Source organism: Lonchura striata, chromosome 35, assembly GCF_050655825.1.
Source record: "Lonchura striata isolate lonStrDom1 chromosome 35, ASM5065582v1, whole genome shotgun sequence".
Classification (NCBI taxonomy): domain Eukaryota; kingdom Metazoa; phylum Chordata; class Aves; order Passeriformes; family Estrildidae; genus Lonchura; species Lonchura striata.
The window spans coordinates 7,189,764-7,330,970 of record NC_140737.1 but is presented as its reverse complement, the minus strand read 5'-3'; the positions used below and the strand labels follow the sequence as shown (position 1 = coordinate 7,330,970).

The window sequence follows — 141,207 nt, the reverse complement described above, 5'->3', positions numbered from 1 at the left end:
TGGTAACATAACACCATCCCATTGTGAGATGTTCCACCCAGAGGGGGAAGCCAAGCACTCTTTTATTGTATAAAGGGGTAGCTTTTGGGGAGATGAAGCAGCTCTCTCTTTGCGGGATTTCGCAGAGAAGCAGCTCCTTCGGCAAGACTCCCGAGAGAAGCAGCTCCTTCGGCAGGACTCCCAGAGAAGTGGCTGGAGCGCGGTGAGGCAGCGGCGGCGGAGCTCGGAGGCAACCGCGGCGCAGAGGAAGACCGGCCCAACTGCCACCAGATCTTCAGAGAAAACTATACCCTTCTAAAGATCACCACTTCAGCTGCAATTCATCAGCCACTGCAAGAGGAGCAGCTGTCATTTCAACCGGACTGCTACCAGCACCCCGAATCCTCAGGTTGTGGACTTTTTCACTAGTTTTGTTTGTACCGATTGCATTTGCCTTTTTAAATTGTTATCTAGTTTTCTCCTAATAAAGAATTGTTACTCCCATTCCCATATCTTTGCCTGAGAGCCTTTTAATTTAAAAATCCTAGTAATTCGGAGGGAGGGGGTTTACCTTCTCCATTGCACAGGAGGCTTTTGACCGCCTTCACAGACTCCTGTCTTGACGAACCAAGACACATTGCAAGGCCTCATGGAAGCACGGGGCCACCCTGACACTGCAGAATCAAGGGGAACATTGAGACACTCCAGGGCTTCATGGAACCAAGGAGATCATTGTGACATTGTGGGGTTCCACGCAACCAAGGGAACATGGAACAGGTCTGGCTACCTTGACCACCCAGGGGCCAATTCTCATCTCCCTATGAAACACTGGGACCATGTGCTTCTCTTTCTTATGGGAAAAAAAGCATTCACCTCAACTAGGGGCACATGGCCAAAATTGGGCATTTGATGCCAGAATTCCCTATATCCAAGGATAGCTCCCAGATAAAAGCTGCCAGGACTGGCAAGTCTGGCTGGCCTTGTCTTCCTGAGGGCTGGCATTTATTTGCCTCAGAAACATGGGGGCTCTGTGCTTTCCTTCCTAATGTAATGGCCAAAACTAAGATTCCACCTCCAAAATGCCATATGTCCAAGGATAGCCTCTAAACAAAAGGGGCCAGGAAAGCCAGATCTCGCTGGCTTGGCCTAAGGCGACCTCTCATCTTCTTCCAGAACACTTGGAGTTCACGCTTCTCTTACCCATAGGAAAAAAACCCATCTATCTTGACCAGGCGCCCATGGCCAAAACTGGGATTCCACCTCCAAAACAACATACAGCCAAGGATTGCTCCCAAGTGAAATGCCAGGAAAGACAAGTCTGGCTGCTTTTGGACCCTTGGGGGCTGCCTCTCACCTGCCTCAAAACACTGGGGCTTGCTGCTTTCCTTCCTATGGAAATGAACTGTACTTATGTATGAAGAAATGACCAAAAATGGAATTCAACCTCAGAAATTCCCTATATCCAAGGGTTGCTTTCAGACAAAAGCTACCAGGACAGAGAGGTCTGGCTGCCTTAGGCCTTTGATGGCTGCCTTTCATCTGCCCCTCAAACACCGGTGTTCCATCCATTCCTTCCTCCATAAAAGAACCATCCTTCTCCTCCAGGTGTCCATGTCTGAAACTGGGATGCCACCTCTAAAATTCCCTATATCCAAGGGTTGCTCCCAGCCAAAATCTGTCAGTACTGTCAAGTCTGTCTGGCCTTGGCCTCTGGTGGCTGCCCCTGCCACACTGGGGCTCGGTTCTTTCCTTCCCATGGAGATCACTGTGACACTGTGGGCACCTCATGGAACCAAGGGGATCATTGTGGCACCACTGGAGCCCATGGAACCAAGGGGCCATGGTGACACCATGGGGCTTCATGGACCCAGAGACCATTATGACTCTGTGGGGCCTGATGGAACCATGGAGACCATTCCGACCCTTCAGGGCCTCGTGTCACCAAGGGGGCATTGTGACACCTCAGGGCCTTCTGGAAGCAAGGGACCATTGGGACACTGTGGGGCCCCATGGAAGCAAGAGAACATGGACCAGGTCTGACTGGCTTGGCCTGCCAGGGGCCACCTGACAGGTCTGGCTGATCTTGGGATTTCAAGGTCTGCCTCTCATCAGCTCCTGGAGCACTGGAGCTCCATGCTCTTCTCTGTATGGAAATAACTGTCTGTTATTTCAGATGTCCATTGCCAAAATTGGTACCCTCCCTACAAAATTTCCTATTTGTAAGGGTATCTCTCAGAACACAATCTGGTGGCTCTGGCTGGCCTTTGCCTCTTGTGGTCACCTCTCATCCGCCCCTAAAACAGTGGTGCTCTGTTTCTTCATTCCTTTGGAAAAAAAAAAAACTGGTCTTCATGTTCGGAGACCATGGCCAAAATAAGAATTAGCCACCGATCCCAGCCGGGCTCACAGAACTATCTGCAGCCCTGGGCAGATATTGACTCTGCCAGTGCTGCCATCCTCCCTCCAGTGAGAGAAAAGGACACAGGGCAGGCACACAGAGGAGCAACATGGACACACCAAGGGCAGGGAAGAGGAAGTTGAGTCTCAGAATGGAGGGATGAGTGGATGCCTTGATCTTGGTGCTGAAATCCTCTGCTGAAGCTATGGAGAAGGATGTCATTGATACATCAGACACTCCTTTTCCCTATAAGGCATTGAAAAGTATGGGGAGATGACTTGTTCAGCAAAGGCCTCCATGCTGAAGTGAGCAAATGTTGCAGTAGGTGTGATCCCATGAGAAGTTTGAACAGAGAAAGAGAGAAGAGTGATGAGACCCTGTGCCCTCAGGAAGAGGAAGACCTCTGTTCCCAGAGATGAAGATGATTTCAGAAATAGGTGAAAAGAACTTTTGCTATTAAACAGCTCATCTTTTAAGTAATATCCCATAACATTGGCTATAAAGACAGCTGTGGGAAAAGCTGTGGAAAAATGGGAGGGACTTCACAATTACAGATTTTCCTGGGCATCTGCTATTTATGGAAATTAAAAGCCATGAGATAACTGTTTTCTTGTGGAGAAGTCTCCATAACATTAACAAGAGGAACTTTTCTCCCTTTTAGCTGACAATTTAGGTTTGATCTCTTTACACTGTCAGGTTGTACGAAGAGGGGAAGTGTTCTGAAAGTTTTGTCCTGATTCTTTTTACCCTTTCTTTTAGTTACTGTTAATAAACTTTTCTTTAGAAATTTAAACGTTTATTTTAAAGTTCTGAGCCTACTTTGCCTTTCTCCTAATCCTATCTCACAGCAGAAAATGAGTAAGTATATTCTAGCGAGTGCACTGGTAATTAGCCAACACTGAATCCACCACACTAATTAATGCATTGGCCAAGAAATCTCAAATTAGCAAACCAAAACCACTACAGAAACTTCCTGTCATGGTTTGACAATGGCACAATGCCAGTGCCCCCATGAAAATGTGATCCCTACCTTGAATGCTGTGAAGTGGAACCTAGAATAGAGCAAAGCAGGCCCAAGCTTAATAACAGGAAAAAAACTTTATTAAACTACTACTACAAAAGAAAAGAGAAAACTAAAGAAGGGGGGAAAAAAACACACAAAGATCCAAATGAAAACCTTGCAAAACATTCCTCCCCCCACCACCCAACTCCAACAAACCACAGTGAGACACAATCTGGGCCCCAATCAGGTTTCCACCCTCCAAACAACCGATACTCAGTCCATCGAGGGAACAGAGTCTCCCCTGTGCCACAGACCCCCCAAGAAACACAGCTTCACATCCTGTGTTTCCATGTCACACATGGCACCGCCCGGAGAAAAAGTTTGCCATGGTGACCCTTCTCCTTTCCATGCACAGTGCTCTCACCACCAATGCATGGATGGACAGACTGCTTTTAGGATTTTTTCCTTTCAAGGATGCCCTGCCAAGAGGGGAGAAAACAACAGTTCAGTTTTTCATTGTTTGGGACCACAGTCCCCCCCATTTTCCCCTGGGGCCGAGGGCTCAAGAACAGAGATCTTCTTCTCTTCTCTTTCCTTTCCAGGGCAAGGGGGCGCCACCACAAACCCCCTAACCTTTTCTCTGTTCACTCCAATTTTGTCTTTTTCCCAGCTGAAGCAGGTCTCTTGACTCACTGGCATCCTCCCAAAACACAGTCCCTCTTGAAGGAGAAGATTGGTTCAGGTTGTGGCTAACACAGAAAAGTCCAGCCAAAAGCCACTCCTTGTCCCCCTCCCCTCTAGAATTCCTCCTTCCAACATCCCAGGGTCCAAGGTGTCCCTCTTCCTCTCTTTCAAACCGAGGAGGGGAAAGGAAAATTCACAAAGCTTTCATTTTCTCAAGAAAGGGTTAAAAGTCTGAACTCCCAGGGATGGCTCGATGCCCGGACATCCAGCAACTCCCACACAACTGGGCACCTTGGAGCTCCCCCCACTCCTCCTTCCTCGCGGTGGAATTGCTGACAGGACAGGATCGCCACCGTCTCTTTCTCTCTCCCCCTCTGGAGAGAAACCGGGGAGGGGAGGGGGGGGAAATGGAGACATCCCAGATTTCTTCCACCCTTCCATCTGCAGGGGCCAGCCCGGTTCCAGTCCTTCCACCACCCTTGGGGCCTACCTTTCAGGCCATGGGGGCTTCCCCTCCCCCACCCAGCTTGTGGCTGGGCAGGGGAGGTTTGCACTGCACGCTGACCGGAACCAAAGAGAGCGAGTTACCCTGGGAATTCTGCTTTCAACCCCTCTGTGTTCTCAGAGGCGTGTCTACTTTCAATTGGTCAATATCTAAATTGACCTCTTCCTTCCGGAAAAAAATTCTCTTTCCGTGTCAAACCACGACACTTCCTGATCCACTGCCCCAGACAAGAGAGAAATCAAGGCAGAGCCATGGTTTGTCAGGACTTGTTTGATCCGAATGAGCCCCATGGTGCATTTGGAGCTGAGCCCCGGAATCTCACAGCCTGAGAGGAGATTGCACAAACCTTTACAGGAGTAAAAGTCAAGAGGAAATACCCAAGGTGTCTCAAGGCATTAATGGGACCCATTGAGGTCCATCCCCAACACAGAGTCTTCGTGGACTCCTTGGAAAAGAGAACTGGAGACCAGGATGGCACAAAAACCTCTCAGAAACTGAAAACGGCACAAAAACCTCGCGGTTTTGAAAGGACAATCCAAAGTACTCTAAGAACCTTGAGGATCTCAAAGCATTAATGAGCCCCACTGAGTGTCAGTACAAAGCTCTCATGGGACTCCTTAAAGCAGATAATTGGAGGCCATGATTGCACAAAGCTCTCAGAGACTTCAAAGCAAAAGCCAAACCCAAAGTCCTTTGAAAAGCCTGCAGTCCCTGGGAGTATGAAGGAGCCCCCAGGGCCATTCCTGACCAAGGCTCCCCAGGGACTCCTTCCAGCAGATCCTTGAGGCCACTGAGATGTGGGCTAGGGGGGGATGCTGAGGGAAGGAGCAGGGGCTGACAGTGCCCAGCCTGGCTGGGGCTGTGCCAGGAGGCCCCAGGGCCTCAGGACAAGGTGTCTCCTCACAGCCCTTGGTGGCACAGACCCTGCTGTGCCCCAGGGCACCAAGACTTGGCTTCTCTTTGTCCCCACCTGGCATCAGTGCCTCCAGTTCTCTGCTCTGCCTGGGGCCTGGGGACACTTTCTCAGTCGTGTCCCTCAGTGGGACCCATTAAAAGTCCCAGAAACTTTGGAGTTGGATTCTGACTTGGAGTTCTGGAGAGGTTTCTGCAGCTCCCTCTCAGGGCCTGATGTTCAGGGCCTGAGCACAAAGCCCCAGAGGGTCATTAAAGTCCTTGTGCTGTGTCTGTGCTGCTGAGCTGGGCCGGGCTCCTGGCACAGAGGGTGAGCCTGGTAACCAAGCAGAGCTTCAAAAGCACATTTCTCTTGCTGAGCAGCTCTTCTCCCAGCCCAGCAGGGCTGGGGCACTGCCTGCAGCCAGCCCGGGCACAGCACAGAGGCACAGAGAGCTTCAATCAGTCAGGGCTGGGAAGGGGCTGAGAAGTGCCTGGGGCAGAATCACTGCCAGCCCTTGGCACAGGAACCTCTGGCTGCAGGACAATGCAGCTGCAGCTCCTGGAGAGATCTCCTAAAGCTGGAACATGCCAATGCCCACAGAGCCTGTGAGTGCATTCTCTGCTCATCTCCTGTGCAGAGCAGCCAGGGGTGCCCAGGGCTGTCCTGCAGAGCAGGGTCCTGCAGCCCAGGGCGCTGTGCTGGGCCAGGGACTCTGCTGCCTGCCAGGGACAGCTCTCAGCCGGCCCTGGAGCTGCTCCCAGCGCTGGCCAGGAGCTGTGGGGGGAAGGAGCCACCCTGAGCAGGGCAGGTGCTGCTGCTGAGAGGGGCTGGCTGGGGCAGGGCTGCTCCAGCTCCAGACCAGCCTGGGCACAGCTCCGGAGGACACTTCCCAAAGAAGGTAAGCCTGGGATTGCTGTAAAGATCAGGAGCTTTCCAGATGGTGTTTTCAATTTCGTTGTTGGAGAAGGGTGGGAAGGTTGGGGGGATGACAAAAAGTGTTCTGCTTTTTATATATTTTTCATATATTCATAGCTCTGCAAATTACTATGATTTAGTTATAAAACTATAATTCTTACATAACTCTATTAAACTGTTAAGTGGCTCTTCTAAACTACTATTATGTACTTATATAACTGGAATCCTTAGCTGTGTCTACTATGTTTTCTTCCTATCTCTCAGATTTTACACCAATAAGCTGACTGTCTAAATACATTCCTGAAATACTGTATAGTCTAATTAGGAGGGAGTGGATCTACAAGAACAGTATTTGGTTTTTGACCAGAATATGAGCAGTCATAACAAAAAGTGGGGCAAAGAAGCCCTTTGACCTACTCCAATGGGTTGATCCAGGGGTGTGTAACTTGGGCAACTGAATCTCCTATTGGATGTTCCTGTTAAATATCCTAATTGATTAACATTAATAATTGTTGAAATCAGTGGCTGGGTGTGCCCCATCCCCACTGGGACACCTGGAAGCTTCCAATAAAAGTCTGTTTTTTTCTTTAATGTTGTAACACTCTTGCAAGTGCTTTTTTTCTCTTTTAATTGTAGATAACAGGGGGATGAGAGAAGCAGAACAGGAATTGTAGTCCCAGAATCACAGAATATTCTAAGTTGAAAGGGACACACAGGATCATCAAAGGAATGTTTGAACATTTACAGAGACTCCAGAACGGTGACTTTGGCTGGTCAGTGTCTCTGCTGGGAGCCTCCCAAAGGGCCTTCAGCCCCTCCTCAGCCCTGGGCAGCAGCAGCATCACCTCTGTAGGGCCCAGCAGGGCTCTCCTGAGCTGCCCTTGCCCAGCTGCACACAGAGCCTGCCCCAGCCAGGGCCCTGCACACAGGCAGGTTTCTGTAGGGCCGGGCCGAGGGCACACAGGATGGGATGGGCTCTGTGAGCGCTGGCAGGGACAAGGCACCTCTCAGGAGGGGATGTCCAGGCCCAGGGAGATGCTCAGGGAAGCAGAGGGGGCTGAACAGAGCAGTGCTGGGAGAACAAGCCCATCCAGCCCTTCACCTTCCCTCAGCCACAGGGAATCCTTTGCCTCTCTCAACTCTCAGTGGCAAATCCTGAGTGCAGCAGGAATGCTGGGGAGTTCTGACCTCAGAAGGCCAGCAATGATGTGTGGGTAGGAAAACAATTCCTTAAACCAACTCCTGACATCTGTTTTCTTTCCCTTAGAAGTATGAGTGCAGATGGTATCAAGCCTCTCTGCAATAGGAATTACTCCCCTAATAAATCCTGAATATCCAGCCTTGCCCCTCTGTTAAATGGCCACAAACACAGGGCAGCAGGACAAGGATGGCTCCTCGAGAGCCCCCACACACTGCCCTGGCTGCTTCTGGCACATTCAGCCAGCACAACTGGAGCTCAGGCAGGGACCTGGGTGAAGGTTTTCCCAGAGCAGGAACAAGGGTGGGTGAGTCCCAGCAGGACAGGCTGCAGGGAATGGCCCAGGATTGGCTCCAAGCAGCCTCTCCTGACTTGTCCCTGTCCTTTCTCCATGAACAGGTGCCCATGTGCAGCCACAGCAAATGTCCAACAGCAGCTCCATCAGCCACTTCCTCCTGCTGGCACTGGCAGACACGCGGCAGCTGCAGCTCCTGCACTTCTGCCTCTTCCTGGGCATCTCCCTGGCTGCCCTCCTGGGCAACGGCCTCATCATCAGCGCCGTAGCCTGCGGCCACCACCTGCACACGCCCATGTTCTTCTTCCTGCTCAACCTGGCCCTCAGCGACCTGGGCTCCATCTGCACCACTGTCCCCAAAGCCATGCACAATTCCCTCTGGGACACCAGCACCATCTCCTACACAGGATGTGCTGCTCAGTTTTTTTTTTCCTTTTCTGTGCTGCAACAGAATATTTCCTGCTGACCATCATGTGCTACGACCGCTACGTGTCCATCTGCAAACCCCTGCACTACGGGACCCTCCTGGGCAGCAGAGCTTGTGCCCACATGGCAGCAGCTGCCTGGGCCAGTGCCTTTCTCAATGCTCTGCGGCACACAGCCAATACATTTTCCATGACCCTGTGCCATGGCAATGCCATGGGCCAGTTCTTCTGTGATATCCCACAGATCCTCAAGCTCTCCTGCTCCAATTCCCACCTCAGGGAACTTGAGCTTCTTGTGGTTACTAGCAGTTTATCATTTTGTTGTTTTGTGTTCATTGTTTTCTTCTATGTACAGATCGTCAGGGCTGTGCTGAGGATCCCCTCTGAGCAGGGATGGCACAAAGCCTTTTCCACCTGCCTCCCTCACCTGGCTGTAGTCTCTCTCTTTGTCAGCACTGCAGAATTTGCTCAACTGAAGCCTGCCTCGATATCCTCCCCATCCCTGGATCTGGCCCTGTCAGTTCTGGGCGATGAAATCCTGCTCAGCGTGGGCAACTGAGCCCTTGAAGGACTTAGTGTCAGGTCAAGGCTTGCTTTCCCTCCCAAAGCCTTCCCTTGGCAGCCTTGGGCAGGGGATTCATCCTCCCTCCCTCCTCCTTACCACAGACCTGCTCTGTTCTTCTTGCAGGTAACCAGGTAAAGAGGGCTCATGATCTGACTGTACTCAGGAATTCTCCAAAAGCATATGGCACTTAGGAAAGCTTGTGTCTCCTTCCTGTTGGTTGGTAGCGACATCGCCATGATCTTGTTGATGACATCCTTCTCCTCCTCGTCCTCGTTCTCATCCTTCTTCTCCTTCTCGCTGTCTTCCCCCTCCTCATCCTCATCATCCTCCTTGTCCTTGTCCGGTCTCTTCCTCCTCTTATTCCTCCTCTTAATGCTTCTTTGCCTCCTCCTCTTCCTTGTCCTCCTCCTCCTCTTTCTCCTCATCCTCTTTGTCATTGTCCTCCTCCTCGTCCTCCTCCTCATCCTCATTCTCCTCTTCCTCCTCGTTCTCCTCCTCATCATCCTCCTTTTCCTCCTTCTCTCTCTTCCTACTCCTATTCCTCCTCCTCATCTTCCACCTCCTCTTCATCAACATCGTCATCGTCGTCATCGTCGTCCTCCTCGTCCTCCTCTTCGTCCTCATCCTCCTTTTCGTTCTCCTCGTCCTCCTCCTCGTCCTCCTCGTCCTCCTCGTCGTCGTCCTCCTCCTCCTCCTCTTGCTCCTCCTCCTTGTCCTCCTTGTCCTCGTCCTGCTCCTCGTCCTCATCCTCATCCTCATCCTCATCCTCGTCCTCCTCGTCCTCCTCGTCCTCCTCGTCCTCCTCTTCCTCCTCCTCCTCCTCCTCCTCATTGTCCTCCTCCACATCCTTATTCTCATCGTCTTTATCCCTCTATTCCTCCTCCTCCTCCTCGTCTTCCTCGTCCTCCTGCTTCTTGTCCTCCTTGTCCTCCTCATCTTATTTGTCCTCCTTATCCTCGTCCTTTTGCTCATCCTTGTCCTCCTCCTCATCCTCCTCCTCCTTATCCTCCGCATCCTTATCCTCCTCATCCTCCTCATTGTCCTCCTCATCCTCATTCTCCTCCTTCTGCTCCTCCTCATCTTCCTCCTCTTCCTCCTCCTCATCCTCCCCATCCTGCTAATCCTCATCCTCCTGGTCTTTCTCCTCCGGGTCCTCCTCATCCTTGTCCTCCTCCTCTTTATTCTCCTCCTTGTCCTCCTCCTCCTCCTGTTCATCTTCCTTCTCCTCCTTGTCCTCCTCCTCCTCGCCCTCCTTGTCCTCTGCGTCTTCATCCTTTCCCTCATCTTCATCCTCCTCCTCCTCGTTGTCCTCCTCCTCCACCTCCTCCTCCTCATCCTCCCCCTCCTCGTCCTCCACCTACTCGTCCTCCTCGCCCTCCTTCTCCTCCTCCTCGTCCTCCTCCTCCTCCTCCTCCTCTTCCTCCTCCTCCTCGTCCTCCACCTACTCGTCCTCCTCCTCCTCCTTCTCCTCCTCCTCCTCCTCTTCCTCCTCCTCCTCTTCCTCCTCCTCTTCCTCGTCCTCCTCCTCCTCCTCCTTATCCTCCTCCTCCTCATCCTCATCATCCTCCTCGTCCTTGTCCTCTCTCTTCCTCCTCCTATTCCTCCTCTTCATGCTTCTCTGCCTCCTCCTCTTCCTTGTCCTCCTCCTCCTCCTCATCTTCCTTGTGCTTGCCCTAGTCCTTGTCATCTTCCTCCTCCTCCTCCTCTTCCTCCTTGTCATTGTCCTCCTCCTCCTCCTCTTCCTCATCCTCATCCTCATTCTCCTCTTCCTTCTCGTTCACCTCCTCCTCCTCATCATCCTCCTTGTCCTCGTTCTCTCTCTTCCTCCTCCTATTCCTCCTCCTCATTTTCCACATCCTCTTCCTCACCGTAGTCGTCGTCGTCCTCGTCCTCATCCTCGTCCTCCTCCTCGTCCTCCTCCTCGTCCTCCTCCTCGTCCTCCTCGTCCTCCTCGTCCTCTTCATCGTCCTCCTCCTCCTCCTCTTCCTCCTCCTCCTCATCCTCCTCATCCTCCTCCATGTCCTCTTCGTCCTCCTCCTCCTCCTCCTCTTCCTCCTCGTCCTCCTCCTCCTCCTCCTCGTCCTCCTCCTCCTCCTCGTCCTCGTCCTCCTCATCCTCGTCCTCCTCCTCCTCGTCGTCCTCGTCCTCCTCATCCTCGTCCTCGTCCTCCTCCTCCTCGTCCTCTTCCTCCTCCTCCTCCTCCTCCTCCTCCTCCTCCTCCTCCTCCTCCTCCTCCTCCTCTTCCTCCTCCTCCTCCTCTGTGTGTGGTTCTCAGGATTCAATGACTCTAGGATTCCAGGAACCTGGAACTCTGAGATTCCATGGCTCTGTGACCCCATGGATGGATTCAGGACTGTCTCCAAGGCCACGAGGGAACATTGGTGCCAGCAGGAGGGGCTGCAGTGCAGGGGCACCAACAGCTGAGAGGTGACTGCAGCTGCTGCTGCTGCTGCTGTTGCTGCTGCGGCTTCTGCTGCTGCTGCTGCTGCTCCTTGTGGGGGTGCTGCTGGCAGGGGCAGGGCCCTGGTGTGGCTGAGCATTGCCATCTCAGCCTGCAAGCTCCTGGGAGCTCAGGACAGAGCCAGGACTGACCCAGGTTGGCAATGCACTTGAGGACGGGCACAGAGAATGGAAAGTGCCCATGGAGTGGTTCCGAGCAGGTCTGTGGGAAGGAGGAGGGAGGGAGGATGAATCCCCTGCCCAAGGCTGCCAAGGGAAGGCTTTGGGAGGGAAAGCAAGCCTTGACCTGACACTAAGTCCTTCAAGGGCTCAGTTGCCCACGCTGAGCAGGATTTCATCGCGCAGAACTGACAGGGCCAGATCCAGGGATGGGGAGGACATCGAGGCAGGCTTCAGGTGAGCAAATTCTGCAGTGCTGACAAAGAGAGAGACTACAGCCAGGTGAGGGAGGCAGGTGGAAAAGGCTTTGTGCCGTCCCTGCTCAGAAGGGATCCTCAGCACAGCCCTGACAATCTGTACATAGGAGAAAACAATGAACACAAAACAACAAAATGATAAACTGCTAGTAACCACAAGAAGCCCAAGTTCCCTGAGGTGGGAATTGGAGCAGGAGAGCTTGAGGATCTGTGGGATATCACCGAAGAACTGGACCAGAGCATTGCCATGGCACAGGGTCATGGAAAGTGTATTGGCTGTGTGCCGCAGAGCATTGAGAAAGGCACTGGCCCAGGCAGCTGCTGCCATGTGGGCACAAGCTCTGCTGCCCAGGAGGGTCCCGTAGTGCAGGGGTTTGCAGATGGACACATAGCGGTCGTAGCACATGATGGTCAGCAAGAAATGTTCTGTTGCAGCACAGAAAAGGAAAAAAAAAACTGTGCAGCACATCCTGTGTAGGAGATGGTGCTGGTGTCCCAGAGGGAATTGTGCATGGCTTTGGGGACAGTGGTGCAGATGGAGCCCAGGTCACTGAGGGCCAGGTTGAGCAGGAAGAAGAACATGGGCGTGTGCAGGTGGTGGCCGCAGGCTACTGCGCTGATGATGAGGCCGTTGCCCAGGAGGGCAGCCAGGGAGATGCCCAGGAAGAGGCAGAAGTGCAGGAGCTGCAGCTGCCGCGTGTCTGCCAGTGCCAGCAGGAGGAAGTGGCTGATGGAGCTGCTGTTGGACATTTGCTGTGGCTGCACATGGGCACCTGTTCATGGAGAAAGGACAGGGACAAGTCAGGAGAGGCTGCTTGGAGCCAATCCTGGGCCATTCCCTGCAGCCTGTTCTGCTGGGACTCACCCACCCTTGTTCCTGCTCTGGGAAAACCTTCACCCAGGTCCCTGCCTGAGCTCCAGTTGTGCTGGCTAAATGTGCCAGAAGCAGCCAGGGCTGTGCGTGGGGGCTCTGGAGGAGCCATCCTTGTCCTGCTGCCCTGTGTTTGTGGCCATTTAACAGAGGGGCAAGGCTGGATATTCAGGATTTATTAGGGGAGTAATTCCTATTGCAGAGAGGCTTGATACCATCTGCACTCATACTTCTAAGGGAAACAAAACAGATGTCAGGAGTTGGTTTAAGGAATTGTTTTCCTACCCACACATCATTGCTGGCCTTCTGAGGTCAGAACTCCCCAGCATTCCTGCTGCACTCAGGATTTGCCACTGAGAGCTGTGAGAGGCAAAGGATTCCCCATGGCTGAGGGAAGGTGAGGGGCTGGATGGGCTTGTTCCCCCAGCACTGCTCTGCTCAGCCCCCTCTGCTTCCCTGAGCATCTCCCTGGGCCTGGACATCCCCTCCTGAGAGGTGCCATGTCCCTGCCAGCGCTCACAGAGCCCATCCCACCCTGTGTGCCCTCGGCCCGGCCCTACAGAAACCTGCCTGTGTGCAGGGCCCTGGCTGGGGCAGGCTCTGTGTGCAGCTGGGCAAGGGCAGCTCAGAAGAGCCCTGCTGGGCCCTGCAGAGGTGATGCTGCTGCTGCCCAGGGCTGAGGAGTGGCTGAAGGCCCTTTGGGAGCCTCCCAGCAGAGACACTGACCACCCAAAGTCACAGTTCTGGAGTCTCTGTAAATGTTCAAACATTCCTTTGATGATCCTGTGTGTCCCTTTCAACTCAGAATGTTCTGTGATTCTGGGATTACAATTCCTGTTCTGCTTCTCTCATCCCCCTGTTGTCTATAATCAAAAGAGAAAAAAAGAACCCTTGCAACAGTGTTAGAACAGTAAAGTACAAAGCAGAACTTTATTGGAAGCTTCCAGGTGTCCCAGTGGGGATGAGGCACACCCAGGCCCTGATTTCAAGAGTTCATTACGGTTGATTAATTAGGATTTTTAACAGGAACATTCAATAGGAGATTCGGTTGCCCCAGTTAGACACCCCTGGCTCAACACATTGCAGTAAATTCGAGGACTTCTTTGCCCCAGTTTTAGTTATGACTGTTCACATTGTGGTCAAAACCCAAAATATTATTCTTGTAGGCACTCTTCCTGATAATAAGACTATGCAGTATTTCAGGAATGTATTTAGACAGTCAGTTTATTGTATTAAAATCTAAGAGAAAGGTAGGAAACATACTAGTGTCAGCCAAGATTACAGTTACATAAGTACATAATTGTAGTTTGATAAAGCTAATTAAGAGTTTAAAGGAGTTAAATAAGTATTATAGTTTTATAATTATAAAATAGTAATTTACAGAGCTACCATCCCAACATTCCCATCCTGCTCCTTGCAGGAAATTGAAAACACTCTCAGGAAAGCTCCTGATCTTTACAGCAATCCCATCATACCTTCTTTGGGAAGTGCCCTCCGGAGCTGTGCCCAGGCTGGTCTGGAGCTGGGAGCAGCCCTGCCCCAGCCAGCCCCTCTCAGCAGCAGCACCTGCCCTGCTCAGGGTGGCTCCTTCCCCCCACAGCTCCTGGCCAGCGCTGGGAGCAGCTCCAGGGCCGGCTGAGAGCTGTCCCTGGCAGGCAGCAGAGTCCCTGGCCCAGCACAGCGCCCTGGGCTGCAGGACCCTGCTCTGCAGGACAGCCCTGGGCACCCCTGGCTGCTCTGCACAGGAGATGAGCAGAGAATGCACTCACAGGCTCTGTGGGCATTGGCATGTTCCAGCTTTAGCAGATCTCTCCAGGAGCTGCAGCTGCATTGTCCTGCAGCCAGAGGTTCCTGTGCCAAGGGCTGGCAGTGATTCTGCCCCAGGCACTTCTCAGCCCCTTCCCAGCCCTGACTGATTGAAGCTCTCTGTGCCTCTGTGCTGTGCCCGGGCTGGCTGCAGGCAGTGCCCCAGCCCTGCTGGGCTGGGAGAAGAGCTGCTCAGCAAGAGAAATGTGCTTTTGAAGCTCTCCTTGGTTACCAGGATCACCCTCTGTGCCAGGAGCCCGGCCCAGCTCAGCAGCACAGACACAGCACAAGGACTTTAATGACCCTCTGGGGATTTTTCTGCTCAGGCCCTGAACATCAGGCCCTGAGAGGGAGCTGCAGAAACCTCTGCAGAACTCCAAGTCAGAATCCAACTGCAAAGTTTCTTGGACTTTTAATGGGTCCCACTGAGGGACACAACTGAGAAAGTGTCCCAGGCCCCAGGCAGGGCAGAGAACTGGAGGCACTGATGCCAGGGGGGGACAAAGAAAAGCCAAGTTTTGGTGCCCTGGGGCACAGCAGGGTCTGTGCCACCAAGGGCTGTGAGGAGACACCTTGTCCTGAGGCCCTGGGGCCTCCTGGCACAGCCCCAGCCAGGCTGGGCACTGTCACCCCTGGTCCTGCCCTCAGCATCCCCCCCATGCCCACATCCCAGTGGCCTCACGGATCTGCTGGAAGGATTCCCTGGGGAGCCTTGGTCAGGAATGGCCCTGGGGGCTCCTTCATGCTCCCAGGGACTGCAGGTTTTTCAAAGGACTTTGGCTTTTCCTTTTGCCTTGGAGTCTTTGAGAAGTTTGTGCAATCATGGCCCCAATTATCTGCTTTAATTATTCCCTGGAGAGGCCTTGTCAGGAACAACACTCAGTGGGGCCCATTAATGCTTCAAGGTACTTCAGATATTTTAAGGTACTTGGTGTTTCCCTTTTTATACAGACTTTATGCGAAAGATAGTACAGTCACAGCCTCCAATTATCTGTTTTAAGGAGTCCCTTGAGAGCTTTGCACTCACACTCAGTGTGGCTCATTAATACTTTCAGATACTCAAGAAATTTAAAGTACTTTGGATTTTCCTTTCCACACTGAGAGATTTTCGTGCCATTTTGTGTCTCTGAGAAGATGTTGTGCAATCCTGGCCTCCAGTTCTCTCCTCCAAGGAGTCCATGAGGAGCCTGTGTTGGGGATGGACCTCAATGGCACCCATTAATGCCTCGAGAAACTTTGGTTTTTCTTCTGAGTTTGACTCCTGGAAAGGTTTGTTCAATCTCCCCTCAAGCCCTGAGGTTCCAAGGCTCAGCTCCAAATGCACCACGGAGCTCATTAAGATCAAGCAAGTCCTGACAAACCATGGCTGTGCCTCGATTTCCCTCTTGTCTGGAGCAGTTCAACAGGAAGATGTCTATGGTGGTTTTCGTTCACCTATTTGAGATTTCTCGGCCAATGCATCAATTAGTGTGGTGGGTTCAGTGCTGACTAATTACCAGTGCACACACTAGAATATACTTACTCATTTCCTGCTGAGAGATAGGATTAGGAGAAAGGCATATTAGGCTCAAACTTAAGAAATGTAAAGAAAAGTTTGTTGAAAGTAACTAAAAGAAGGAATAATAAGTATCAGAACAAAATTTCAGAATACTTCCCCTCTCCATACAACCTTTTCTTACTTACTGATTATGTAAAGGGACAAAGCAAAAAATTTTCAGTCACTTTACCACCTCTTGAATAGTCTTTCTTTAGTTCACTTAGAGAGAGGAGTCTCCCTTTCTTGCTATGGAGACTTCTCCACAAGAAAACAGGTGTCTTGTGGCTCTCAATTTGCATGAATTGCAGCCACTCGGAAAAAGTGAAATCATGACACCCCTCCCATTTTTTCACAGCCATTCATACAGCTGTGTTTATGGGCCATTCAGCTTATGGGATATTAGTTTCAAGATGAGCTGTTTAAGAGCAAAGATTGTCTTCATCTCTTTCTGAAATCATCTTCATCTTTGCAGATATCTTCTTCTCTCCCTGAGGGCACAGGGTCTCATCACTCTGCTCTCCTTCTCTGTTCAAACTTCTCATGGGATCACACCTACTGCAACATTTGCTCACTTTAGCATGGAGGCCTTTGCTGAACAAAACATCTCCCCATACTTTTCAATGCCTTATAAGGGAAAAGAGAGTCTGATATATCAATGACATCCTTCTCCATAGTTTTACCAGAGGATTCCAGCCCGAAGATCAAGGCATCTCCTCATCCCTCCCACCTGGGACTCAACTTCCTCTTCAACGACCTTGGTGTGTTCATGTTGCTCCTCTGTGTGCCTGCCCTGTGTCCTTTTCTCTCACTGGAGGGAGGATGGCAACACTGGCAGAGTCAATATCTGCCCAGGGCTGCAGATGGTTACATGACCCTGGCCAGGCTCGGTGGCCAATTCTAATTTTGGCCATGGTCCCTGTACATGAAGACCAGTTCTTTTCCATAGGAATAAAGGAACAGAGCTCCACTGTTTTAAGGGCAGATGAGAGGTGACGACCACAGTGCAAGGCCAGCTAGAGCCACCAGATTGTGTTCTGAGAGATACCCTTGAATACAGGAAATTTTTTAGGCAAAATGTCAGTTTTGGCAATGGGCATCTGAAAAGATGGACAGTTCTTTTCCATAAAGAGGAGAGCAGTGAGCCCCAGTGCTCCAGGAGCTGGTGAGAGGCAGCCCTTGAAATCCCAAGATCAGCCAGACCTGTCAGGTGGCCCCTGGCAGGCCAAGCCAGCCATACCTGTTCCATGTTCTCTCACTTCCATGGGGCCCCACAGTGTCCCAATGGTCCCTTGCTTCCAGGAGGCCCTGAGGTGTCACAATGCCCCCTTGGTGACACCAGGCCCTGAAGGGTTGGAATGGTCTCCATGGTTCCATCAGGCCCCACAGAGTCATAATGGTCTCTGGGTCCATGAAGCCCCACGGTGTCACCATGGCCCCTTGGTTCCATGGGCTCCAGTGGTGCCACAATGATCCCCTTGGTTCCATGAGGTGCCCACAGTGTCACAGTGATCTCCATGGGAAGGAAAGAACCGAGCCCCAGTGTGGCAGGGGCAGCCACCAGAGGCCAAGGCCAGCCAGACTTGACGGTACTGGCAGATTTTGCCTGGGAGCAACCCTTGAATATAGGGAATTTCAGCCATGGAATCCCAATTTCATGCATGGACACCCAAAGTAGAAGGACCTTTCTTTCCAAAGGATTGAATGGACAGAACACCGGTGTTTGGGAGCCAGATGAAAGGTGGCCACTAGAGGCATAGGGCAGGCAGACCTCTCTGTCCTGGTAGCTTTTGTCTGAAAGAAACCCTTGGATATAGGGAATTTGGGATGTGGAATCCCATTTTTGTTCATTTCTGTATAGAAAAGAAGAACAGTTATTTTCCATAGGAAGGAAAGCACAGAGCTCCAGTGTTTCAAAAGCAGGTGAGAAGCAGCCCCCAAGTGTCCAAGGGCAGCCAGACCTGTCTCTCCTGTCTGATTTCACTTCTCAGCAATCCTTGGATGTAAGGAGTTTTTGAAGTGGAAGGTCAGTTTTGGCCATGGGTGCCTGGACAGGATGGATGATTTTTTCTTATAGGAAAGAAAAACTTGAAGTCCAAGTGTTCTGGAAGAAGATGAGAGGTGGCCACCATTAGGCCAAACCAGTCAGACCTGTCTCTCCTGACACCTTTCGTCTAGAGGCTGTCCTTGGACACAGGGCATTTTGGAGGTGGAATCTCAGTTTTGTCTGTGGGTGCCTGGACAGGGAGAAGAGTTCTTTTCATTAGGAAGGAAAACACAGACCCCCAGTGTTTCAGAGGCAGATGAGTGCCAGCCCTCAGGAAGCCAAGGCCAGCCAGATTTGTGATTCCTGGCATCATTTTTCTGGGAGCTATCATTGGATATAGGGAATTCTGGAGGCAGATCCCAAATTTTGGCCATGGGTGCCTAGTTGAGATGGATGGCTTTTCCCATAAGAAAGAAAAGCACATGGTCCCAGTGTCTGAAAGGCAGATGAGAGGTGGCCTTTGGGTGGTCAAGGCAGCCAGACTTGTTTCTCCTGGCAGATTTCATCTGGGAACAATCTTTGCAATATAAGCAAATTTGCAGAAGGAATCCAAATTTTGGCCCTGGGTCCCTGGAGGAGAAGGACAGTTCTCTCTCATAGGAAGGGAAGCCCAGAGCTCCAGTGCTTCAGGGGAGACGAGAAGCAGCCCTAATCATGCCAAGGGTGTCAGGTGGTCCCCAGGAGGCCCAGCCAGCCAGACCTGTTCCATGTGCCCTTGGTACCGTGGGACCCCACAGTGTCACAATGGTCTCCTTGGTTCCATGAGGCCCTGGAGTGTCACAATGTTCCCCTTGATCCTGCAGTGTCACAGTGGCCCTGTGCTTCCATGAGGCCTTGCAATGTCACAGTGGCGTCGTGGTTCCACAAAGCCCTGATGTGTCACAGTGGCCCCTCGGCTCCGTGTGCCCTCGCTGTGTCACAACAGCTCCTCTGTGACACTGCGGCTGCACAAGGTCACCATGGACCCTTGGTTCCTTGGGGTCACCAAATTCCACGGTGGTTTCCATGATTCCATGAGGCCCCACAGTGTCACACTGGCCCCTTGGTTCCATGAGGATCTGCAGGGTCACACAGGTTTGTGACATTTGTCCTTGCTGCCCCTCACATCCCCCTGCCCCACAAACATCCCCGAGCCCCCCGTGAGGGACAGGCCCTGCTGTGCCAGGCTGGGCTCAGGGCTTGGCCTTTCTGCTTCCCCCAGCCAGCCCAGGCCTTGCTCAGCATTGCAGTTCCCTGCTCTGAGCCTTGGGCTCCCTGCAATCCTGGCCTCAAGGATCTGCTCTCTCCAGTCCCTGGGGAACCATCGGCAGTCCCTGCCCTCACTGGGGCTCTGTGATGCTCCAAGGGACTTGGAGTTTTGCTCCTGACTCCTTGAGCAGCTTCTTCAGCTTTCTCTCAGTGCCTGAGGGTCCTGGACTCAGCTGAAGATCCATTGTAGGGCTCATTAAAGTACACAAAGCCCTCAGTGGGGCGGGCTTCCTCTTCCTGCAATTGTCTACAAGTTTTCAGGCCCTGTACAGCAGATTGGAGTCAGTTTAAAGATCCTTTAAGAAAAGAGATTTAATGGAGCATTAATTATTTATTTTAAAAGAGTATTTTTTATTTTCCAGTTCAGAGAAGAGCTGATGGAAGTGATCTTGATGCTCACTGTCTCCTTAGGAGGTCTGGGCATGTAGAAGAATGAGCCCCTTGAGGGATGACCCTGTTTGGACAAGCTGCTCCTCACCCCCATCCTCACCATGTCTGACATTGCCCACCTGGCACTGACATCCCTGTGCCCTGCAACAGAACCTTGTCTCTGAGCTCTGCAGCTCCATGTCCCAGCCCATTGCACCGTGTCCCACCTGCTCTCCTCAGGGCTCTGCCTGCACACAGGCCCAGGAGAAGTTTTCCTGTTGGGGAAAGAAAGAATGGAAAAGCCTGAGCAGGTTTCCTAAACAACAAACCCCACTCAGGAACCACCTGCTCAGTACAGGCTACCTGGAATGGTGTCACCTTTCTACAAGGCACAATGTGACCAGAAATGACCTCTGAAATCAGAATTCTCTGAGTCTCCCAGCTGAATTCTCTGTCTCTGTCCTTTCCCTGGATCTCTGTTGCAGATGGAAGCTGCTGGTGCCATCCTCACCTTTAAACTCTCTTTGGAATGCAAACAGATGTTCCCAGCTGTGTTAAGCAGGATTTGCTCAATGTTTTTATAAATCTTTTGTGTTCCCCATGGAACGAAGGGGCCATTTTGGCACTGAGAGGGTGACGTGGAAGCAAGGAGTCAATGGTGACCCTGGGGTCCCATGGAACCAAGGGGCCCTGGTGACACAGCAGGGCCACGTGGATCCAGTGGTCCATTGTGATACTGTGGATCCAAGGAGACCATGGAGACACCCCCAGAACCTCATGGAACCAAGGAGTCCATGGTGACCCAGCAAGGCTGCATGGAGCCAATGGTCCATGGTGACACTGCCCGTCCAAGGAGGCCATTTGGATACTGTGGAAGCTCATGGAGCGAGGTGGCCATTGTGACACTGAAGAACTTCATGACACCAAATATCCATGGGGACACAGCAGGGTATCATGGAACCCAGGAACTGCTGTTGGCAGTGTGGAAACTCCTGGAAGCAGTGGCTGTTGTGGGACTGCAGAACCAACACAGCTGCTGCACCTTGTCCCCTGCCCTGCACAGCTCCTTGGGAGGCATGGCAGGAGCAGCACCCTGAGAGCCTCGGGAATGCCCCTCTGGGATCCATGGCACACACTCCCAGGGCTGGAATTCCAGTTCCCAGCCAGGAAAAGATGTCCCTGCCCTTGAAGGAAAAGCTCTTATGAAAGAGCCAAAAACCAAGTAGAGCAGGATCCTACAGTGACATTTCACTGCCAGCCATCATAACTTCACCCATGATTGTCGTAGCTCATGGATTGGGAATGAAATCAGGGCAGGGTCTTTGGTGGGAGCTGCCCTGGGTCAAGGGAGACACTGAGAGAGAAACAGAGCAGGCAAAGGAAGGCAGGAGAGAAAGGAGGTGTTTTGGTTTGGAATGACAGGTGTCTGCTAAGGAAGGCAAGAGCCTCCCCTGCAATGAAATAATGTAGGCTCTTTCTTTCTGAATTGTTATAAATTTGAAATTAAGGGGGGCTCTCAGGTAAAAATATGCGAGCAGGAATAACAGTTTTTTATTAGGGAAGAAGATGAAAATATGAACAATGCAGCGAACCAGAACAACACTGAGAGAGCCAGAATAAAACCTGACACTCTGTTGAGCAGGCTGTTGGTCGCAGTCCAATTGGAATTGTGTCTGCAGTCCTACAGGAGTGTCAGCTGTGCTTCTGTTAGAGAAGTGATCGTATAGGAAAGGGTGTCTTCCTCTGAAGAGGAAGAGGCAGCTGTTCCTCTGAGAAATCCAGCCCAGAAAAGCTGTGTCGGTGGGCCAGAATCTTAAGACTAGATGCAGGTAGGAATGCTTGGCCCCTCCCTCTGAGCTGAACATCTCACAATGGGGTGTTACAGTTCTTATCAGTCATGCAGTGACATTCAATAGCCCATTATCAGCAGATGTCTCCCCTGAGGGAGGATTGATTGTGGAAGAGATAAGGAAAAACTGCCCACTTAACACAGGACAACTGCCATACAGATGGCAAATAGAACACATCTTGCTTTTCAGTCTGGGACAGGAGGTCACAAACAAAATCAGCTGAGAAGGCGGCACTCTGAAAATCAAATCAGAACTGACAGAAAATGAATGGGACAGAAATCAATAATTCTGATAGTTTTATTTATTATCAAAATAAATCACACCCAGCCAGCCCACACAATCCTGACCCCACAACCTCAAATTTGGATCTAACTTCTCCCAATCACCTTTCCAACCCCATCTCATCCTGGAGGCTGAGGAATTGAGCAATTTTGGCATGGGACTGATCTGGGAACCAGCCGTTTTGAGGTAGGATTGAGTCACTTTGAGGTGACAGACCAATCCACTTTGGGTTTTGGAGTGCAAAGATATGGAGAATACTACCAGATATCCCCCAAGAAGCCACAAATCCTCCAGAATATGTTCCCAAACAGTAAATTCCACCTCAAATACCTCTTAAATAGTGGGACTTCTGACATCTCTGGTCAATACTCTTTTTAGGCATTTTTCAGGTGTTTTTAAGTGATAAAGACAAATCAGAAGTAAATTAGGGCCATCAGAGACCCCTTGAGCATCCCCTGGACACTGGACAAAACAAACTCAGCAGAAATCAAATTTAATCCTACATAAAATGCCTTTGCTCTTCTCACAAGTCATTTCTGATGGAAACACAAATAAATCCCAAACATTAATAGACCAACAACAGAAGCAATTCTCTGGCAATTCCAAAATTCATCAGTTCCAGCACAGCTCCAACTCAGATGCTGGCAGGTTCCAAAAAAAAAAAAAAACCATGGAAATTTGGCCCAATACAGATTATTAAAAGGAAGGGAAAGGTCTGGGTGGCTGTCACAAAGGTGACAGGGACCAAGAAAATAATGATTCTCCTCCCAAGCCCGTGAATTCAGGAGTTATTTGGGAATTTAGCTACATGAGCTGGGCTTCTTGTAGGATTTAAGTAGCCTTGTGTTCCTTACTTTGGGGTGAATGATCCTTGTCAGTCTTGCTGGTATCATTTGGTCCCTTTCCTCCAGTGATTTTAACAAACTTTTTAGAAAAGGACAACAAAATATTTTCTTTACACTGGCCACCCACAACAGCCATTTTCCTAATAAGTTCTCCCAAAAGTCACTCAGAGGAAGCTGCATCCAAGTTTCCAAGAGTTCCTCCAGAAAGAGCCACAAACTCCTCAGAGGAGAGAACCATGCTGTTGTCAAAGGCACTTGGGGTCAGAAAACAGTGCCCTGAACTCACTATGCAAAATAATGTTGCAATCTGGTTAACAAAATTGTTAGAGAGATGCCTCTGCCGAAATTAATGAGCTCAGGAGACCAAATCCAAAGTGGATTTTATTGATCAGTAAATGTGAGGTAGAGAAAGATGCAAAGAAAGAGAAAAGGGGAGAGAGCAAGGGAGTGACAGGGACAGAGATCTCCCCTGGGGAAGGGCAAGTGTGTCATTGTCCCCTGTGTGCATGGCCTTCCCAGGGTGGGGTTTTACACCTGAGCCAGTTTGGGTAAGGGGGGTGGTGTTCACCCCCCACCCCAAGCAGGGATTGCCTCACTGTTTCAGGTTACAGTGTCAGATGTAACCAAAAGTGTTTTCAGTCCCCATCTCCATAAACTGTTATCATCAGGTGGGGCAGTGTTCTTTATCTCTTCCATGGCTCAGCCCTGATAACGCCCTGCAGGGGCCATCTTCTGTTAATGGGCCATTGAGTGTCACTGCAGGACTGATAAAATTACATCATCCCATTGTGGGATGCTCCGCCCAGGGGGAGGAACCAAGCGTTCCTACCTGGATATAATCTCACCATTTGCAACACTACAACCACATTGCCTACTGGATTCCCAGAGGACAAGAGCTCCATAACCACGAGTGGACCTTCAGAGCAAGACCAGACTCTTCTACAGGATCACTGCTTTGACAGAATCACGTTCATCACTCGAGCTGGACTGCAGCCACCATTTCATCAGACTGCTACCACCACCCTGAGCAACGGGGTGTCAGGTTATATCCCGACTCTGTGAGTTTAAACCAGTGTTTCTGTATCATTGCTTTGATCTTAATTTTCTTATTCAATTGTCATTCTGGCTTAGGCTCTCCCTGTTTTGCCTTCAAACCAGTACAAAACTCACTGTGCTCATCCCTTGTTTTCCTCCCAAAACAGGACTTCCCATACCCAAATGTTTGCCAGTTGGAGAATGCTACGAGGAAGAGGAAGATGCCCTGGGACACCAAGGCAGGTGGGGAGGAAGTCAGTGCCCCTTTCCCTCTCTCTCCTGCTCCATCTCCCAGCCCAGCCTGGCCCCCAGCTGCAGGACAGCCACGCTGCCGGTGCCCTCCTGCCGGGGACGCACTGGGGGGATCTCCTTGTCCTTCTCTGTGGCACGGAGGCAAATCCCATCCTCTCCTTGTCCTTCCTCCCCCAGAGCAGGAGCTGAGGATGGAGAGCTGGGAGGACAAATCCCCACGGCAAAACCTTGTGGAAGAGGCCATTTTGAGTGACTCCACAGAACAGGAATCCAACAGGGAGGAAAAGCTCCAGAGATCCCAGAGGAGGAAGGTCTGCAAACCCAGCCCAGGGTGCTCTGAGAAGGAAAGACCCAGCCTGTGCCGGGAAGGTGGACAGAGCTTCAGTCAGAGCTTGGAGATGGTGGTGCCTGAGAAGCTTCATGATGGGGAGAAGCCCTACAAGTGCTCGGAGTGTGGGAAGAGCTTCAGGCAGAGCAAAACCCTGATCCGCCACCAGATGATCCACACTGGGGAATGGCCCTACAAGTGTGGGGAGTGTGGGAAGGGCTTCGGTTGGAGCTCAGAACTCATCAGGCACCTACGCATCCACACTGGGGAGAGGCCCTATGAGTGTCCCGAGTGTCAGAAGAGGTTTCACACCAGCTCTGATGTCCTCAAACACCAGCGCATTCACATGGATGAGAGGCCCTTCCGCTGCCCTGAATGCGGGAAGGGCTTCAAGCGTAACTCCACCCTGGTCACCCACCGGCGCATCCACACTGGGGAGAGGCCCTACAAGTGTCCCCAGTCGTGAAGAGCTTCACCCGGAGCTTTCACTTGACCCGACATCAACAGAGGCACCAGTAAGGGAAGCCCTGAGAGTGTCCCACCTGCAGGATGAGCCTTGTGAGCTGCTCCAGCTCCATCCTCCACTGCAGGACCCACATTGGGCACAGGTCTGGTGACCCACATTCCCTGTGATCCATGTTGGGAACAGACCTGGCTGCTTCTCCTTTTGGTTTGGCCCTAATTTTCCTCTGATTCATCTTTATTCTTTAAACACAGCAAAAACAGGGTTAAATTAAAGAAATTGGTCAAAAATATCTGAAGTCCCACGATTTCACAGGAGTTTGAGGGGGAATTTAGGATTTGGGGACACATTCTGTGTGAAGTGCTCCTGTTGCTAAGAGGCAGGAATTTGATCTCACCCTTCTTGTGTTGCTAACAACTCCTCCCTAGACCCAAACCCAAACTCCACCCCTGGGATACCCTATACAAACCCCAGGGCCCTGCCTTTGCCCTGTCTTTCAGGGGTAAGAAATGGATTCTGGAACCAAGACCTGTCTCATTTGATCCTGCCACCAGCAGCTCCACCCTCCCTGAACAGTCTGAACTCAACTTCTGGAGGATTTGTGGGTTCTGGGGTGATTTTGGGCAGTGTTCTCCATCTCTTTACATTTCAAAAGCCAAGAGAGATGGATCTGTCACCACAAAACCACTCAATCCCACTGAAAACAACTGAATTTTAAACTTTAAAGGCACAATCCCACCTCAAATTGCATGTTCTGACCTCAAAAAACCACAATCATATACAAAGCTCACTTGATTCCACAGCTGCCAGGGTGAGATGGAGTTGGGAGGAGATTGGGAGAAGTGGGATCTCAGTTTGGAGCGGTGTGATGGGGATTGTGTGGGGCTGGGTGGCTGGAATGTATTTGATAGCAAATAAAACTTTCAGAGTTACTGATTTCTATACTGTTCATTTTCAGTCAATAGTGTTTGCAGAGTGGCTCCTTCTCAGCTGATTAAATTCCTATAAAAATCCCTTTTTAAAAATCATCTAAGCCAAACAATCTAAAAACTAATATCCAAATAAAACCACCCATCTGCAGCCTCTCCCCTGCCCGGCCAGTGGCTGGGTGGGGAGGGGCAGCCCCACGGCCTGACTGAGGTTGGTCCAAGGGTGGAGGGGCTGGAACTGGGCTGGCTCCCTGCAGATGGAAGGGTGGAGAAATCTGGGATGTCTCCGTTCCCCCTCCAGAGTCTCTGTGGAGAGGGAGAGAAAGAGACAGCAAGAGCAGGGAGGGGAGCGGGAGGTGCCCAGCGTGGGAGCTGGAGGTCTGGGCAGAGAGCCCGGCCAGCTGGCCGGAGAATTTGGACTTTTAACCCCCTCTTGGATGATGAAAGCTTTGTGAAATATTATACCTCCTTGATTTGAAAGAGAAGATAAGAGACAGTCTGGGGCCTGAGATGTAAGAAGGAGAAATTCTAGGTGAGAGGAGATGATGGAGTGGTTTTTGGCTAGACTTTCTCTTGTTAGCCATAGACTGAAACAATTTTCTCCTCCAGGAGAGAGACTGTATTTTAGGAGGATGCATGGTGAGGCAAGAGACCTGCTTCAGCAGCTGAGAAAAAACAGGAGTGGAGTGAATAGAGAAGAGCTGAGGAGTGTTGTGGTGATGCCCCCTGTCTTCAGAGAAGAAGAAGAGAAGATCTCTGTTCTTGGACCTTCAGCCCCAGGGGGAAATGGGGCGGGACTGCGGTCCCAAAAATGAAAAACTGAACTGTTCATTTTTTTTTTCTCTCTTGGCAAAGCATCCTTGAAAAGAAAAATCCTAAGAGCAGTCTGTCCATGGAGCAGTCTGTCCATGCATGGTGGTGAGAGCACTGTGACATGGAAAGGAGAGTGTCACACTGGCAGATTCTCTCCGGGCGGTGCCATGTGTGACATGAAAACACAAGAGGTGGCAGCTGTGTTTCTTGGGGGGTCTGTGGCACAGGAGAGACTCCTCTTCCCTCGATGGACTGAGTATTGATCCTCTGAAGGGTGGGAACCTGACTGGGGGTCCAAGTTGTGTTTCACTGTGGTTTGTTGGAACTGGGGGGAGCAAGAAGGAGTGTTTTGGAAGGTTTTAATTTTGGATTTTTTTTTTCTTGCTTTTTTCATTTTATAGTAGTAGTAGTTTAATAAAGTTTCTCCTTTATTATTTGGCCTACTCTGCTCTGTTCCTGATTGCATTTCACAGCAATCATTTGTGGGGTTGCATTTTCATGGGGACGCTGGCATTGTGCCAGTGTCAAACCATGACACAGGGGCCACCTGACAGGTCCGGCTGATCTTGGAACATTGAGGGCTGCCTCTCATCAGCCCCTGGAGAACTGGGGCTCTGTGCTTTCCTTGCTATGGAATGAACCATCCATCTTTCCAGGTGTCCACAGCCAAAATTTATACTCCTCCTGAAAAATTCCCTATATGCAAGGGTTCTCTCAGACAAAAGGTGCCAGGATAGACAGCTCTGGCTGGCCTTGGCATCTGGTGGTCACCTCTTATCTAAAGAAAACCTTTGAAAGCCTTTGAAAGCATTTGAGCAGGTTTGGCTGCTGGAACACCAATGAGTCTCTCATTCTCTGAAAAATTCAGATGCTCTTCTGATCCTATGTGTATTTTTTTCTCATTGTGCATTAGGTGTGAAATATAATTTTCAGCTAAAAAATCTTATTCTTATCACTCTCACAGTGTTATCTGACACAAAACACCTCATCTACATATGGATCCAGATAACCTGTATAAGCAAACCCAAGGAAGAGTCCACCAGGAATTATATGTCTCTGCTCCCATCTGTCACATCTCCTCTGGAGCTGGACATGCAGCCCCAGAACTTGGGAGGGCTCAGGGGGTCACAAGCTCAGCTCCCACACAGAGAACTTGTGGACCTTGGATGATCTTCCTGCCCCTGCCAGCTCAGCCAGGCTGAGATGGACACTGATGGTTTCTGTGCCAGGCTCTCCCAGCCCAGCCCAGCTCCCTGCCAGCTCTGCCAGCTGCCCTGAGCTCTGGGCAGCACCAAGGGCCTCTCCCCAGCACAGCCCAGCCGGCTCTGGCCCCACAGCTCTGCTCAGCCCAGGCTGCTCTGGGCACTGCCCCACGGCCTCAGCCCCTGCCAAGGGCACAGCAGCAGCTGCAGCTCAGCCAGGACTCAGCCCCACCATGGGGGAAGGGGCTTGGCCAAGGCCAAAGGAGCTCCCTGGCTGCCCTGCTCCCCTCTGCCTGAGGTGCTGAGAGCTCTGCAGCCCCTCCTGCCATCCCATCTGCCCAGGCCAGCACAAGAGCCCCGGCCCTGGGGCCCTCCAGAGCTGCTCCTGCTCCAGGCCCAGGGCCCATCCCAGAGCTGGGGCAGCCACAGAGCTGTGCCCATTGCTGCTCATTGCTGCTCTGATGGGGATGGATCCTCAGCCCCTTGGAGGCTGCTGATGAATTTTACTATGCCAGAGGTCTCTTCCTTCTTGAGCTCTTCAATTCAAGGAGAAAAGCTCATAAAAATTTGTTCAAAACATCCAAACACTAAAAGACCCTGAGAATAATTTAAGCTTTCAATTCTTCTTTGGCTAGTTAGACAGATTTCAGAAATGTATTCAAATGAATATAGTATATTAAAAAAAAGCACAGAGAATTGTTCTTTTCCTGTTTATGGATTGATATCAGCAATGTCCAATTGATATTGATGCCCAGCACCTCATAATACAGTCTGAACAGATAAGAAAATCAACACCCTTCATGGCTGACAAGCAATCAGATTTTGTCCCCACTCCCTCCCCACCATTTCCCTCATCCCACCCCTGGCACTCAGAGCAGCTGAGGCATGGAGTCACATCCAGGGGTGTCCCCAGGGCTCAGGACTGGGGCCAGGTCAGTGAAATCTCTTTATTGCTGATCTGGATGAGGCCATTGAGGGCACCCTCAGGCAGTTCCAGGTGAGCCCAGGCTGGGTGGGAGTGTGGCTGTGCTGGAGGGCAGGAAGCTCTGCAGAGGGATCTGGACAGGCTGGAGCCATGGGCCCAGGACAATGGGATGAGGTTCAACAAGGCCAAGGGCCGGGTCCTACCCTGGGCTCACCACCACCCCAAATCCCTGGCCGTGTCTTGCCCCTGATCCCCACAGCCTGTCCTGTTTCCTTCGTCCCTGCATTGCCAGGAACTTTCTGGGACAAGGGAGCTCTGCTCTGGGGATGGAGGGAGCTCCAAGTGCCACCACTGGAATGGGAACCACAACTCATCAGGTTTGTGTCCTTTGGGGGTCAGGAACTGATGAGACTCAGAGGCACAGAAAGTTTCTCTTCATGGCCAACAGACCATGGTTGAACTATGTGCAGCATCCCAGCAGTGTCTGATGAGTGAACCATCCACTAGTGATTTCCATGCTAGAATGAATTTCTGACAAACGTGGTTCTGTGATAGATATAAACACAGTTAGGTTCTTGTATCAGGATGCTCATCCTGAAGCGGGGTCAAAACAGCTCAAACAATTCCTGATTTGCAAAGCTGTCAGTGGTGGATGGAGAAGGGAGGTCAGGCTGCTTTTCGTGCTGAGGAAATGCTGAAACCAGCCTGACTCATTTCATCTCCTCCTGGCCTGGCTGATCTCCCCTCTTTGCCCTTCCACCCATTGGCTTCTGTCTCCCACCAGCCCCCCAGTGAAGAGCCTGGCTCTGTGTTCTCCCTCCCCTCCTCGCTGGCACTGCCAGGCTGGGATGAGGAGCCCCTCAGCCTTCCCTGCTCTGGGCTGGACAAGCCCAGCTCCCTCAGCCTCTGCTCACAGCCCAAGTGCTCCAGCCCCACCTTGGAGGCCCTTCCCTAACCCTGCTCCAGCTGCCAGACATCTTTCCTGCCCTGGGGAACTCAACCCAGGCCACAGGGACCTGGGTAATCCACGTCCTTGATGTCCTGGTCACACAGCCCTGGCCCCTTGTCCTCATGTCAGGCTCTGGGGTGGATCCTGTGGAACATCCTTGGGTGGAGGGTGTGGCTCCAGGTGGACCAGGGGGATACCGGGGGACAGGGACCCTGCTGGGGATGAACAGCATTGGACTTGTTGGGAGAAACTGAGGGGGAGCTGGGGCAGAGTGACCAACCCAGTGACCTCACAGAGCCCTCCTGGAATGTCACACAGCCCCTCTGGGATGTCACAGAGCCCTTCTGGGATGTCACAGAGCCCCTCTGGGATGTCACACAGCCTCTCTGAGATGTCACAGACCATTCTGTAATGTCACACAGCCGGTCTCTGATGTCACAGACAACTCTGTGATGTCACAGTCTGCTCTGCAATTTCAAAGCTCTGTCCTGTGATCTCTAAGCCTGCTCTGGGATGTCACAGAGCTGGCCTATGATGTCATAACTTCTTGATGACATCACATTAACCACTCTGTGATGTCATGGACAATTCTGTCATAGATCACTCATGTGATGTCATAGCCCACTCTTTGACCTCATGTAACCAGATGATAAATTGTCTCCACCAGGTGAGCTGACACCTGGAGCTTGTTCTCCAAAACCCCAGGCCTATGGAAACCACACAATGCCCATTGTGGGAGAAGGGGAACTGGAAGTTCACCAGCCTCAGTGTCCTGCCAGCTCAGCCAGGCCCACGGGAACATTGGGGTCCATGATGACCAGGGACCACCAGAGAGACCCCCAGGACAGAAGAACACATGGGTAAAGGGGAGGGGAAATATGTTAATGATTCTGGGGAAATGATTATCAGATGTGTGTTTAGTCCAGCACAATCAATGGATATGTGTGCAAAATACAGAATATGAACAGAAACTTTCCTGTACTCAGCATGCTCGGCTTTGGGAGGAGCTATCCCCCGTGCATCCCCCTGAATAAAGAATGCTGCTTCTTAATGCTGCACTGGTGATAAGGAGTTTTCTGTTTTACTGAATTTTTGGTAACACTGCGCTCACGAGGAAAGCTCTGTCTCCTGCTGTTCACAAAGAGAGAAGGGCTAGTGGCAGATGTGGGGGTCGGAGGCTGCGTGGGGCACAGGGACCATGAAATAATCAAGTTTTCAATGATCTGTGACAGAAGGAGGGGCAGCAACAAAACTTCCACACTGGAATTAGGAAGGGCAGACTTTGGCCTATTTAGGATGCAGGTTTGGGGAGTAAAAAATCAGGTACTGATTTTTTTTAAGGGAAAGAGCCATTAAAAACAAAGGGGTTCAGGAAAGATGGACACATTTTGAGAAAGCAATCTTAACGAGGACGGAGCTCCTGTCCCAGTGTGGCAAAAGATGAGCTGGTGAGGAAAATCACTGTCCTGACTGCCCATGGAGCTTTTGTGGGAACACAGCGGAAAGCAGAGAGAGCATTAACTTTGGACAGAAGGGCAGGCAACTTAGCAAGTGTTTAAGGATGTTGTTACATCATGCAGAAAGAGAAAAGGAAAGAGGTGAAATTTCAATTAAAGATTAACCTGGCCAATTCTGTGAAAAATAATAGCAAACGTGTCTATGATTAATAGCAAAACATGGTATAAGGAGAACCTCTACTCTTTATTGGATGCAGTGGAAAATAGAGTAACTAAAGATAAGGGAAAGGCTGAGGTACTTAACACCTTGTTTGATTCAATTTTCAATATAGGGAGAGATTGTCCTCAGGACAAGAGTTCTCCTGAGCTGGTAGATGGGCACAGGGAGCAGAACAGCCCCCTGTAATCCAGGAGGAAGCAGCTGCTGACCTGCTGAGCCACTCAGATGCTCACAGGTGGATGGGATGGGATGGGATCCATCCTAGGGGGATGAGGGAGCTGGTGGATGAGCTCCCCAAGCTGCTCTCCATCATTTACCATCAGTGCTGGCTCAGCAGGAAGGTCCCAGAGCACTGGAGGAGCCAGTGTGAGCCCATTCCCAAGAAGGGCTGGAAGGAGGATGTGGGGAGCTCCAGGCCTGTCAGCCTGACCTCGGTGCCCGGCAAGGTTATGGAACAGATCACCTTGAGAGCCACCACAGGGCACCCACAGGATGGCCGAGGGGTCAGAACCAGCCAGTGTGGATTTAAGAGGGGCAGATCCTGCCTGAGCAACCTGATCTCCTTTTATAACCAGGTGACCCACCTGTGGGTGTGGGAAAGGTTGTGGATGTGTCCATCTGGACTTCAGCAAAGCCTTGGAAACTGTCTATGACAGCATTCCCTGGAATAGCTGCAGTCCATGGCTTGGGCAGGTTCCCTCCTGGCTGGGAGATGGAAGAGCTGGCTGGAGGCTGGGCCCAGAGAGGGGTGGGGATGGTGCTGCACCCAGCTGGTGTCCAGTCCCTGGTGCTGTCCCCAGGGATCTGTGTTGGGCCCAGCCCTGTTTAACATCTTCACTGATGATCTGGGGGAGGGGATCGAGCCCACCATCCCCAAATTTGGAGGTGAAACCAAGCTGGGTGTGAGTGTGGATCTGCTGGAGGGCAGGACAAGAAGACACAGCCTCCAGCTGCACCAGGGTAGGTTTAGGCTGGACAAGAGGAAGACATTCTTCACAGAAAGGGTGAGTGGGCATTGGAATGGGCAAGCCAGGGGGGAGGTGGCAGAGTCACTGTCCCTCTCCAGTGGCACTCAGTGGCATGGTCTGGGTGACAAGGTGGTATTAGGGCATTGGTTGGACTTGATGATCCCAAAGGTCTTTTCCAGCCTATTTGATTCTGTCATTCTGGGATGATTGGGACACTCTGGGGCCATTGTGACCCTGCATGGCCTCGTGGAACTAAGAGGACCATGGTGACACTGTGCAGCCCCATAGAACCAGGGCTCCATTGTGGTACTCTGGGGCCAAATGGAACCAGGGAGTCCTCGTGACACTGGGTCCTGGTGGAACCACAGAGGCCATGATGACACTGCGGGGCCTCGTGTGACCGAGGGGTTTCACCACTGTGACACTGCCAAACCAAGGAGAGCATTGGGAGAGTCCAGGGCCCAGTGGAACCAAGGGGCTGTTCTGACACTGCGGGGCCTCATGGAACCAAGGGGATATTGTGACACTGCAGGACCTTGTGTAACCAAGGGGCCACTGTGACACTCTGGGGCCTCAGGGAATCTGGAAGGCCCTTGTGACACTGTGTGGCCGTGTGGAAACAAGGAGTCCATTGTGACACTGAGGGGACTTGTGGAAGCACAGAGAGCATTGTGACAGTGTGGGACCTCATGAGACCATGGGGCCTTTGTGACACCCTGGGGCCCCATGGAACCAAGGGGCCACTGTGAATCTGCGGCACCAACAAGAGCATTGTGACACTGTGGAGCTCCATGGAACCAAGGAGAACATTGTCACATTTTGGGACCCCATTGAACCAAGGAGACCAGTGTGACAGTGCAGGGCCTGGTGTAACCAAAGGGACATTGTGACACTGAGGGGTCCCTTGGAACCAAGGACAACTTTGCAGATGACACCAAGCTGGATGTGAGTGTTGATCTGCTGGAAGGTAGAAGGGCTCAGCACAGGGCCCTGGACAGGCTGGATCCAGGGCCCAAATCCAAGAAGGTGAGGTTTAACAAGTCCAAGTGCTGGGTCCTGCACTTTGGCCACAACAACCCCTGCAGCGCTACAGGCTGGAGACAGAGGGGCTGGACAGCAGCTAGGCAGAAAGGGACCTGCAGGGACTGATGGACAGCAGGCTGGAAATGAGCCAGCAGTGTGCCCAGGTGGCCAAGAAGGCCAATGGCTCCTGGCCTGGATCAGGAATGCTGTGGCCAGCAGGAGAAGAGCTGCTGCGCCAGCACTGATCTGCCCCAGCTCTGCACACAGACATTGCTGCTGCAGCTCCAGAGAAGGCAACAAAAGGGCATCTCTGCAGAAAACTCCTTTAAAGCCACTGAGAGCAGAGCCCCTCATTGACACAGTCTGGCCACAGAGAAGGTGCAGAGAAACAAAATGAGAAATGGCAGAAATAATGACATTTCTGTGTGGGCAATCGGAAAAAAAATAAAGGGAAAAACTACTACAAGCATGACCATAAGTGACTTTTATTACAAGTGATTTGCAGAAATTGGCTAGCAGTTTAATCTTCCTGAAGGCGTCCAGTCATCAGTCTCCTCACTGCAGCCTTGAGCTCCTGGTTCCTCAGGCTGTAGATGAGGGGGTTCAGGGCTGGAGGCACCACCGAGTACAGAACTGACAGGGCCAGATCCAGAGATGGGGAGGAGATGGAAGGAGGCTTCAGGTGAGCAAGTGTACCAGTGCTGACACACAGGGAGACCACGGCCAGGTGAGGGAGGCAAGTGGAAAAGGCTTTGTGCTGTCCCTGCTCAGAGGGGATCCTCAGCACAGCCCTGAATATCTGCACATAGGAGAAAACAATGAACACAAAACAACCAAATGCCAAGCAGGCACTAACAGCAAGAAGCCCAAGTTCCCTGAGGTAGGATTTGGAACAGGACAGTTTGAGGATCTGTGGGATTTCACAGAAGAACTGGCCCAGGGCATTGCCATGGCACAGGGGCAGGGAAAATGTATTGGCTGTGTGCAGCAGTGAATGGAGAAAGGCACTGGCCCAGGCAGCTGCTGCCATGTGGGCACAAGCTCTGCTGCCCAGGAGGGTCCCGTAGTGCAGGGGTTTGCAGATGGACACGTAGCGGTCGTAGCACATGATGGTCAGCAGGAAATATTCTGTTGCAGCACAGAAAAGGAAAAAAAAAACTGAGCAGCACATCCTGTGTAGGAGATATTCCTGGTGTCCCAGAGAGAATTGTGCATGGCTTTGGGGACAGTGGTGCAGATGGAGCCCAGGTCGCTGAGGGCCAGGTTGAGCAGGAAGAAGAACATGGGCGTGTGCAGGTGGTGGCCGCAGGCTACGGCGCTGATGATGAGGCCGTTGCCCAGGAGGGCAGCCAGGGAGATGCCCAGGAAGAGGCAGAAGTGCAGGAGCTGCAGCTGCCGCGTGTCTGCCAGTGCCAGCAGGAGGAAGTGGCTGATGGAGCTGCTGTTGGACATTTGCTGTGGCTGCACATGGGCACCTGTTCATGGAGAAAGGACAGGGACAAGTCAGGAGAGGCTGCTCAGAGCCAAACCTGGGCCATTCCCTGCAGCCTGTCCTGCTGCAGGGAATGGCCTAGGTCCCTGCTCTGGGAAAACCTTCACCCATCTATGTGTGGGAACTCTCAAGGAGCCATTCCTTCCCCACTGCCCTGGGTTTGCGGCCTTGTGGCAGAGGGCCAAGGCTGGATATTCAGGATTTGTCAGGGGAATAACTTCTAAATGCAGAAAGTCTTGGTACCATCTGCACTTCCAGAAAAGATGGCAGGATTTGGTTTTAGGAATTGTTTTCCTACCCACACATCATTCCTGACTCTTTGAGGTCAGAAATCCCCAGCATTCCTGCTGCACTCAGAGTTTGCCACAGAGAGATGTGAGAGGCAAAGGATTCCCCATGGCTGAGGGAAGGTGAGGGGGTGGATGGGCTTGTTCCCCCAGCACTGCTCTGTTCAGCCCACTGTCCTTCCCTGAGCATCTCCCTGGGCCTGGACATCCCCTCCTGAGAGGTGCCTTGTCCCTGCCAGCGCTCACAGAGCCCATCCCACCCTGTGTGCCCTCGGCCCGGCCCTACAGAAACCTGCCTGTGTGCAGGGCCCTGGCTGGGGCAGGCTCTGTGTGCAGCTGGGCAAGGGCAGCTCAGGAGAGCCCTGCTGGGCCCTGCAGAGGTGATGCTGCTGCTGCCCAGGGCTGAGGAGGGGCTGAAGGCCCTTTGGGAGGCTCCCAGCAGAGAGACTGACCACCCAAAGTCACAGTTCTGGAGTCTCTGTAAATGTTCTATCATTCCTTTGATGATCCCATGTGTCCCTTTCAACTCAGAATGTTCTGTGATTCTGCGATTACAATTCCTGTTCTGCTTCTTTTATCCCCCTGTTGTCTATAATCAAAAGAGAGAAAAAAAAAAAAAAAGAAAAACCCTTGCAACGGTGTTAGAAAACTACAGAAATAAACAGACCTTTATTGGAAGCTTCCAAGTGTCCCCAGGGCACACCCAGACCCTGATTTAATCAATTTATTAAGGTTAATTAATTAGGGTATTTAATAGGAACATCCAATAGGAGATTCAGTTGCCCCAGTTACACACCCCTGGCTCAACCTATTGGAGTAGGTCCAAGGGCTTCTTTGCCTTTACTTTTTGTTGTGACTGCTCATTTTTTGGTCAAAAACAAAAACGTTGTTCTTGTAGGTCCTGTTCCTGATAATAAGACTATGCAGTATTTCAGGAATGTGTTTAGACTGTCAGTTTATTGTTCTAAAATATAAGATAAAAGTAAGGAAATGTACTAGAGTTAGTTAAGGATTACAGTTATAAAATAGTATGTTAATAGAGTTAATTAGAGTTTAATAGTTAAGTAAGGATTAAAATTTTATAACTATATAATAGACTATAATTATAAAATAGTAATTTACAGAGCTAAAAATATAAGAAAAATGTATAAAAAGTAAAAATGTTTATGTCATCACCCCAACATTCCCATCTTTCTCTAACCAGGAAATTGAAAACGATCTCAGGAAAGCTCCTGATCATTACAGCAATGCCAGGCTTACCTTCTTTGGGAAGTGTCCTCCGGAGCTGTGCCCAGGCTGGTCTGGAGCTGGAGCAGCCCTGCCCCAGCCAGCCCCTCTCAGCAGCAGCACCTGCCCTGCTCAGGGTGGCTCCTTCCCCCCACAGCTCCTGGCCAGCGCTGGGAGCAGCTCCAGGGCCGGCTGAGAGCTGTCCCTGGCAGGCAGCAGAGTCCCTGGCCCAGCACAGCGCCCTGGGCTGCAGGACCCTGCTCTGCAGGACAGCCCTGGGCACCCCTGGCTGCTCTGCACAGGAGATGAGCAGAGAATGCACTCACAGGGGCTGTGGGCATTGGCATGTTCCAGCTTTAGGAGATCTCTCCAGGAGCTGCAGCTGCATTGTCCTGCAGCCAGAGGTTCCTGTGCCAAGGGCTGGCAGTGATTCTGCCCCAGGCACTTCTCAGCCCCTTCCCAGCCCTGACTGATTGAAGCTCTCTGTGCCTCTGTGCTGTGCCCGGGCTGGCTGCAGGCAGTGCCCCAGCCCTGCTGGGCTGGGAGAAGAGCTGCTCAGCAAGAGAAATGTGCTTTTGAAGCTCTCCTTGGTTACCAGGATCACCCTCTGTGCCAGGAGCCTGGCCCAGCTCAGCAGCACAGACACAGCACAAGGACTTTAATGACCCTCTGGGGCTTTGTGCTCAGGCCCTGAACATCAGGCCCTCGGAGGGAGCTGCAGAAACCTCTGCAGAACTCCAAGTCAGAATCCAACTCCAAAGTTTCTTGGACTTTTAATGGGTCCCACTGAGGGACACGACTGAGAAAGTGTCCCCAGGCCCCAGGCAGAGCAGAGAACTGGAGGCACTGATACCAGGTGGGGACAAAGAAAAGCCAAGTCTTGGTGCCCTGGGGCACAGCAGGGTCTGTGCCACCAAGGGCTGTGAGGAGACACCTTGTCCTGAGGCCCTGGGGCCTCCTGGCACAGCCCCAGCCAGGCTGGGCACTGTCACCCCTGGTCCTGCCCTCAGCATCCCCCCCCATGCCCACATCCCAGTGGCCTCAGGGATCTGCTGGAAGGAGTCCCTGGGGAGCCTTGGTCAGGAATGGCCCTGGGGGCTCCTTCTTGCTCCCAGGGACTGCAGGTTTTTCAAAGGACTTTGGCTTTTCCTTTTGCCTTGGAGTCTCTGTTAGGTTTCTGCAATCATGGCCCCAATTATCTGCTGTAATTAGTCCCTGGAGAGGCTTTGTCAGGAACAACACTCAGTGGGGCCCATTAATGCTTCAAGGTACTTCAGTTTTATTAAGGTACTTGATGTTTCCCTTTTGATCTACTCTGTGATAGGTTTGTGCAATCATGGCCCCAATTATCTGCTTTAATGAGTCCCTTGGGAGCTTTATACTGGCACTCAGTGGGGCTCATGAATACTTTGAGATTCTTAACTTTTGTAAGGTACTTTGGATTTTCCTTTCCACATTGAGAGTTCTTTGTGCCATTTTCAGTCTCTGAGAGGTTTTTGTGCCATCTGGCCTCCAGTTCTCTCCTCCAAGGTCTCCATGAAGAGCCTGCGGTATAGATGGACCTTTCTGGGTCCCATTAATGCTTTAGACTCCAACCACTTTGGGGTTTTCCTCTGACTTTGACTTCGGGAAAGGTTTGTGCAATCTCCTCTCAGGCCCTGAGGTTCCAGGGCTCAGCTCCAAATGCACCATGGGTCTCATTAGGATCAAGCAAGTCCTGACAAACCATTGCTCTGCCTCAGTTTCTCTCTGCTCTCGTGCAGTTTGTCAGGAAGTTTCTGTAGTGGTTTTGGTTCACAAATTTGAGATTTCTCGGCCAATGCTTCAATTAGTGTGGTGGGTTCAGTGTTGGCTAATTACCAGTGCACTCACTAGAATATACTTACTCATTTCCTGCTGTGAGATAGGATTAGGAGAAAGGCAAAGTGGTCACAGAATTTTAAAAGGGTATAAATAAATTTGTAATAACAATAACTAAAAAAGAGTAATAAGAATTAGAACAAAACTTTCAGAACACTTCCTCTTTCTATAAAACCTGACAATGTAAAGAGACAAACCTTAAAATTTTCAGTTGGTTTGCCACCTCTAAAATAGTCTTTCTTCACTTCACATAGGGAGAGAAGTTCTTCTTGTTAATGTTATGGAGACTTCTCCACAAAAAACCAGTTATCTCATGGCTTTTCATTTCCGCAAATTGCAGCTGCCTGGAGAAATCTGCATTTGTGAACTCCCTCCAAGCTTTTCCCACCTTTTCCCAGAGCTGTACTTATGGGCCATGCCCAGTTATGGGATATTAGTTTCAAGATGAGCTGTTTAAGAGCAAAGGTTCTCTTCATCTCTTTCAGAAATCATCTTCATCTCTGGGAACATAGGTCTTCTTCTCTCCCTGAGGACACAGGGTCTCATCACTGTTCTCCCTTTCTCTGTTCAAACCTCTCATGGGAGATCACAGCAACTGCAACTTTTGCTTACTTTAGCATGGAGGCCTTTGCTGAAACAAGTCATCTCCCCATACTTTTCAATGCATTATAGGGAAAAAGAGAGTCTGATGTATCAATGACATCCTTCTCCACAGCTTTAGCAGAGGATTTCAGCCCCAAGATCAAGGCATCTCCTCATCCCTCCCATCTGGGACTCAACTTCCTCTTCCCTGCCCTCGGTGTGTCCATGTTGCTCCTCTGTGTGCCTGCCCTGTGTCCTTTTCTCTCACTGGAGGAGGATGGCAGCACTGGCAGAGTCAATATCTCCCGGGGCTGCAGATGGTTCCGTGAGCCCGGCCAGGCTCGGTGCTTGCGGCCGGAGCTGTTTTGCCATGGAGGTTTCTGCAGCGGCTGCGCTGGGGCTGTGTCAGGCTGGGCCGCGCTGGGGCAGGGCCAGGATCTCAGCAGCCAGGCCAGAGCCCAGCAGCAGCACAGCCGGGGCCGATGGCTTCTCCTGCCCTGCCCGCCGGCTGCGGGCGAAGCCCAAGGGCGGCAGAGCCTTGGCCGAGCCGGCCCGGCCCGGGGCTGCTCCTGGGGCCCGGCGGATCCTGGCCGGGCCCGGGCTGGCGGCGGGGCAGGGCTCGGCAGGGCCAGATGTCAGCACCCGCAGCCACGGCCCGGCCTCGGCCCCGCGGCCTCCCCTGCCCTGCCCGGCAGCCGATGGCGCCTGGCGGCTCCCTGGGAAGGGGCCCGGCCCCACGGCAGGAGCCGCCCGGCCCCACGGCCGAGACGGGGCTGGGCCGGCCTCGGCACCTCTGTGGGGCCAGAAGGGAGAGAGACCCAGCCAGGCTTTCTCATCTCTAACTTGTGTCTGCACAGAGGCGTCTGCAGCTTCCTTAGTGCTTTAACAGACTGTCAGCTCTCAGAGCTAATTACTGATTGGTTTTTGTCAGACACACAGGAAACTGCTAGCAGCTTCTCTCAGGACATCACTTCTGTGATGCAAAACCACCACAGCAGCACAGAGCACAGAGCTCCTTTGTCCATATGTAGTGGTATTGTGCCCAAGGGCTCAGAACCCCTCCATGGGAGATCTCTGGGCCCTCTCCAAGGTGTTTTCAAATGAAAACATTCAGCTCATATTCTAAGAAAATTACCAGGGCACAGGGCCTGGCTCCTTTTGTCTGGGAGTAATCCTTGGATATATGGAATTTGGGAGGTCAAATTCTAATTTGGGCCATGGGCCCTAAACATGAAGGCCGGTTCTTTTCCACAGGAAGGAAGGAAGAGAGCCCCACTGGGTGTTTCACGGGCAGATCAGGGGTGACCACCAGAGGCCAGATAGAGTGGCAGGATTTTCTCTGGGAGATACCCTTGCATATTGGAAAATTCTTAGGGAGAATACCAGTTTTGGAAATGGGCATCTGAATAGGCAGAGCATTCTTTTCCATAGAAAGAAGAACACAGAACACCATTGCTTCAGGAGCTGATGAGAGCCAGACCTTTACATTCCAAGATCAGCCAGACCTGTCAGGTGGCCTCTGGGAGGCCAAGCCAGCCAGGCCTGGTCCATGTTCCCTCACTTCCATGGGGCCCCACAATGTCCCAATGGTCTCTTGCTTCCAGGAGACCCTGAGGTGTCACAATGCCCCCTTGGTGACACCAGGCCCTGAAGGGTCCCAATGGTCTCCATGGTTCCATCAGGCCCCACAGAGTCATAATGGTCTCTGGGTCCATGGAGCCCTACGGTGTCACCATGGCCCCTTGGTTCCATGGGCACCAGTAGTGCCACAATGATCTCCTTGGTTCCACGAGGTGCCCACAGTATCACAGTGATCTCCATGGGAAGGGAAGAACCGAGCCTCAGGGTGGCAGGGGCAGCCACCAGAGGCCAAGACCAGACAGACTAGACAGTAGTGGGAAATTTTGCCTAGGAGCAACCATTGGATATAGGGAATTTGGGAGCTTGAATCCAAATTTTGGCCATTCCTGCATTGACAAGAAGGACGGTTCTTTTCCATAGGAAGGAAAGCCCAGAGCCCCAGTGTTTCAAAGGCAGAAGAAGAAAGATGTGGCTCCTGGGTGGCTCAGCCAACCAGACCTCTTCTTCCTGGAAGCTTTTGTCATGGAGGAATCATTGGCTATATGGAATTTGGGAAGAGGAATTTCAGTTTAGACCATGAACACCTTGAGAAGAAGGATGGTTCTTTTTCATTGGAAGGAAAGCACCAAGCCCCATTGCTTTGAAAGCAGATGAGAGGCAGCCTCCAGGAGGCCAAGGGCAACCAGACCTGTATCTCCTGGCAGCTTTCACTTGAGAGCAATCCTTGGATGTACAGACTTTTGGAGGTGGAATCCCAAATTTGGCCATGGGTGCCTGGTCAGGATGAGCATTTCTTTCCTATAGCAAAGAGAAGTGAAAAGTCCAAGTGTTCTGGAAGAAGATGAGAGGTGGCCACCCTTAGGCCAAGCCAGCCAGACCTCTCTCTCCTGACAACTTTCGTCTAGGGGCTATCCTTGGACACAGGGCATTTTGGAGGTGGAATCTCGCTTTTGGCCGTGGTTGCCTGGACAGGAAGATGAAATATTTTCATTAGGAAGGAAAGCACAGAGCCCCAGAGTTTCAGAGGCAGATGAGTGCCAGCCCTCAGGAAGCCAAGGCCAGCCAGATTTGTGATTCCTGGCATCATTTTTCTGGGAGCTATCATTGGATATAGGGAATTCTGGAGGCAGATGCCACATTGTGGCCATGTGTGCATAGTTGAGATGGGTGGTTTTTCCCATAAGAAAGAAAAGCACATGGTCTCAGTGTTTGAAAGACAGATGAGAGGTGGCCCCTGGGTGGCCAAGGCACCCAGACCTGTTTCTCCTGGCAGATTTCATCTGGGAACAATCTTTTGCAATATTAGGAAATTTGGAGGAGGGATCCCACTTTTGGCCATGGCCCCTGGAGGAGAAGGACAGTTCCCTCCCATAGAAAGGAAAGCACAAAGCCCCAGTGCCTCAGGGGCAGATGAGAAGCAGCCTTCAACATGCCAAGGTCAGCCAGACCTGTCAGGTGGTCCCCCAGAGGCCCAGCCAGCCAGACCTGTTCCATGTTCCCTTGGTTCTGTGGGATCCCACAGTGTCACAATGGTCTCCTGGGTTCCATGAGGCCTTGCAGTGTCACAATGGCTTCGTGGTTCCACAAAGCCCTGATGTGTCACAATGGCCCCTCGGCTCCGTGTGCCCTCGCTGTGTCACAACGGCTCCTCTGTGACACTGTGGCTGCACAAGGTCACCATGAAAACCCTTGGTTCCTTGGGGTCTCTGAGTTCACAGTGGTGTCCTTGATTCCATGTGGCAGGAGAGTGCCACAATGGCTCCTTGGTTCCATGAGGATCTGCAGGGTCACACAGGTTTGTGACATTTGTCCTTGCTGCCCCTCACATCCCCCTGCCCCACAAACATCCCCGAGCCACCCGTGAGGGACAGGTCCTGCTGTGCCAGGCTGGGCTCAGGGCTTGGCCCTTCTGCTTCCCCCAGCCAGCCCAGGCCTTGCTCAACATTGCAGTTCCCTGCTCTGAGCCTTGGGCTCCCTGCAATCCTGGCCTCAAGGATCTGCTCTCACCAGTCCCTGGGAGCCTTTGGCAGTCCCTGCTCTCAGTGGGGCCCAGTGATGCTCCAAGGGACTTGGAGTTTTGCTCCTGATTCCTTGAGCAGCTTCTTCAGCCTTCTCTCAGTGACTGAGGGTCCTGGACACAGCCCCAAATCTACTGTAGGAACCATCAAAATATTAAAAGCCCTCAGGGGCTCTTTGTCTTCCTTCAATGGTCTGCAAATCTCCAGGGCTTCTGAAGCTGATTGAGGTCTGTTTGGAGTTCTTGTAAGGAGGAGGATTTCAAAGTGTGCTTCATGACTTTTTTCTTTAATCAAGTGAGTATTCTTAATTTCCATTTCAGAGAAGAGCTGATAGAAGCATTCCCCATGTGACCTTGATGCTCACTGTCTCCTTAGGAGGTCTGGGCATGTAGAAGAATGAGCCCCTTGAGAGTTGACCCTGTTTGGACAAGCTGCTCCTCACCCCCAGCCTCACCATGTCTGACATCGCCCACCTGGCACTGACATCCCTGTGCCCTGCAGCAGAACCTTGTCCCTGAGCTCTGCAGCTCCATGTCCCAGCCCATTGCACCATGTCCCACCTGCTCTCCTCAGGGCTCTGCCTGCACACAGGCCCAGGAGAAGTTTTCCTGTTAGTAAGGAAAGAATGGAAAAGCCTGAGTAGGTTTCCTGAACAACAAACCCCACTCAGGAGCCAACTGCTCAGTACAGGCTGCCTGGAATGGTGTCACCTTTCTACAAGGGACAGTGTGACCAGAAATGATCTCTGGAAGCAGAATTCTGAGTCTCCCAGCTGAATTCTCTGTCCCGGTTCTTTCCCTGGATCCATGTTGCAGATGGAAGCTGCTGGTGTCATCCTCACCTATAACCTCTCCTTGGAAGGCAAACAGGTGTTCCCAGCTGTGTTAAGCAGGATTTGTTCAATGTCTCTATAAATCTTTTGTGTTCCTCATGGAACAAAGGGTCATTTTGGAACTGAGGGGGTGAATGGAAGCAAGGAGTCAATTGTGACCCTGGGGTCCCATGGAACCAAGGGGCCATGGTGACACAGCAGGGCCACGTGGATCCAGTGGTCCATTGTGACACTGTGGATCCAAGGAGACCATGGAGACACCCCCAGAACCTCATGGAACCAAGGAGTCCATGGTGACCCAGCAAGGCTGCATGGAGCCAATGGTCCATGGTGACACTGCCCATCCAAGGAGGCCATTTGGATACTGTGGAAGCTCATGGAGCGAGGTGGCCATTGTGACACTGAAGAACTTCATGACACCAAATATCCATGGGGACACAGCAGGGCATCATGGAACCCAGGAACCGCTGTTGGCAGTGCGGAAACTCATGCAACCAGGGGCTGTGGTAGCACTGCAGAACCAACACAGCTGCTGCACCTTGTCCCTGTCCTGTACAGCTCCTTGGGAGGCACGGCATGGGCAGCACCCTGGGAGCCTTGGGAATGTCCCTCTGGGATCCATGGCACACGTTCTCAGGGGCTGGAATTCCAGATCCCAGCCAGGAAAAAATGTTACTGCCCTTGAAGGCAAAGCTCTTATGGAAGAGCCAAAAGCCAAGTGGAGCACGATCTTGAAGTGACATTTCACTGCCAGCATTCATAACTTCACCCATGGTTGCTCTATCTGGTGGATTGGGAATAAAATTCGGGCAAGGCCTTTGGTGAGATCTGCTCTTGGTCAAGGGCGACACTGAGAGAGAAACAGCAGGCAAAGAGAGACAGGAGAGAAAGGAGGACGCAAACACAATTATCTTAGAAGGTGGCACTCTGAAAAACAAAACAGAACTGACTGAAAATTAATGGGACAGAAATCAATAATTCTGAAAGTTTTATTTACTGCTAAAATACATCCCAACCACCCAATCCCACACAAACCCAATCCCACCCTTCCAAATTTGATTCCCACTTCTCCTTATCTCCTTCCAATCCCATCTCACCCTAGAGGCTAAGGAATTGAGTAATTTTGACAAGGGATTGATTTTCTTTGAGGTGGGAACAAGCCATTTTTAGATGGGATTGAGAATTTTTGGGGTAAGATTGAGTTGTTTTCAGTGAGACTGAGTAGTTTTGAGGTGACAGATCAATCCATCTTGACCTTTGGATTGCTGAGAGATGAAGAGCACTGCCCAAAATCCCCGAAGAATGAACAAATCTTCCATAATATGTCCCCAAACCATAAATTCACCCTTAATTAGCTGTTAAATGGTGGGATGTTAAACATCTCTGTTCAATTTTTATCTCTTTAGTTCTAATTTGGGTGTTTTAGGGAATGAAGATAGAAGAATATTAGGGCCAAACTAAAAGGAGAAGCAGCCAGGTATCTTCCCAACATGGATCATAGGGAATGTGAATAACCGGGGCTCTGACCAATATGGGTCCTCCCATGGGGGATGGAGTTGGAGCAGCACACAAAGCTCTTCCTGCAGCTGGGGCACTTGCAGGGCTTCCCTTACAGGTGCCTCCGTTGGTGTCTGGTCAAGATAGAGCTCCTGGAGAAGCTCTTCCCACACTGGGGACACTCCTAGGGCCTCTCCCCAGTGTGGATGCGCCGGTGGATGATGAGGTGGGAGTTGCGCTTGAAGCCCGTTCCATACTCAGGGCAGCAGAAGGGCCTCTCCTCTGTGTGAATCCGCTGGTGCAGGAGTAGATCTGAGCTGGTCCGAAACCTCTTCTGACACTAAGGACATTCGTAGGGCCTCTCCCCAGTGTGGATCATTTGGTGGGTGATCAGTTTGGACCTATGGCTGAAGCCCTTCCCACATTGCACACACTTGTATGGCCTTTCCCCAGTGTGGAGGATCTGGTGGCGGATCAAGTGGGATCTTGTGCTGAAGCTCGTCCCACATTCCCCGCACTCATAGGACCTCTCCCCAGTATGGATGCATTGGTGGGTGACAAGGGCAGAGCTGCAGCTGAAGCCCTTCCCACACTCCCCACACTCCCCACACTCCCCACACTCCCCACACTCATAGGGCCATTCCCCAGTGTGGATCATCTGGTGGCGGATCAGGTTGAAATTCCTCCTGAAGCTCTTCCCACACTCCAAGCACTTGTAGGGCTTCTCTCCATCAAAATGCTGTTCATGGACCACCCACTCTGAGCTCTGGCTTGATCTCTGGCTGCCTCCCCAACCCACGGTGGGTCTTTCCCCCTCAGATCCCCCGTGATCTGCCTTTGCAGCCCCTCCTCACGTGGGATCAGCAGGGCTTTTCCGCCCCAGGGGGTTCCAGCACTGTGTAGCCGCTCAAAATGGTCTTTTCAACCACGTTATGCCACGTGGATTTTTCCTCCCTGCTCTCTATTCTCAGTTCCTGCTCTGGGGGAGGAAGGACAAGGAATAGATGGGATTTGCCTCCGTGCCACAGGGAAGGGCAAGGAGATCCCCCCAGTGCATCCCCGGCAGGAGGGCACCGACAGCGGGGCTGTCCTGCAGCCGGGGGCCGTGCTGGGCTGGGAGATGGAGCAGGAGAGAGGGGGAAAGGGGCAGTGACTTCCTCCTCACCTGCCTGGGCATCCCAGGGCTCCTTCCTCTTACTCACAGCCTCCTCCTCCATTTCGTGAAGGTTTGGTGATGGGAAATTCTGTTTTGGGAGGAAAACAAGGGATGAGCAAAGTGAGTTTTATACTGTTTCAAAGCAAACCAGGGAGAGAGTCTAAGCCAGAATGACAATTAAATAAGAAAATTAAGATCAAGGCAATGATACAGAAACACTGGCTTAAATTCACAGAGTCAGGATATAACCTGACACCCCGATAATAAGGGTGGTGGTAGCAGGATGATGAAATGGTGGCTGCAGTCCTGTTGGAGTGATGAACCTGATTCTGTCAAAGCAGTGATCCTGTAGAAGGATCTGGTCTTCCTCTGAAGATCCAGTGGTGGTTATGGAGCTCTTGTCCTCTGGGAATCCAGTAGGCAAGGTGGTCGTGGTGTTGCAAATGGTGAGATTATATCCAGGCAGGAATGCTTGGTTCCTCCCCCTGGGCGGAGCATCCCACAATGGGATGATGTAATTTTATCAGTGCTGCAGTGACACTCAATGGCCCATTAATAGAAGATGGCCCTGGAGAGCGTTATCAGGGCTGAGCCATGGAAGAGATAAAGAACACTGCCCCACCTGTTGATAACAGTTTATGGAGATGGTGACTGAAAACACTTTTGGTTACATCTGACATTGTAACCTGAAACAGTGAGGCAATCCCTGCTTGGGGTGGAGAGGTGAACACCACCCCCCTTACCCAAACTGGCTCAGGTGTAAAACCCCCACCCTGGGAAGGCCACGCACACAGGCAACAATGTCACACTTGCACCACACCAGGGGAGATCTCTGTCCCTGTCACTCCCTTGCTCTCCCTCCTTTTCTTTTTCTTTGCATCTCTCTCTACCTCACATTTACTGATCAATAAAATCCACTTTGGATTTGGTCGCCTGAGCTCCTTAATTGGGGCAGAGGTATCTATGTAACAATTTTGTTAACCAGATTACAATATTATTTTGGCACAGTGAGTTCAGGGCACTGTTGTCTGACCCCAAGTGCCTTTGACAACAGCCTGGTTCCCTCCTCTGAGGAGCTCGTGGCTCTTTCTGGAGGAACTCTTGGAAACTTGGCTGCAGCTTCCTCTGAGCAACATTTGGGAGAACTTATGAGGAAAATGGCTTTTGTGGGTGTCCATTGTAAAGAAAATATTTTTTCGTCCTTCCCTGAAAAGTTTGTTAAAATCACTGGAGGAAAGGGAGCAAATGATTCCAGTGAGACTGACAAGGATCATTCACCCCAAGGTGAGGAACACAAGGCTACTAAAGTGTGAAAAACTGCATTGACTTGTTTGTTCATCAAAAGTATGAAATTAGGATAAAAAGGGTTGGGGGGTCGGGGCATGGAATTTGCAGGCTTTGGCAAGGCTGGTAACCGCAAACAAAGATTGTGAAAAATCTTGCAGGACTGGCTGGAACTGATAACCACAGCAGAAGGAGATCCATCACTCCTACTTGTCAAACCAACTACTGCTGGAACTGATAACCACAGTGGAAGGAAACCCATCACCCCCACTTGTGCTGGATAAAAAGGGACTGAAGAGAAGGAAAGGTTGTCAGCTTTTGGCAGAGCCAGGCTCCCAGCTGCACCCAGCGCTGTTTGCTTGCTATCGCTTGCTGTAATTAATAAAATTATTAATTGATCTTAAAAGGCTGAATCAAATTATTCACTTCAATTTATAACACTTCAGTTCACATCAGGAGAGAAGTGCCTCTTGTTAATCTTATGGAGAATTCTCCACAAGAAAACAGTTATCTCATGGCTTTTCATTTCCACGAATAACCACTGCCTGGAAAAATCTTCTGGAGAATTTGTGGGTTCTTGGCAGATATCTGGAAGTATTCTCCATATCTTTGCACTCCAAAACCCAAGGTGGATTGGTCTGTCACCTAAAGTGACTCAATCCTACCTCAAAATGGCTGGTTCCCACCTCAGTCCCATGCCAAAATTGCTCAATTCCTCAGCCTCCAGGGAGAGATGGGGTTGGAAGGTGATTGGGAGAAGCGAGATCCAAATTTGAGATTGTGGGGTCAGGATTATGTGGGGCTGGGTGGGTGTGATTTATTTTGATAATAAGTAAAACTATCAGAATTATTGATTTCTGTCCCATTCATTTTCTGTCAGTTCTGATTTGATTTTCAGAGTGCTGCCTTCTCAGCTGATTTTGTTTGTGTCCTCCTGTCCCAGACTGAAAAGCAAGATGTGTTCTATTTGCCATCTGTATGGCAGTTGTCCTGTGTTAAGTGGGCAGTTTTTCCTTATCTCTTCCACAATTAATCCTCCCTCAGGGGAGACATCTGCTGATAATGGGCTATTGAATGTCACTGCATGACTGATAAGAACTGTAACATTCCATTGTGAGATGTTCCATCCAGAGGGAGGAGCCAAGCATTCCTACCTGCATCTAGTCTTGAGATTCTGGCCCACCAACACAGATTTTTCTGTGCTGGATTTCTCAGAGGAACAGCTGCCTCTTCCTCTTCAGAGGAAGACACCCTTTCCTATAGGATCACTTCTCCAACAGAACCACATCTGACATTCCTGGAGGACTGCAGCCACAAATCCAATTGGATTGTGGCAATACCCTGTCCAAAAGGGTATCAGGTTATATTCTGACTCTGTCAGTGTTATTTCAGTTTACTGCATTGTTTATTTTATAGTTCTATTTTCTTCCCTAATAAAAAACAGTTATTCTTGCTCCCATATTTTTATCTGAGAGCCCCCCCTTAATTTCAAATTTATGACAATTCTGAAAGAGTCTACATTTTACCATTTCAGGGGAGGCTCCTGCCCTCCTTAGCGGACACCTGCAATTCCAAACCAAAACAGCCCCTTTCTCTCCTGCCTTCCTTTGCCTGCTCTGTTTCTCTCTCAGTGCCTCCTTTGACCCAGGGCAGCTCCCACCAAAGACCCTGCCCTGATTTATTTCCCAATCCATGAGGTACAACAACCACAGGTGAAGTTAGGAAGGCTGGCAGTGAAATGTCACTCTAAGATCTTGCTCCACTTGGCTTTTGACTCTTCCATAAGAGCTTTGCCTTCAAGGGCAGGAACATCTTTTCCTGGCTGGGAACTGGAATTCCAGCCCTGGGAGTGTGTGCCATGGATTCCAGAGGGGCATTCCTGAGGCTCCGAGTGTGCTGCTCCTGCTGTGCCTCCCAAGGAGCTGTGCAGGACAGGGGACAAGGTGCAGCAGCTGTGCTGGTTCTGCAGTCCCACAACAGCCCCTGGTTCCAGGAGTTTCCACACTGTCAAGAGCGTTTTGTGTGTTCCCATGATGCCCTGCTGTGTCCCCATGGATATTTGGTGTCATGAAGTTCTTCAGTGTCACAATGGCCACCTCACTCCATGAGCTCCCACAGTGTCCAAATGGCCTCCTTGGATGGGCAGTGCCACCATGGACAATTGGCTCCATGCAGTCCCACTGGGTCACCATGGACTCCTTGGTTCCATGAGGTTCTGGGGGTGTCTCCATGGTCTCCTTGGATCCACAGTGTCACAATGGACCACTGGATCCACGTGGCCCTGCTATGTCACTGTGGCCCCTTGGTTTCATGGGACACCAGGGTCACAATTGACTCCTTGCTTCCACATCACCCCCTCAGTGCCAAAATGGCCCCTTCGTTCCACGGTGGACACAAAAGATTTATAGAAACATTGAGAAAATCCTGCTTAACACAGCTTGGAACATCTGTTTACATTCCAAAGAGAGGTAAAAGGTGAGGATGGCACCAGCAGCTTCCATCTGCAACACGGATACAAGGAAAGAACCGTGACAGAGAATTCAGCTAGGAGACTCAGAGAATTCTGCTTCCAGAGATCATTTCTGGTCACACTGTCCCTTGTAGAAAGGTGACACCATTCCAGGCAGCCTGTACTGAACAGGTGGCTCCTGAGTTGTGTTTGTTGTTTAGGAAACCTGCTCAGGTTTTTGCATTCTTTCTTTCCCAACAGGAAAACTTCTCCTGGGCCTGTGTGCAGGCAGAGCCCTGAGGAGAGCAGGTGGGACATGGTGCAATGGGCTGGGACATGGAGCTGCAGAGCTCAGGGACAAGGTTCTGCTGCAGGGCACAGGGATGTCAGTGCCAGGTGGGCGATGTCAGACATGGTGAGGATGGGGGTGAGGAGCAGCTTGTCCAAACAGGGTCATCCCTCAGGGTGCTCATTCTTCTACATGCCCAGACCTCCTAAGGAGAACTTCAGTGTCAGGATCACCTGGGGAATGCTTCTATCAGCTCTTCACTGAACTGGAAACTAAGAATACTCACTTGATTAAAGAAAAAAATTCAGGAAGTGCACTTGGAAATCTTCTTCCTTTACAAGGACTCCAAACTGACTCCAATCAGCTGCACAAGCCCAGGAGATTTGCAGACAATTGAATGAAGACAAAGCGCCCCTGAAGTATTCTTGCATTTTGATGATCCCCATGGTGGATTTGGGGCTTAGTCCAGAATCCTCAGGCACTGAGAGAAGGCTGAAGAAGCTGCTCAAGGAGTCAGAAGCAAAACTCCAAGTCCCTTGGAGCATCACTGGGCCCCACTGAGGGCAGGGACTGCCAAAGGCTCTCCAGGGACTGGTGAGAGCAGATCCTTGAGGCCAGGATTGAAGGGAGCCCAAGGCTCAGAGCAGGGAACTGCAATGCTGAGCAAGGCCTGGGCTGGCTGGGGGAAGCAGAAAGGCCAAGCCCTGAGCCCAGCCTGGCACAGCAGGGCCTGTCCCTCACGGGTGGCTCGGGGCTCTTTGTGGGGCAGGGGGGATGTGAGGGGCAGCAAGGACAAATGTCACAAACCTGTGTGACCCTGTAGATCCTCATGGAACCAAGGGGCCAGTGTGACACTGTGCTGCCTCATGGAATCAAGGAGACCATTGAGAACTCAGAGACCCCAAGGAACCAAGGGTCCATGGTGTCCTTGTGCAGCCTCAGTGTCACAGAGGAGCCGTTGTGACACAGCGAGGGCACACGTAGCCGAGGGACCATTGTGACACATCAGGGCTTTGTGGAACCACTAAGCCACTGTGACATTGTGTCCTGGGTTGTAAGATAAGTTTGTATTCTATTTGACATCTGTTGGAAGTTGGGCAGGTTTGTTATCTCTCAAGAAGAATGTTTTGCTGGAAGAGGTAATGGTTTGTTAATGGGCCATTGACTGATTCAATGCAGGGCTGGTAACATAACACCATCCCATTGTGAGATGTTCCACCCAGAGGGGGAAGCCAAGCACTCTTTTATTGTATAAAGGGGTAGCTTTTGGGGAGATGAAGCAGCTCTCTCTTTGCGGGATTTCGCAGAGAAGCAGCTCCTTCGGCAAGACTCCCGAGAGAAGCAGCTCCTTCGGCAGGACTCCCAGAGAAGTGGCTGGAGCGCGGTGAGGCAGCGGCGGTGGAGCTCGGAGGCAACCCCGGCGCAGAGGAAGACCGGCCCAACTGCCACCAGATCTTCAGAGAAAACTATACCCTTCTAAAGATCACCACTTCAGCTGCAATTCATCAGCCACTGCAAGAGGAGCAGCTATCATTTCAACCGGACTGCTACCAGCACCCTGAATCCTCAGGTTGTGGACTTTTTCACTAGTTTTGTTTGTACCGATTGCATTTGCCTTTTTAAATTGTTATCTAGTTTTCTCCTAGTAAAGAATTGTTACTCCCATTCCCATATCTTTGCCTGAGAGCCTTTTAATTTAAAAATCCTAGTAATTCGGAGGGAGGGGGTTTACCTTCTCCATTGCACAGGAGGCTTTTGCCCTCCTTCACAGACTCCTGTCTTGTCGAACCAAGACACACTGCAAGGCCTCATGGAAGCACGGGGCCACTCTGACACTGCAGAATCAAGGGGAACATTGAGACACTCCAGGGCTTCATGGAACCAAGGAGATCATTGTGACATTGTGGGGTTCCACGCAACCAAGGGAACATGGAACAGGTCTGGCTACCTTGACCACCCAGGGGCCAATTCTCATCTCCCTATGAAACACTGGGACCATGTGCTTTTCTTTCTTATGGGAAAAAAACATTCACCTCAACTAGGGGCACATGGCCAAAATTGGGCATTTGATGCCAGAATTCCCTATATTCAAGCATAGCTCCCAGATAAAAGCTGCCAGGACTGGCAAGTCTGGCTGGCATTGTCTTCCTGAGGGCTGGCACTTATTTGCTTCAGAAACACAGGGGCTCTGTGCTTTCCTTCCTAATGAAATGGCCAAAACTGAGATTCCACCTCCAAAATGCCATATGTCCAAGGATAGCCTCTAAACAAAAGGGGCCAGGAAAGCCAGATCTCGCTGGCTTGGCCTAAGGCAACCTCTCATCTTCTTCCAGAACACTTGGACTGCACGCTTCTCATACCCATGGGAAAAAAACCCATCTATCTTGACCAGGCGCCCATGGCCAAAACTGGGATTCCACCTCCAAAACAACATACAGTCAATGATTGCTCCCAAGTGAAATGCCAGGAAAGACAAGTCTGGCTGCCCTCGGACCCTTGGGGGCTGCCTCTCACCTGCCTCGAAACACTGGGGTTTGCTGCTTTCCTTCCTATGGAAATGAACTGTACTTATGTATGAAGAAATGACCAAAAATGGAATTCAACCTCAGAAATTCCCTATATCCAAGGGTTGCTTTCAGACAAAAGCTACCAGGACAGAGAGGTCTGGCTGCCTTAGGCCTTTGATGGCTGCCTTTCATCTGCCCCTCAAACACCGGTGTTCCATCCATTCCTTCCTCCATAAAAGAACCATCCTTCTCCTCCAGGTGTCCATGTCTGAAACTGGGATGCCACCTCTAAAATTCCCTATATCCAAGGGTTGCTCCCAGCCAAAATCTGTCAGTACTGTCAAGTCTGTCTGGCCTTGGCCTCTGGTGGCTGCCCCTGCCACACTGGGGCTCGGTTCTTTCCTTCCCATGGAGATCACTGTGACACTGTGGGCACCTCATGGAACCAAGGGGATCATTGTGGCACCACTGGAGCCCATGGAACCAAGGGGCCATGGTGACACCATGGGGCTTCATGGACCCAGAGACCATTATGACTCTGTGGGGCCTGATGGAACCATGGAGAGCATTCCGACCCTTCAGGGCCTGGTGTCACCAAGGGGGCATTGTGACACCTCAGGGCCTCCTGGAAGCAAGGGACCATTGGGACACTGTGGGGCCCCATGGAAGTGAGGGAACATGGACCAGGTCTGGCTGGCTTAGCCTGCCAGGGGCCACCTGACAGGTCTGGCTGATCTCAGAATGTCAAGGTCTGCCTCTCATCAGCTCCTGGAGCACTGGAGCTCCATGCTCTCCTCTGTATGGAAATAACCGTCTGTTATTTCAGATGTCCATTGCCAAAATTGGTACCCTCCCTACAAAATTTCCTATTTGTAAGGGTATCTCTCAGAACACAATCTGGTGGCTCTGGCTGGCCTTTGCCTCTTTTGGTCACCTCTCATCCGCCCCTAAAACAGAGGTGCTCTGTTTCTTCATTCCTGTGGGGAAAAAAAAATGGTCTTCACGTCCGGGGACCATGCCAAATTTAGAATTAGCCACCGAGCCCAGCCGGGCACACAGAACTATCTGCAGCCCTGGGCAGATATTGACTCTGCCAGTGCTGCCATCCTCCCTCCAGTGAGAGAAAAAGACACAGGGCAGGCACACAGAGGAGCAACATGAACACACCGAGGGCAGGGAAGGGGAAGTTGAGTCTCAGAATGGAGGGATGAGTTGATGCCTTGATCTTGGGGCTGAAATCCTCTGCTGAAGCTATGGAGAAGGATGTCATTGATACATCAGACACTCCTTTTCCCTATAAGGCATTGAAAAGTATGGGGAGATGACTTGTTCAGCAAAGGCCTCCATGCTAAAGTGAGCAAATGTTGCAGTAGGTGTGATCCCATGAGAAGTTTGAACAGAGAAAGAGAGAAGAGTGATGAGACCCTGTGCCCTCAGGAAGAGGAAGACCTCTGTTCCCAGAGATGAAGATGATTTCAGAAATAGGTGAAAAGAACTTTTGCTATTAAACAGCTCATCTTTTAAGTAATATCCCATAACATTGGCTATAAAGACAGCTGTGGGAAAAGCTGTGGAAAAATGGGAGGGACTTCACAATTACAGATTTTCCTGGGCATCTGCTATTCATGGAAATTAAAAGCCATGAGATAACTGTTTTCTTGTGGAGAAGTCTCCATAACATTAACAAGAGGAACTTTTCTCCCTTTTAGCTGACAATTTAGGTTTGATCTCTTTACACTGTCAGGTTGTACGAAGAGGGGAAGTGTTCTGAAAGTTTTGTCCTGATTCTTTTTACCCTTTCTTTTAGTTACTGTTAATAAACTTTTCTTTAGAAATTTAAACGTTTATTTTAAAGTTCTGAGCCTACTTTGCCTTTCTCCTAATCCTATCTCACAGCAGAAAATGAGTAAGTATATTCTAGCGAGTGCACTGGTAATTAGCCAACACTGAATCCACCACACTAATTAATGCATTGGCCAAGAAATCTCAAATTGGCAAACCAAAACCACTACAGAAACTTCCTGTCATGGTTTGACACTGGCACAATGCCAGTGCCCCCATGAAAATGTGATCCCTACCTTGAATGCTGTGAAGTGGAACCTAGACTAGAGCAAAGCAGGCCCAAGCTTAATAATAGGAAAAAAACTTTATTAAACTACTACTACAAAAGAAAAGAGAAAACTAAAGAAGGGGGAAAAAAAACCACACAAAGATCCAAATGAAAACCTTGCAAAACATTCCTCCCCCCACCACCCAACTCCAACAAACCACAGTGAGACACAATCTGGACCCCAATCAGGTTTCCACCCTCCAAACAACCGATACTCAGTCCATCGAGGGAACAGAGTCTCTCCTGTGCCACAGACCCCCCAAGAAACACAGCTTCACATCCTGTGTTTCCATGTCACACATGGCACCGCCCGGAGAAAAAGTTTGCCATGGTGACCCTTCTCCTTGCCATGCACAGTGCTCTCACCACCAATGCATGGATGGACAGACTGCTCTTAGGATTTTTTCCTTTCAAGGATGCCCTGCCAAGAGGGGAGAAAACAACAGTTCAGTTTTTCATTGTTTGGGACCACAGTCCCCCCCATTTTCCCCTGGGGCCGAGGGCTCAAGAACAGAGATCTTCTTCTCTTCTCTTTCCTTTCCAGGGCAAGGGGGCGCCACCACAAACCCCCTAACCTTTTCTCTGTTCACTCCAATTTTGTCTTTTTCCCAGCTGAAGCAGGTCTCTTGACTCACTGGCATCCTCCCAAAACACAGTCCCTCTTGAAGGAGAAGATTGGTTCAGGTTGTGGCTAACACAGAAAAGTCCAGCCAAAAGCCACTCCTTGTCCCCCTCCCCTCTAGAATTCCTCCTTCCAACATCCCAGGGTCCAAGGTGTCCCTCTTCCTCTCTTTCAAACCGAGGAGGGGAAAGGAAAATTCACAAAGCTTTCATTTTCTCAAGAAAGGGTTAAAAGTCTGAACTCCCAGGGATGGCTCGATGCCCGGACATCCAGCAACTCCCACACAACTGGGCACCTTGGAGCTCCCCCCACTCCTCCTTCCTCGCGGTGGAATTGCTGACAGGACAGGATCGCCACCGTCTCTTTCTCTCTCCCCCTCTGGAGAGAAACCGGGGAGGGGAGGGGGGGGGAAATGGAGACATCCCAGATTTCTTCCACCCTTCCATCTGCAGGGGCCAGCCCGGTTCCAGTCCTTCCACCACCCTTGGGGCCTACCTTTCAGGCCATGGGGGCTTCCCCTCCCCCACCCAGCTTGTGGCTGGGCAGGGGAGGTTTGCACTGCACGCTGACCGGAACCAAAGAGAGCGAGTTACCCTGGGAATTCTGCTTTCAACCCCTCTGTGTTCTCAGAGGCGTGTCTACTTTCAATTGGTCAATATCTAAATTGACCTCTTCCTTCCGGAAAAAAATTCTCTTTCCGTGTCAAACCACGACACTTCCTGATCCACTGCCCCAGACAAGAGAGAAATCAAGGCAGAGCCATGGTTTGTCAGGACTTGTTTGATCCGAATGAGCCCCATGGTGCATTTGGAGCTGAGCCCCGGAATCTCACAGCCTGAGAGGAGATTGCACAAACCTTTACAGGAGTAAAAGTCAAGAGGAAATACCCAAGGTGTCTCAAGGCATTAATGGGACCCACTGAGGTCCATCCCCAACACAGAGTCTTCGTGGACTCCTTGGAAAAGAGAAATGGAGACCAGGATGGCACAAAAACCTCTCAGAAACTGAAAATGGCACAAAAACCTCGCGGTTTTGAAAGGACAATCCAAAGTACTCTAAGAACCTTGAGGATCTCAAAGCATTAATGAGCCCCACTGAGTGTCAGTACAAAGCTCTCATGGGACTCCTTAAAGCAGATAATTGGGGCCATGATTGCACAAAGCTCTCAGAGACTTCAAAGCAAAAGCCAAACCCAAAGTCCTTTGAAAAGCCTGCAGTCCCTGGGAGCATGAAGGAGCCCCCAGGGCCATTCCTGACCAAGGCTCCCCAGGGACTCCTTCCAGCAGATCCTTGAGGCCACTGAGATGTGGGCATGGGGGGGATGCTGAGGGCAGGAGCAGGGGCTGACAGTGCCCAGCCTGGCTGGGGCTGTGCCAGGAGGCCCCAGGGCCTCAGGACAAGGTGTCTCCTCACAGCCCTTGGTGGCACAGACCCTGCTGTGCCCCAGGGCACCAAGACTTGGCTTCTCTTTGTCCCCACCTGGCATCAGTGCCTCCAGTTCTCTGCTCTGCCTGGGGCCTGGGGACACTTTCTCAGTCGTGTCCCTCAGTGGGACCCATTAAAAGTCCCAGAAACTTTGGAGTTGGATTCTGACTTGGAGTTCTGGAGAGGTTTCTGCAGCTCCCTCTCAGGGCCTGATGTTCAGGGCCTGAGCACAAAGCCCCAGAGGGTCATTAAAGTCCTTGTGCTGTGTCTGTGCTGCTGAGCTGGGCCGTGCTCCTGGCACAGAGGGTGATCGTGGTAACCAAGCAGAGCTTCAAAAGCACATTTCTCTTGCTGAGCAGCTCTTCTCCCAGCCCAGCAGGGCTGGGGCACTGCCTGCAGCCAGCCCGGGCACAGCACAGAGGCACAGAGAGCTTCAATCAGTCAGGGCTGGGAAGGGGCTGAGAAGTGCCTGGGGCAGAATCACTGCCAGCCCTTGGCACAGGAACCTCTGGCTGCAGGACAATGCAGCTGCAGCTCCTGGAGAGATCTCCTAAAGCTGGAACATGCCAATGCCCACAGAGCCTGTGAGTGCATTCTCTGCTCATCTCCTTTGCAGAGCAGCCAGGGGTGCCCAGGGCTGTCCTGCAGAGCAGGGTCCTGCAGCCCAGGGCGCTGTGCTGGGCCAGGGACTCTGCTGCCTGCCAGGGACAGCTCTCAGCCGGCCCTGGAGCTGCTCCCAGCGCTGGCCAGGAGCTGTGGGGGGAAGGAGCCACCCTGAGCAGGGCAGGTGCTGCTGCTGAGAGGGGCTGGCTGGGGCAGGGCTGCTCCAGCTCCAGACCAGCCTGGGCACAGCTCCGGAGGACACTTCCCAAAGAAGGTAAGCCTGGGATTGCTGTAAAGATCAGGAGCTTTCCAGATGGTGTTTTCAATTTCGTTGTTGGAGAAGGGTGGGAAGGTTGGGGGGATGACAAAAAGTGTTCTGCTTTTTATATATTTTTCATATATTCATAGCTCTGCAAATTACTATGATTTAGTTATAAAACTATAATCCTTACATAACTCTATTAAACTGTTAAGTGGCTCTTCTAAACTACTATTATGTACTTATATAACTGGAATCCTTAGCTGTGTCTACTATGTTTTCTTCCTATCTCTCAGATTTTACACCAATAAGCTGACTGTCTAAATACATTCCTGAAATACTGTATAGTCTAATTAGGAGGGAGTGGATCTACAAGAACAGTATTTGGTTTTTGACCAGAATATGAGCAGTCATAACAAAAAGTGGGGCAAAGAAGCCCTTTGACCTACTCCAATGGGTTGATCCAGGGGTGTGTAACTTGGGCAACTGAATCTCCTATTGGATGTTCCTGTTAAATATCCTAATTGATTAACATTAATAATTGTTGAAATCAGTGGCTGGGTGTGCCCCATCCCCACTGGGACACCTGGAAGCTTCCAATAAAAGTCTGTTTTTTTCTTTAATGTTGTAACACTCTTGCAAGTGCTTTTTTTCTCTTTTAATTGTAGATAACAGGGGGATGAGAGAAGCAGAACAGGAATTGTAGTCCCAGAATCACAGAATATTCTAAGTTGAAAGGGACACACAGGATCATCAAAGGAATGTTTGAACATTTACAGAGACTCCAGAACTGTGACTTTGGCTGGTCAGTGTCTCTGCTGGGAGCCTCCCAAAGGGCCTTCAGCCACTCCTCAGCCCTGGGCAGCAGCAGCATCACCTCTGCAGGGCCCAGCAGGGCTCTCCTGAGCTGCCCTTGCCCAGCTGCACACAGAGCCTGCCCCAGCCAGGGCCCTGCACACAGGCAGGTTTCTGTAGGGCCGGGCCGAGGGCACACAGGATGGGATGGGCTCTGTGAGCGCTGGCAGGGACAAGGCACCTCTCAGGAGGGGATGTCCAGGCCCAGGGAGATGCTCAGGGAAGCAGAGGGGGCTGAACAGAGCAGTGCTGGGAGAACAAGCCCATCCAGCCCCTCACCTTCCCTCAGCCACAGGGAATCCTTTGCCTCTCTCAACTCTCAGTGGCAAACTCTGAGTGCAGCAGGAATGCTGGGGAGTTCTGACCTCAGAAGGCCAGCAATGATGTGTGGGTAGGAAAACAATTCCTTAAACCAACTCCTGACATCTGTTTTGTTTCCCTTAGAAGTATGAGTGCAGATTGTATCAAGCCTCTCTGCAATAGGAATTACTCCCCTAATAAATCCTGAATATCCAGCCTTGCCCCTCTGTTAAATGGCCACAAACACAGGGCAGCAGGACAAGGATGGCTCCTCCAGAGCCCCCACACACTGCCCTGGCTGCTTCTGGCACATTCAGCCAGCACAACTGGAGCTCAGGCAGGGACCTGGGTGAAGGTTTTCCCAGAGCAGGAACAAGGGTGGCTGAGTTCCTGCAGAACAGGCTGCAGGGAATGGCCCAGGATTGGTTCCAAGCAGCCTCTCCTGACTTGTCCCTGTCCTTCTCCATGAACAGGTGCCCATGTGCAGCCACAGCAAATGTCCAACAGCAGCTCCATCAGCCACTTCCTCCTGCTGGCACTGGCAGACACGCGGCAGCTGCAGCTCCTGCACTTCTGCCTCTTCCTGGGCATCTCCCTGGCTGCCCTCCTGGGCAACGGCCTCATCATCAGCGCCGTAGCCTGCGGCCACCACCTGCACACGCCCATGTTCTTCTTCCTGCTCAACCTGGCCCTCAGCGACCTGGGCTCCATCTGCACCACTGTCCCCAAAGCCATGCACAATTCTCTCTGGGACACCAGGAATATCTCCTACACAGGATGTGCTGCTCAGTTTTTTTTTTCCTTTTCTGTGCTGCAACAGAATATTTCCTGCTGACCATCATGTGCTACGACCGCTACGTGTCCATCTGCAAACCCCTGCACTACGGGACCCTCCTGGGCAGCAGAGCTTGTGCCCACATGGCAGCAGCTGCCTGGGCCAGTGCCTTTCTCAATGCTCTGCGGCACACAGCCAATACATTTTCCCTGCCCCTGTGCCATGGCAATGCCATGGGCCAGTTCTTCTGTGATATCCCACAGATCCTCAAGCTCTCCTGCTCCAATTCCCACCTCAGGGAACTTGAGCTTCTTGTGGTTACTAGCAGTTTATCATTTTGTTGTTTTGTGTTCATTGTTTTCTTCTATGTACAGATCGTCAGGGCTGTGCTGAGGATCCCCTCTGAGCAGGGATGGCACAAAGCCTTTTCCACCTGCCTCCCTCACCTAGCTGTAGTCTCTCTCTTTGTCAGCACTGCAGAATTTGCTCAACTGAAGCCTGCCTCGATATCCTCCCCATCCCTGGATCTGGCCCTGTCAGTTCTGGGCGATGAAATCCTGCTCAGCGTGGGCAACTGAGCCCTTGAAGGACTTAGTGTCAGGTCAAGGCTTGCTTTCCCTCCCAAAGCCTTCCCTTGGCAGCCTTGGGCAGGGGATTCATCCTCCCTCCCTCCTCCTTACCACAGACCTGCTCTGTTCTTCTTGCAGGTAACCAGGTAAAGAGGGCTCATGATCTGACTGTACTCAGGAATTCTCCAAAAGCATATGGCACTTAGGAAAGCTTGTGTCTCCTTCCTGTTGGTTGGTAGCGACATCGCCATGATCTTGTTGATGACATCCTTCTCCTCCTCGTCCTCGTTCTCATCCTTCTTCTCCTTCTCGCTGTCTTCCCCCTCCTCATCCTCATCATCCTCCTTGTCCTTGTCCTGTCTCTTCCTCCTCTTATTCCTCCTCTTAATGCTTCTTTGCCTCCTCCTCTTCCTTGTCCTCCTCCTCGTCCTCCTCCTCATCCTCATTCTCCTCTTCCTCCTCGTTCTCCTCCTCATCATCCTCCTTTTCCTCCTTCTCTCTCTTCCTACTCCTATTCCTCCTCCTCATCTTCCACCTCCTCTTCGTCAACATCGTCATCGTCGTCATCGTCGTCCTCCTCGTCCTCCTCTTCGTCCTCATCCTCCTTTTCGTCCTCCTCGTCCTCCTCCTCGTCCTCCTTGTCCTCCTCGTCGTCGTCCTCCTCCTCCTCCTCTTGCTCCTCCTCCTTGTCCTCCTTGTCCTCGTCCTGCTCCTCGTCCTCATCCTCATCCTCATCCTCGTCCTCCTCGTCCTCCTCGTCCTCCTCCTCCTCATTGTCCTCCTCCACATCCTCATTCTCATCCTCTTTATCCGTCTATTCCTCCTCCTCCTCCTCGTCTTCCTCGTCCTCCTGCTTCTTGTCCTCCTTGTCCTCCTCGTCCTCCTTGTCCTCCTCATCCTCGTCCTTTTCCTCATCCTTGTCCTCCTCCTCATCCTCCTCCTTATCCTCCGCATCCTTATCCTCCTCATCCTCCTCATTGTCCTCATCTTCCTCATTTTCCTCCTTCTCCTCCTCCTCCTCTTCCTCCTCCTGCTCCTCCTCTTTCTCCTCCCCATCCTCATCCTCCTTGTCATTGTCCTCCTTCTCCTCCGCCTCCTCATCCTCATTCTTCTCTTCCTCCTCGTTCTCCTCCTCCTCCTCATGATCCTCCTTGTCCTTGTTCTCTCTCTTCCTCCTCCTATTCCTCCTCGTCATCTTCCACCTCCTCTTCGTCGTCATCGTCCTCCTCGTCATCCTCCTCGTCATCCTCCTCGTCGTCCTCCTCGTCCTCATCATCCTCCTCCTTGTCCTCCTCCTCATCCTCCTACTCCTCGTCCTCCTCGTCCTCCTCGTCCTCCTCCTCGTCCTCCTCCTCGTACTCCTCCTCGTCCTCCTTGTCCTCGTCCTCGTCCTCGTCCTCTTCCTCGTCCTCGTCGTTGTCCTCATCCTCTTCTTCGTCCTCATCCTCGTTGTCCTCATCATCCTCCTCCTCCTTCTCCTCCTCGACCTCCTCGTCCTCCTTGTCCTCTGCATCTTCATCCTTTTCCTTATCTTCATCCTTCTCCTCCTCATCCTCGTCCTCATCCTTCTTGTCCTCCTCCTCCTCCTCGTTGTTCTCCTCCTCCTCATCCTCATCATCCTCCTTGTCCTTGTCTGAAGAGAGCTTGGCAGAAGAATGGTTGTACAACAGGGGACATGATGCTGTAAAATTAATCCAAGCAGGGAGGGCTACGTGACTGCTGCAAGGTTCGCATGACCCTGAAGAGCAGATGGTGTGCAGAAATCAGGATATTGAAACTGCTTGGTATGTAGAAATAGATAGAGAAGAACAAAGAAGTACTAAGCTGTTCTAACTGCAAGGCCGGCTGGACAGGCAAGTATCATTCACAAAGATACTTTTAAGATAATAGTACAAGTCACATAGCAACCAATCATGAGCTCAGCTTTTGCAATATGTATGAGCTAATTAACGAACATATATAAACTGTGTAATCTGTCACAATAAACTGAGACTTGATGATCATGATATCATGAGTCTTGTCTCCCGTGGCACCCTCCAACATCTGCTGGCATGAAGACTTTTGTCATTAATATCTTGTCCCCAAGGTGCTGGGCGAATGGCTTCCCAGTCAGGGTCTTGGAGCAGAAGTGTCTTTTCAGAGCCCAGCCAGAAATGAGCCCTGAGGCAGCAGCTCTGCAGCGCTGGCCACCAGGCCGGGTTGCAAGGGAGGCTTCTGGCCATGCCCTGCAAGCAGCTGCTGCTGCCAAGGTGCCTTTGGTGCCTCGGGCTGTCCCTGGCACAGCTCCCAGCACGGCACTCTGCCCTTGTGCCCGAGGCCTTCCCTGTGCTGGGGCTGGCCTGGGGCTGTTCCTGCAGCGGGACCTGCCCTGCTCCTGGCACAGGAAAGGCAGTTCCTGCTGGAGCAGGAGGCTCTGCCTGCAATGGGCTCAAACCACTCCAGCAAGGCCCTGCTGACTTCAAAATTGCTTCCTAGAGCAGAATATCCTATAATTGTTATAGATTCTGGACTGTGGAGTAAATAACTCTGGTTAAGAGCTTATTGTCTAATCATTATCAGATTGTATTTATATAAATATATCTGGTATTCCATCAGTAATCCTGTGGGACAAATTGCATTGACAGATTGTTCAATTCTACCTGTCCAATCGTTTATACATAAACCTTTGACAAATTCTGGGGCCGGGATTGCATCCAGTCACTCCCAGTCTCCTCTCTTAGAAGGAATTGTAGAAGTCTGGGGGCCCTGCAGGGGTTTGAGGATCCATGGTGGCTGTTGGGTGTCATTTTTCCATCTCATGACTCAGCAGGAGTTTCTCCAATAATGAAATAAAGCTTTTGCCTGAAGCTCCCACTCTGCACATGACAGGAGTGTGTGTGACATCCTGGCTCTTTGGCAGCCTGGGGAATCCTGGAATGTCACTGTGGAGCCCCCGTGAGTGATAGTGACAGATCGGTGCCTTTGCAGCCCAAGGTGCCCTGGGATGTCACCATGGAATGGCTGTGAATGCCTCTGACCACACGGCTCTTTGCCATCCCCAGAAACCCTTGGGAGGGCTCCATGGAGCCCCTGTCTCTGTGTGTGACCTTCCTGCTCTTGAACTGCCTGGAGACTCTTGGAAAGTCCCCATGGAACCCCTCTGAGGTCCAGTGACAAATCTCATCCTAAGCAGGCAACAATCACCAGGAAAACCTGTTGCTATGGTCAGTTTCCATGGCAACCATCCCCAGCCCCTGTTGCTATGGTCAGTCCCTGGGCAGCTCCATGGAGACCCCATGCCAGGGGTGGTTGCCATGGACACCAGCTCAGGCCTGGAGCCCGTTGCCATGGCAACCATTGGCACTCCCATCCCCAGGGTCATGGATCCAGAACCACAGAATTGGCTGAGCTGGGAGGGACCCATCAGGATCCTCGAGTCCAACTGCTGGCCCTGCACAGGACACCCCAACACTGCCAGCCTGGGCCTGGCAGAGCTGTCCAAACGCTGCTGGAGCTCAGAGAGCACTGGAGCTGTGACCCTTCCCTGGGGAGCCTGGGCAGTGCCCCAGCAGCCTCTGGGCAAAAACCTTTTCCTGAGATCCAACCTAAGCCTGCCCCAACTCAGCTGCAGCCGCTCCCTCCACTCCTGTCCCTGGGCACCAGAGTGAAGAGGTTCCCTCAGCCCCAGCCAGGGACCCGCTCCCAAGGCTGCTGCCATGGCCACCAGGGCTGGCACCAGCTGGGATGCTCGGTTTCCAAGAACTGGGGTTTGGGAATGGGATTCCTCAATTTCCTGCTCCCGCTAAAACCGCCCTGCCATTTGCTGCCCTCCCACCTACCATGGAAAGCACAAAAGGCAAAGAATCCAGGCTGGAATAAGAACAATTTACTGGGAACAGCAACAAGACCGGGACCAAACAGGAACAGAAACAATATTGATAACAGAAGGGATAAGATAAACTATTTCCACAGAAAACTACATCACCAGTGACTGTCTCTTCCTGGCCACATGTTTCCTCCTGCATGGAAAGGACACCCATCTCCTTAGGGAGAGAGAAAGAGTCCCTTTCCTGCCCCTGGCAATGACCTGAGGTGGGAGTGAATGTAGTGACAGGGCCATGGCCAGACCCTCATGTTCTTCTATCCCACATCAGGTCATTGGCAGGGGCAGGAAAAGGGACAGGTGTCTTCCCAGCATGGATCACAGGGAACATGGATCACCAGGGCTCTTCCCAACATGGTACTCCAATGGGGGATGAAGCTGGAGCAGTGCACAAAGCTCTTCCTGCAGCTGGGGAATTTGCAGGGCTTCCCTTACTGGTGGCTCCGTTGGTGTTTGGTCAAGTCAGAGTTCTGGGTGAAGCTCTTCCCACACTGGGGACACTCGTATGGCCTCTCCCTGGTATGGATGGACTGGTGCCTGACAAGGGTGGAGTTGTGCTGGAAGCTCCTCCCACAGTCGGGGCAGCGGTAGGGCCTCTCATCCGTGTGAATCCGCTCATGCAGGAGGAGATTTGAGCTGGTCTGAAATAGTTTCCCACATGTGGGGCACTCATAGGGCCTCTCCCCAGTGTGGATGCGCTTGTGTCTGATGAGGTGGAAGTTGCGCTTGAAGCTCTTCCTGCAGTCGGGGCACTGAAAGGGCCTCTCCTCTGTGTGAATCTGCTGGTGGCAGAGGAGATCAGAGCTGGTGTGAAACCTCTTCTGACACTTGGGACACTCGTAGGGCCTCTCCCCAGTGTGGATGCGTTGGTGGATGATGAGGTGGGACCTGCAGCTGAATCCCTTCCCACACTCCCCACACTCGTAGGCCCATTCCCCAGTGTGGATCATCTGGTGTCGTTTCAGATTGTTGCTCTGCCTGAAGCTCTTCCTACACTCCAAGCACTTGTACGGCTTCTCCCCATGGTGAACCTCCTCATGGAGCTCCAGCTCCAAGCTCTGGCTTGAGCTCTGCCCACCTTCCTGGCCCAGGGTGGAACTTTCCTCCTCAGAATACCCTGGGCTGGGTTTGCAGCCCCTCTTCCTGGGGGATTTCTGGGGCTTTTCCTCCCTGTTGGATTCCTGTGCTGTGGGGCTGCTCAAAATGGCCTCTTCTACGACATTCTTCCACGGGGATTTGCCCTCACTGGTCCCCATCCTCAGCTCCTTGTCTGGGGGAGGAAGGACAAGGAGAGAATGGGATTTGCCTTCGTGCCACAGGGAAGGGCAAGGAGATCCCCCCAGTGCGTCCCCAGCAGGAGGGCACCGGCAGCGGGGCTGTCCTGCAGCCGGGAGCCGTGCTAAGCTGGGAGATGGAGCAGGAGAGAGGGGGAAAGGGGCAGTGACTTCCTCCTCACCTGCCTGGGCGTCCTGGGGCATCTTCCTCTTCCTTGCAGACTCCTCCTCCATCCAGCCAAAGTCTGGGTATGGGAAATTCTGTTTTGGAAGGAAAACAAGGGATGAGCAGATTAAGTTTTGTACTGGTTTGAAGGCAAACCTGGGAGAGAGTCTAAGCCAGAATGACAATTTAATAGGAAAATTAAGATTAAAGCAATGATACAGAAAGACTGGTTTAAACTCACAGAGTCAGGATATAACCTGACACCCAGATAGTCAGGGTGGTGGTAGCTGTCTGATGAAATGGTGGATGCAGTTTGGCTCGAGTGATGAATGTGATTCTGTCAAAGCAGTGATCCTGTAGAAGGGTCTGGTCTTCCTCTGAAGGTTCAGTGGTGGTTATGGAGCTCTGGTCCTCTGGGAATGCAGTAGGCAAGGTGGTCGTGGTGTTGCAAGGGTGAGATTATATCCAGGCAGGAATGCTTGGTTCCTCCCCCTGGGCAGAGCATCCCACAATGGGATGATGTAATTTTATCAGTCCTGCAGTGACACTCAATGGCCCATTAAGAGAAGATCGCCCCTGGAGGGCGTTATCAGGGCTGAGCCATGGAAGAGATAAAGAACACTGCCCCACCTGTTGATAACAATTTATGGAGATGGGGACTGAAAACACTTTTGGTTACATCTGACATTGTAACCGGAAACAGTGAGGCAATCCCTGCTCGGGGTGGGGGGTGAACACCACCCCCCTTACCCAAACTGGCTCAGGTGTAAAACCCCCACCCTGGGAAGGAAACGCACACAGGGGACAATGTCACACTTGCCCTGCACCAGGGGAGGTCTCTGTCCCTGTCACTCCCTTGTTCTACCCCTTTTCTTTTTCTTTCCATCTCTCTCTCTACCCCTCATTTACTGTTCAATAAAATCCACTTTGGATTTGGTCTCCTTAGCACCTTAATTGGGGCAGAGGCAACTCTCTAACAATTTTATTATCCAGATTGCAATATTAATTTGGCACAGTGAGTTCAGAGCTCTGTTGTCTGACCCCAAGTGCCTTTGACAACAGCCTGGTTCCCTCCTCTGAGGAGGTTTTGCCTCTTCTGGAGGAACTCTTGGAAACTTGGCTGCAGCTTTCTCTGAGCAAGTTATGGAAGAACTTATGAGGAAAATGGCTGTTTTGGGTGGCCAGTGTAAAGATAATATTTTCTTGTCCTTCCCTGCAAAGTTTGTTAAAATCACTGAAAGAAAGGGAACAAATGATACCAGCAAGACTGACAAGTCCTACAAGAAGCCCAGCTCTACCTAAATTCCTGAATAACTCCCAAATTCACAGGTTTGGGGGTTTTGCCAAATATGAGAATCATTATCTCCTTCGTCCCTGTCACCTTTGTCATAGCTACACAGCGCATTCTCTTCTTTTTAAGTATTGGGTTAAATGTCCACTTTTCTTTTTTTGGAACCTGCCAGCATCTTAGCTGGACCTGTGCTGGAACTGATGAAACTTGGAGTTGCCACTGAATTGCTTCTATTGTTGGTTTGTTCATGTTTGGGATTTGATTGCATTTCCATCACAAGTGACTTGTGGGAAGAGCAAATATTCTTCAATGCATTTTATGAAGGGTTTAAATTGATTTCTGCCAAGTTTGTTTTGTCCAGTGCTCAGGGGATGCTCGAGGGGTCTCTGTGCCTCTCTCCCCGGGGGATGCTTGGGAGGGGCTTGGATGGGTTGTCCCTTTCCCTGTCACTCCAGGCCATTCCCCAGGGGTGTCCCTGGCCCTGTTACCCAGGCCATTCCCCTGAGGGTTTGTCCCCATCGCTTTTACCCCGGGGGCTGTCCCTGTCCCTATCCCTGTTACCCCAGGCCATTCCTGAGGAGGTGTCTCTCTCCCGGTCACCCCAAGCCATTCCACAGGGCAGTCTCCATTGTTCTCGCCCCTGTGCCAGGGGAGTGCTCGGGGGAGACTGTCCCTCGCAGCCCAGGGTGTGCTCGGGGGTTGAAACAGGGTATTTAATAAGGTAAATTTAACATGGTAGAAATCCATTTGGATTTAGGTGAAATGTGCTGATTTGAATTATTAGTAGCTTGCTAGCATAGGTAAAATATGCTGTTTAGTCTGCTAGCTCTGCTGCTGAAACACGGATGAAAAACTGATCCTCACAAATCCTGTAAGGAGTTGCAGAGATGGTATGTTTATTGCAGTGCTGGATGCATGTGGGGATCGTTCCACTTCAAAGGACATCAGCACCCTGTGTAAGGGATAGTCCCATGTTCCTCTCATTTTTGCCTCACGTTTGCCGCAATGGCAGAAACTGAGATCCTGCAGACCCTGATTGGAGATCCAGTTTGGAGAGATGGACGATTATTTTTGCAGGTGTATTTGCTGTACCACCACAGACCACTGCTTCGAGCAGGGCCTGGCAAGGACCTGGCAAGGAGTAGCTTGTTCTACATGCTCACACCGGCTTCACGATACCTGCTAAACCCACAGATTTTCCCACCTCTTGGCCCAATGAACTTTGGGATAACTCTGGTGATCTCCCATGGAAGACCCCTCATCTGCCTCATGACCACTGTGATAGACAGAGATTGAAGCCCCTCCCAAGGACTGAGACTGAGACCACCACCACAGGGAGGAGGGCTGGCCTGATCAATGTGAGATGTTTCCCAGGTGTGGTTGATGGACCATGAAAACAATGGCTCTCGTTCACAGCTGATAACATGACCTGTTCCCCCTCAGTGGCTTCAATGGACTTAGTCTTCATTCTACCCGTTCCCCCTCAACGATTTCAATAGACTTTCAATGTCTTTTGCCTGTTCCCCTGCTTTGACAGTGGACTATAAAAGACCTCTGAGATAACCAAGATTTTGATTATCTTTGGTGTCTTTGGCGGGAGCTGCCCTGGCTCAAGGGAGACACAGAGAGAGAAAAACAGCAGGCAAAGAGAGGCAGGATAGAAAGGACGACACAAACACAATCAGCTGAGAAGGAGGCACTCTGAAAACAGAACTGCAAGAGACTGAAAAGGAATGGGATGGAAAGAAATAATTTTTAACTTGTATTTCCAATCAAAATACAATTTCCTCCCTTTCTCACCAACCTCCTCCTGGTGTCATTCAGCAGGGCTGTCAGAACGTTCTTCATTTTGAGTGGATTTTCCAGGCTGTACCCACAAGGAAACAGGGAATGGGGATTTCCTGATCCTGATTTCACATCCTCAACTGAGGAGAGGAGGAGGCAGCAGGAGAAAAGGACAGCTGGGCTTCACTCTTCCTCAGGAATGAGTGGGAGAAAGTCTCTCATCATGTCTGCAGCTGCTCCCACAGAGATGTGAGGGCTGATCCCAGAGCCCCAAGGGTCACATTCAGGGCTGCCCTCAGGGAATGTTCGCCTGGTATTGAGGGGCTGCGTGGCAGCACCTGGATCTTGGAGCACCCAGCTGCCCCCATGTTTGGAGGTGCCTGAGGAGGGCTGGGACGATGCCAGAGACATCCTGAAGTGACATCCTCCCTGTCCCACTCTGCGTGTGCTCAGTCCCAAACCTGACCCTGATCCTGGTCTCAATCTCACTCCATGTTTAGACACACTCACAGTTCTGTATTTAATCTCAGTTCAGTGCCAGACTCGTCTAGCCCCAGACCCAATCCCAGCCCCAGCCCTAAAGCCAATCCCATGTTTTGCCTTAATCCCAATCCCAGCTCTAATCCAAATCTCAGCCCCAACTCCTACCCCAGCCCCAATTCCAGCTGCTTCCTAAATCCTCAGCCCCAAACCAAATCCCAGGTTCAGCCCTTCTGGGGGTTTGGGGGTGTTTCTGTCCCTCCAACCCCGATGATGTTTGGGTGGGGTCACACCAGGGCTGAGAGGGACAGAGACCCCCCAGCCTCCCCAGGGATGAGAAGGTCGGAGAGCCCCCCCAGCCCCGAGCACCCTCAGTGCTGAGAGGGACACAGAGCCCCTGGTCCCCAGCCCTGCACAAGCATTCCCTGAGGTCAGAGGGATGGAGACCCCCTGAGCATCCCCCAGGGCAAGGGGACAGAGACTCCTGAGCATCCCCTGGGCTGAGAGGGACAGAGACTGCCCCAAGCACCTCCTGGCACAGGGTGAGAGGGAGGGAGACCCCCCAGGTATTCCCTGGGTGAGAATGATGGAGACACCCTGGGGAATGGCCTGGGGTTACAGGGACACGAACACCCCTAGGGAATGGCCTGGAGTGACGGGAACAGGGACAACCACCCCAAGCCCCTCCCAAGAATCCCCCAGGGCGAGAAGCACAGAGACCCCTTGAGCATCCCCTGAGCACTGGACAAAACAAAATCGGCAGAAATAAAACTTAACCCTCCAAAAAATGCCTTGAGGTATATTTGCTCTTCCCAAAAGTCACTTGTGATGGAAATGCAAACAAATCCCATACATGAATAAACTGAAAATAGAAGCAATTCTGTGGCAATTCCAAGTTTCATCAGTTCCTGCACATCTCCAGCTCAGGTGCTGGCAGGTTCCAAAAAAAGGAAAGTGGAAATTTGGCCCAATACATATTAATAAAGGGAAGGGAAAGCTCAGTGTAGCTGTCACAAAGGTGACAGGGACCAAGAAAATAATGATTCTCATATTTGGCAAAGTCCCAAAACCTCTGAATTCAGGAGTTACTTGGGAATTTATCTACTTGAACTGGGCTTCTTATAGGAATTTAGTAGCCTTATGTTCCTCACCTTGGAGAGAATGAACCTTGTCAGTCTCTCTGGTATGATTTGCTCCCTTTCCTCCAATTATTTTAACAAACTTTTCAAGGAAGGACAAGAATTTATTTTCTTTACACTGGCCACCCACAACAGCCATTTTCCTCATAAGTTCTCCCAAAAGTCACTCAAAGGAAGCTACATCCAAGTTTCCAGGAGTTCCTCCAGAAAGAGGCAAAACCTGCTCAGAGGAGGGAACCAGGCTGTTGTCAAAGGCACTTGGGGTCAGACAACAGAGCCCTGAACTCACTGTGCCAAATTAATATTGCAATCTAGATAATAAAATTGTTAGAGAGTTGCCTCTGCACCAATTAAGGTGCTAACAAGGCCAAATCCAAAGTGGATTTTATTGAACAGTAAATGAGGGGTAGAGAGAGAGATGGAAAGAAAAAGAGGAGAACAAGGGACTGACAGGAACAGAGATCTCCCCTGGGGCGGGGCAAGTGTGACATTGTCCCCTGTATGCGTGGCCTTCCCAGGGTGGGGGTTTTACACCTGAGCCAGTTTGGGTAAGGGGGGTGGTGTTCACTCCCCACCCCGAGCAGGGATTGTCTCACTGTTTCAGGTTACAGTGTCAGATGTAACCAAAAGTGTTTTCAGTCACCATCTCCATAAACTGTTATCAACAGGTGGGGCAGTGTTCTTTATCTCTTCCATGGCTCAGCCCTGATAACGCCCTCCAGGGGCCATCTTCTGTTAATGGGCCATCGAGTGTCACTGCAGGACTGATAAAATTACATCATCCCATTGTGGGATGCTCTGCCCAGGGGGAGGAACCAAGCATTCCTGCCTGGATATAATCTCACCCTTGCAACACCACGACCACCTTGCCTACTGCGTTCCCAGACGACAAGAGCTCCATAATCACCACTGGACCTTCGGAGCAAGACCAGACCCTTCTACAGGATCACTGCTTTGACAGAATCATGTTCATCACTCGAGCCAAACTGCAGCAACCATTTCATCAGACTGCTACCACCACTCTGAGCAATGGGGTGTCAAGTTATATCCTGTCTCTGTCAGGTTAATCCAGTGTTTCTGTATCATTGCCTTGATCTTAATTTTCTTACTCAGTTGTCATTCTGGCTTAGACTCTCTCCCTGGTTTGCTTTGAAACCAGTACAAAACTTAATGTGCTCATCCATTGTTTTCCTTCCAAAGCTGGATTTCCCATCCCTTAAAGTTTGACAGATGGAGGAGGAGTCTGCAAGGAAGAGGAAGATGCCCCAGGACCCCCAGACAGGTGAGGAGGAAGTCAATGCTCCTTTCCCCCTCTCTCCTGCTCCATCTCCCAACTCAGCACGGCCTCCGGCTGCAGGACAGCCCCACTGCCGACGCTGTCCTATTGGGGAAGCACTGGGGGAACCTCCTTCCTCTTCTCTCTGGCTCAGAGGCAAACCCCATCCTCTCCTTGTCTTTCCTCCCCCAGACAAGCCGCTGGGGATGGAGATGAGGGAGGACAAATCCCCTCTGCAGAACCTAGTGGAAGAGGCCATTTTGAGCAGCTGCACAGTGCAGGAATCCAACAGGGAGGAAATCCCTCGGTGATCCTGCAGGAGGAGGTACTGCAAGGCCAGCCCAGGGTGCTCTGAGGAGGAAAGACCCACCCTGTGCCAGGAAGGTGGGCAGAGCTTCAGCCAGAGCTTGGAGCTGGTGGTCCATGAGAAGCCTCATGATGGGGAGAAGCCCTAGAAGTGGTTGGAGTATTGGAAGAGCATCAGGAAGAGCAACACCCTGATCTGCCACCAGATTATCCACACTGGGGAATGGCCCTACGAGTGTGGGGAGTGTGGGAAGGGCTTCAGCTGCAGCTCTGCCCTTGTCACCCACCAACGCATCCAGACTGGAGAGAGGCCCTACGAATGTCCCAAGTGTCAGAAGAAGTTTCACACCAGCTCTGATGTCCTCTGCCACCAGCAGATTCACACAGAGGAAAGGCCCTTCTGCTGCCCTGAGTGTGGGAAGGGCTTCAAGCACAACTCCACCCTTGTCACCCACCGGTGCATCCACACTGGGGAGAGGCCCTATGAGTGTGAGGAATGTGGGATGAGCTTCAGCCAGAAGTTCTCATTGATTCGCCACCAGATCATCCACACTGAGGAAAGGCCATACAAGTGTGAGCAATGTGGGAAGGGCTTCAGCCAGAGGTCCAAACTGATCATCCACCACATGATCCACACTGGGGAGAGGCCCTACATGTGTCCCAAGTGTCAGAAGAAGTTTAAGACCTGCTCAAATCTCTTCTGTCATCAGCAGATTCACAGACAGGAGAGGCCCTTCTGCTGCTCCAACTGCAGGAAGGGCTTCAAGTGCAACTCCTCCCTTGTCAAGCACCGGCGCATCCACACCGGGGAGAGGCCCTACGAGTGTCCCCGGTGTGGGAAGAGCTTCACCCAGAGCTCTCACTTGACCAAACACCAATGGACGCACTAGTAAAGGAAGTCCTGTGAGTCCCCCAACTGCCTGAAGAGCTTTGTACACTGCTCCAGCCTTATCCCCCATGGGAAGACCCATGTTGGGCACAGGCCTGGTGACCCACATTCCCTGTGATCCATATTGGGAAGACACCAGACTGGTTATCTTTTTGGTTTCACCCTAACATTCTTCTGATTTGTCTTTATCAATTAAAACACCTGAAATAGGACTGAAAAGGAAGTAATTATTCACAGATTTCTGAAGTCCAACCTTTTAACAGGTATTTGAGAAGGAATTTATAGTCTGGGGACATATTCTGGAGGATTTGTGGGTTCTTGGGGGATTTCAGGCAGTGTTGTCCATATCTTTGCACTACTGAAGTCAAGATGGATTCATCTGTCACCTCAAAATGACTCAGTCTCACTAAAATCACCTCAGTCTTACCCCAAAATGCTATAATCCCACTTCAAAATGGCTTTCTTCCACCTCAAAAAACTCTAACCCATGACAAAACACCCAATTCCACAGCCTCCAGGGTGAGATGGGGTAGGAGGGAAATTGGAAGAAGTGGGATCCAAATTTAAAGGGTGTGGGACCATGATTGTGTGCAGCTGGGTGTATGGGATATAGTTAAATAGTAAATAAAACTCTCAGAATTATTGCTTCTTGTCCCATTAATTTTCAGTCAGTTCTCTTTTGTTCTTCAGAGTGCCACCTTCTCAGTTGATTGTGTTTGTGTCCTCCCTTCCCTTCCACCTCTCTTTGCCTGCTCTGTTTCTTTCTCAGTGTCTCCCTTGAGCCACGGCAGCTCCCAGCAAAGACCATGCCCAGATTTAATTCCCAATCCACGAGCTACAACAACCATGTGTGAAGTTAGGAAGGCTGGCAGTGAAATGTCACTGTAGGATTTGCTCCAATCGGCTTTTGGCTCTTCCATCAGAGCTTTGCCTTCAAGGGTAGGAACATCTTTTCCTGTCTGGGAACTGGAATTCCAGCCCCTGGGAGTGTGTGCCATGGATCTCAGAGGGGCATTCCAAGGCTCCCAGGGTGCTGCTCCTGCCGTGCCTCCCAAGGAGCTGTGCAGGGCAGGGGACAAGGTGCAGCAGCTGTGTTGGTTCTGCAGTGCCACAACAGCCCCTGGTTCCAGGAGTTTCCACACTGTCAACAGCAGTTCCTGCGTTCCATGATGCCCTGCTGTGTCCCCATGGATATTTGGTGTCATGAAGTTCTTCAGTGTCACAATGGCCACCTCCCTCCATAAGCTTCCACAGTATCCAAATGGCTTCCTTGGATGGGCAGTGTCACCATGGACCATTGGCTCCATGCAGCCCTGCTGGGTCACCATGGACTCCTTGGTTCCATGAGGTTCTGGGGGTGTCTCCATGGTCTCCTTGGATCCACAGTGTCACAATGGACCACTGGATCCACATGGCCCTGCTGTGTCACCACGGCCCCTTGGTTCCATGGGACCCCAGGGTCACAATTGACTCCTTGCTTCCACATCACCCCCTCAGTGCCAAAATGGCCCCTTTCATTCCATTGGGAAACACAAAAGATTTATAGAAACATTGAGCAAATCCTGCTTAACACAGCTGGGAACATCTGTTTGCCTTCCAAAGAGAAGTTAAAGGTGAGGATGGCACCAGCAGCTTCCATCTGCAACAGAGATCCAGGGAAAGGACAGGAACAGAGAATTCAGCTGGGAGACTCAGAGAATTCTGCTTCCAGAGATCATTTCTGGTCACACTGTCCCTTGTAGAAAGGTGACACCATTCCAGGCAGCCTGTACTGAGCAGTTGGCTCCTGAGTGGGGTTTGTTGTTTAGGAAACCTGCTCAGGCTTTTCCATTCTTTCCTTCCTAAGAGGAAAACTTCTCCTGGGCCTGTGTGCAGGCAGAGCCCTGAGGAGAGCAGGTGGGACACGGTGCAGTGGGCTGGGACATGGAGCTGCAGAGCTCAGGGACAAGGTTCTGCTGCAGGGCACAGGGATTTCAGTGCCAGGTGGGCGATGTCAGACATGGTGAGGCTGGGGGTGAGGAGCAGCTTGTCCAAACAGGGTCAGCCCTCAAGGGGCTCATTCTTGCACATGCCCAGACATCCTAAGGAGAACTTCAGTGTCAAGGTCTCCTGGGGAATGCTTCTATCAGCTCTTCTCTGAAATGGGAAATAAGAAAAATACTCATTTGATTGAAGAAAAAAAGGTCATGAGGTGCATTTGGAAATATTCCTCCTTAACAGAACTCCAGACTGAGTCCAATCAGCTGCAGAAGCCCTGGAGACTTGAAGAAAATTGAATGAAGACAAAGCACCCCTGATGGCTTCCTGTATTTTGATTATCCCCACCCTGGATTTGGGGTTGAGTCCAGGACCCTCAGGCACTGAGAGAAGGCTGAAGAAGCTGCTCAAGGAGTCAGGAGCAAAACTCCAAGTCCCTTGGAGCATCACTGGGCCCCACTGAGGGCAGGGACTGCCAAAGGCTCCCCAAGGACTGGTGAGAGCAGATCCTTGAGGCCAGGATTGCAGGGAGCCCAAGGCTCAGAGCAGGGAACTGCAATGCTGAGCAAGGCCTGGGCTGGCTGGGGGAAGCAGAAAGGCCAAGCCCTGAGCCCAGCCTGGCACAGCAGGGCCTGTCCCTCATGGGTGGCTCAGGGCTGTATGTGGGGCAGGGGGATGTGAGGGGCAGCAAGGACAAATGTCACAAATCTGTGTGACCGTGCAGATCTTCATGGATCCAAGGGGCCGGTGTGACACTGTGGGAAATTGTGGAACCAAGGGGATCATTGTGGCAGTGTTGGGCCCATGGAACCAAGGGGCCAGGGTGACACTGTGGAGACTCATGGACACACGAGGCCATTGTGAGTCTGCAGGATTTAACACCCCAGAACACTGAAATGCTGGGGGTCACCAAAGGTTCCTTTACTTGAGTTTGGTGCACAGGAGAAACATCAACCTGATATTCTCACCATAGCCAGATGCAAAGGATATTCTTGGTAGGAAGGGACCCACAAGGATCAAGTCCAATTCTTTAGTGAATGGCCCACACAGGGATTGAACCTACAGCCTTGGTGGTACCAGCACCATGCTCTAACCAATGGAGCTAAGAGGTCAAAATGACACAAAATTTTACTGACAAAATATAGACAAGAATGGAACTTTACCTAAGGCTTTAATACAACACCCTCTTCAACATAAATCTCTTATCTTAGCATTAACTTCAGTAACTTAATTAATATAACCTAAAAACCTTTAACCCTTAATATGTTAATTTTTCAAAAAATGTTCCAGGTAAGTAGGATTAGAAAGAGGATAAATAGAGAACAACAGAAAGACAGGAGATCTATAGAAAGACATGTACACAAGCACCAACCTCATGGGTTCCAGCGTCGCTAACAGAGGAACCCCAGGAGAAGGCAGGATCCAGACCATGGGCTGGCCTCGTGCTCCGGCTTTTAACCCCCTGGGCCTCCATGGGCCCGCCCCTGGGGTGGGACTGCCAGGTGATTGCCCAATCAGAGCCAGGGTAGGCACCAGCTGCTGGTGTGTGATTGGTTGACAGCTCAGCCAATCAGCACTGCCCCTGCTGTGTGATTGACAGCTCTGCCAGGCCAGGGCTGGGGGCGGGGCTCTGTCCCACCACAAACCAAGGCCTGACCCGCCCCTGGCCCCACACGGGCATTCCGAGCATCCCAAGGTGTCTCGGGACATGGATCTCATCCAGCATCTGACAGTGACCACAGTGACATTACGGAACCTCATGGAACCAAGGGTCAATTGTGACAGTCCAGGTCCAAGGACACCACGGTGACACTGCAGAACTTCATGGAACCAAGGAACCACGGTGACACCATGATCCATCATGGAATCAAGGAGACCATTGTGGAACTCAGAGACCCCAAGGAACCAAGGGTCCATGGTGACCTTATGCAGCCGCAGTGTCACAGAGGAGCCGTTGTGACACAGCGAGGGCACACAGAGCCATGGGGCTGTTGTGACACATCAGGGCTTTGTGGAACCACAAAGCCATTGTGACATTGCAAGGCCTCATGGAAGCACGGGGCCATTGTGACACTGCAGAAGCAAGAGGAACATTGTGACACTCCAGGGCCTCATGGAACCAAGGAGACCATTGCGACACTGGGGGATCCCACGAAACCAAGGGAACATGGAACAGGTCTGGCTGCCTTGACCACCCAGGGGCCAATTCTCATCTGCCTATGAAACACTGGGACCATGTGCTTTTCTTTCTTATGGGAAAAAAACATTCACCTCAACTAGGATCACATGGCCAAAATTGGGCATTTGACGCCAGAATTTCCTATATCCAAGGATAGCTCCCAGATAAAATCTGCCAGGACTGACAAGTCTGGCTGGCCTTGTCTTCCTGAGGGCTGACATTTATTTGCCTCAGAAACACGGGGGCTCTGTGCTTTCCTTCCTAAAGAAATGGCCAAAACTGAGATTCCACCTCCAAAATGCCATATGTCCAAGGATAGCCTCTAAACAAAAGGGGCCAAGAGAGCCAGATCTGGCTGGCTTGGCCTAAGACAACCTCTCATCTTCTTCCAGAACACTTGGACTTCACGCTTCTCTTATCCATAGGAAAAAAACCCATCCATCTTGACCAGGCGCCCATGGCCAATACTGAGAATCCACCTCCAAAACAACATACAGCCAAGGATTGCTCCCAAATGAAATGCCAGGAAAGACAAGTCTGGCTACCCTTGGACCCTTGGGGGCTGCCTCTCACCTGCCTCGAAACACTGGGGCTTGCTGCTTTCCTTCCTATGGAAATGAACTGTCCTTATGTATGAAGAAATTACCAAAAATGGAATTCAACCTCCAAAATTCCCTATATCCAAGGGTTGCTTTCAGACAAAAGCTACCAGGACAGAGAGGTCTGGCTGCCTTAGGCCTCTAGTGGCCACCTTTCATCTGCCCCACAAACACCGGTGTTCTGTGCTTTTCTTCCCATGCAAAGAACAGCCCTTCTCCTCCGGGTGTCCATGTCTGAAACTAGGATGCCACCTCTAAATATCCCTATATTCAAGGGTTGCTCCCAGAAAAAATCTGCCAGTACCATCAAGTCTGTCTGGCCTTGGCCTCTGGTGGCTGCCCCTGCCACACTGGGGCTCGGTTCTTTCCTTCCCATGGAGATGACTGTGACACTGTGGGCACCTCATGGAACCAAGGGGATCCTTGTGGCACCACTGGAGCCCATGGAACCAAGGGGCCATGGTGACACCATGGGGCTTCATGGACCCAGAGACCATTATGACTCTGTGGGGCAGATGGAACCATGGAGACCATTCCGACCCTTCAGGGCCTGGTGTCACCAAGGGGGCATTGTGACACCTCAGGGCCTCCTGGAAGCAAGGGACCATTGGGACACTGTGGGGCCCCATGGGATAGGAGAACATGGACCAGGTCTGGCTGGCTTGGCCTGCCATGGGCCACCTGACCGGTCTAGCTGATCTTGGAATGTCAAGGCCTGCCCCTCATCAGCTCCTGGAGCACTGGGGCTCAGTGCTCTTCTCTGTATGGAAATAACCGTCTGCTATTTCAGATGTCCATTGCCAAAATTGGTACCCTCCCTAAAAAATTTCCTATTTGTAAGGGTATCTCTTAGAACACAATCAGGCAGCTCTGGATGGCCTTTGCCTCTGGTGGTCAACTCTCATCCACCCCTAAAACAGTGGCACTCTGTTTCTTCATTCATGTGGAAAAGAACTGGTCTTCATGTCCAGGGACCATGGCCAAAACAAGACTTAGCCACCAAGCTCAGCCGGGCTCACGGAACCATCTGCAGCCCCGGGAGATATTGACTCTGCCAGTGCTGCCATCCTCCCTCCAGTGAGAGAAAAGGACACAGGGCAGGCACACAGAGGAGCAACATGGACACACCGAGGGCAGGGAAGGGGAAGTTGAGTCCCAGGTGGGAGGGATGAGGAGATGCCTTGATCTTGGGGCTGAAATCCTCTGCTAAAGCTGTGGAGAAGGATGTCATTGATACATCAGACTCTCTTTTTGGCTATAAGGCATTGAAAACTATGGGGAGATGACTTGCTCAGCAAAGGCCTCCATGATAAAGTAAGCAAATGTTGCAGTAGCTGTGATCCCACGAGAAGTTTGAACAGAGAAAGAGAGCACAGTGATGAGACACTGTGCCCTCAGGGAGAGAAGAAGACCTCTGTTCCCAGAGATGAAGATGATTTTAGAAATAGAAGGAGAGAACTTTTGCTTTTAACAGCTCTTCTTTAAACTAATACCCCATAAACTGACATGGCCCATAAACACAGCTGTGAGAAAGCCTGTGAGAAAATTGGAGGGACTTCACAATTGCAGATTTTTCTGAGCAGCTGCTATTTGTGGAAGCTAAAAGCCATGCGATAACTGTTTTCTTGTGGAGATGCCTCCATAACATAAACAAGAGGAACTTCTCTACCTAAGTGAACAGAAGAAAGACAATTCTAGAGATGGTAAACTGACTGAAAATATTTGGTTTTTTCTCTTTACATTTTCAGGTTGTCAGGAGAGAGGAAGTGTTCTGAAAGTTTTGTTCTGGTCCTTAATGCTCCTTCTTTTATTTACTGTTAGTAAACTTTTCTTTTTACTCTAAAAGTTTGACCTTTGCCTTTCTCCTAATCCTACCTCACAGCAGGAATTGAGTAAGTATATTCTAGTGTGTGCACTGATAATTAGCCAACACTGAAGCCACTACACTAGTCGATGCATTAGCCAGGAAATCTCAAATTGGTGAAGCAAAACCAGTAAAGGAATGTTCATGATGAACTACATTACAACAGTGGCAAATCAAGGCAGAAGCATGGTTTGTCAGGACTTGCTTGATCCTAATGAGCCCCGTGGTGCACTTGGAGCTGAGCCTTGGAACCTCAGGGCCTGAGAGGAGATTGCAAAAAACCTTCCAGAAGTTAAAATCAAGAGGAAAAACCCAAAGTGTCACGAGGTACTAATGGGACTTACTTAGGTCCATCCCCAACACAGGATCCTCATGGACTCCTTGGAGGAGAGAACTGGAGGCCAGGATGGCACAAAAACTCCTCAGTCTGGAAATGAAAATTCCAAAGTAGCTTACAAAAGTTAAGTATCTCAAAGCATTAAAGAGCTCCTCTGAGTGTCAGTGCCAAGCTCTCAAGGGACTCCTTAAAGCAGATTATTGGGGCCATGATTGCACAAACCTCCCACAGAGTCTGTATGAAAAGGGAAACACCAAGTACCTTAAAAGAACTGAAGTACCTTGAAGCATTAATGAACGTTGTTCCTGACAAAGCCTCTCCAGGGACTAATTACAGCAGATAATTGGAGGCCATGATTGCACAAAGCTCTCAGAGACTCCAAGGCAAAAGGAAAAGCCAAAGTCCTTTGAAAAGCCTGCAGTCCCTGGGAGCATGAAGGAGCCCCCAGGGACATTCCTGACCAGGGCTCCCCAGGGACTCCTTCCAGCAGATCCTTGAGGCCACTGGGATGTGGGCTAGGTGGGGATGCTGAGGGCAGGACCAGGGGCTGACAGTGCCCAGCCTGGCTGGGGCTGTGCCAGGAGGCCCCAGGGCCTCAGGACAAGGTGTCTCCTCACAGCCCTTGGTGGCACAGACCCTGCTGTGCCCCAGGGCACCAAGACTTGGCTTCTCTTTGTCCTCACCTGGCATCAGTGCCTCCAGTTCTCTGCTCTGCCTGGGGCCTGGGGACACTTTCTCAGTCGTGTCCCTCAGTGGGACCCATTAAAAGTCCAAGAAACTTTGGAGTTGGATTCTGACTTGGAGTTCTGGAGAGGTTTCTGCAGCTCCCTCTCAGGGCCTGATGTTCAGGGCCTGAGCACAAAGCCCCAGAGGGTCATTAAAGTCCTTGTGCTGTGTCTGTGCTGCTGAGCTGGGCCGGGCTCCTGGCACAGAGGGTGATCCTGGTAACCAAGGAGAGCTTCAAAAGCACATTTCTCTTGCTGAGCAGCTCTTCTCCCAGCCCAGCAGGGCTGGGGCACTGCCTGCAGCCAGCCCGGGCACAGCACAGAGGCACAGAGAGCTTCAATCAGTCAGGGCTGGGAAGGGGCTGAGAAGTGCCTGGGGCAGAATCACTGCCAGCCCTTGGCACAGGAACCTCTGGCTGCAGGACAATGCAGCTGCAGCTCCTGGAGAGATCTCCTAAAGCTGGAACATGCCAATGCCCACAGACCCTGTGAGTGCATTCTCTGCTCATCTCCTGTGCAGAGCAGCCAGGGGTGCCCAGGGCTGTCCTGCAGAGCAGGGTCCTGCAGCCCAGGGCGCTGTGCTGGGCCAGGGACTCTGCTGCCTGCCAGGGACAGCTCTCAGCTGGCCCTGGAGCTGCTCCCAGCGCTGGCCAGGAGCTGTGGGGGGAAGGAGCCACCCTGAGCAGGGTAGGTGCTGCTGCTGAGAGGGGCTGGCTGGGGCAGGGCTGCTCCCAGCTCCAGACCAGCCTGGGCACAGCTCTGGAGGGCACTTCCCAAAGAAGGTAAAGCTGGGATTGCTGTAAAGGTCAGGAGCTTTCCTGAGAGTGTTTTCAATTTCCTGCTTGGAGAAAGAGGATGAAGTTGTGATGATGATAAAAATATTTTTGCTTTTTATATATTTTTCATATATTCATAGTTCTGTAAATTACTGTTACGTAGTTTTAAAATTATAATCCTTTACTAACTCTATTAAACTCTTAAATAACTCTTTTAAACTACTATTATATATTTAATGTATTTATGATCCTTAATTAACTCTAGTAGGTTTCCTTACCTTCTCTTAGATTTTAGAACTATAACCTGTCTAAATACATTTTTAAAGTGCTATATAATCTTTTTATCAGAGAAAAAACCCACACGAAGAGTATTTTGGGTTTTGAATGTGAGCAGTGATAAGAAAAACTGGGACAAAGAAGGCCCTGGACTTATGCCAGTGGGTTGAGCCAGGGGCGTGTAACTGGGTACTGAATCTCCCATTGGATGTTCCTGTTAAATATCCTAAATAATCAACATTAACAAATTGTTGAAATCAGGGGTTGGGTGTGCCCCATCCCCACTGGGACACCTGGAAGCTTCCAATGAAGTTCTGGTTTTAACTTCACTGTTCTAACACTGTTGCAAGGGTTCTTTTTTTCTCTTTTGATTATAGACAACAGGGGGATGAGAGAAGCAGAACAGGAATTGTAGTCCCAGAATGACAGAACATTCTGAGTTGAAAAAGACACACAGGATCATCAAAGGAATGTTTGAACATTTACAGGGACTCCAGAACTGTGACTTTGGGTGGTCAGTGTCTCTGCTGGGAGCCTCCCAAAGGGCCTTCAGCCACTCCTCAGCCCTGGGCAGCAGCAGCATCACCTCTGCAGGGCCCAGCAGGGCTCTCCTGAGCTGCCCTTGCCCAGCTGCACACAGAGCCTGCCCCAGCCAGGGCCCTGCACACAGGCAGGTTTCTGTAGGGCCGGGCCGAGGGCACACAGGGTGGGATGGGCTCTGTGAGCGCTGGCAGGGACAAGGCACCTCTCAGGAGGGGATGTCCAGGCCCAGGGAGATGCTCAGGGAAGCAGAGGGGGCTGAGCAGAGCAGTGCTGGGGGAACAAGCCCATCCGGCCCCTCACCTTCCCTCAGCCATGGGGAATCCTTTGCCTCTCACATCTCTCTGTGGCAAACTCTGAGTGCAGCAGGAATTCTGGGGATTTCTGACCTCAGAGAGCCAGGAATGATGTGTGGGTAGGGAAAGTGTTCTATACATATATTCCTAAATCCATGTCCTCCAGACTTGGTAGTGCAGATGGTACCAAGCCTTTCTGCACTATAAGTGAGTCCCCTGAAAACTCCTGAATATCCAGCCTTGTCCCTCTGCCACAGGGCCACAAACCCAGGGCAGCAGGGCAGGGATGGCTCCTCGAGAGCCCCCATGCACAGACCTGGATGCTCCTGGCACACTCAGCCAGCACAACTGGGGCTCAGGCAGGGACCTGGGTGAAGGTTTTCCCAGAGCAGGAACAAGGGTGGGTGAGTCCCAGCAGGACAGGCTGCAGGGAATGGCCCAGGTTTGGCTCTGAGCAGCCTCTCCTGACTTGTCCCTGTCCTTTCTCCATGAACAGGTGCCCATGTGCAGCCACAGCAGATGTCCAACAGCAGCTCCATCAGCCACTTCCTCCTGCTGGCACTGGCAGACACGCGGCAGCTGCAGCTCCTGCACTTCTGCCTCTTCCTGGGCATCTCCCTGGCTGCCCTCCTGGGCAACAGCCTCATCATCAGCGCCGTAGCCTGCGGCCACCACCTGCACACGCCCATGTTCTTCTTCCTGCTCAACCTGGCCCTCAGCGACCTGGGCTCCATCTGCACCACTGTCCCCAAAGCCATGCACAATTCCCTTTGGGACACCAGGAACATCTCCTACACAGGATGTGCTACTCAGCTATTTTTCTTTCTCTTCTTTATTGGAGCAGAATATTTCCTCCTGACCATCATGTGCTACGACCGCTACGTGTCCATCTGCAAACCCCTGCACTACGGGACCCTCCTGGGCAGCAGAGCTTGTGCCCACATGGCAGCAGCTGCCTGGGCCAGTGCCTTTCTCAATGCTCTCATGTATACAGCCAATACATTTTCCCTGTCCCTGTGCCATGGCAATGCCTTGGGCCAGTTCTTCTGTGAAATCCCACAGATTCTCAAGCTCTCCTGCTCCAAATCTTACTTCAGGAAATTTGGGCTTCTTGTGGTTATTGGTAGCTTATCATTGTGTTGCTTTGTGTTCATTGTTTTCTCCTATGTGCAGATCTTCAGGGCTGTGTTGAGGATCCCCTCTGTGCAGGGACGGCACAAAGCCTTTTCCACCTGCCTCCCTCACCTGGCTGTGGTCTCTCTGTTCCTCAGCACTGCAGTGTTTGCCTACCTGAAGCCCCCCTCAATCTCCTCCCCATCCCTGGATCTGTCCCTGTCTGTTCTATACTCGGTGGTGACTCCAGCCCTGAACCCCCTCATTTACAGCCTGAGGAACCAGGAACTCAAGGCGTCAGTGTGGACACTGATGGCTGGATGCTTTCATGAAGATTAAACTGCTGGCAAATTTATGCAAATCAATTTGAATAAAAGTCATATTTGATACTTCTTGTTGGTTTATTTTGGGGGTTCTTTTTACATTTTTATGTTGTTCACAAAGAAATATAATGCTTTGTACCCTTTCTCATTTTGTTTCTCTCCATCTTCCCTGTGCCCACAGACTATGTCAATGAGGCACTTCACTCTCAGTGGCTTTAAATGAACTCAAGAATATCCCAGCACAGTTTTCTGCAGAGGTGCCCTTTGGTTGCCTTCTCTGGAGCTGCAGCAGCAATGTCTGTGTGCAGAGCTGGGGCAGATCAGTGCTTGCACAGCAGCTGTGCCCAGGAGCAGCAGCACTTGGTGCTGCCAGTGCTGCTCCCGTGGCCCTGCCCCACTGCCCTGGTGGCCCTGGTGTTGCTGCAGGGCCTGAGTGCTCTCGGGGCCGGGCACAGTCCTGGGGGTGGCAGTGCCGGGGCTGCAGCAGGGACAGGCCATGGGCACTGCTGGGGCAGCACTGACGCCTCAGGCCAGGGCCTGGGGGCTCCAGGCTCCTTGCCCAGGCTCTCTCAAGAACATGGCCAGGCCAATGCTCAGCACAGAAAACCCCCGTGAGCAGCCCCAGGCTGTTGGTGTGGGGACATGAACCTGAGGCAGCACAAATGCCATCAGCCCCTGGGGCCAGGAAGGGCTGGGGACGCCAGGGAAATCACTCAGCTTTGTCCTGGCCTCTGCAGTCAGCCAGAAAGTTTGTTCCCATCAGCTGGGAGTTTCCTGTCCCACTGCAGATGCTGCTGCTCAGAGCCAGGGCTGCCTGGCAGCCACCCCCAAACTGCCCTGAGCATTTCCTTGGCTTCACCTTTGCTTTCTTTACTCTTTCTGATATAAATTTCTTCCTCTTGCCCAGCCCTGTTCCCACCCCTGCACACAGCCCATCCCTGTTTGCCCTTCCTCTCTGGGCTCACTCCCCATTGCAGTTCCTGACTTGGCACATTGGGAATGTCCCTTGGGGAGCAGGATCATCCCACAAGTGCTGCAGGAATTCTCTGCAGGCTCCTGTAGTGCCTGGTGCTGCTCCCTTGCCAGAGGCACCGCAGGCCAGGGGGGCACATCTGGGCTGCTGTGTCTGCCTGTGGGGCTCCCTGTTCTGGGCAGTGAGGAGGAGCTGCAGAGGCTCTGCAGGACTGACAGGATGGGCTTTGGGGCTGTGAGGAGAAGCTGAGGGACCTGGGCTGCTGGAGCTTCTGAAGAGGAGGCCCAGGGCTCCTCCTGCAACTGCTCCAAGGGTGGTTTCAGAGAATCCCAGCTTCAGCAAGGTTGGAAAAGACCTTGGAGATCATCAAGTCCAACCTGTGCCCTGACACCACCTTTTCTTCCCTGAGGCTCCTCTTCTCCAATATCAACAACCCCAGCTCCCTCAGCCGCTGCTCACAGGACTTGTGCTCCAGACCCCTCACCACCCTTGTTCCCCTTCTCTTGACATGCTCCATCCCCCTCATGTCCTTCCTAAATTGGGGACCCAGAACTGGACACAGCACTCGAGATGCTTCCCAACCAGTGCCCAGCACAGGGGAAGAATCACTGCCCTGCTCCTGCTGGCCACACCATTCCTGATCCAGGCCAGGAGCCATTGCCCTTCTTGGCCACCTGGGCACTCTGCTGGCTCATGTCCAGCCTGCTGTCCATCAGTCCCTGCAGGTCCCTTTCTGCCTGGCTGCTGTCCAGCCCCTCTGTCCCCAGCCTGTAGCGCTGCAGGGGTTGTTGTGGCCAAAGTGCAGGACCCGGCACTTGGACTTGTTAAACCTCACCTTGTTGGATTTGGTTCCTGGATCCAGCCTGTTCAGGGCCCTGTGCAAAGCTCTCCTACCCTCCAGGAGATCAACACTCCCAGACAACTTGGTGTCACCTCGGTTCCATGAGGCCCCAGAGTGTCCCAATTGTGTCCATGATTCCATGAAGCCTCCCAGTGTCACAATGTCCCTTTGCTCTCATGGGACCCCTTGTTGTCACAAAGTCCCTTGGATCCTTGGGCCCTGCACTATCACAATGTCACCGTGGTCCCCCAAGGCCTTGCAGTGTCACAGTGGATCCTTGGTTCCATGAGGTCTGGCAGGGCAGCAATGCTCTCCTTGGTCCCACAGTGTCACAATGGCCTCTTGGTCCCAAGGGCACCACGGTGTCAAACATGTTTACTTCATTCCAGGACTCCCAGAGGCGCAGCACTGTCCCCTTGGTTCCATGGGGCGCTGCAGTGTCACCATGGTCCCATCATGACACTAGGTCCTGCTCTGTCACAAAGCTCTGCATGGTTCCACAAGGCCCTGCAGGATCACAGTGGCCTCTGGGGTTCCATGAGGCCTCAGAGTGCCAAAATGAATTCCTTGGTGCTGCAGTGTCACAATGGAGCCCTGGTGACACAAGATCCTGCAGTGTCACCTGGGACCCTGGGTTCCATTGGGCACCAGAGTGTCACAATTGTTCCCTCAGTTCCCAGAGTCCTTGCAGTGTCACAATGGCCCCTTGATTCCATTGTCCCCAGGCTCTCCCAAGGCTCTCCCTGGTTCTGCAGTGGCACAATGGCCCCGTGGTCCCCCAAGGCCCTGCAGGGTCACAGTGGCCGCTGTGGTCCCAGACTGTCACAATGCACTCCTTGCTTCCATCCAGCCCCACAGTGTCACAATGACCCTGTGGCTTTGTGGTGCCATGTCGTACACAGTGTCACCATGGTCCTCTCAGTGCCACCAGGCCCCGCAGTGTCACAATGACCCCTTGCTTCCCAGGGCTCTGCAGTGTCACAATCATCAGAGAATCGGCCTGGCTGGAAAAGACCTTGGAGAGCATCAAGTCCAACCTGGGACCCAAGACCACCTTGTCACCCAAACCACGGCCCTCAGTGCCACAGCCAGTCTTTCCTTAAACACTTCCAGGGACTCTGACTCACCCACCTCCCTGGGCAGCCCATTGCAAAGCTCAATCACCCTTTGTGTGAAGAATGTTTCCTGATGTACAGGTTAAATGTCCCCTGCTGTAGCTGAAGGCTGTGTCCTCTTGCCCTGCCCCTGTTTTCTGGGAAACAAGCCTGACCCCAACCTGGCTGCAACCTCCTGTCAGGGAGTTGCAGAGACTGATGTGGTCTCACTTGAGACTGTTTTTTTCCAGGATCAACGACCCCAGCACCCTCAGCCACTTCTCACAGGAGTTGTGCTTCAGACCCCTCACCAGCCTTGTTGCCCTTCTCTGGACATTCTCCAACTCCTCCATGTCCTTCAAAAATTGGACGCAGCACTCAAGGTGCTCCCCTGTGGGAACTCAAAATGCCTCTCAGACATTTTTAGAGGCTCCAGGCCGTGGTCAGACGCAGTCTGGACCCCAGCAGGCAGCTGGATTTAGCTGTGATTTCGAGTTTGAACCATGGAATGAATTACCAACTTTGAAGGTAGAACAAGCAGTCACAAAGTGCTAGATAATATAGTAAATGTAGTCACAAAGTAGGGGGAAATATTTTTTGGTAGTGTACAGGGGGGTTTTAGTGCATGTACAGGGGGGTTTTTACTTTGTACATGGGGGTCAGAAGTTCTAAGATGGAGGAAAGTGGGCTGAACCCATCCTCCTTCTTTCTTCTTCCTTGCCTCCATGTTCTTGGTGATGTTGGCACTCACAGATTGGTTTAGAATAGAAAAACACTTGGTAACGTAGGTAATAGGTATTGGGGGATAATTGTAAACATGTTATACGTAATATATCTTATAAAAGATAGCAGCAGCCCTGGGCGGAGAGAGAGGAGAAGAAGACACCGGACAGTCAGGGTGTCAGGAGTGTGTGCCTCTCTGCCTGGGCCGCTGACCAAAGGGCCGCAGCCCGAGAACTTAATCTGTTAGATAACTAGCAATAAAACATCTTGAGACCGAACAAGAAGAGACTGTGGAGTTTTCCTTTGGGAACGCGGGTTGGAGGAGAAGCTCTACCACCACACAGGAACCCCAGCCAAACCCGGGGTTCCGACAACTGGCGTCCCTGGGTGGGCATCAGCAAGAAGACCAAAAAGAAACATCAAACAACCTCCAACCTGCATCAGCGGAGAAAAGAAAAAAAAAAAAAGGAGAGAAGAGCAGAGCACACACTCGCCGCAAATTCCAAGACGAGAGGGAGCGGACAGCTCGAGATAAGAACCTGACCTTCACCGAAACAACTCGTCTCGGGGACTTTCCAGGGAGGAGACGACCCAGAAGCGCGCCTGGGATCTCTCACCTGTGACCTGCTGGACGGTGATCAGTGCCATCTCCGGACTGACCTCGAGCCGACACAGCTTTTGGTGAGAACGGTCAAAATTAAGAACATGGGGGGGGAATTCTCCCAAGAGGAAAAAGAAATAGTATCTGCTTTCCAGGGCATCATCTCTGCCCATCCGGTAGAGATTGCTCAAAAGGAGTTGAAAGATTTATTATTATGGGTGCGGTGTAACTTCCCACACTCAGATCCAGATTTGTTGTATGAGCCAAATTTTTGGCAGGAAATTAACAAGCAATTATATTATCAGGCTATAAAAAATAATAAGCTTGCCGCAAAACTTTTATCTTCAGCAAGAACAGTTTTAGAGTCACTCTCACAACGCGGCAGCTCGAGCCAGGCAGCTACGGCTCCTGGTGACAAACAGGAGGGGGGACAGTCCGGCCAGCAGCTTGGGACAGACCCTCTCCCCACAAGCACAGGACAAGCGGGAATGCTTTCTGTGGAACATCAGGGAGATGATACCCCATCGCGTCCCGTGTCCCCGGGTTCTCACTGTTCCTCAGTTTCCCAAGAGTCCCTAAGCTCCTCCGACGCAGAAATTCCCCAGACGGAGGTGGGCGAGCCAGGCACAGCTGCGACCCTCAGTGGGGGGAAGGCATTGCCCAAGTCCAAACCCACGGTGGGGGGGGCAGCGGCGGCGGCAGCAGCTCCGGTGGGGGAAGGTGCGAACGTGAGTGCAGAGCAGGGGGAGGAGGGAGAGGAAAGCGCCTCCACATCTGCGCAGGCTGGGAGTTCAAAACAGCCCGCGCAGAAGGCGAGGCCGGGGAGAGCGGCGGGGGCGGGACGGATCGGGGCGAAAGCGGGGGGTGCGAGTGCGGCGGTGGTACGCTCGGAGCGCCCGGTGACGCGTTCAATGTCGAGAATCCATGAGGCCGCAGAAGCGGCCGCCCAAAGGGTGCGGGAACTTGGCTTCCTGACCGCGGCAGCCAGGGCTGCTGAGGAAGCGGCAGAGGGACAGCGGGAGGCGTTCCTCGCTGCAGCTCAGGCGGCGGGCATGCGCGCGAAGGTCGAGCAAAACCTAACAGCCACGGGTGGAGGGGATTTCTCACATTTCGAACGCGCGGGACGGGCACACAGGGGGCGGAGGCGGCGCGCGCAGGCTGTGGGTGCTGGCATGGAGCCAGGAGACGGGCAAAGTGAGACGGAAACATCAGGGCTGGAATGGGAACAGGAGGGTGATTGCGTCAGTCTTGGGGGGGACGGCAGTGGCTCTGATTCGGAGGCGGTGCGGGGCGGAGCGAGGCCAAAGCATAGCCAGGGTCGGAGCAGGAGCGTTCACTCCCCTGAGATGACGCAGGCAGGGATGGGGCGTGGCCAGGAGGTAAACATTCCTCAGGGCACCGTTCCATCACAGTTCCCATGGCAACAGACAGCCCAAGCCCACGGCCAATCCCTGTCTGCTTCTGACATGACCAAATTAGAACAGTTGTTACAACAAGAGTCAGTTTCATCAACTGCAGGGACTGCAAACGTGAATCAGTTATTAGGAGAAATGCTCAAAAGTTTATCGGGAATTAGTGCGGGATTTGCAAATGTAAATCAGTTGACAGAAGAGGTGTTAAAATGTTTGTCAGAAGTGCAGATTGAAGAGCAGAGTGCGGTTCCGACCTCAGCTGGTCAGGCGGCAGCGCCATCTAGCGGCGGAACCACAACATTGCAACAGGCTTCGCAGAACTTGTCAGGTCGAGGCACTGCGCCACCCAGTGGTGGGACTGTAACATTGCAGGACTTTTTTCCAGTTTCTTATAAGAAAAAATCCAGGGTGAAAAAAGTCACATCTGCACGGCAGCAGGAACCTCCACTGGCACCGGAACAGTGCGGGACTCAGGACACTTCTGCTGAGGCGCAGCAACGAGAGGAAACGATACGCATCACTGCTTCGGAGGGTGTCCCAGCTTGGACAATTCCAAAATCAAGGTCTGCCAAACTTTCGGGGCAGGGAGAGTCAATTTTAATATCAAAGGGGGTTGTTGAATTTCTTTTACGATATTTAAGCACAGCCTTGGAGTCACAGCCAGAACTGTTGGTTCATCTCCCAAAAATTTTCCAAATAATGCAAGGCAGTCGTGTGTTCTCCTCCACAGCAGATGCTTCACTTTTCTCCAGAGGCTTCCAGCCTTCGTCTTCACAGATGCTGCAGACGCCATTGGTATCGGTGAGTGCTGCTGCACCAGAACTGCAGCCACAACAGATGACTCCACTCTACAGGCAAGTACCCACTGAATTTACAGCTTTGCAGAGCGCAAAAGTGGACTGGCAGGACATTCGAGCAGAATTGGAGAAGGAGAAAGGTTTATTGCAGGGCTCGGGAAATATAATGATGCCAGTGAACTATGACGCTCAGGGCCAAAACCCAAGATGGGAACGCCTGGATCGTGGAGCAATCAAAGATTTAGCTAAGGCCATTCGGGACAATGGGTTGTCATCACCATATTTCAAGCAGATGTTAAAAAGTATTTTTGGAATGTATGATTTGACACCGTATGATCTTAAATATCTTGCGACATCAGTTCTTACAGACACCCAAGCTCTCGTGTGGCAGAAGGCGTGGAGGAGATCCCTGGAGGAGCTGAGAGCCAGATACCAGGGCGGGCCGAATGCGAACCTCACCATGGCGCAGCTTGCTGGTGATCCTCCTGAGGACGATCCAACTCAACAGGCGGTGAGGCTCCCGCGTCACGTGCTCAGCGACATCAAAGAGGCAGCACGGAGGGCGATTCTTCAAATTGCTCCAGCGGGGGTCCAGGACACAATCTACACCGAGATCAAACAAGGTCCTGCAGAGCCGTTTTCTTCATTCGTGGATCGTCTTTCTCAGGCGGTGGAGCGGCAGGTGAGCGAGGAGGGAGCGAAACCACATCTGGTCAAAAGCCTCGCGTTCTCCAATGCCAATCCGGAGTGCAGACGGATCATCAGCATGATGCCGCACCAGGCCACCTTGGCAGACATGATCGAGGCGTGCAGCAAGGTGGGGACACCACAACATGTTGCTTCCATCATGGAGGAACACTTGGGGGATCAAATTGAAAAACGTGTTAGGGAAGCTCTTGCAAATTATACAAAGAGCAACCCTAATGCAGAGAGACGGTGCTTTGGGTGTGGGGCACAAGGACATATTAAAAGGAACTGCCCACAACTTTCAAAGCCCAACAAGCCACCAGACCTTTGCCCTCGGTGCAGGAGAGGGAAACATCTCGCCAGTGAGTGTCACTCACAGACAGATGTGGATGGGAAACTTCTTCCTATTCCGGGAAACGGGAAAAAGAGCGCGAATCAACGCCAGCGCGCTCAGACACAAATCCTGGCAGTGACACAGAACCAACAGGGACAATCCTCGGGGAGCAACAAACAGAACCTCTCAGCAGAGCAATCTCCAAAATCCCCAGCGACCCAGACTTGGTACCACCCGGATTCCAATGCGTCTTGGCAACCTCCAAACTGACGTGTCTTTTGGACAATAGCCATGCAGTGATACCTACAGGTGTCACAGGGACTTCTTGGAAAAGACAGGACTTTTTAATAATGGCCAGGGACAGGAGCAGTATCCTTGGACTTGTTGTTTATCCATCTTTGATTTCAGCAAACTGTAATGAAGAGCTGATGGTCACGGCAAAAGCCTTGCGACCACCTCTGACAATTCCACAAAACACACCGATTGCTCGAGCTATGGCTTTGCCATCTCATCCAGAAAGGCAAGCCATGCCGGTGTTCAACAAACGGGACTCTTTTCCTGGTAATCAAGCAGAAGTGCATGCATCTTGGGTGAAACATTTGAGCCGGGATCGGCCCATTGTTACTTGTCAGTTGACTTGTAACGAAAAGACAATTGCTATTACAGGGATGCTTGACACAGGAGCGGATGTTACAGTTATTTCATATATTTTTTGGCCTCGGGAATGGGACTTGGTTGCACCTTTGGGTTCTCTCACAGGCATAGGGGGGAGTTCCCTGTGCATGCAGAGTGAGAACGCAATTGTTGTCACAGGTCCGGGAAAAAAGACAGCAGTTATCCGTCCTTTCATCGTGCAAAAGCCCATCACAGTATGGGGAAGGGACCTTTTGGCACAATGGGGACTGAAATTAGAATTGGATTTTTAACAGGGGTCACTGTGGCACTCGCCACTTTGAAACTGACCTGGAAAACAAATGATCCTGTTTGGGTGGATCAGTGGCCCCTGGAGCAGAAAAAATTGAGTGCATTGAAAAAGTTGGTCCAAGAACAGCTGCAAAAGGGACACATCAAACCAACAAACAGCCCATGGAATTCCCCAGTGTTTGTCATTCACAAGAAAACTTCAGGGTCTTGGAGACTGCTTCATGATCTCAGGAAAATCAACGAGGTCATCGAGGACATGGGGCCACTGCAGCTTGGGCTTCCATCTCTCTCGATGATCCCAAGGGACTGGTCGCTTGTGATCATTGATCTCAAGGACTGTTTTTTCAGCATTCCACTTCATCCAGATGATGCCCCACGCTTTGCATTTTCTGTTCCAAGCATCAACAGAGAAGAACCTTTGCAGAGATACCACTGGACGGTTCTTCCTCAGGGACTCAAAAACTCTCCAAGCATTTGTCAATGGTACGTGGCCCAAGCCTTGCATCCAGCACGAGAAAAACATCCAAAAGCAAAAATTATCCATTATATGGATGATTTGCTCATTGTGGCACCAACAAAACAAGAAGTGCAAGAAATTCGTGACTGTGTGATTGCGCAGGTGCAAAAATCAGGACTGGAAATTAGCACACCAAAAATACAGGAAATTGCACCTTGGAAATACCTGGGGTGGAAGATCACGAAACAAACAATAAGGCCACAGAAACTGGAAATTAATACAAAGATCACCAATCTCCAGGATTTGCAACAGCTTTTGGGGGAGATCAACTGGATGAGACCGATCCTGGGAATCACCAATGACGACATCTCATCGTTGCTTGATCTTTTGAGAGGGGACAATAACATCAAATCTCCCAGAACTCTGACGCCTGAAGCAAAAAAGGACCTTGAAAAGATCACAGACATGATTCAGCAGAGACAAGCACATCGCTTTGTAGAATCATTGCCTTTTCATTTAGCAGTGTTGGGGGAAACAGCACAGTTATATGGGTTGGTTTTCCAATGGGATTTGTCTCAAATGGACCCTCTTTTGTTGATAGAGTGGGTTTTTTTAGCTTACAGGCCCTCAAAAACAATTCTAACGGATCTAGAAATGGTAGCACAGATTATCATTAAGGCGAGAACCAGGTTGTTGACAATGTCAGGCAGAGATTTCTCAGTTATTCATGTTCCTTTGAAAAAAGTATATTTTGAATGGGCGATGCAGAAATCACAGGATTTTGCAATTGCTTTGTTAGGTTATCCAGGAATTTGTACTGTTCATTTTCCAGCTCACAGGATGCTGAATGCGAAAGTAAGTCTCAGAGAAAAGCCAAAAATAAGCCAGGAACCAGTGGATGGGATGACAGTGTTCACCGATGGTTCAGGAAAAACTCATAAATCAGTAGTTACATGGCAAAATTCTAAAACAGGGGAGTGGGAATCAGACATAAAAATGGTACAGGGTTCACCACAAATTGTAGAATTGGCAGCAGTTGTCAGGGTTTTTCAATTGTTTCGGGAACCTCTCAATCTGGTCACAGATTCAGCATATGTTGCAAATGTGGTCAGACGATTGGAAGGATCACTTTTGAAACACACTGACAATGAAATTTTATATTCATATCTGTCATGCATGAGAACAATTTTGGAAAACAGAGAACACAAATATTTTGTTACACATATCAGGGCACACTCATCACTCCCAGGGTTCTTAGCAGAGGGAAATGCTCAAGCAGACAAACTCACAATGACCATATCTCAGACATTGCCGGATATTTTTGAGCAGGCAAAATTGAGCCATGCATTTTTCCATCAGAATGCACAGGCATTGGTGGAATCCTTTCGCCTCTCCAAAAGTCAGGCGAGGGAGATCATCAATGCTTGTCCAGACTGTCAGCTTGTGCAGCCTCCTGCGTCTACAGGAGCTGTCAATCCAAGGGGATTGCAGAGTCTTCAGCTCTGGCAGGCTGATGTCACAAAATACCCATCTTTTGGGAGGCTCAAAAATATCCATGTTTCAGTTGACACATTTTCAGGGGCAATTTTTGCATCATTACATACAGGGGAAACCGCAGAACATGCCTGCAGACACTTTTTGCAAGCTTTCGCATCACTCGGGGTGCCACAAGAAATAAAAACAGATAATGGTCCAACTTATACAGGCAAAGTGCTTGACAAATTTTTGAAAAAATGGGGAGTGAAACACATTTTTGGTATTCCTTATTCTCCCACAAGTCAAGCAATCATTGAAAGAACACATCACACCCTGAAATCCCTTTTGGATAAACAGAAAAGGGGAGAGGCAGGTTCAACACCTTATATGGGGCTGAACAAAGCTCTGTATGTATTGAATTTTTTAAATGGTTCTTTCTCAGAGCCCACACCACCAATTGTTAGGCATTTTACAAACAGTACACAAGCAAAGTTAAGGGAAAATCCTTTGGTTTTGATCAGAAATCCGGAATCAGGACAAATTGAAGGTCCATTTACATTAATAACTTGGGGCAAGGGTTTCGCTTGTGTTTCCACAGAGCGAGGACCGAAGTGGGTGTCGGCGAGGCACGTGAAACCTTTCCGGGTGCAGACGCAGGTGGACGTGGACCCGAGGAGCAAAGAAGAGAGCACGCAGACGGAGGCAGACAAGGACGCTGCAGACGTCTCGTCAGACAACAATTAATTATTCAGAGACTTGGGGTTTTTCGGGGAAATTAAGTGTCATTTAAATATTGCTGCATTGCAGGGTTTTTCACAAAGGTTGGGGACATGGACATGGAGTTTAGACAGGTAGTGTTCATGTGTCTCATTTTCTTGTCCGTTGCTTCGGACAATGAGACAGATTTTCCCATGAAACAACCAAGGGAAAATGTGTGGGAAACTTTGGCAAAGGCAGCGGGTCTGGACAGTATTTGCCTGACTCATTCAAAGCCAGGGAAACCATTTTCAACATGTTTGGTAGGTGTACCAGTGAAGGAGTGGCCAATTCCAAAAAATATCCCTCTAAAGGTTTTAAAAACCTTTTCAGATCCTATGGAAGGGTGGCATGTTTGGACACCATACCTTCCTGTGGCTCACCTGGAACCTCCAGAACTAGACATTTTTGGGTCAACAAAAATGAAATATTGCATCAAATTTGATCCAGTGGGAGTGGCAAAGACAGATAATCATACAATAGATGTCACTCCAAATCTATCTTTTTATAAAAATGCATCATCTTGGTGCAATTACACCAAGGTGACAAGCAAAGCATCCCTTCAACACCCAGTCACTTTACCGAAGGGAGTGTTTTTGATTTGCGGGGACAGAGTTTGGCCTGCTATCCCTGCAAAAATCAAGGGCGGTCCATGCAGCATTGGGGAACTCTCATTGATTGCACCTGATTTGAAAACTTTAAAGGAGCAGACACGCAGGGAAGAAAGATCCCTTGATCAATACAGTCCAAATTGTGATGATGATGTTTATACCTGGGACAAGGCTCGGAGAATTGCAGTTGCAATTTTCTCGCCCCAAACAGCATCAGGGGTGGCCTTGACACATTTGGACCACATAGCTTGCTGGTTGAGCAAACACAGTCGTGCCATTTCGTCTGCACTGAGTGACATGTTAACAGATATCAGCAGTGCAAGACAGGCAGTGCTTCAAAACAGAGCGGCAATTGATTATTTGCTGCTGTCACATGGGCACGGATGTGAAGAGTTTGAGGGGATGTGCTGCATGAACTTGTCAGATCATTCAAAATCCATTCATGAAAATATAAAACAAATAGAAAGTAGTATCACCAAGCTGAAAAAAGTAACAGGGTCCTGGTGGGATGATTTCTTTAACCTTTTTGATCTCTCACCAGTGTGGAAAGAAATTTTGAAAGTAATATCATATATTCTTATAGGGCTTGTAGTTCTTCTGCTTGTCATGCCATGCATTTTCATGTGTATTCGAAGGGCCTTGAACAAAGTGGCAAAGCAGGTGTTTTTGGTTCAAACAGGGAGGGGAGATGTGGGAACTCAAAATGCCTCTCAGACATTTTTAGAGGCTCCAGGCCGTGGTCAGACGCAGTCTGGACCCCAGCAGGCAGCTGGATTTAGCTGTGATTTCGAGTTTGAACCATGGAATGAATTACCAACTTTGAAGGTAGAACAAGCAGTCACAAAGTGCTAGATAATATAGTAAATGTAGTCACAAAGTAGGGGGAAATATTTTTTGGTAGTGTACAGGGGGGTTTTAGTGCATGTACAGGGGGGTTTTTACTTTGTACATGGGGGTCAGAAGTTCTAAGATGGAGGAAAGTGGGCTGAACCCATCCTCCTTCTTTCTTCTTCCTTGCCTCCATGTTCTTGGTGATGTTGGCACTCACAGATTGGTTTAGAATAGAAAAACACTTGGTAACGTAGGTAATAGGTATTGGGGGATAATTGTAAACATGTTATACGTAATATATCTTATAAAAGATAGCAGCAGCCCTGGGCGGAGAGAGAGGAGAAGAAGACACCGGACAGTCAGGGTGTCAGGAGTGTGTGCCTCTCTGCCTGGGCCGCTGACCAAAGGGCCGCAGCCCGAGAACTTAATCTGTTAGATAACTAGCAATAAAACATCTTGAGACCGAACAAGAAGAGACTGTGGAGTTTTCCTTTGGGAACGCGGGTTGGAGGAGAAGCTCTACCACCACACAGGAACCCCAGCCAAACCCGGGGTTCCGACACTCCCCAACCAGTGCTGAGCACAGGGGAAGAATCACAGCCCTGCTTCTGCTGGCCACACCATTCCTGATCCATAGGAGTGCCAGTGGTTGGATGAGGGAAATTGTGGGGTGGGGGAAGAGACAAAGTGTTAGTGATTGTCAGCCATGAAGGGTCTTGATTTTCATATCTGTTCAAACTGCACAAGAAGGTGCTGAGGGTCAATATCAATTGGATATTGCTGATATCAATCTATAATCAAGAAAAGAAAACCGAAAAAACCAATTCTCTCTGCATTTTTTTCACTACAGTATATTCACTTTAAATACACTTGTGAAATCTGTCTAATTAACCACAGAAGAATTGAAAACTTCAGTTATTACCAGGGGTTTTTCTTGTTCAAGCATTTTGAACATATGTCTATGAGCTTTTCCCACTGAAGTCCTGAATTGAAGAGCTCAATAAAGAAGAAGCCTCTAGAGCAGTAAAATTCATCATCAACCTCCAAGTGTCTGAGGATGCATCCCCATCAGAGCAGCAATGAGCAGAAATGGGCACAGCTTTGTGGCTGCCCCAGCTCTGGGATGGGCCCTGGGCCTGGAGCAGGAGCAGCTCTGGAGGGCCCCAGACTTTGTGACAACAAGGGGACCCATGGAACAAAAGGGACATTTTGACACTGGGAGGCTTCATGAAATCATGGACACAATTGGGACATTCTGGGGGCTCATGGAACCGAGGTGACACCAAGTTGTCTGGGAGTGTTGATCTCCTGGAGGGTAGGAGAGCTTTGCACAGGGCCCTGGACAGGCTGGATCCAGGGCCCAAATCAAACAAGGTGAGGTTTAACAAGTCCAAGTGCCGGGTCCTGCACTTTGGCCACAACAACCCCTGCAGCGCTACAGGCTGGGGACAGAGGGGCTGGACAGCAGCCAGGCAGAAAGGGACCTGCAGGGACTGATGGACAGCAGGCTGGACACGAGCCAGCAGAGTGCCCAGGTGGCCAAGAAGGCCAATGGCTCCTGGCCTGGATCAGGAATGGTGTGGCCAGCAGGAGCAGGGCAGTGATTCTTCCCCTGTGCTGGGCACTGGTTGGGAAGCATCTCGAGTGCTGTGTCCAGTTCTGGGCTCCCAATTTAGGAAGGACATGGAGGGGCTGGAGCATGTCTGGAGAAGGGGAACAAGGCTGGTGAGGGGTCTGGAGCACAAGTCCTGTGAGGAATGGCTGAGAGAGCTGGGGTTGTTTATCCTGCAGAAAAGGAGGCTCAGGGGAGACAAGGCGGTGTCAGGGCACAGGTTGGACTTGATGATCTCCAAGGTCTTTTCCAACCTTGCTGAAGCTGGGATTCTCTGAAACCACCCTTGGAGCAGTTGCAGGAGGAGCCCTGGGCTTCCTCTTCAGAAGCTCCAGCAGCCCAGGTCCCTCAGCTTCTCCTCACAGCCCCAAAGCCCATCCTGTCAGTCCTGCAGAGCCTCTGCAGCTCCTCCTCACTGCCCAGAACAGGGAGCCCCACAGCCAGACACAGCAGCCCAGATGTGCCCTCCTGGCCTGGGGTGCCTCTGGCAAGGGAGCAGCACCAGGCACTGCAGGAGCCTGCAGAGAATTCCTGCAGCACTTGTGGGATGATCCTGCTCCCCAAGGGACATTCCCAATGTGCCAAGTCAGGAACTGCAATGGGGATTGAGCCCAGAGAGGAAGGGCAAACAGGGATGGGCTGTGTGCAGGGGTGGGAACAGGGCTGGGCAAGAGGAAGAAATTTATATCAGAAAGAGTAAAGAAAGCAAAGGTGAAGCCAAGGAAATGCTCAGGGCAGTTTGGGGGTGGCTGCCAGGCAGCCCTGGCTCTGAGCAGCAGCGTCTGCAGTGGGACAGGAAACTCCCAGCTGATGGGAACAAACTTTCTGGCTGACTGCAGAGGCCAGGACAAAGCTGAGTGATTTCCCTGGCGTCCCCAGCCCTTCCTGGCCCCAGGGGCTGATGGCATTTGTGCTGCCTCAGGTTCATGTCCCCACACCAACAGCCTGGGGCTGCTCACGGGGGTTTTCTGTGCTGAGCATTGGCCTGGCCATGTTCTTGAGAGAGCCTGGGCAAGGAGCCTGGAGCCCCCAGGCCCTGGCCTGAGGCGTCAGTGCTGCCCCAGCAGTGCCCATGGCCTGTCCCTGCTGCAGCCCCGGCACTGCCACCCCCAGGACTGTGCCCGGCCCCGAGAGCACTCAGGCCCTGCAGCAACACCAGGGCCACCAGGGCAGTGGGGCAGGGCCACGGGAGCAGCACTGGCAGCACCAAGTGCTGCTGCTCCTGGGCACAGCTGCTGTGCCAGCCCTGATCTGCCCCAGCTCTGCACACAGACATTGCTGCTGCAGCTCCAGAGAAGGCAACCAAAGGGCACCTCTGCAGAAAACTGTGCTGGGATATTCTTGAGTTCATTTAAAGCCACTGAGAGTGAAGTGCCTCATTGACATAGTCTGTGGGCACAGGGAAGATGGAGAGAAACAAAATGAGAAAGGGTACAAAGCATTATATTTCTTTGTGAACAACATAAAAATGTAAAAAGAACCCCCAAAATAAACCAACAAGAAGTATCAAATATGACTTTTATTCAAATTGATTTGCATAAATTTGCCAGCAGTTTAATCTTCATGAAAGCATCCAGCCATCAGTGTCCACACTGACGCCTTGAGTTCCTGGTTCCTCAGGCTGTAAATGAGGGGGTTCAGGGCTGGAGTCACCACCGAGTATAGAACAGACAGGGACAGATCCAGGGATGGGGAGGAGATTGAGGGGGGCTTCAGGTAGGCAAACACTGCAGTGCTGAGGAACAGAGAGACCACAGCCAGGTGAGGGAGGCAGGTGGAAAAGGCTTTGTGCCGTCCCTGCACAGAGGGGATCCTCAACACAGCCCTGAAGATCTGCACATAGGAGAAAACAATGAACACAAAGCAACACAATGATAAGCTACCAATAACCACAAGAAGCCCAAATTTCCTGAAGTAAGATTTGGAGCAGGAGAGCTTGAGAATCTGTGGGATTTCACAGAAGAACTGGCCCAAGGCATTGCCATGGCACAGGGACAGGGAAAATGTATTGGCTGTATGCATGAGAGCATTGAGAAAGGCACTGGCCCAGGCAGCTGCTGCCATGTGGGCACAAGCTCTGCTGCCCAGGAGGGTCCCGTAGTGCAGGGGTTTGCAGATGGACACGTAGCGGTCGTAGCACATGATGGTCAGGAGGAAATACTCAGCAGAGATGAAGAACATAAAGAAAAAGAGCTGAGCAGCACATCCTGTGTAGGAGATGGTGCTGGTGTCCCAGAGGGAATTGTGCATGGCTTTGGGGACAGTGGTGCAGATGGAGCCCAGGTCGCTGAGGGCCAGGTTGAGCAGGAAGAAGAACATGGGCGTGTGCAGGTGGTGGCCGCAGGCTACGGCGCTGATGATGAGGCCGTTGCCCAGGAGGGCAGCCAGGGAGATGCCCAGGAAGAGGCAGAAGTGCAGGAGCTGCAGCTGCCGCGTGTCTGCCAGTGCCAGCAGGAGGAAGTGGCTGATGGAGCTGCTGTTGGACATTTGCTGTGGCTGCACATGGGCACCTGTTCATGGAGAAAGGACAGGGACAAGTCAGGAGAGGCTGCTCAGAGCCAAACCTGGGCCATTCCCTGCAGCCTGTCCTGCTGGGACTCACCCACCCTTGTTCCTGCTCTGGGAAAACCTTCACCCAGGTCCCTGCCTGAGCTCCAGTTGTGCTGGCTGAGTGTGCCAGGAGCATCCAGGTCTGTGCATGGGGGCTCTCGAGGAGCCATCCCTGCCCTGCTGCCCTGGGTTTGTGGCTATGGGGCAGAGGGACAAGGCTGGATATTCAGGAGTTTTCAGGGGACTCACTTATAGTGCAGAAAGGCTTGGTACCATCTGCACTACCAAGTCTGGAGGACATGGATTTAGGAATATATGTATAGAACACTTTCCCTACCCACACATCATTCCTGGCTCTCTGAGGTCAGAAACCCCCAGCATTCCTGCTGCACTCAGAGTTTCCCACTGAGAGATGTGAGAGGCAAAGGATTCCCTGTGGCTGAGGGAAGGTGAGGGGCTGGATGGGCTTGTTCCCCCAGCACTGCTCTGTTCAGCCCCCTCTGCTTCCCTGAGCATCTCCCTGGGCCTGGACATCCCCTCCTGAGAGGTGCCTTGTCCCTGCCAGCGCTCACAGAGCCCATCCCACCCTGTGTGCCCTCGGCCCGGCCCTACAGAAACCTGCCTGTGTGCAGGGCCCTGGCTGGGGCAGGCTCTGTGTGCAGCTGGGCAAGGGCAGCTCAGGAGAGCCCTGCTGGGCCCTGCAGAGGTGATGCTGCTGCTGCCCAGGGCTGAGGAGTGGCTGAAGGCCCTTTGGGAGGCTCCCAGCAGAGACACTGACCACCCAAAGTCACAGTTCTGGAGTCCCTGTAAATGTTCAAACATTCCTTTGATGATCCTGTGTGTCTTTTTCAACTCAGAATGTTCTGTCATTCTGGGACTACAATTCCTGTTCTGCTTCTCTCATCCCCCTGTTGTCTATAATTAAAGGATAAAAAAAAGCATTGCAACAGTATGAGAACAATAAAGTAAAAACCAGATCTCTATTGGAAGTTTCCAGGTGTCCCAGTGGGGATGAGGCACACCCGGCCCCTGATTTCAACAATTCATTAAGGTTGATTAATTAGGATATTTAACAAGGACATTCAAAAGGATATTCACTTGTCCTAGTTACACACCCCTGGCTCAAAACATTGGAGTAGGTCCAAAGACTTTTTTCCCCCAGTTTTCATTATCACTGCTGGCATACAAAAACCAAAATGTTCTTCTTGTAGGTCCTCACCATGTTGAAATGACTATATAAAATTCAAAAATGTATTTATACAGTCAGTTTATTTTTCTAAATTCTAAGAGAAACCATAAGGAAATGTACTAGAGTTAATTAAATATTATAGATATAGAGATATATACTAACAGTTTAATATTGTTCAGTAAGAGTTTAAGAGAGTTAATCAAGAGTTTAATAGCAATAATTAAGGATTATAGTTTTCTAAGTATATAAATATAATCCTAGGCTTACCTTCTTTGGGAAGTGTCCTCCGGAGCTGTGCCCAGGCTGGTCTGGAGCTGGAGCAGCCCTGCCCCAGCCAGCCCCTCTCAGCAGCAGCACCTGCCCTGCTCAGGGTGGCTCCTTCCCCCCACAGCTCCTGGCCAGCGCTGGGAGCAGCTCCAGGGCCGGCTGAGAGCTGTCCCTGGCAGGCAGCAGAGTCCCTGGCCCAGCACAGCGCCCTGGGCTGCAGGACCCTGCTCTGCAGGACAGCCCTGGGCACCCCTGGCTGCTCTGCACAGGAGATGAGCAGAGAATGCACTCACAGGATCTGTGGGCATTGGGATGTTCCAGCTTTAGGAGATCTCTCCAGGAGCTGCAGCTGCATTGTCCTGCAGCCAGAGGTTCCTGTGCCAAGGGCGGTCAGTGATTCTGCCCCGGGCACTTCTCAGCCTCTTCCCAGCCCTGACTGATTGAAGCTCTCTGTGCCTCTGTGCTGTGCCCGGGCTGGCTGCAGGCAGTGCCCCAGCCCTGCTGGGCTGGCAGAAGAGCTGCTCAGCAAGAGAAATGTGCTTTTGAAGCTTTTCCTGGTTACCAGGATCACTCTCTGTGCCAGGCGCCCGGCCCAGCTCAGCAGCACAGATACAGCACAAGGACTTTAATGACCCTCTGGGGCTTTGTGCTCAGCCCTGAACATCAGGCCCTGAGAGGGAGCTGCAGAAACCTCTGCAGAACTCCAAGTCAGAATCCAACTCCAAAGTTTCTTGGACTTTTAATGGGTCCCACTGAGGGACACGACTGAGAAAGTGTCCCCAGGCCCCAGGCAGAGCAGAGAACTGGAGGCACTGATGCCAAGTGGGGACAAAGAGAAGCCAAGTCTTGGTGCCCTGGGGCACAGCAGGGTCTGTGCCACCAAGGGCTGTGAGGAGACACCTTGTCCTGAGGCTCTGGGGCCTCCTGGCACAGCCCCAGCCAGGCTGGGCACTGTCACCCCCTGGTCCTGCCCTCAGCATCCCCACCTAGCCCACATCCCAGTGGCCTCAGGGATCTGCTGGAAGGAGTCCCTGGGGAGCCTTGGTCAGGAATGGCCCTGGGGGCTCCTTCATGCTCCCAGGGACTGCAGGATTTTCAAAGGACTTTGGCTTTTGCTTTGGCCTTGGAGTCTCTGAGAGGTTTCTGCAATCATAGCCTCCAATTATCTGCTGTAATTAGTCCATGGAGAGGCTTTGTCAGTAACAACACTCAGTGGGGCTCATTAATGCTTCAAGGTACTTCAGTTCTTTTAAGGTACTTGGTGTTTCCCTTTTGCTACAGACTCTGTGAGAGGTTTGTGCAATCATGGCCCCAATTATCTGCTTTAATGAGTCCCTTGAGAGCTTTTTACTGACACTCAGTGGGGCTCATGAATACTTTGAGATTCTTAACATTTGTGAGTACTTTGGATTTTCCTTTCCACATTGAGAGTTCTTTGTGCCATTTTCAGTCTCTGAGAGTTTTTTGTGCCATCCTGGCTTCCAGTTCTCTCCTCCAAGGAGTCCATGAAGAGCCTGTGGTATAGGTGGACCTTTGTGCTTCCCATTACTGCTTTAGACTCCAACCACTTTGGGGTTTTCATCTGACTTGGACTCCAGGAAAGGTTTGTGCAATCTCTTCTCACGCCCTGAGGTTCCAGTGCTCAGCTCCAAATGCACCACAGGGCTCATTAGGATCAAGCAAGTCCTGACAAACCATGGCTCTGCCTCAATTTCTCTCTGCTCTCGTGCAGTTTGTCAGGAAGTTTCTGTAGTGGTTTTGGTTCACCAATTTGAGATTTCTTGGCCAATGCATCAATTAGTGTGGTGGGTTCAGTGTTGGCTAATTACCAGTGCACTCACTAGAATATACTTACTCATTTCCTGCTGTGAGGTAGGATTAGGAGAAAGGCAAAGTAGTCACAAAATTTTAAAAGTGTATAAATAAAATTGTATTAACAATAATTAAGAAAGAGTAATAAGAATTAGAACAAAACTTTCAGAACACTTCCTCTCTACATACAATCTGAAAATGTAAAGAGACAAAACCTAAAATTTTCAGTCAGTTTACCACCTCTAAAATAGTCTTTCTTCACTTCACTTAGGAAGAGAAGTTCTTCTTGTTAATGTTAAGGAGAATTCTCCACAAGAAAAAAGTTATCTCATGGCTTTTCATTTCCGCAAATTGCAGCTGCCTGGAGAAATCTGCATTTGTGAACTCCCTCCCATCTTTTCCCACCTTTTCCCACAGCTGTGCTTATGGGCCATGCCAAGTTATGGGGTATTAGTTTTGAGATGTGCTGTTTAAGAGCAACAGTTCTCTTCATCTCTTTCTGAAATCATCCTCATCTGTGGGAACAGAGGTCATCTTCTCTCCCTGAGGGCACAGGGTCTCATCACTGTTCTCCCTTTCTCTGTTCAAACTTCTCATGGGTTCACATCTACTTCAACATTTACTTACTTTAGCATAGAGGTCTTTGCTGGACAAGTCATCTCCCCGTACTTTTCAATGCATTATAGGGAAAAAGAGAGTCTGATGTATCCATGACATCCTTCTCCACAGCTTAACCAGAGTATTCCAGCCCCAAGATCAAGGCATCTCCTCATCCCTTCCATCTGGGACTCAACTTCCTCTTCCCTGCCCTCGGTGTGTCCATGTTGCTCCTCTGTGTGCCTGCCCTGTGTCCTTTTCTCTCACTGGAGGGAGGATGGCAGCACTGGCAGAGTCAATATCTCCCAGGGCTGCAGATGGTTCCGTGAGCCCGGCCGGGCTCGGTGCTTGCGGCCGGAGCTGTTTTGCCATGGAGGTTCCTGCAGCGGCTGCGCTGGGGCTGTGTCAGGCTGGGCCGCGCTGGGGCAGGGCCAGGATCTCAGCAGCCAGGCCAGAGCCCAGCAGCAGCACGGCCGGGGCCGATGGCTTCTCCTGCCCTGCCCGCCGGCTGCGGGCGAAGCCCAAGGGTGGCAGAGCCTTGGCCGAGCCGGCCCGGCCCGGGGCTGCTCCTGGGGCCCGGCGGATCCTGGCCGGGCCCGGGCTGGCGGCGGGGCAGGGCTCGGCAGGGCCAGATGTCAGCACCCGCAGCCACGGCCCGGCCTCGGCCCCGCGGACTCCCCTGCCCTGCCCGGCAGCCGATGGCGCCTGGCGGCTCCCTGGGAAGGGGCCCGGCCCCACGGCAGGAGCCGCCCGGCCCCACGGCCGAGACGGGGCTGGGCCGGCCTCGGCACCTCTGTGGGGCCAGAAGGGAGAGAGACCCAGCCAGGCTTTCTCATCTCTAACTTGTGTCTGCACAGAGGCGTCTGCAGCTTCCTTAGTGCTTTAACAGATTGTCAGCTCTCAAAGCTAATTACTGATTGGTTTTTGTCAGACACACAGGAAACTGCTAGCAGCTTCTCTCAGGACATCACTTCTGTGATGCAAAACCACCACAGCAGCACAGAGCACAGAGCTCCTTTGTCCATATGTAGTGGTCATGTGCCTGAGGCCTCAGAATCCCTCCTTGGGAGATCTCTGGGCCCTCTCCAAGGTGTTTTGAAATGAAAATATTCAGCTCATGGTCTAAGAAAATTACCAGAGGACAGAGCCAGCCAGACCTCTCTGTCCTGGCTACTTTTGTCTGGGAGCACTCCTTGGATATATGGAATTTGGGAGGCAAATTCTAATTTTGGCCATGGTTCCTGGAGATGAAGACCAGTTCTTTTCCATAGGAATAAAGGAACAGAGCCCTAGTGTTTCCCTGGGTGGATGAGAGATGATCACCAGAGGACATGGCCAGCCAGAACTGGGAGATTTTTTTCTGCAAGATACACTTGCATATAGGAAATTTTTTATGGAGAGTACCAATTTTGACAATGGGTATGTTAAGAGAGGGACAGTTCTTTTCCAAAGCAAGGAAAGCACGGAGCCCCAGTACTCCCAGAGCTGATGAGAGGCAGCCTTTGGCATCCCAAGATCAGCCAGACCTGTCAGGTGGCCCCTGGCAGGCCAAGCCAGCCAGACCTGGTCCATGTTCCCTCGCTTCCATGGGGCCCCACAGTGTCCCAATGGTCCCTTGCTTCCAGGAGTCTCTGAGGTGTCACAATGCCCCCTTGGTTACATGAGGCCCTGAAGGGTTGGAATGGTCTCCATGGTTCCATCAGGCCCCACAGAGTCATAATGGTCTTTGGGTCCATGAAGCCCCATGGTGTCACCATGGCCCCTTGGTTCCATGGGCTCCAGTGGTGCCACAATGATCCCCTTGGTTCCATGAGGTGCCCACAGTGTCACAGTGATCTCCATGGGAAGGAAAGAACTGAGCCCCAGTGTGGCAGGGGCAGCCACCAGAGGCCAAGGCCAGCCAAACTTGATGGTACTGGCAGATTTTGTCTGGGAGCAACCCTTGGATATAGGGAATTTTATAGGTGGAATCCCAATTTTAGACATGGACATTTGGAGGAGGATGGTTCTTTCCATAGGAAGGAAAGCACGGAACACCAGCGTTTGAGGGGCAGATGAAAGGCAGACATCAGAGGCCAAGGGCAACCAGACCTCTCTTTCCTGGTAGCTTTTGTCTGAAAGCAACCCTTGGATATAGGGAATTTGGGAGTTGGAAGCCCAATTCCCACAATTTCTGCATAGATAAGGACGGTTCTTTTTTCCATAGGGAGGAAAGCACTGTTGTGTTCCGCCGCTGCAAAGGGCGCAACAACTGCCCCAGGCCCCAGAGTCTCAGACCTCAGGCAGACACCAATGACCAACAGGGAAAGGAAGGCAACAGGACAGGTCTTGCTTTAGAAAACTGAGGATTCTTCATTTTCCCAGGGACATACACAAGAAACAAGGTGGTAGGGTCAAGACTTTTATGTTACAGGGTGGGATGGAGTTTAGGATCAAAGTCCAATATTAAGAGGAGCAGGAGACTGCAAAGGGGTGGATTGAGGAGGACAATCAATGGAAAAAACTACACTGGGGACATTGCAGCACAATTTAAGCCAATAAGGGTACAGAAAAAGAACATTCTGGGGCCATTCCTCATTTGATCATATAGGGTAGAGTGTCTTTTCCCGGGCTTTCAGGGGCACACCCCACAGCGTGGAGGGGTGGAATCTTCTTTAAGTCACGCTCTCGCCAGATGCTGTGTCTGGGTAAAATTCCCACCTCATTGGGCAGGGGCACTCTACACCTTTGGTGCCATTATTTCTTTTCTGGCTGTTTTATACAATGAAATAAAACTCCAGCATCTGTGGAACCACCCTTCAATCCTTCCCAGGCTACTCCTGTTCTGTCCTCAGTCTGCACACAACTGAGCCCAGAGCCTGCAGCCTCTACGTGCTCGTTATGCGATGAAGCCTTCAAACCCCATCTTGGGAGATATTTGGGTCCTCCCCAAGGTCTGTGAAAATGGAAAAATAGTTATCAAAGTTATTTTCTCCCAAGTCTAGCAGTGACAGAACAATGGTAAATATCTCTAAACTGAATGAGAGTGGATTTAAATTTGTTAGAAGGAGGAAATATTTACAGTGATGAGAGTGGCACAAAATGGCAAATGTTTTTCCAGAGAAGTGGATTTCCCATCCCAGGAATGCTCAAAAATCAGGGAGTGTGTGCAACCTGACCCAGTGAAATCCCCTCCCCTCCCCAAGGATGGAATTCCTGTTGTGTGGGTTCTCGGATGTGCTGGGTGCCCTCACAACAGTTCTGGCCAGAATGTCTGCTGAGGGCAGCCAGGCTGCTGCAGGGCAGTGACCTCACAGCCATCACCATGGCAGCCCTGTCCCCTGGGCCTGGCTCTCCCCTTTCCTCTGCCCCTGCCTTGTCTCTGCTGGAATGAAGAGTTTTGTTGTTAATATCTTGTCCCCAAGGTGCTGGGCCAATGGCTTCCCAGTCAGGCTCCTGGAGCAGAAGTGGCTTTTCAGAGCCCATCCAGAAATGAGCCCTGAGGCAGCAGCTCTGCAGCACTGGCCACCAGGCCGGGTTGCAAGGGAGGCTTCTGGCCATGCCCTGCAAGCAGCTGCTGCTGCCAAGGTGCCTCTGGTGCCTCGGCTGTCCCTGGCACAGCTCCCAGCACGGCACTCTGCCCTTGTGCCCGAGGCCTTCCCTGTGCTGGGGCTGGCCTGGGGCTGTTCCTGCAGCAGGACCTGCCCTGCTCCTGGCACAGGAAAGGCAGTTCCTGCTGGAGCAGGAGGCTCTGCCTGCAATGGGCTCAAACAACTCCAGCAAGGCCCTGCTGACTTCAAAATTGCTTCCTAGAGAAGAATATCCTATAATTGTTATAGATTCTGGACTGGGGAGTAAATAACTCTGGTTAAGAGCTTACTGTCTAGTCATGATCTGATTGTATTTATATAAATATATCTGGTATTCCATCATTAATCCTGTAGGAAAAATTGCATTGACAAATTGTTCAATTCTACCTGTCCAATCATTTATACATAAACCTTTGACAAATTCTGGGGCTGGGTGTGGATCCAGTCACCCCCAGTCTCTTCTCTTAAAAGGAATTGTAGAAGTCTGGGGGCCCTGCAGGGGTTTGAGGATCCATGGTGGCTGTTGGGTGTCATTTTTCCATCTCATGACTCAGCAGGAGTTTCTCCAATAATGAAATAAAGCTTTAGCCTGAAGCTCCCACTCTGCACATGACAGGAGTGTGTGTGACATCCCGGCTCTTTGGCAGCCTGGGGACTCCTGGGATGTCACTGTGGAGCCCCCGTGAGTGCCTGTGACAGATCGGTGCCTTTGCAGCCCAAGGTGCCCTGGGATGTCACCATGGAATGGCTGTGAATGCCTCTGACCACACGGCTCTTTGCCATCCCCAGAAACCCTTGGGAGGGCTCCATGGAGCCCCTGTCTCTGTGTGTGACATTCCAGCTCTTGAACAGCCTGGAGACTCTTGGAAAGTCCCCATGGAACCCCTCTGAGGGCCTGTGACAAATCTCATCCTTAGAAGGCAACCATCACCAGGAAACCCTGTTGCTATGGTCAGTTCCCATGGAAACCATCCCCAGCCCCTGTTGCTATGGTCAGTTTCCATGGCAACCATCCCCAGCCCCTGTTGCTATGGTCAGTTTCCATGGCAACCATCCCCAGCCCCTGTTGCTATGGTCAGTTTCCATGGCAACCATCCCCAGCCCCTGTTGCTATGGTCAGTCCCTGGGCAGCTCCATGGAGACCCCATGCCAGGGGTGGTTGCCATGGACACCAGCTCAGGCCTGGAGCCCGTTGCCATGGCAACCATTGGCACTCCCATCCCCAGGGTCATGGATCCAGAACCACAGAATTGGCTGAGCTGGGAGGGACCCATCAGGATCCTCGAGTCCAACTGCTGGCCCTGCACAGGACACCCCAACACTGCCAGCCTGGGCCTGGCAGGGCTGTCCAAACGCTGCTGGAGCTCAGAGAGCCCTGGAGCTGTGACCCTTCCCTGGGGAGCCTGGGCAGTGCCCCAGCAGCCTCTGGGCAAAAACCTTTTCCTGAGATCCAACCTCAGCCTGCCCCAACTCAGCTGCAGCCGCTCCCTCCACTCCTGTCCCTGGGCACCAGAGTGAAGAGGTTCCCTCAGCCCCAGCCAGGGACCTGCTCCCAAGGCTGCTGCCATGGCCACCAGGGCTGGCACCAGCTGGGATGCTCGGTTTCCACAGGCCGGGGTTCAGGAATGGCATTTCTCAATTTCCTGCTCCCGCTAAAACCTTGCATGCACTCATTGCCCTCCCACCTTCCATTGAATGAAAAAAGGGAAAGATCCCAGGCTGGGATAAGAACAATTTACTGGGAATAGCAACGAGATGAGGAACAAACAGGAATAGAAAAAAAATTGACAACAGAAGGGATAAGAAAAACTATTTACAGGGAAAACTACATCACCATCAATTGTATCTTCCTATCCACGTGTTTCCTCCTGCATGGAAAGGACACCCGTCTCCTCAGGGAAAGACAGAGAGAGTCCCTTTTCTGCCCCGGCAATGACCTGAGGTGGGAGTGAATGTAGTGACAGGGCCATGGCCAGACCCTCATGTTCTTCAATCCCACATCAGGTCATTGGTAGGGGCAAGAAAAGGGACAGGTGTCTTCCCAGCATGGATCACAGGGAACATGGATCACCAGGGCTCTTCCCAACATTGTCCTCCAATGGGGGATTAAACTGGAGCAGTGCACAAAGCTCTTCCTGCAGCTGGAGAATTTTCAGGACTTCCCTTACCGGTGGCTCTGTTGGTGTTTGGTCAAGTCAGAGCTCCAGGTGAAGCTCTTCCCACACTGGGGACACAAGTAGGGCCTCTCCCCAGTGTGGATGCGTTGGTGGCTGACAAGAGTGGAGTTGTGCTTGAAGCCCTTGCCACAGTCAGGGCAGAGGAAACGCCTCTCCTCGGAGTGAATCCGCTCATGCAGGAGGAGATTTGAGCTGCTGTGAAACGTCTTCCCACAAGTGGGGCACATGTAGGGCCTCTCCCAGGTGTGGATGCGCTGGTGCATGATGAGGTGGAGTTTTGCTTGAAGCCCTTCCTGCAGTAAGGGCAGCGGAAGGGCCTCTCCTCTGTGTGAATCCGCTGATGTACAAGGAGATTGTAGCTGGTCTGAAAACTCTTACAACACTTGGGACACTCGTAGGGTCTCTTCCCAGTGTGGATGCGTTGGTGGCGGACAAGGGCAGAGCTGCAGCTGAATCCCTTCCCACACTCCCCACACTTGTAGGGCCTCTCCCCAGTGTGGATGCGTTGGTGCCTGATGAGTTGGTAGCTCCAGCGGAAGCCCTTCCCACACTTCCCACACTCGTAGGCCCATTCCCCGGTGTGGATCATCAGGTGTCGTTTCAGATTATTGATCTGCCTGAAGCTCTTCCCACACTCTGAGCACTCGTAGGGCTTCTCCCCATCATGATGCTGCTCAGGGACCACCAGCTCCGAGCTCTGCCTGGAGCTCTGGCTGAAGCTCTGCCCACCTTCCTGGCCCAGAGTGGGTCTTTCCTCCTCAGAGCATCCTGGGCTGGGCTTGCAGCCCCTCCTCCTGTGGTGTCGCTGGGGCTTTTCCTCCCTGTTGGATTCCTGCGCTGTGGAGTTGCTTAAAACAGCTTCTTCCATAAGGTTCTGCTGCAGGGATTTATCCTTCCTGATCTCCATCCTCAGCTCCTGCTCTGGGGGAGGAAGGACAAGGAGAGGATGGGATTTGCCTCCATGCCACAGGGAAGGGCAAGGAGATCCCCCCAGGGCATCCCCAGCAGGAGGGCACCGGCAGCGGGGCTGTCCTGCAGCCGGGGGCTGTGCTGGGCTGGAAGATGGAGCAGGAGAGAGGGGGAAAGGGGCACTGACTTCCTCCTCACCTGCTTGGGGGTCCTGAGGCATCTTCCTCTTCCTCACAACCTTCTCCATGTGGCGAACTTTTGGGTATGGGAAATCCTGTTTTGGGAGGAAAACAAGTGATGAGCACAGTGAGTTTTGTACTGGCTTCAAAGCAAACCAGGGGGACAGTCTAAGCCAGAATGACAATTGAATAAGAAAATTAAGATCAAAGCAATGATACAGAAACACTGGTTTAAACTCACAGAGTCAGGATATAACCTGACACCCCGTTGCTCAGGGTAGTGGTAGCAGTCTGATGAACTGGTGGCTGCAGTCCGGCTGGAGTGATGAACGTGATTCTGTCAAAGCAGTGATCCTGTAGAAGGGTCTGGTCTTCCTCTGCAGGTCCAGTGGTGGTTATGGAGCTCTTGTCCTCTGGGAATGCAGTAGGCAAGGTGGTCGTGGTGTTGCAAGGGTGAGATTATATCCAGGCAGGAATGCTTGGTTCCTCCCCCTGGGCAGAGCATCCCACAATGGGATGACGTAATTTTATCAGTGCTGCTGTGACACTCAATGGCCCATTAACAGAAGATGGCCCTGGAGAGCGTTATCAGGGCTGAGCCATGGAAGAGATAAAGAACACTGCCCCACCTGTTGATAACAGTTTATGGAGATGGGGACTGAAAACACTTTTGGTTACATCTGACACTGTAACCTGAAACAGTGAGGCAATCCCTGCTCAGGGTGGGGGGTGAACACCACCCCCCTTACCCAAACTGGCTCAGGTGTAAAACCCCCACCCTGGGAAGGCCACGCACACAGGGGACAATGTCACATTTGCCCTGTCCCAGGGGAGATCTCTGTCCCTGTCACTCCCTTGCTCTCTCCCCTTTTCTTTTTCCATGTCTCTCTCTACCTCACATTTACTGTTCAATAAAATCCACTTTGGATTTGGTCACCTGAGCTCCTTAATTGGGGCACAGGCATCTCTCTAACAATTTCATTATCCAGATTGCAACAGTATTTTGGCACAGTGAGTTCAGGGCACTGTTGTCTGACCCCAAGTGCCTTTGACAACAGCATGGTTCTCTCCACTGAGGAGTTTGTGGCTCTTTCTGGAGGAACTCTTGGAAACTTGGATGCAGCTTCCTCTGAGTGACTTTTGGGAGAACTTATGAGGAAAATGGCTGTTCTGGGTGGCCAGTGTAAAGAAAATATTTTGTTTTCCTTCTTTGAAAAGTCTGTTAAAATCACTGGAGGAAAGGGAACAAATTATGCCAGCAAGACTGACAAGGATCATTCACCCCAAAGTGAGGAACACAAGGCTACTTAAATCCTACAAGACGCCCAGCTCAAGTAGCTAAATTCCCAAATAACTCCTTAATTCACGGGCTTTGAGGGGAGAAGCATTATTTTATTGGTCCCTGTCACCTTTGTGACAGCTACACAGAGCTTTCCCTTCCTTTTAATAATCTGTATTGGGCCAAATTTCCATGTGGTTTTTTTTTTTTTTTTTTTGGAACCTGCCAGCATCTGAGCTGGAGCTGTGCTGGAACTGATGAATTTTGAAATTGCCAGAGAATTGCTTCTGTTGTTGGTCTATTAATGTTTGGGATTTATTTGTGTTTCCATCAGAAATGACTTGTGGGAAGAGCAAATCTTCCTCAAGGCATTTTATGGAGGGTTACATTTGATTTCTGCTGAGTTTGCTTTGTCCAGTGTCCAGGGGATGCTCAAGGGGTCTCTGGTTTTTGTTTGGCCCTAATTTACTCCTGATTTGTCTTTATCACTTAAAAACACATGAAAAATTACTAAAAAGAGTATTGACCAGAGATCTCAGAAGTCCCACCAGTTAAGAAGTATTTGAGGTGGAATTTACTGTTTGGGAACATATACTGGAGGATTTGTGGGTTCTTGGGGCATATCTGGTAGTATTCTCCATATCTTTGCACTCCAAAAGCCAAGGTGGATTGGTCTGTCACCTCAAAGTGACTAAATCCTACCTCAAAATGGCTGTTTCCCACCTCAGTCCCATGCTAAAATTGCTCAATTGCACAGCCTCCAGGATGAGATGGGGTTGGAAGGTGATCGGGAGAAGCGAGATCCAAATTTGAGGTTGTGGGGTCAGGATTGTGCGGGGCTGGGTGGGTGTGATTTATTTTGATAATAAGTAAAACTATCAGAATTATTGATTTCTGTCCCATTCATTTTCTGTCAGTTCTGGTTTGCTTTTCAGAGTGCTGCCTTCTCAGCTGATTTTGTTTGTGTCCTCCTGTCCCAGACTGAAAAGCAAGATGTGTTCTATTTGCCATCTGTATGGCAGTTGTCCTGTGTTAAGTGGGCAGTTTTTCCTTATCTCTTCCACAATCAATCCTCCCTCAGGGGAGACATCTGCTGATAATGGGCTATTGAATGTCACAGCATGACTGATAAGAACTGTAACATCCCATTGTGAGATGTTCTGCCCAGAGGGAGGAGCCAAGCATTCCTACCTGCATCTAGTCTGGAGATTCTGGCCCACCAACACAGCTTTTTCTGGGCTGGATTTCTCAGAGGAACAGCTGCCTCTTCCTCTTCAGAGGAAGACACCCTTTCCTATAGGATCACTGCTCCAACAGAACCACACCTGACACTGCAGGAGGACTGCAGCCACAATTCCAATTGGATTGTGGCCAACACCCTGTCCAACAGGGTGTCAGGTTGTATTCTGGCTCTCTCAGTGTTGTTTTGGTTCACTGCATTGATCATATTTTCATTTTCTTCCCTAATAAAAAGCTGTTATTCCTGCTCCCATATTTTTACCTGAGAGCCCCCCTTAATTTCAAATCTATGACAATTCTGAAAGAGTCTTCATTTTTCCATTTCAGGGGAGGCTCCTGCCCTCCTTAGGAGACACCTGTCATTCCAAACCAAAACACCTCCTTTCTCTCCTGCCTTCCTTTGCCTGCTCTGTTCCTCTCTCAGTGCCTCCTTTGACCCAGGGCAGCTCCCACCAAAGACCCTGCCCTGATTTAATTCCCAATCCATGAGCTACAACAACCATGGGTGAAGTTAGGGAGGTTGGCAGTGAAATGTCACTTTAAGATGTTGCTCCACTTGGCTTTTGACTCTTCCATAAGAGCTTTGCCTTCAAGGGCAGGAACATCTTTTCCTGGCTGGGAACTGGAATTCCAGCCCCTGGGAGTGTGTGCCATGGATCCCAGAGGGGCATTCCCAAGGTTCCCAGGGTGCTGCTCCTGCCATGCCTCCCAAGGAGCTGTGCAGGGCAGGGGACAAGGTGCAGCAGCTGTGTTGGTGCTGCAGTGCCACAACAGCCCCTGGTTCCAGGAGTTTCCACACTGCCAACAGCGGTTCCTGGGTTCCATGATGCCCTGCTGTGTCCCCATGGATATTTGGTGTCATGAAGTCCTTCAGTGTCACAATGGCCACCTCGCTCCATGAGCTTCTGCAGTGTCCAAATGGCCTCCTTGGATGGGCAGTGTCACCATGGACCATTGGCTCCATGCAGCCCCGCTGGGTCACCATGGACTCCTTGGTTCCATGAGGTTCTGGGGGTGTCTCCATGGTCTCCTTGGATCCACAGTGTCACAATGGACCACTGGATCCACGTGGCCCTGCTGTGTCACCATGGCCCCGTGGTTCCATGGGACCCCAGGGTCACAACTGACTCCTTGCTTCCACGTCACCCCCTCAGTGCCAAAATGGCCCCATCATTCCATGGGGAACACAAAAGATTTATAGAAACATTGAACAAATCCTGCTTAACACAGCTGCAAACATCTGTTTGCATTCCAAAGACAAGTTAAAGGTGAGGCTGGCACCAGCAGCATCCACCAACAGAGATCCAGGGAAAGAACCAGGACAGAGAATTCAGCTGGGAGACTCAGAGAATTCTGCTTCCAGTGATCATTTCTGGTCACACTGTTCCTTTGTAGAAAGGTGACACCATTCCAGGCAGCCTGTACTGAGCAGGTGGTTCCTGAGTGGGGTTTGTTGTTTAGGAAACCTGCTCAGGCTTTTCCATTCTTTCTTTCCTAACAGGAAATCTTCTCCTGGGCCTGTGTGCAAGCAGAGCCCTGAGGAGAGCAGGTGGGACACGGTGCAATGGGCTGGGACATGGAGCTGCAAAGCTCAGGGACAAGGTTCTGCTGCAGGGCACAGGGATGTCAATGCCAGGTGGGCAATGTCAGACATGGTGAGGCTGGGGGTGAGGAGCAGCTTGACCAAACAGCATCAGTCCTGAAGGGGCTCATTCTTCTACATGCCCAGACCTCCTAAGGAGACACTGAGCATCAAGATCACCTGGGGAATGCTTCTATCAGCTCTTCTCTGAAGTGGAAAATGAAAATATACTCACTTGATTAAAGAAAAAATGGTTATGAGGTGCACTTTGAAATCTTCCTCCTTACAGGAACTCCAAACTGACTCCAGTGAGCTGCACAAGTCCTGGAGAGCTGAAGACAATTGAAGCAAGAGAAAGATCCTCCACGGGCTTTCTGTATTTTAATGATCCCCATGGTGGATTTGAGCCCCTGTCCAGGACCCTCAGGCACTGAGAGAAGGCTGAAGAAGCTGCTCAAGGAGTCAGGAGCAAAACTCCAAGTCCCTTGGAGCATCACTGGGCCTCACTGAGGGCAGGGACTGCCAAAGGCTCCCCAGGGACCGGTGAGAGCAGATCCTTGAGGCCAGGATTGCAGGGATCCAAAGGCTCAGAGCAGGGAACTGCAATGCTGAGCAAGGCCTGGGCTGGCTGGGGGAAGCAGAAAGGCCAAGCCCTCAGCCCAGCCTGGCACAGCAGGGCCTGTCCCTCACGGGCGGCTCGGGGCTGTTTGTGGGGCAGGGGGATGTGAGGGGCAGCAAGGAGAAATGTCACAAACCTGTGTGACCCTGCAGATCCTCATGGAACCAAGGAGCCGGTGTGACACTGTGGGAAGTTGTGGAACCAAGGGGATCATTGTGGCACTGTTGGGCCCATGGATCGAAGGGGCCAGGGTGACACTATGGGGCCTCATGGACACAAGAGGCCATTGTGAGCCTGCAGGGCTGTAACATCCCAATACTCTGAAGTGCTGGTGTTGACCAAAGGTTCTTTTACTTGAGTTTGGTGCACAAGAGAAACACCAACCGGATGTTCTCTCCATGGCCAGATGCAAAGAATACTCTTTGTGGGAAGGGATCCATAAGGATCATCAAATCCAGCTCTTCATTGCATGTCCCACACAGGGATTGAACCCATAGCCCCAGTGATACCAACACCATGCTCTAACCAACTGAGCTAAGAGGTCAAAACGACACAAAATATTACTGGCAAAAGATATATAACTAAGGAACTCTGGCAAAGGGTTTCATACAACACCCAGTTCTACATAAAACTCTTATCATAGCATTAACTTCATTAACTTAGCCCATTCAGCCTAAAAACCTTTAACCCTCAAGATGTTATATTACTCAAAAATCTTCCGGGTAAGCAGGATTAGAAGGAGAAAAAATAGAGAAGAGTAGAAAGGCAGCAGATCTATAGAAAGACACGCACACATGCACCAACTGCTCAGGTTCCAGAATCACCAGCAGAGGAACCCCAGGAGAAGGCAGGATCCAGACCATGGGCTGGCCTCGTGCTCCGGCTTTTAACCCCCTGGGCCTCCATGGGCCCACCCCTGGGGTGGGACTGCCAGGTGATTGACCAATCAGAGTCAGGGTAGGCACCAGCTGCTGGTGTGTGATTGGTTGACAGCTCAGCCAATCAGCACCGTCCCTGCTGTGTGATTGACAGCTCTGCCAGGCCAGGCTGGGGGCGGGGCTCTGTCCCACCACAAACCAAGGCCTGACCCGCCCCCGGCCCCACACGGGCATTCCGAGCATCCCAAGGTGTCTCGGGACATGGATCTCATCCAGCCTCTGACAGCGACCACGGGGACACTGTGGGCACCTCATGGAACCAAGGGGATCATTGTGGCACCCCTGGAGCCCATGGAACCAAGGGGCCATGGTGACACCACGGGGCTTCATGGACCCAGAGACCATTATGACTCTGTGGGGCAGATGGAACCATGGAGACCATTCCGACCCTTCAGGCCCTCGTGTCACCAAGGGGGCATTGTGACACCTCAGGTCCTCCTGGAAGCCAGGGACCATTGGGACACTGTGGGGCCCCATGGAAGCAAGGGAACAGGGAACAGGTGTGGCTGGCTTGGCCTGCCAGGGGCCACCTGACAGGTCTGGATGTCAAGGGCTGCCTCTCATCAGCTCCTGGAGCACTGGGGATCTGCGCATTCCTTGCTATGGAAAAGAACTCTCCATCTTTTCAGATGCCCATAGCCAATACTGACATTCTGCCTAAAACATGCCCTTATTCAAGGGCATTTCTCAGAATAAAGTCCAGCAGCTTTGGCTGGCCTTGTCCTCTGGTGGTCACCTCTCATCTACCCCTAAAACACTGGGGCTCTGTTCCTTCCTTACTGTGGAAAACAACTGGTCTTCATGTCCATGAATCATGGACAAAATAAGAATTGGCCACCAAGCCCGGCTGGGCTCATGGAACTGTCTGCCGGCCCCGGGGGGATACTGACCCTTCCAGTGCTGCCATCCTCCCTCCAGTGACAGAAAAGGACACAGGGCAGCTCATCTTGAAACTAATATCCCATAAATTGACATGGCCCCTAAACACAGCTGTGGGAAAACTGTGAAAAAATGGCATGGACATCACAATTGCTGATCTTTCCAGGTAGCTGTTATTCGTGGAAATGAAAAGCCATAAGATAAATGTTTTCTTGTGGAAAAGTCTCCACAACATTAAGAAAAGGAACTTTTCTCCCTAAGTGAAGTAAAGAAAGACTATCCTGGACGTGGTAAACTGACAGAAAATTTTAAGTTTTGACTCTACATTGTCACTTAGGAAGAAGAGTTTGCATGAAGAGGAGGAGAACTGTTCTGAAAGTTTTGTTCTGATCCTTATTACTCTTTCTTTTAGTTATTGTTAACAAACTTCTCTTTATCCTCTTAAAATTTTAGTCCACTTTGCCTTTCTCCTAATCCAATCTTAGAGCAGGAAATTAGTAAGTATATTCTAGTGAATGTACTGGTAATTAGCCAGCACTGAACCCACCACACTAATTAATGCATTGGCCGAGAAATCTCAAATTGGTAAACTAAAACCACTACAGAAACTTCCTGATGAACTGCTCCAGACAAGAGAGAAATCAAGGCAGAGCCATGGTTTGTCGGGACTTGCTTGATCCTAATAAGACTCGTGGTGCATTTGGAGCTGAGTTCTTGAACCTCAGGGCCTGAGAGGAGATTGCACAAACCATTCCAGGACTAAAAGACAGAGGAAACACCCAAAGTGTCACAAGGCAATAATGGGACCCACTGAGGTCCATCCCCAACACAGGCTCCTTATGGACTCCATGGAGGAGAAAACTGGAGGCCAGGATGGCACAAAAAACTCTCAGAGACAGTGTGGAAAGGAGAATCCAAAGTACCTTAAAAACCTGGAGAATCTCAAAGTATTAAAGAGCCACACTAAGTGTCATTACAAAGCTCTCAAGGGACTCATTAATACAGATAATTGGGGCCATGACTGCACAAATCTCTCACAGAATCTGTAGCAAAAGGGAATCACCAAGTACCTTAAAATAACTGAAGTACCTTGAAGCATTAAAGGGCTCCACTGAGTGTTGTTAATTTCAAAGCCTCTCCAGGGACTAATTACAGCAGATAATTGGAGGCCATGATTGCACAAAGCTCTCAGAGACTCTAAGACAAAAGCAAAAGCCAAAGTCCTTTGAAAAACCTGCAGTCCCTGGGAGCATGAAGGAGCCCCCAGGGCCATTCCTGACCAAGGCTCCCCAGGGACTCCTTCCAGCAGATCCTTGAGGACACTGGGATGTGGGCATGGGGGGGATGCTGAGGGCAGGACCAGGGGCTGACAGTGCCCAGCCTGGCTGGGGCTGTGCCAGGAGGCCCCAGGGCCTCAGGACAAGGTGTCTCCTCACAGCCCTTGGTGGTACAGACCCTGCTGTGCCCCAGGGCACCAACACTTGGCTTCTCTTTGTCCCCTCCTGGCATCAGTGCCTCCAGTTCTCTGCTCTGCCTGGGGCCTGGGGACACTTTCTCAGTTGTGTCCCTCAGGGGGACCCATTAAAAGTCCAAGAAACTTTGGAGTTGGATTCTGGCTTGGAGCTCTGGAGAGGTTTCTGCAGCTCCCTCTCAGGGCCTGATACTCAGGCCCTGAGCACAAAGCCCCAGAGGGTCATTAAAGTCCTTGTGCTGTGTCTGTGCTGCTGAGCTGGGCCAGGCTCCTGGCACAGAGGGTGATCCTGGTAACCAAGCAGAGCTTCAAAAGCACATTTCTCTTGCTGAGCAGCTCTTCTGCCAGCCCAGCAAGGCTGGGGCACTGAAGAGAGCCTGACAGAGGAATGGTTGAACGACAAGGGACATGATACTGTAAAATTAATCCAAATAGGGAGGGCTACGTGACTGCTGCATGGCCCTGAAGAGTAGATGATGTGCAGAAAGTAGGATATTGAAATTGCTTATTATGTAGAAGTAGATAGAGAAGAACAAAGGGGGTACTAAGCTGTTCTAACTGCAAGGCCAGCCGGACAGGCATGTATCGATCATAAAGATACTTTAAAGATAATAGTACAAGTCACATAGCAACCAATCATGAGCTTGGCTTTTGCAATATGTATGAGCTAATTAACGAACATATATAAACTGTGTAATCTGTCACAATAAACTGAGACTTGATGATCATGATATCATGAGTCTTGTCTCCTGCGGCATTCCCTCCAACAACTGGCGCCCGAAAGCAGGGACCTGATCCGAGCCTAAGACGAGAGAGGTGCTGCGTTGGGGTTCGGGTCCTGCAGCTGGAAGGACGGCGAAAATAAAGAGAAGAGGCGAAACGCTCTGCTCCGTGCCCTGAGTGACCGCAGCGGCGAGCTCAGCCGATACGTGCTGCCGAAGCCTGAAGGAGCCAGCAACAGTACCGACGTAATCATGGAAAGGCAAGCAGCATATGATTTATTTAGTGCTTCTCTTAGAAAAAGGCAGATTAAGGGGATTGACTTAGATAAGGATCTCCTTTCGCTATTGCATCATGCTGAGTCTTACGGCTTTTTCGTTAACCCCCATAGTGTTCATGAACTTTCAGAATGGAGAAGATATAGGGATAAGTTGTGGGAATTAGTGTTAGATGAGGATAAACCGGGCAAGAAAATGAGTAAACTTTGGAGTGTGGTTGATAACGAATTGTTAATGTGTCAGGCAGAAAAGAGGGCGGTGGAAGTGATACGGACAGCTCTGGAGAAAAATAAGGAATGTAAACCCTCGCTTCTCTCCAGTGAGCCAAACCCTCCGGTTCTCACAAATTTTCCCATTCCCATCTCTGCTTCTGAAATGCCTGTACCTCCCATAGACACTAGTAGCATTGAGGTGCTGGAAATTGAGATCCAAATTGCTTTATGGCAACGGGACTGGGATCCCAAATTCACTTTGTGTGAACGGGAATCAGGTAGAACGGAGCGGGCGCGGGGCCAGACAGAGCGGGGCCGGCCAGCACCGAGCCGGAGGCGAGCCCGGGGCGGAGCGGACATCAGCCGAGAGACGGAAGGCTCCTTGCTGCCGAGCAGCAGCGCAAGGGGTGAGAGGGGCGTTCCTGGGGCTCAGCCGCGCTGGAGCCGGAGCAGGCGGGGCGCGGCCGTGGCGGGGGTGTCTCTTCTCCCATCCACAAGGTGACACAACAAGGACGGGAGTGAGGCGGCGCCGCCCCTCATCTCCCCGCAGCGCCCAGCAATGGCGGCGGAGATGGCGGCACAGTCCTGGTTGCCATGGCAGCGACAACGCCGAGAGCAGCAGCGCCGCCGGTGGCGGGATCGCAACACTACAGCAAAAATTTCAACAGCATCTTCCCAATTTCTTACAAGAGTCAGAGACGTAATGAAAAAGTACAGCAGGACCGAGTGTTTTCCAAGATACCAAGAAGGATGAACATTATGTGAATCAATGTTATTTCAAATATGATATGGATAAAAATCACTGTATAAAGATAGAAATTTTAGTAATGATTTAATTACCAAAAATGTCTCTGAAAACAAAGAGTTGAGAAAATGTCACCTGATGGAATTTTTGTATTGAGTTTGTAATCTCTGTCTTTGGGTTTTTATAGATAATAATATAAGTAATAATGATTTTTAAGTTTTATAGATAATACGATAAATAGTGATTGTTAAGTTTTTGTAAGTAATGATAAGTAGTGATTGTTACTAATGTTATATGAGTGCTTTAAAAGGATTGTCTTAAACTATTTTAAACATTTCTTGTTAATAGGTTGATCATAAAATGTGAGTTGTCTGATTTTTGTGATAAGAATTATTATTAAGGTATTAAGGTATTAAGGTGTTGTTATAGTATTTACAGTCAGTTTTCATATGTTTTATTGTCTCTTTAGGTGATTGATTACAAGATATTTTTTCAGGATCCTGTGTTTTTGATTTTTTAACTACTCATGTGTTTTCTTTATCCAATCTTTTATGCAGCTGCAATTCATCTTCCTTTAAAAATTCATTGTCCAAATTTTAGTTCAAGATTTCAGACTTCAAATTTTCAGATTTCTGAAGAAAGGGTTTGTTGTATTTAGAGAATTTTTGTCTTGAAAGAGATTTTAGACAGGTTCAATTATTTGATAGTTTGATAAAGTTTTAATAATAAGGTTTTTTACTTGTAACTGTTATTTCTAGGACTTTTGTTTTATAATGTGTTAAAACATATCCTCCAATTAGAGTTTGAGCTCTGGCCAAGCTCTGGCTCTACGTGGATGGTGTAATTGACCCAGGTGTTTTCTGCATCAAAAAGTATTCAAGTCCTTTTGGCTTGACAATTTGACCATGTAGGGCAGCTGAGCCTCAAAGGGAGTTTTGGAGAGACATGATCCGGACATGTTTTATCCAAATCTCTGTTGTTTTAAGGTTTATCAGCTGCTGCAGACTCTGGGATGACAATTTGATAGTGTAGCACTTGGTAACTGTGATTTTATATGTAATATTAATTGTGTATTATCTAATTGATTTTTATTTGTTGTTAGTTTCTTTACTATATGCATTGTTTTGTTCTTGATGTTTTTTCATGTTTATTATAAAGATGTTGATATTTCCATTTCTTCATGCAAATTTTAGGAAACAGAATTGAGAGAGGACCCTCCAGTCCCTGTGGGGAGTGTTGAGTTTGTTTGTGTTTTAGCAGGTGCAGAATCTAGATAGATTTCATTGAAGAATGTTAAACTTATCAATTTCAAGAGAACACTAATCTCTCCACAAGTAAATCAGAGGATGCACATCAAAAGTGGATTGTGCAAAGATTTGTGTTTCACCCACAGAAGATTGTAGACTTTGGGTTTTTTCATAAGTGTGTTTTTAATTATGTTATAGACTTTTTTGCTAAGTTTTAATGAGTTTTAGTAATGCCTGTGATTTTTCTGTTCATTTTACCATTGCTTTTCAATGGCAAAAGAAAAAGAGGAACAATCAATTAGATAATCAAAAGCATAACATTAAGTTTATCATAAATATAGTTTGTATTTAGAATTAAGTTTGTTCCTTTCATGTTAAACAGAACAATCAAAAACATGAGAAATATGAAGTGGGGTGCACTTCTGTAATACTAACCTCATTTTTCACCCCACGAGTTGCTTCAGTGGAAGCTCTCACACAATTGAAAATCCTAGCCTACTGGACAAAAAAGTAAATTAGTATTCCATCTAAAATGTTGAGTGAGCTTGCCACAAATATAAGTAATATCTGTCATGCAGTTCTGCAAAACAGAGCAGCTGCCACTAATTTACTTCTTCTAGCCCAAGGTCATAGTTGTGAAGAATTTGAAGGAATGTGCTGTATGAACTTATCTGATCACTCTACATCCATCCATAAGCAAATACGAAAATTGACCGAGCTAACTCAACAGTTAAAGGTAGAGGATAGATTAGGTTTAAAAAGATAGCTAAAAGGATTGGGGATCGGACCATAGTTAAGAGACATTATCAAATACAGCATAATAGTTCTAAGCATAATTGTGATACTTTTGCTTGTTTTGCCCTGTGTGTTTACTTGCTTGCAAGGCTTGATGCAGCAGATTGTGCAGAAAATGCTGAATGCACACCTTCTTGTCCAAAAGGAAAACGGGGGAGATGAAGAGAGCCTGACAGAGGAATGGTTGAACGACAAGGGACATGATACTGTAAAATTAATCCAAATAGGGAGGGCTATGTGACTGCTGCAAAGTTCGCATGGCCCTGAAGAATAGATGATGTGCAGAAAGCAGGATATTGAAATTGCTTAGTATGTAGAAGTAGATAGAGAAGAACAAAGGGGGTACTAAGCTGTTCCAACTTCAAGGCCAGCCGAACAGGCATGTATCGATCATAAAGATACTTTAAAGATAATAGTACAAGTCACATAGCAACCAATCATGAGCTTGGCTTTTGCAATATGTATGAGCTAATTAACGAACATATATAAACTGTGAAATCTGTTACAATAAACTGAGACTTGATGATCATGATATCATGAGTCTTGTCTCCCGCGGCATTCCCTCTAACAGGGCACTGCCTTCAGCCAGCCCGGGCACAGCACAGAGGCACAGAGAGCTTCAATCAGTCAGGGCTGGGAAGGGGCTGAGAAGTGCCTGAGGCAGAATCACTGCCAGCCCTTGGCACAGGAATCTCTGGCTGCAGGACAATGCAGCTGCAGCTCCTGGAGAGATCTCCTAAAGCTGGAACATGCCAATGCCCACAGATCCTGTGAGTACTGAGTATTTCTGGTGCAGGGGACGTGAAATGCTCATGGAGCTCTGACATGGTGAGGGCTTCTGATCCTCCATAGAATATTTCCAAGACAAGGATTTTTATAAAAATGAGGACATTTCAAAGACTTTGTATTCTGTTTTCTACTATTGGAGAATAGCAGGGATGGGGGATAAATATTAAAGGTTGATTAGGAATTTTGAGAATTGCCTGAGGTATCTGAACTGTTACTTTTAGTGATCAGTAGGTTCACAGGAGATCCCTAATGTGCTTTCAGCCCCTCTGCCCATGGACAGCCCCAGCATCACCTTTGCTGGAGCCATCAGGCTCAGTCTGCGCTGTCCTTTCTCCCAGCTGCAAACAGAACCTGCCCCCAGCCTGTGCCCTGCAAACAGGCAGGGTTCTGTCAGGCCAAGGAGAGGGCACAGAGATTTGGGGTCTGGGAGTGCTGGCAGGGAGAGATCAGGCACAGGGAAACACCTGCAGGAGGAAAATCTCCAGGAAGCAGAGAGAAGATCAGGGAAGGAGAGAAAACCAAACCCAGAAATGCTGTGGCAGGGAGAGTTTAGAGATGTCCAGAGGATCCCCTCCAGTGCAGCCCCTCCCTCTGAACAAGCTCCCTCCCTCCTGTGCCCCAGCCAAGCCTCTGCCCTCAGGGCCGGGGCTCCAAGGCGTGCAGCCCCTCCTGTGCAGGCAGAGCTGCAGCAGAGCCGTGGGGCAGCTCTGCAGCCCCGGGCCCAGTTCCCTCTGCAGAGCACAGGGCTGGGAGCAGCTGCCCGGCACTGGGGGCTCTGGCAGGGGCACAGCTGGCTCAGGGTGACACAGCTGTCCCCAGTGCCCGGCTCTGGGCAGTGCTGACAGTGCAGCCAGGGAAGGAGCTGCATCTCCCTTCATCCAGTGCCATCAGAGGGACACTTGGAAGTGTCCCTGAGATTCCAGTCCAAGCTGTGAGCTTCAATCCAGGGTGCAAACATGTCCTAGAGCATCTCTGAGTTATAAGATTGATGGGGAAAGGCAGAAGTGTTCTGAGACTGAAAATGCTTCTGGGTTGGTGAAATGAGCAATGTGAGTCCTTGCCTACAAATGTGGAGCTGGGCTGTGGTGGATCCATCTACTCTCAGCAGTACCTGGGGGTTTTTTAGGGAAAATGTTTGAAGCTGATCATCCTAATCCAGAGAAAGGTTAAAGCCCAGAGAAATTCTAAAGAGGTCAGAATGACAGAGCATCTCCCCTCACTCTCCTCTCATCACTTTGCTGCACAGAACTTATTCATTTCTCCCTGAGTGAAGCAGAAATGCTGAGGATTTCTGACTTCCAGGAACAGCAGTACTCATATAAGGGTGTTTATGAAGAAAACCCCAGAATTGTAGAACACAAAAGACTGTCTATGTGTGTTCTAGGGGAGGGGGTATGGGAAATGTCTTTGATTTTGGTTACAGGCATTGCCTCTAATTCTTCACTGTCCTTTCTCCATGAACAGGTGCCCATGTGCAGCCACAGCAAATGTCCAACAGCAGCTCCATCAGCCACTTCCTCCTGCTGGCACTGGCAGACACACGGCAGCTGCAGCTCCTGCACTTCTGCCTCTTCCTGGGCATCTCCCTGGCTGCCCTCCTGGGCAACGGCCTCATCATCAGCGCCGTAGCCTGCGGCCACCACCTGCACACGCCCATGTTCTTCTTCCTGCTCAACCTGGCCCTCAGCGACCTGGGCTCCATCTGCACCACTGTCCCCAAAGCCATGCACAATTCCCTCTGGGACACCAGGAACATCGCATTCAAGGGATGTACTGCACAGGTCTTGTTCTTTCTCTTCTTCATCACAGCAGAGTATTTCCTGCTGACCATCATGTGCTACGACCGCTACGTGTCCATCTGCAAACCCCTGCACTATGGGACCCTCCTGGGCAGCAGAGCTTGTGCCCACATGGCAGCAGCTGCCTGGGCCAGTGCCTTTCTCAATGCTCTCATGCACACAGCCAATACATTTTCCCTGCCCCTGTGCCATGGCAATGCCATGGGCCAGTTCTTCTGTGAAATCCCACAGATCCTCAAGCTCTCCTGCTCTAAATCCTACATCAGGGAACTCAGGCTCATTGAAGTTACTGCTTGTTTAGGACTAGGTTGTTTTGTGTTCATTGTTTTCTCCTATGTGCAGATCTTCAGGACTGTGCTGAGGATCCCCTCTGAGCAGGGACGGCACAAAGCCTTTTCCACCTGCCTCCCTCACCTGGCTGTGGTCTCCCTTTTTGTCAGCACTATGATGTTTGCTCACCTGAAGCCCCCCTTGATCTCCTCCCCATCCCTGGATCTTGCACTGTCAGTTCTGTACTCAGTGGTGCCTCCAGGCCTGAACCCCCTCATCTACAGCCTGAGGAACCAGGAGCCCAAGGCTGCAGTGTGGAGACAGATGACTGGATGCTTTCAGGAACATTAAAGTGCAGGCCAATTTCTGGAAATCACTTGTAATAAAAGTTATCTTTGATACTTCTTGTTGTTTTCCTCTTGGAGGTTCTTTTTCTTTGTTTTACATTTTAATGTTGTCCACAAAGAAATGTCATTATTTGTGTCATTTCTCATTTTATTTCTCCCCACCTTCCCTGTGGCCACAGACTGTGTCATTGAGGGGCTGTGCTCTCAGTGTTTTTAAAGGAACTAAAGGATGTCCCAGCACAGTTTTCTGCAGAGATGCCCTTTTGTTGCCTTCTCTGGAGCTGCAGCAGCAATGTCTGTGTGCAGAGCTGGGGCAGATCAGTGCTGGCACAGCAGCTGTGCCCAGGAGCAGGAGCACTTGGTGCTGCCAGTGCTGCTCCCGTGGCCCTGCCCCGCTGCCCTGGTGGCCCTGGTGTTGCTGCAGGGCCTGAGTGCTCTCGGGGCCGGGCACAGTCCTGGGGGTGGCAGTGCCGGGGCTGCAGCAGGGACAGGCCATGGGCACTGCTGGGGCAGCGCTGACGCCTCAGGCCAGGGCCTGGGGGCTCCAGGCTCCTTGCCCAGGCTCTCTCAAGAACACGGCCAGGCCAATGCTCAGCACAGAAAACCACCGTGAGCAGCCCCAGGCTGGCCGTGGGCAGGCTGGGGGCAAACAGCACGGCTGGTGCTCTGCAAGGGCCCTGGGGGAGATGGGAAGGAGCAGCAGAGCAGGGGCTGATCCATCCCCAGTGCGCTGCACAGCCCAGGGCAGCGTCCCAGAGCGTCCTCATGGAGCTGCCAACAGCATCCCCCCTCTGCAGCCCTGGCCTCTCCCCCAGCTCACAGAGGTGCCGCATCCTTGCAGGCACAGACACGGCAGCACTGGCTCAGCAGCCCCTGTTTGCATTGCACACAGCAGGCGGGAGCACCCCCATGCTGGTGCTGTGGGGACATGAACCTGAGGCAGCACAAATGCCATCAGCCCCTGGGGCCAGGAAGGGCTGGGGACACCAGGGAAACCACTCAGCTTTGTCCTGGCCTCTGCAGTCAGCCAGAAAGTTTGTTCCCATCAGCTGGGAGTTTCCTGTCCCACTGCAGACGCTGCTGCTCAGAGCCAGGGCTGCCTGGCAGCCACCCCCAAACTGCCCTGAGCATTTCCTTGGCTTCACCTTTGCTTTCTTTACTCTTCCTGATACAAATTTCTTCCTCTTGCCCAGCCCTGTTCCCACCCCTGCACACAGCCCATCCCTGTTTGCCCTTTCCTCTCTGGCCCCACTCTCCATTGCAGTTCCTGACTTGGCACATTGGGAACATCCCTTGTGGAGCAGGATCATCCCACAAGTGCTGCAGGAATTGTCTGCAGGCTCCTGCAGTGCCTGGTGCTGCTCCCTTGCCAGAGGCACCCCAGGCCAGGGGTGCACATCTGGGCTGCTGTGTCTGGCTGTGGGGCTCCCTGTTCTGGGCAGTGAGGAGGAGCTGCAGAGGCTCTGCAGGACTGACAGGATGGGCTTTGGGGCTGTGAGGAGAAGCTGAGGGACCTGGACTGGTGGAGCTTCTGAAGAGGAGGCCCAGGGCTCCTCCTGCAGCTGCTCCAAGGGTGGTTTCAGAGAATCCCAGAATCAACAAGGCTGGAAAAGTCCTTGGAGGTCATCAAGTCCAACCTGTGCCCTGACACCGCCTTGTCTTCCCTGAGCTTCCTCTTCTCCAGGATCAAATACCCCAGCTCACTCAGCTGCTCTTCACAGTACTTGTGCTCCAGACCCCTCACCAGCCTTGTTGCCTTTCTCTGGACATGCTCTAGCCCCTCCATGTCCGCCCTAAATTGGGGGTCCCAAACCAGACACAGCACTCGAGGTGCTGCCGAACCAGTGCCCAGCACAGGGGAAGGATCACTGCCCTGCTTCTGCTGGCCACACCATTCCTGATCCAGGCCAGGAGCCATTGGCCTCCTTGGCCACCTGGGCACTCTGCTGGCTCATGTCCAGCCTGCTGTCCATCAGTCCCTGCAGGTCCCTTTCTGCCTGGCTCCTGTCCAGCCCCTCTGTCCCCAGCCTGTAGTGCTGCAGGGGTTGTTGTGGCCAAAGTGCAGGACCCGGCACTTGGACTTGTTAAACCTCAGCTTGTTGGATTTGGGCCCTGGATCCAGCCTGTCCAGGGCCCTGTGCAGAACCCTCCTACCCTCCAGCAGATCAACACTTCTAGACAACTTGGTGTCACCAGGGTTCCATGAGGCCCCAGAGTGTTCCAATGGTCTCCATGATTCCATGAGGCCTCCCAGTGTCACAATGTCCCTTTGGTTCCATGGGAACCCTTGGTGTCACAAAGTCCCTTGGATCCTTGGGCCCTGCAGTGTCACAATGTCACCATGGTCCCCCAAGGCCCTGCAGTGTCACAGTGCATCCTTGGTTCCATGAGGTCTGGCAGGGCAGCAATGCTCTCCTTGGTCCCACAGTGTCACAATGGCCTCTTGGTCCCAAGGGCCACCACAGTGTCAAACATGTTTCCTGCATTCCGTGAGTTCCTGAGGGGCAGCACTGGCCCCTCGGTTCCATAGGGCCCTGCAGGGTCACAATGGCCCCATCATGACACGAGGTCTTGCTCTGTCAAAAAGCTCTGCATGGTTCCACAAGGCACTGCAGGGTCACAGTGGCCTCTTGGTTCCATGAAGCCTCAGAGTGCCACAATGAATTCCTTGGTGCTGCAGTGTCCTGAACACTTCCTAAATTGGGGACCCCAGAACTGGACCCAGCACTCGAGGTGCTGCCCAACCAGTGCCCAGCACAGGTGAAATGTGGATGAAAACTAAAAACCCCACAATTCCAATAAAGATTTGTAAAGAATGGTATGTTTATTTACAGCGCTGGACACATGTAGGGACTCATTGCCCTTCAATGGACATGCGCACCCCTGAGAAGTCCCAAACCTTTTTTATTACCCTTAATTAATTTCCATAGGCATAGAATTTCACAATAGGTTCATGCATATTCATTCTCATGATTTCATGTTACACTTACAGCTAGTTACACTTGTTCTTGTCAGAAAGTACAGAAAGAACTCCTGGGTCACTCTGCATGGTCTGTTTAAAGGCCCAAGCAGTCTTTCTTATCTCTTTTTAGTGTGGAAATTTGCATTCTTTCTCTTTAGCTGGGCCAACTTTGCTAGTGCTGCAGTTACCAGACTAAACAGCATATTTCACTCATGTTAGCAAGCTCAAAGGAGCACATTTCACCTAAATCCAAATGGATTTCTACCCTGTTAAATTTTCACTCTGTCTCGCAGGGGAAGAATCACTGCCCTGGTCCTGCTGGCCACAAGATTCCTGATGCATAGGAATGCCAGGGGTTGGATGAGGGAAATGGTGGGGGGGGGGGAGGCAGGGACGAAGTGTTATTGATTGTTAGCCATGAAGGATCATGATTTTCATATGTATTCAGATTGCATAACAAGGTGCTGGGGGTCAATATCAATTGGATATTGCTGATATCAAGATATAAATAAGAAAAGTTAAAAGGACAAAACAATTCTCTCTGCATTGTTTTCAATATAGTCTATCCACTTTGAAGACACTTCTGAAATCTGGTCCTGTCCTGACTGGGCCAAGGGCTACAGCATGAGCGATCTCCTGCTTGATCTGGGTGAAAGCTTGTTTGCTGCTCAGGGCCCAAGTGGAAATTGGTTTTTTTGTGGGCGACCAGGTAGGGAGGGCTCAAAATCTGGCCATACTTGAGAATGTGCATTCTCCAAAAACCTATGGCACCTAGGAAAGCTTGTGTTTCCTTCTTGGTGGTGGATAGAGACATCACGGTGATCTTATTGATGACCTCAGTTGGAATCTGACTCTGTCCATCTTGCCACTTTACCCCAGGAACTGGATCTCTCAGGCAGGACCCTTGACTTTGCTCTTCTTGATGGCAAAGCTTCCAGCAGAACCTGGACGATCCTCTCTCCTTTCTCAAACACTTCCATTGCTGTGTTCCCCCACCAGTGATATCACTGATGTACTGCAAGTGTTCTGGAGTTTCTCCCTTTTCCAGTGGAGCCTGGATCAGTCCATGGCAGATGGTGGGGCTGTGCTTCCACCACTGGGGCAGTCGGTTCCAGGAGTACTGCACGCCCCTCCAGGTGAAAGCAAACTGAGGCCTGCATTCTGCTGCCAGAGGAATGGAGAAAAACACATTAGCAATGTCAGCAGTGGCGTACCACTCTGCTGCCTTGGACTCCAGCTCGTACTGGAGTTCCAGCATGTCCAGCACAGCAGCGCTGTGGAGTTACTTTATTCAAGCCACAATAGTCCACAGTCAATCTCCATTCTTTGTCAGATTTGCGCACAGGACAGATGGGGCTGTGGAAGGGTGAGTGGGCCTTACTGACCACCCCTTGGCTCTCCAGCTCACGGATCATTCTGTGGATGGGGATCACGGCATCCCGATTCGTTCAATACTGCCGGCGGTGCACTGTCGAGGTGGCAATTGGTACTTGTTGCTCTTCCAGCCTCAGGAGTCCTACTGCAGATGGGTTCTCTGACAGTCCAGGCAAGGTGTTCAATTGCCTAATGTCCTCTGCCTCTGCAGCAGCTATGCCAAAAGCCCACCTGAGTCCCTTTGGGTCTTTGTAATATCTGTTCCGGAGGAAGTCTATGCCTAGGATACACGGAGCATCTGGGCCAGTCACTATAGGATGTTTCTTCCACTCCTTCCCAGTCAGGCTCACCTCAGTTTCCACCAGAGTCAATTGTTGTGATCCCCCTGTCACACCAGCAATGGAAACAGGCTCTGCCCCCACATGTCCCGATGGTATCAGAGTACACTGTGCACCAGTATCAACTAAAGCATCATATTTTTGTGGCTCTGATGTGCCAGGCCATCGGATCCACACTGTCCAGAAGATCCGGTTTTCCCGTGCCTCTCCCTGGCTAGAGACAGGGCCCCTCTAACACTGGTTATTATTTCTTTCCTAAGCCCACATGGTATAGGTACTTTCAAGGAGATCTGACAGATCATACCCGGCAGCTTGGTCATGGGAGGCTGAGGCTGCCTTCACTTTACTGGAATTCCCTTGGTCAGTGCTTCCCTCCTTGAGCTGACTCACCCACGCTGCCAGGACAGAAATGGGTTTCCCATCCCACCTTCCCATGTCTTCCCCATGGTCACGCAGAAAGAACCCCAGGCCAGCCCGTGGGGTGTACCCTCTCTCTCTGGCTGGGGAACGTTGGGCTCTGACTTTGGGGCCTGTGACTCGCACTGGGGCAATGTAGGAACTGTTCCTCCTCACCTCCACCCTCATCTCCCTCATCTCCTCTTTGAGTTCCTTGCCCACAGCAGAGCCATGAGCCTGCACTGGGCCATGGATCATACTCTCACAATTTCTCAGCTGCTGGCAGCAGAGCCCACTGTCTCTCGGCTGTTATCGGCATTAATCGTGGCAATGAAGGTGGTGTACTGAGATGGCCCCAGCCTTGCCAGACTCCACAGCATTTGCCCTGTGCCCCTAACCTTGTCGGGGTCATTATCATGCTGTCCATCCCTCCCAAAGAGTACCTCCAATGCTGCCACTTCCCTCAGCTCCTGGATCCCTTCCTCAAGGGTTTCCCAGCACGTTCTGTGCTGGTGCTCCTGCATTCTCTCCCTGTGGACAAACCTCTCTCTGACACTCATTAAAATCCACTCCCAGAGGGAAAGGGACCCTGGCTCCCTTACAAAAATCTGATTCATCCCTGAGCTTTGGGTTAAGGGTCCCAAATTCCTTGCCTCACCACCATCCAGCTGGACACCTGTACCCATGAGGTCTCAGACTTGAAGCAGTCAGGTTGTATAAGCCTCACGTCTCCGTCGTTCAATGTCCTTGTGCAGGTTACAGAGACTTTTGTGCGTCAGGGACCCGGTGATGATCGCAACCTTTGGTTCCCCTATGGGTTGTGAGGGCCTTCCCTTATCTGGGTGCTCTGATTCCATCTTAGACCTCCTTGTTTCTACAGGGGCGACTGCTGCTGGCTGTGGCTGCCTTTGTGGCTCAGCTGGAACCTGGACAGTTGTAACATCTGTGGGTTCCACTGCTGCCCCATCAGACTCTCCTTTTTTGGGGCAGGGGGAGGGCTTCTCACCAGCTGGGGAAATGCACTCCTTCAGCATCTCCTGCATCTCCCTCAGCAGACCCCCACCCAGTCTGGGTGGTTCATATCTGGGGTGGCTGTGGGGCAGGGTCAGGCTCTGGGGCAGCAGCATCCCTGGTCTCTGGGGCCGTGTCAGGTTCTGGGCTGGGTGTCAGGGTGGTTATCCAGGTTAATCTTCCCTTGTCTCTCAGTGCCAAATAGAACAGGGCTAACAGCAACACAGCCCCTGTATGATATCATTGGTATTTGGAGTGGATCTGAGCCCTTCACAAACTGGTGGGGCAAACCCAAAGAGATGGTTAAAGGGTTGGGAGAAAATTTCCCCTGGTGTCATTTCCTCACAGTAGGTGCCACTATTAAAGTAACCCCAAAAGCACACAGTCAGTGTGTGACAGCTGTGAATCCATGTGCCTGCTTCCCAGAGGAAGTTAAGGATCCATGAATTCTTCCCCTTATTCACCCATAAAACAAACCGGAGAACAGCCACAGCAGCCTTGGCTGTAGGAGTCGTGTTTAGATCAGGGCCTGCAAATGGAGAAATGCAGCCACGGTTCCGTGCCACCCAAACCAGGGCAGGCTGGAGCACAGGGTGCCGCTGAACGAGGTTTCTGTAGCAGCACACAGAAATTGGATTACTCAAGAACTGTTATTCCCTTTTTTGTTCCTGTGCCCTCGAGCCGCACGTTGGGTGTCAAAATCTGTCTTGGTTTGCAAAGACAGGAGTCTGCTAAGGAAGGCAGGACCCTCCCTGAAATGGGGAAAAAAATAAATGTAGACCCCCTCCCTGTAAATTGCTATAAATTTGAAGTTAAGGGCGACTCTCAGGCAAAAATATGGGAGCAGGAATAACAGTTCTTTATGAGGGAATAAAATAAAAAGATAAAATAAACAATGCAGTGAACCAACCTCTAACAGATGGCAATTGAATACATCTTGCCTCGCAATCTAGGACACAACTTATTCAGCATGAATCACATCCATTTACCACATCCCCTTACCCCCTGATATTGCCCACCTGGGACTGACATCCCAAAACATTTTTTAAAAATTGTGCATTTTTCTTCATAATTAAAATTAAGTGAATTTTTAATTAAATTAATTAAACTGATTGATTTTTGATAATAATAATTAAAATTTTATTTTGCTTATGCATAAAAATATTATTCTATATTTTAACATTTCATCTTAATGCTTCTATAAAAAAATCTCTGTATGTTTTTTGCAACCAAAAACGGATTGGTCATTGGTTCTAAGTAACACAATTCCCTTCATTAATTCATTGACCACTATTGGCTATTGATTTTACCCCCTTTATTGTATTTTCCTTTATTTGTATTATTTTTATCATCATTTTTATCATTTTCACAGACAGGGTAAAAGCGGCCACTTTGGGGCCCACGGAGACATTTCTGGGCACATTTGGGGCAGTTTTGTGTCTGGGGAGGGAATTCAGAGAGAACTTGAGGGTCTGGGGACCCCTGGGGGAGCCGGGCGGGCGCTTGGAGGGGCACTCAGGGATCCTGAGGGGCAGTTCGGGGTCCGGGGGAGCACTCGGGGGTCCGGGGCCCTGGAGGTCAGCGAGGGGAATTTGGGGCCCTTCGGGGTCCGGGGAGCACTCGGGGGAGCTTGGGGAGATTTAACCGGGTTCCTCAGGGCGCAGGGCGCGGCAGGAATTTTAGGCGCGGAACTGTGTTCTGAGGGGCTCTGGGGCCGCGGGGGATGAGAGGAGAGGAATTCCCAGAAGTGGCTGTACCGGGCACCTGTGGGGCTGGGAGCACTCAGGGGATCCGAGGACGGTTTTAGGGGGTCCCGAATGGGCGCTGAGGGCACTTGGGGATCCCGGAGGGTCTGGGGGGCACTGATGGGACAGATGGGGGCGGTACCGGGGTTCTGTGGAGCGCGGGGCATGACGGGCGTTGTAGTCCCGGCTTTAATGGGGCTCTATGGGGCTGCGGGGCATGATGGGAGTTGTAGGCAAAAGAAAAGATGGCGCAGACCCCCAGGCACCGCCCCCAAAGCCATGATCCCTGACGCTTATTGGTTGTAAGCAGTGATGGGCGGGACCCTCCGCCAATGGGAGGTGGCGGGGACGGGAACAGCCCATTCCAGTACAGCTCCAGTGCCCCTCCAGGGCGTCCCAGCACAGCCCAGTTCATCCCCAGTACAGCCCAGTAGAAACCGAGTTCCCCTCCAATCTTTCCCAGTACAGCCCAGTCCCTCCCAATACACCTGAGTTCATTCCCAGGCCCTCCCAGTTCATCCCAATGTCATCCACAGTATGCCCCAGTATTGCCCAGTCTTCCCCACAATGTCCCTAGTTTGTCCCAGTATCCCCCAGTTTCACTCACTGTTTCACTCCCAGTATGTCCCAGTGTGTCCCAGCCCACCCAGATTCCCCCTCAGCATTCCTCATGTTCCCAGGCTGTCCCAGTGCCCCACAGGATCACTCCCAGTATGTCCCAGTGTCTCCCACAGCATTCCCAGTGTTCCCCAGTATGTCCCAGTCCTCCCCAGTGTTTCCAAGGACAGTTTAATTTCTCAGGGCTGCCGTGGCAGCCAAACCCAGCAGTGGGGTCAGTGCAGTGCCCATGGCCACAGCCCCTTGCAGTGCCCAGTGCAGCTGGGGCTGATGATCCACCCTCACAGCTGGCCCTGGGCCGGTCTGGAGGAGTTTTGGTGGCACCTTGGGCTGGCACACCCTGAGGAGGGTGTCTGTTTTCATGGGGAAACTCAGGGGTTTTAGATTGTTCCAAACATAGAAAAAAGGAAAGCCCCTCTTAGGCTGGGTGCAGCCAGCTCTGCAGGCACAGCAGGTCCCAGGTGAGGGAGGACAGACAGGATGGGCTGGGGCAATGTGGAGCAAGGTTGTCCACGCTGGGCCAGAGCTCAGGGCACAGCTTCTCCGAGCAGGCCAGAGCTCCTGAGGGGAGACCCTGGGTCAATATCAATCATAGAATGCTGAATAGCCTCTGATCTAAAGAGAAATGTAATAAATTACACGCTTTAAAACAGGAATGTGTATTTCTTACAAGCAGATTGAAATCTTTCTCCACAACTGGAATAGGAAAACTTTAATGACCCTCTCAGGGCTTTGGTGTTGTTTACATCAGACTCAGTCCCTGAGAGTGTCTTCAAAAAACTTCTAAAGAACTCAAAGTTAAATTAAAACTCCAAAGTTTCTTGAAGTTTTAATGGGTCCCACTGAGGAACAGGACTGAGAAAGTTTCCCCAGGTTCCCGTCAGAGCAGAACACTGGAGTCAGTGATGACAGCTGGGCACAAGCAAGGGAAAGGTGTCTCTGGTGCTGAGCAAACCTGGATGTGTTTCAGGAATGCAAAGGGCCCAGGCCTGAGCCCCAGCCCCTGGCAAGGCAGATCCTGTCCCTCCCTCATTGCTCAGGGCTCTTCCCGGGATGGGCACTGGCATGTGGGGATGTGCAGTGCCAAGGGCAGGACCATGGGGCGGCCCCTGCCAGGCTGCTGAGCAGGAACAAGGAGGCACTGAGGCCCCAGGGCTGCAAGGGTCACTTGTCCCCTGGTGGCCTCAGGCCCAGGGCCAGCAGCCATGGCCAAAGGGCTGCACAGGTTGGCTCTGTCAGGGCCTTGCAGCTGCTGCACATCCCTGAGCCCTCTGCAGCCCAGGCTGTCCCACGGTGTCCCTGCCCTGCGCCTCTGTCCCTGCAGGCTGTCGTCACCCCCGGCTGCCCCACCTCGCTGGCCCTTCCTTTGCTGGCAGCTCTGCCTCCTGCTGCCCCTGCCTGGCCACACAAAGCCTTGGGCTGCTCCAGGCTCCTGCTGGGGACGTGCTGCACCACAGCCCTGCCCTGGGAGGGAAATTCCTTTCTCCTCCTGTGTCCAGTCTGGACTTCCCCAGCTGCATTTGGGGCATAATTTCTCTCCCTGCCTGATTCCCACTATGGAGAAAAGCTCCACCATTTCAGAATCCACCTTTTAAGCCCTGCCAGGCCACTCCTGATCTGTCCTCAGTCTCTTCACAGCTGAGCCCAGGCACATCAGCCTCCATACGTGGGTTATGTTCTTGAGGCCTGCAAAACCCAGCTCGGGAGATCTCTGGGCCCTGTCCAAGGTGTTTGCAAAGGAAAACATTCTGCTCATATCACCAGAGGCCAAGGCCAGGCAGAACTGTCTGTCCTGGCAGCTTTTGTCTGGGAGCAATCCTAGGATAGATGGAATTTTGGTGGCCACATTCCAGCTCCTGCCATGGCCCCTGGACAAGAGGGTCAGTTCTTTTCTGCAGGAAGGAAGGCACAGAGCCCCAGTGCTTCTGAGGCAACTGAGATGCGACCATCAGAGGCCAAGGCCAGCCAGAGCTGGCAGGTCTTTTTCTGGCAGATACCCTTGCATACAGGAAATTTTTTAGGGGAAGTACCAATTTTGTCCATGGATGTCTGAAAAGAGGGACAGTTATTTTCCATAGCAAGGAAAGCACGGAGCCCCAGTGGTTCATGGGCAGATGAGAAGCAGTCCTTGACATTCCAAGATCAGCCAGACCTGTCAGGTGGCCCCTGGGAGGCCAACCCAGCCAGACCTGTTCCCTGTTCCCCTCATTCCATGGATCCCCACAGTGTCCCATTGGTCTCTTGCTTCCAGGAGGCCCTGAGGTGTCACAATGCCCCCTTGGTGACACGAGGCCCTGAAGGGTTGGGATGGTCTCCACGGTTCCATAAGGCCCCACAGAGTCATGGTGGTCTCTGGGTTCCATGGAGCTCCGTGGTGTCACCGTGGCCCCAGAGTTTCACAATGGACTCCATGGTTCCATCAGGTCCTCATTGTGCCACCATGGTCTCCACAGGAAGGGAACAACCCAGCCCCAGTGCTGCAGGGGCAGATGAGCCACAGCCACCAGAGGCCAAGAGAAGCCAGATCAGATGGTGCTGGCAGATTTTGTCCTTGGATATAGGGAATTTTAGAGGTGGAATGCCAGTTTCAGACCTGGCTGCCTGGAGGAGAAGGACAGTTCTTTTCCATAGGAAGGCAAGCACAGAACACCGGTGTTTCAGGGGCAGATGAAAGGTGACCATCAGAGGCCAAGGGCAGCCAGACCTCTCTGTTCTGGTATTTTTTTGTCTGAAAGCAACCCTTGGATTTAGGGAATCTGGGAGGTGGAACCCCGGTTTTGGCCATTTCTGCATTGTTAGGAAGGACGGTTCTTTTCCATAGGAAGGAAAGCCCAGAGCCCCACTGTTGCAGGGGCAGAAGCAGAGAGAGAAGGCTCCTGGGAGGCCAAGCCATCCAGACCTGTTTGTCCTGGCAGCTTTTGTCACTGAGAAATCCTTGGACCTAGGGAATTCTGGAGGAGGATTCCAAACTTTGGCCACAGGCATCTGGTCAAGATGGATGGTTTTTCCCACAGGAAAGAGAAGCGTGGAGCCCAGGTGTTTTGGAAGAAGATGAGATGTGGTCACCATAGGCCAAGAGAGCCAGACCTGTCTCTCCTGGCACCTTTCATCTGGGGGAAATCCTTGGATATTCAGAATTTTGAAGGTGGAATCTCAGTTCTGGCCATGGGCACCTGGGCAGGAAGAAGAGTTCTTTTCATCATAAAGGAAAGCACAAAGCCCCAGTGTTTCAAAGGCAGATAAGAATCAGCTCTTTGGAGACCAAGGCCAGCCAGACTTGTCTCTCCTGGAAGCTTTCACCTGGGAGAAATCCTTGGATATAGGGAATCCTGGAGGTGGATTTCCAACTTTGGCCATGGGTGCCTGGATGTGAAAGGTGCTTTTTTCCCATAAGAAAGAAAAGCACAGGGTCCCAGTGTTTCACAGGCAGATGAGAGGTGGCCCCTGGGTGGCCAAGCCAGCCAGACCTGTCTGTCCTGGCAGATTTCATCTGGGAACAATCTTTGCATAGAAGCAAACTAAGAAGAGGAATCCAAATGCTGGCCATGGGCACCTGGAGGAGAAGGACAGTTCTTTCCACAGGAAGGAGAGCACCGAGCCCCAGTGCTCCAGGGGCAGATGAGCAGCAGCCCTGGACATGCCAAGGTCAGCTGGACCTGTCAGGTGGCCCCCAGGTGGCCCAGCCAGCCAGGCCTTGATGCCTTGAGAAGCCACCTAGAGCAGAGGCTGGACAGTGTTACAGGAGTAAAGTGGGGATTTATTAAAAAGGCCTTCAAAGGATTCACCTGGGCAGCACAAGGGCCTGGCTGAGGGTACATCCAGGATGGACGCCAGGTCACGCATTTTCACACTTTTGTAAGATTTGGTTCATTTCCATATTGAGGTTAATTGTCCAATTACACCTTCAGATTATGCAGCCCCACCCTCCCAGTCTGCTCTCCTCAATTTGCTGTTGTTTTCACTTTTTGGGCCCAAAGCTGCAGCGGTGTCTTTGGTTCTCGGGCAGGAAAAGGATTGTTTTGTCTGACTACACTGTAAGAAAACTTGCTGACACTCTGCATGAAGTTTAGAGTTACAGATACAGGACAGAATTGGGAAAATATGGAAGCTAAAACTTAAGGCATCAGCCTGTCCCATGTTCCCTTGGTTCCATGGGGACCCACAGTGTCACAATGGCTCCTCTGTGACACTCTGGGCTGCACAGTGTCACCCTGGGCCCTTGGATCCATGGGAGCTTCCCAATGGTCCCCTCTGATTCCACGAGGTCCCCACAGTGTCACAACTGACCCATGGCTCCATGAGGTTCCCCAGTGTCACCAGGGTGTCCTTGGACCTGCCTTGTCACAACTGACCCATGGCTCCATGAGGCTCCATGAGGTTCCCCAGTGTCACCGTGGTCGCTGTCAGAGGCTGGAAGAGATCAATGTCCCCAGACACCTTGGGCTGAGCTGTCAATCAGTCACTCTGCTGGGACAGCGCTGACCCAGCTCTGAACACCTGAGATATCAGAAGTCCCAACTGGGGGGAGGCCCACGAAGGCCCAGGGGCTTAAAACCAAGGAGCACAATGTCAGCCTCTCTTATGGACTCTGCCTTCTCCTGGGGTTTGTGTCATGCCCACACTGGAGCCCCGGGAGCTCAGAGCCACATGTGTGTCTTTCTGTGGAGCTTCTGTCTTCCTGTCTCTCTCTCTCTTTCCTCCCCTTCTAATGCTCTTTATATGGAACATTTGTGGGTACCTGAACAACTTCAGTGTTTAGGGCTTTCCAGGCTAAATGGGCTGACGGAATGAAGTTACAGCTGTGACAAGTGATTTAAGTTGGATTGGATTTGTATTAAACGCTTTTCCAAAGTTTCTTGTTCTTTTGTACTTTGCCAGTAATATTTTGGTGGTCCCGAATGGGCGCTGAGGGGCACTTGGGGGTCCCGGAGGGTCTGGGGGACACTGATGGGACAGATGGGGGCGGTACCGGTGTTCTGTGGAGCGCGGGGCATGACGGGCGTTGTAGTCCCGGCTTTACTGGGGCTCTATGGGGCCGCAGAGCATGACGGGAGTTATAGGCAAAAGAAAAGATGGCGCAGACTCCAGGCACCGCTCCCAAAGCCATGATTCCTGACGCTGATTGGTTGGAGCCGTGATAGGCAGGAGCCTCGGCCAATGGGAGGCAGTGGGGGGCGGGAACAGCCCATTCAACCCCTCCAGTCCCTCCCAGTACAGCCCAGTCCCTCCCAATACACCTGAGTTCATTCCCAGGCCCTCTCAGTCCCCCCAGTGCCATCCATATCCCGCTCCAGTGTCCCCCAGCCTTCCCAACAGCGTTCCCGCCCATTGCGGGGCAGCGGCGCAGATGGAATGTCCTGCGGCCCAAACCTCCTGCTCCTGCCACACAGCGCCAGCCTTCTCCCCTCCTCCTCCTCTCCAAGCAGAGCACAAATTCCAGCTCGGAGGAGGCTTCCCCAGAGAGGGCTCCGGCACCTGTCTCAGCCCGAGTGTCCCTGCAGAGGAACAGGGCATTTTTCAGGCACTTCCACAAGCTCAGGGTTCCCATTTCATGGGGAATCTGGGATGAAAATGGCCTTTTTCAGAAAGACAAATGCAGAGGAGATGGATTAGAAATTATTTGGAAAAAGTGACCCTTCTTCCAAACAAAGTTCACCAAGTCATTGCCTGCATTTCTCCTTTTCAGGTTCTTACAGTCATCTCCTGAAAGGTCCAGATTGTTCTGGTGCTTTTCATGAACTGATTGAACTCTTGCTATATATCAGTGCATGAGATGTGGAAGCTTCTAAACTGAACACAGAAACAAACTCCCTCTGTCAGCCCATTTTCATCTTCTACATCACTTTCAAGCTGTCCATAGGGGTGTTGGAATGATTATCACACAGCTCTCCATTTCTGGCTGCAGGCTCTGGAGATTCTTTCTCTGCATTCAGTCAGGCTTGCATTCCCTGACAATTCCTGGTAGCCCATCATGGTTTCTTAGGGTAGAACAATAACAGTGAAAATCTCACCAATGGCCCAACTGCCCAGCCCACAAGATAAAGAAAGAACAAATTGTAAAGTTCTTCAACTATTTGTCCCACTTTTCTGCAAGAGTCAAGCTGCACACATGGTGTGGAAAGGCAAGAAAAGCTGCAGCTGGTGGCACATCTTGTGACAAAAGCTGCTCAAAGCTTCCTCGTCTTCCAGCAAAGGTTCTTGGAAAACTGAAACAGCTTTTAAGAAATGAAATGAAAATGGAAAGAAACAATCCAAGATGTATTTCTCTGTTTATTTTTATGCTACCCTTTTCTATCTTTCACTACTTCTCCTTCCCATTAATTGCAAGTGGATCTCACTTTTATGATCCACGACGTGGCAAGTTTTAGACAGTGTAAAATATCATGAGCTACACACAGTTTGCCTTCCCCTGTTTTGTTTTGTTTTTTGGTGTTTTCTTTTTGGAGATCAGTGCTGGGGACTAAGTGCAGTTCTTGGGTCAGGTACAAATTCAGCACTGAGGGAATGTGCTCCAAGAGTGTTTGACCCTCAGCAGGGACAATGCACAGCAGTGACCGAGGGGATTCCTGTGCTCCTGGGCAGGAGTCCAGGCCCTGGGTCTGGGCTGGACACGGCAAAGTTCCCGTGTTTGGACAGGCTCAGGAGCTGCCCCGGGGAGCGCGGGGCTGGGCACGGGGGCGAGCGGGCAGCGGACACACAGACACGGGACACACTGACACAGGGACACATGGATATGGACACACGGACACGGGGACACACGGACACTCGACACACGGACACGGGGACACATGGACACGGGGACACACGGACACGGGACAGATGGATACAGGGACACACAGACACGGGGACACATGGAAACGGGGACACACGGACATGGAATTTCAGCTGCAGCGGCTGCAGTGGCAGCAAAAGCAGCGAAAGCAGCGAAAGCAACCAGCACTAGGGTGAGCTGGTGAGTGAGCCGGGCCAG

At 51.2% G+C, this 141,207-nt stretch overlaps 5 protein-coding genes across 7 annotated transcripts; 3 read left to right on the top strand and 2 right to left on the bottom strand.

Annotated features, from left to right (window-relative positions):
• Positions 1–44,870: 44,870 nt before the first annotated feature.
• LOC144248556 (uncharacterized) lies at positions 44,871–110,652 on the bottom strand. Its single transcript, XM_085565008.1, has 5 exons — positions 110,593–110,652; positions 109,595–109,789; positions 65,052–65,130; positions 64,037–64,901; positions 44,871–45,072 (listed from the first exon to the last, which is right to left on the bottom strand). Exons 1-5 carry the CDS (start codon positions 110,650–110,652, stop codon positions 44,871–44,873), a joined length of 1,401 nt encoding a protein of 466 aa, XP_085421134.1.
• Positions 82,290–83,222, top strand: LOC146764332 (olfactory receptor 14A16-like). The gene has a single exon (XM_085564973.1). The coding sequence runs from the start codon at positions 82,290–82,292 to the stop codon at positions 83,220–83,222; it is 933 nt and encodes a 310-aa protein (XP_085421099.1).
• On the top strand, positions 87,329–95,780 carry LOC146764331 (endogenous retrovirus group K member 5 Gag polyprotein-like). Of its 3 annotated transcripts, XM_085565349.1 has the most exons (3): positions 87,329–87,518; positions 89,236–90,329; positions 94,124–95,780. In XM_085565349.1, exons 2-3 carry the CDS (start codon positions 89,550–89,552, stop codon positions 94,157–94,159), a joined length of 816 nt encoding a protein of 271 aa, XP_085421475.1. In that variant the 5' UTR covers positions 87,329–87,518; positions 89,236–89,549; the 3' UTR covers positions 94,160–95,780. The 3 variants fall into 3 exon arrangements, 1 of the variants encoding a protein (XP_085421475.1); XR_014950917.1 differs by lacking the exon at positions 89,236–90,329; XR_014950918.1 differs by lacking the exon at positions 89,236–90,329 and having other exon boundaries at positions 94,102–95,780.
• Positions 98,890–99,822, bottom strand: LOC144248760 (olfactory receptor 14A16-like). The gene has a single exon (XM_077790752.2). The coding sequence runs from the start codon at positions 99,820–99,822 to the stop codon at positions 98,890–98,892; it is 933 nt and encodes a 310-aa protein (XP_077646878.2).
• Positions 110,653–124,283: 13,631 nt separating the features above from the next.
• LOC144246358 (olfactory receptor 14C36-like) lies at positions 124,284–126,076 on the top strand. The gene has a single exon (XM_085565305.1). The coding sequence runs from the start codon at positions 124,865–124,867 to the stop codon at positions 125,795–125,797; it is 933 nt and encodes a 310-aa protein (XP_085421431.1). The 5' UTR covers positions 124,284–124,864; the 3' UTR covers positions 125,798–126,076.
• Positions 126,077–141,207: the final 15,131 nt, after the last annotated feature.

Coding starts and splice junctions, on each gene's coding strand:
- LOC146764332 (XM_085564973.1), top strand. CDS start 82,290: ATGTCCAACAGCAGCTCCATCAGCCACTTCCTCCTGCTGGCACTGGCA.
- LOC146764331 (XM_085565349.1), top strand. CDS start 89,550: ATGCAAGGCAGTCGTGTGTTCTCCTCCACAGCAGATGCTTCACTTTTC. Junction 90,330..94,123: donor CTCAGGCGGTGGAGCGGCAG/GTGAGCGAGGAG, acceptor GTGTTTCCACAG/AGCGAGGACCGAAGTGGGTG.
- LOC144248760 (XM_077790752.2), bottom strand. CDS start 99,822: ATGTCCAACAGCAGCTCCATCAGCCACTTCCTCCTGCTGGCACTGGCA.
- LOC144248556 (XM_085565008.1), bottom strand. CDS start 110,652: ATGGAGAAGGTTGTGAGGAAGAGGAAGATGCCTCAGGACCCCCAAGCA. Junction 109,790..110,592: donor CCCAAGCAGGTGAGGAGGAA/GTCAGTGCCCCT, acceptor CCCTTACTGCAG/GAAGGGCTTCAAGCAAAACT. Junction 65,131..109,594: donor TCAAGCACAACTCCACTCTT/GTCAGCCACCAA, acceptor CTTCCAAAACAG/AATTTCCCATACCCAGACTT.
- LOC144246358 (XM_085565305.1), top strand. CDS start 124,865: ATGTCCAACAGCAGCTCCATCAGCCACTTCCTCCTGCTGGCACTGGCA.